The following is a 144,179-nucleotide window of genomic DNA, read 5'->3' as shown; positions in this document are numbered from 1 at the left end:
CGTTGCTGCCGGGTTAGTTTGCGGCAAGACAATAGTAAGCAGTAGAGAAAGCAGCATTCAGAGCAGCCATGGATTTGAAGTCGTTGCGCAAACCGAAATTGTTGGAGCTTGCAAGAGAGTTGGGTCTGGATGTCTCGGACAAACTCAGAAAACCAGAACTGCTAAAGGCTATTCTTGAGTTAGAGGCTGAGGATGACGAGCTGTCGGAATGCCTTGAGACTATTGAAGAGAGGGAGACTGCAAAAGAAAAAGAAGAGCGTGAACGTAAAGAACAGAAAGAGCGAGAGCAACAAGAGCGTGACCGTCAACACGCTTTGGAAATGAAGCGTCTTGAGGTAGAAATGGAACGCGCTCGTAATGGAAGTCAGGCACACGGTGCAGGAGAACGCGTATTGTTCAAAATGACTGACCTGATGCGGCCGTTTAAGCTTGGAGAGGACATTGGTTTGTTCCTGGTTAACTTTGAGCGAACGTGCGAGAAGCAGGGGTTCTCTCGGGAAACGTGGCCACAGCGCTTGCTCACTTTGTTACCCGGCGAGGCGGCCGACGTAGTCGCTCGCTTGGATAGAGAGGAGGCAGAGGATTTCGACAAAGTAAAATCGAGTCTGCTAAAAAAGTACCGGCTGTCTGCGGAGGCGTTCCGTCGGAAGTTTCGGGAAAATGAGAAAGGCAGAAGTGAGTCATATACAGAGTTTGCGTATAGGCTTATGTCGAACATGCAGGAGTGGCTCAAAGAAGAGAAAGCGTTTGGTGACCACGATAAAGTTCTGCAGTGTTTCGGGCTAGAACAGTTTTATAGTCGGTTACCGGAGAACGTGCGATACTGGGTCTTGGATAGGCCAGACGTGAGTACGGTGGCTAGAGCCGCTGAGCTAGCCGAGGAGTTTGTGACGCGTCGAGCTCGCGGAGCTAAGGACGGTCAAAAGGGTGAATTTGGCTCCAAGTCTGAGAGGCCAAGGTTCACGCCCATGAGATTTAAGGGGGACACGCGTAGTGAGGATGCGAGTGAAAGCAATCCGACCAAACGTAAAGAGACGGCAGCCGAAGCCGAACGCAGAAAGCGGTTCGAGATGAGGCGAGCGGGCGTTTGTTATACGTGCCAGAAGCCGGGTCACTTTTCGGCGCAGTGTCCGGAAACAACACCAAAAGTTGTGTTTTTTTCAATAGGCAGCACTGACGAGAACATGAAGCTTCTTGAGCCTTACATGCGAGACCTCCTCGTAAACGGGAAAGAGTGCCGAGTGCTTCGCGATTCCGCAGCTACGATGGATGTAGTTCACCCGTCTTACGTAGAACCCCATATGTTCACGGGCGAGTGCGCGTGGATCAAGCAAGCCGTGGAAGCTCATAGCGTGTGTCTGCCGGTAGCAAAAGTGCTTATTGAAGGACCTTTCGGAGCGCTTGAGACGGAGGCGGCAGTGTCTTCTATGCTGCCACCCCAGTACCCGTACCTATTTTCAAACAGGTCCGATCACCTCCTGCGCGAGAAGGGGCTTTTGTTTGGTGAAGCTAGTGTTCAGGCCTTAACCAGATCGAAGGTTCGGGAGCTCGCTGCAAAGGCGGTAGTTGCGGGGCCGACGTTATCAAACAACGAAAAAGGGTCAGAGGCGCAGCAAGCTGATATTCCGAGCACGCCCGAACTGAATAAACTTGAGTCTGTAACGTTAAAGGCGCCAGATACTGGAGAGGAAACGCCCGACGCGGGAAAGTTAGAAGAGCTATCTACTGATTTGCTCATCGCGCCTACGTCAGACGGACTTGATAGGTTGCTAAAAGTCAGCCGGTCGGCTTTGATAGCCGAGCAAAAAAAGGATGGCAGCCTGGAAAACGTGCGCTGCAATGTCAAAGAAGGTATCGCCAGGAAAACTGCGCGTTTTGTGGAAAGAGGTGGAGTCCTGTACCGGAAGTATCTAGACCGAAGAGGAGTGGAGTTCGATCAGCTGGTCGTGCCTCAATGCTATCGTCAGGATCTGTTGCGCTTGTCACATGGGGGTTCGTGGTCCGGACACCTAGGAGTTAAGAAAACTAAGGACCGTCTCTTGCAAGAGTACTATTGGCCAGGGTGTTTTCGGGACGCAGACCATTTCGTGAGGACATGTGACACTTGTCAGCGGGTGGGCAAACCAGGGGACAAATCGAGGGCGCCGTTGAAATTGGTACCTATCATTACGGAGCCTTTTAGACGGCTCGTTATTGATACAGTGGGACCTCTGCCGGTAACAGCCACGGGGTACAGACACATTTTGACTGTGATCTGCCCAGCGACAAAGTTCCCTGAAGCAGTGCCGCTTAAAGAACTCAGCTCAGTTGAGATAGTTAATGCACTACTGTCCATATTTGCGCGAGTTGGTTTTCCTGCGGAAATCCAATCAGATCAGGGCACAGTGTTTACTAGCGCTTTGACGACAACTTTTCTCGAAAGGTGTGGGGTAAAGCTGTTACACAGCTCAGTGTACCACCCACAGTCGAATTCCGTTGAGAAGCTCCACTCCGTCATGAAGCGCGTGTTGAGAGCGTTGTGTTTTGAACATCGAACTGACTGGGAGCTGTGTCTGCCTGGGGTGATGTTTGCTTTAAGGACCGCGCCGCATGCGGCTACGGGGTTTTCGCCAGCTGAACTGGTGTACGGTCGCTCGCTTCGATCTCCGCTTCGCATGCTTCGAGAATCATGGGAAGGTAGGGGCGACGACCCAGTCGTGGTGGAGTACGTGCTTAAGCTCCTCGAACGCTTAAGAAGGGCACAGGAGTTGTCAGGTGAAGCAATGACAAAGGCCCAGCAGAGGGCCAAGGTTTATTATGATCGGACAGCCAGGGCCCGTCGTTTTGAGGTTGGCGATGAGGTCATGATATTGCGCACATCGCTAAACAACAAACTAGACGTGCAGTGGGAGGGCCCAGCACGAATTGTTCAGAAACTGTCGGACGTTAACTACGTGGTAAGTCTGCCAGGAAAGCGGAAAGCACAGCAAGTTTACCACTGTAATCTGCTCAAACCTTATAGACAAAGGGAAGCAGTGGTGTGCATGATGGTAAACGTTCCTGAAGAGCTTCCGGTCGAGCTTCCAGGACTAGGCTCAGTGACGAACAGGGAAGACACCGGTCAAGTCATTAGTGACCTTATCAGTAAAGCACCGCTGTCGCCCGAGCAGAAAACCGAACTACACCAGCTATTACAAGAGTTTCAGGGTCTGTTCTCTGAGAGGCCTGGTAGGACTTCTGTACTTACTCATGATATAGAACTTACCTCCACAGAGCCAGTACGATCCAAGGCGTATCGGGTGTCACCCCGCCAGAGCGATATTATGGAGGCTGAGGTAAAGAAAATGCTACAGCTCGGTGTTATTGAGGCAGGTGAGAGTGACTATACCTCCCCTTTGATTTTAGTTGAGGTACCGGGCAAGGAACCTCGTCCTTGCGTCGACTACCGCAGGCTTAATTCCATCACTAAGGATCAAATTTATCCGATCCCTAACATCGAGGAGCGCCTTGAGAAAGTTAGTAGCGCTCAGTTTATTTCCACCCTAGATCTTGTCAGGGGTTATTGGCAGGTTCCACTTACAGAAGAGGCTAGTAGGTATGCGGCGTTCATTTCACCAATGGGAACATTCCGTCCTAAAGTGTTGAGTTTTGGTTTGAAGAACGCGCCATACTGTTTTTCAAGCCTCATGGATAAAGTGTTGCGGGGACAGCAAGAATTCGCTTTACCGTATCTAGACGACGTAGCGATATTCTCCGCATCCTGGTCTGAGCATATGACACACTTGCGGGCAGTGCTAACCCGCCTGCGCGAAGCGGGCTTGACAGTCAAGGCTCCTAAGTGCCAGTTAGCACAGGCCGAGGTTGTCTACCTCGGTCACGTGATTGGTCAGGGTCGTCGCCGCCCCTCTGAAATAAAAGTGGCCGCTGTGCGAGACTTTCCGCAACCGCGCACCAAGACCGATATTCGGTCGTTCTTAGGTGTCGCCGGCTACTATCAGAGGTACATCCCTAGGTACTCTGATATCGCGGCTCCCCTGACGGATGCTCTAAGAAAGACAGAGCCTCAAACAGTCGTCTGGGACGAGACAAAGGAAAGAGCTTTTAGCGCCCTAAAGAGTGCCCTAACAAGCCAGCCTGTGCTACGATCGCCAGACTATACAAAAGGGTTCATTGTTCAGTGCGATGCTAGTGAGCGAGGCATGGGCGTTGTACTGTGCCAACGGGAAAATGGAGAAGTAGAACACCCCGTCCTGTATGCTAGTCGTAAGCTGACCAGTCGTGAGCAGGCGTATAGCGCCACCGAGAAAGAGTGTGCATGTCTCGTGTGGGCCGTTCAGAAATTGTCATGCTATCTAGCCGGCTCGAGGTTTATCATTGAGACAGATCACTGCCCTCTCCAATGGCTGCAGACCATCTCTCCCAAAAATGGCCGCCTCCTGCGCTGGAGCCTCGCTTTACAACAATATTCCTTTGAGGTGCGTTACAAAAAGGGGAGTCTCAACGGTAACGCCGATGGCTTAAGTCGAAGCCCCTAACGTAGGAATCAGCCTCAAAATTGTTTGTTACTGATGTTTTTCTTCCTGAGGCAGGATTTTTTTTAACATATTGCTTTTGTTTAGTGTTTCAAAGTGATGATATGCTTTCTAGTGCAATTTTTCAATTTGTGGACGCGTTCTGAGTGATGCTAGACTACTGTAAGGAACTAGGCAGTGGTATAAAAAAGGGAAAGAGCCTGGCAGGGCTTAGTGAGGGTTGTGCCGTGCTTGCTGACTGAGCGGTTGAGTTTTCAGCGTAGTTCTAACGCTTGCCGGGAACGAGAACAAAAATGTGAACTCTCCCGAAGTCACTTTGCAGTGTCCCGTGCGAACCTGAACGAGAGAACGAGGCCTTCTCTGTGCGCTGCGCTCAAGAAACGTCAAGGGACGCCCGACTTCGGTTATGAGCATCATCGAGCGACATCCCTCCGGACAGCGGATGCAGTCCCCTGTCCATCGGGATCTCCTTTCCCCGGCGGGGCGGTCTGTTGCGTTTCGCCTGCGACACGTGGTTTTGCCGGCGCGACGGCGGCGGGGCGGCGGACATTTTGGCCCGATCGTCGTCACCGCAACACTCATCGCCAGGTGTTTCCAGGCGCGTCTGCGGCGATGCGACCGCCTAGGGATTTCGTTCCAGTCATTGTGCCCGAAACAGGCGATGCCAAAGCAGGGATCTCATTCCAGTTATTGGGCCCGAAACAGGCGATGCCAAAGCAGGGATCTCGTTCCAGTCATTGTGCCCGAAACAGGCGATGCCAAAGCAGGGACCATCTTCTCGTTACAGTCATTGTGTCCGACCGGCAGCGCCACGACAGTGTGCTGCGCAGCGCCACGACCAGGTGCTACGAGATCGTGCGCAGCGCCACGACATGGTGCTACGGCATCGCTACGACAGTGTGCGTCACCATTAGCCCATTGTACATTCACGTGCTCGTCTTTTGAGGGGTTCCTTCTTGCCCTCAACTGCGAGAGTATAAAAACAGCTGCCCCCGGACGCCAGAGGAGGGCTCCGATTTCTTCCGTTGAGTGAAGTGCTCTCCCGTCTCTCTACTTCGGTCAAACCTGACCACCAACTCTTTGCGATGTTAAAATAAACAAGTTGTTTCGTTGTTACCTGTCGACTCATGCTTTGCCGGGACCTTCGGATGCTTGCAGTTGTACCCCAGGCCGCCAGGCCAACGCTACCCTTGGGGCTTGCGACCCAGGTACAACCACGGGCGTCAGCGCCGAGTTCCCAACAGATCGTACCAGCGGTCAGATCCAAACAGGGTGCGATGGATGAATTTCTTCACTGCGTGCACTGTCTTGCTGTTTGATGGAGTATCCTCTTTGAATGCCTTCATTTGAATTTTCGTTGCTTCGTGTGCTCGACACACCTTTTCAACCTTCTCTAGGGTCGGATCTTCTAACTTGAGAATGTCTGCATGGGCATTTTCGTCATAGATACTACAGACGACCTGGTCGCGGATCATATTTCGCTTTCGTCTCCGAATCCAAAATCGCGCGATTTGACGTCAAAATTTGTTACGAAGCTGTCGAACTGCTCTTCCTCCCCTTGCATGTGAGTTCGGAAGCTGTATCGCGAGTACAGCTCGTTGTGCTTCGGTAAGAAATGTGCGTTGAGGAGGCTGATGACATATGCATAGTTAAATTCTGGATTTGGTCTTTCCTCAGTCGGTCCCTCGAAGTCCAAAGCGTTGTATATATAGAGCAGTGAAGAACCACCGACTGTGAAAAGAAGTGCTACTTGCCGGTCAGATGGTGCTCTCGCTGTGTTAGTTGCTTTGAGGTACAGCGTGAAGCTCTGCTTGAAGGCTCGCCATTGGTCCGCAGTGTTTCCTCTGGAGTCGAATTTCGCAGGTGCAGGAATCTCCTCCATTAATGATGCGCTGACGTTAGAACTAGTTCACTTCTGACACCATGTTTCGTTATGCCTCGTATAGTGGACGATAGAGCACTGGACTTTTGTTAACGTAGGTTAACTGGGTTTATTAAGCATAAAGTACACAGGAATGGGTGTGGTTACATGGAGGTACAGAGAATAGAGGGTTTTGAGACGGGGCGGCCGACCAGCAGGAGAGGAGCGGGGGTGTCAGACGCAACTTGACATGTCTGCTAGTGCTCATAGAGGAGGAGGGCTGCCGCGATGGTGGGGGCGGAGGTTTCAGATGGGGCGCGTGGCCATTGTGTAACGCTACATGGATGGATGGATGTTATGAGCGTCTCCTTTGGAGCAGGGCGGTGGGTTGAGCCACCAAGCTCTTGCTATTATACTGCCTAATGTCCTACCAACGTTAAACAATTAGAGAAAAAAAACGCGATGAACTCCCACAACCTAATTTTCTGATCCCCTATTGCGAACTGTGGTTTTGTACGTCTCCATTTTTTGTCGTTTCCCTACCTTTCTTCCACCAATCCTCCGATCGCCAATTACTAATCCCGATTGCAACATGTTTACTTTTCCACTGCGCTCGCTGAACCCAAGGGCTTCAAGGAGGCCAGTGATGCCTAAATCTATCGCTGGGTAGACGTCTTCACATTCTAATAAAACATGCTCCATAGTTTCCCTAGCTTTACCGCAGCAAGCACAAGCTTCTTCTTACTTCTTATATATCGCTTTATAGGTACGCGTTCCAAGGCATCCTGATCTCGCTTCGAAGAGCAGTGTGCTTCCCTTTGAGTTATCATAAAATGTTTCTTTCCTGATTTCGTTTTTTCCTCTTAAGTAGTTATTCATGGCAGGTTTCTTTTCCATTGCCGCCACCCATGAGATTATTTCAGCCTCTCTGACTTTCCGCTTGACGTTTTTGTTGCTGTGTTGCCCACCCTACAGGCGCATACTTGCTGGTAAGCTTCCTAGTTCTCTTCCTCCACTATGAATCAATGTTTTTCCTGTAACACTCTCCCAGCCCATTTACTTTCTTCCATATTCCTTAGTCGTTCTTCATAGTCAGTTTCAGTGCGAGCTTCCCTCACTTCAAAACTAGACCAGCCCATACCACCCTGCACAGCTTCATTTGTAGTCTTCCCGTGAGCGCCCAATGCGAGGTGACCCACTGACCGTTGGTTCCCATCGAGTCCTGATTGTACCCCTGATTTGAAGCAAACAACCGCATTTCCAAAAGTAAGTTCTGGAACCATTAGAGCTTTCCGCATACCTCGGAGCACCTCGTATCTATTGTATCCCCATAGCGCTCTGTGCTTCATTATGGCTGCATTTCTCTTCCCCTTCACGGTTATTGTTTTTTCCTGTGTTTCCATATATCTACTGCCTTCGTATATCCATATACGAAGGTATCTATATTTTGTTACCCGAAGTATTTCCTGGTCCTGTATCGCCACCGTCTGTTCACTATGTTCATTGAATACCATTACACCTGATTCTCTAACACTAAATTTCAAACCTAAATTGTTGCCTTCCTGTACACAGATATTAGCCAGACGTTGAAAATCACTTTGCTTGTTAGCTAGCAACACAATGTCGTCCGCATAAAATAAACCTGGAAGCTGCTGCTCTACTACTGTACACGCCTGTTTGTATGAGAGATAAAAGCCAATATTATTTCCTTCTAGCGCCCTCTCCATCATCACGATGTACATCATAAACAGCAATGGGGATAAAGCGCATCCCTGCCTCAGTCCCTTGTTGATATGAACTTGCTCATCGCTCCTCATCCCTTCCCATTCAACGCAAACGGTATTTTCTAGGTAAATCTCTCTCAAAAGCTGTAGACAATCGTCACCTAAGCCTTCCCCTTCCAGAATATCCCACAAAATGTTGCGGTATACGTTGTCATATGCTCTTGTAACGTATAGAAAGGCCACATATAACGTTCTGCTTTCTACTTTTGATATTTCAGTACTCTCAGTAAGAACAAATAAGTTATCACCTAAACACCTACCTATTCTGAAGCCATTCTGAAATTCTCCCAAAATGCTAATATTCTCTGCCCATGCTTGCAGCTTTAATTTGATTGCCTGCACTGTTAGCCTGTATATTACTGATGTAATGGTCAACGGTCTATTCGAGTGAATTCTATCTTTCTCCCCCTTACCTTTATAAATTAAATTCATTCTACTCTGTCGCCAATTGTCTGGTATTCGTCTATCTTTTAAAGTTTCTTCCAGTGCTTTCACCAGAGCTTCCTTACTTTTTGGTCCTAGTTCATTAATCAGCCTAACGGGAACCTCGTCTAGCCCTGTGGCTGGGCGCTTAGGAATTTCTCTTCGGCTTTCGTCCTGTTGAAATTTATGAGCACCAGCTCCTTTTCTAGCTAGGTCTCTTTCGTGCTCTTCTTTTTTTTCAAATACAACCTCGTCATTGCCTTGGAAAGATTCGGCTGTAATTTATTACTGCACGTGCAGGATGGTGGCACCATCTCTTGAGCCTTCTTGGAACATTTGCTATTCTGGTGTCCGCGACGTTTCAGGGGCCTTTTCAAGGCCTCAGGGACATTTTTTCAGCGGTCCCCATTGAGTGAAATAAACGCACAGCGCCTCAGCAGCCACGGTTGAATGTCACTGCCTGATGTCACGCTGGGAGCGCCCACGTTAAGTTAGGTTAGCATAGGTTTAGGTTACCTTAGGTTAGGTTACGTTAGCGTAAACGGCGTTAAGGTGACACGGCCTATTCTCACAGTGGTTACGCCGTGCGGATTTCTGTCTTTGCGTCTCGGCCACGTTAGGTTATGTTAACTCTACGATAGGTTAGGTTAGCGTAAAAGGCGTTAGGGTGGCATGGCGTATTCTCACTGCGGTTACGCGGTGAGGATTACTGTCGTCTCGGCCACGTTTGCTTAGGTTAACGCTTAGTTAGGTCAGCGTAACAGGCGTTAGGGTAGCGCGACGTATTCTCATAGCGGTTGCAGGGGCGTCGAGCGTCACCGCTGGCCTTTGAGCCACTTGCGTTCAAACGCGGTTGCTAAGGCGCTCTGACTTCTAGATTTTCAACATATGCGGTTCAGCCTCTAGTACGGTCCCTACTGCTCGCACGGAAACATCTGTGATGTTATTTGCAAGGCACATCGCCATAAGGCGCGAGAAAGGTATGGTCCGACGCGAATGAATCAGCACGAGCGCCGCAGGTGCGAGACAGTCTGTCCGACACAGCGGTCGTGAAATGGGGCGTCAGTGCCCGCTGCTTCACCTACTTCGCCGCACCGGCAGCCAGTGTCCGAGTGTAAAAAAAAAAAAAAAAAAAACCGACCCCACTCCGCAATGCCGGCTCGCCTAGTTTAGTGGAGCCTACGAGCTTCACCCTCTCTGTTGAATAAAAGTTTTCACCACCACCACCACCACCACCTAGGGACAAACGCGTACAACGGGCGCTCAAATCCCTCAAATGAACGTCTCGTCCCGCGACGCTGTTCTCAAATCATGCGGTGAGCAATGTCCGGATGTTTGGCGCGACCGCCCCGTAAACAACTTCGCCACACAGCCTTGACATTGTGCTGTTTACCATTTTTTTTTCTGCTGTGCATTAACACATGAACGCGAATATGAACGGGCTAGCAGGTCATGCTTCTAAATAATAAACGCTAGGTTACCTATATAATTAATTTACACCCTCTTTGGTACTTAAAAGAAGTAACTAAATCACCGTTGATCACATTCAAAACTATTCGAAAGATGTGCGACGAGAGATGAAGCAGAAAAATATCTATTCCGTCCGCCGTATTTTGCGCCTGCTCGAGGAAAAGTATGAACCACTACGAAGCCGGCCAAACTTTATTGCCGCTGTAACTGTAGTCACTTTAACCTTCTTTTAACGCATCCGCGTGTTCACACATGCTTCTTGCGTAATAAAAATGCAGGGTGTAACTATACTAAGATTGCACAATCTTTTTTCTTGTTAACATTTTCCCAAAAGAGAGAGAGAAGCATGAACAGGCAAGGAGGTTAATTACAAGCGCGTCCGGTTTGCTATCTTGCATTTGGGGAAGAGGATAAATGGGGCAAAAATTATACAGAGCACTGGTAGAAGAAAAGCACGTGTCTTGAAATACAAGAATTAAGTACTCGTATTAAGAAGACACGCATGCACACACATTGAAATATTGGGGTGAATATCTATAAGGTTACTTTAAACTGTGACTTACACTGTAGAATCTCGGTAAAAGAGATCGCCGCTTATACTGAAAAGACTCATGGTTGGCTTGTTTTGCCTTAAGGAAATGCAAATTAAAAGTTCGTTAAGCGGAAGCACTTTTTTTCAACTCCGGGCGAACGCTAGTAAAACCTTTAATGAAAACGAAACTGAGCGGCAAATCTCAACGGCGTCGCGATACGCGTCACTGTTTGCGCCGTTCCTGCCTTTCCATTTCAAGTTTTCTTGGCAGTTCTCCACGTTATTGCCACGGCGGCTTTCGTTAAAGCGCCCGTGAAACGGTTATGAAAAATTTTGTAGACGCGTAGGGTACAGTTAAAGTTAATCATTCACACCACAATTTGTGTGAAACGTCTCATATTAGAGAGTTTTAGAATAGGGGCCCCAAATGTTTTGGGGCCCCAAAGAAATAGGGTCGAAGCCACTGCGCATGCGCGTGACGCGAACTGCGTTCGGGTTTTGCGTTGGGAACGCTATTTCACCGATTTAGCGAGAGCCCCAATAGCGGCCCCAAAAGCTTTGGGTCAGCAAACATGACGGCACGCATCGAAACGATGGCTCTAGCCTAGCACCAAACTGGGTTCCATTCGTGGTAACGCGTGAAGTTAGCAAGCTAGGAGAAGTGACTGCGGTTATCGCTTTCTCTCAACTAGCGTGTGTTATGAAGACTGATTCATTAGACGCCGCTGATTCCGAATTCGGTTGTGGATTTTATGGCTCGTAGGCCTAACACGGCTAAGCTTAGCTGGTGAAGGCACGTAAATTTGATTTGCTCAAAACTAAGCGCAACTAATTGTTTGCTGCTTACAGAATAAGCTCTAAATTGTAAATAAACGCGAATACACGCAAGTCAAAATTAGTATTCTTATCATAAAATTGTATATTTTATTTAATTATTTCTAATAGCTTTTCGTTGACGCCGTAGTGGCGCTGTCAGCGCAAGACGCTATCCGCAAACGCAAAGTCCTATGCTAAAGCTCTTCACGCCTGCGTGGCCCAACGCTAACACCCGCAAAGCTCTTTCTGGCCCCAAACTATTGGGGCCCCATTCTAAAACTCTCCATTAAGAGAGCTACGGACGACTACAAGTTACCCTCCGCCATAGTCATGCATTTTCTCCTCAACTCGTTCGCCGAGTGATCGGGGCTGAGCTCCGCCTAATCTGACTCTGCGTCGCGATGGCACATCGTGACGTCGACTTCCGGTTTTCTAGGAGCGAGCGCGCGAAGCCTCTCCAAGCTCTCCGCCAGCTGCCTGGCAGTCGACCCCAAGCGAGAGCTATCGAAGCAGTGTGCGTTGCGAGCATTCTGTCGCAGCGCCGAACGTGTCTGGTATTCCAGTGACCACAGGCGAGCTGGGCATTTCGACGGAACGGTGGAGGCATAAACTCAAGCTGATGAAGGAACTTTAGCGTAGATGTACGTGAGCTGCCTGATCAGTCGCCACGGTCCAGCCACCCGTTGGCGCAGAGCTTAACCAGCAAAACAAAGAGATAATATTGCTCTAACCAAGTGGAAAACATTTTAAACATTTACAAAAAGAACGTGTTAACGATCACACTCCTGCGAAATATGTACACCAGCACCAAAGAAGAATACATTTCGTTACTGCTACTGTGTGTGGTCGAGCTCTGTGCTACCAGGTGGTTGCACCGTGCAGACCATTCACATTTGCGCTTCTGCTCATCCCGTGAAACGGCACGGTCAAACGGCCAGGCCCTGTCTCCTTGTGCTTGCATTTGCGATAATACCGGACTCGCGAAACGCTATTGCGTTAGTCATCATCCGGTGTAAAGTGACGGCCGCAAACGCGCAATTCCTGGCGCCGATCGGATAGCGGCAGTCCGATGCGCTGCAGCCAGTCCGCTCGTCTGCTGCCTTGCGGAGGGACACGATGTTGCAGCTTGATATATTGCCAGTCGCTACGTTTGCAGTCCAGAACGCAACAAAATCGAATCATAGTGCTCGCGAAAAGACTGAGATCGACTCTGACCGCGGAGCTCTTGTCAAAATGGAGCACGTTGTAACACAAGCAGACGACGCTTGCTTTGTGCCGGAAGTGTTTAAGTGGTGAGAAATTGTTACTGTGCATTCTCTTTCTGTCACTTTCTTTTTATAGAAACAAATTAAGTAACATTCCCACTATTACGAATATTGTTTGTTCACCATAAAGGTGGAAGAATTATAGACGACGCGCCCTGGGCTGCCAATCGGATAGCTCGCCCACATGACGTCAATTGGGTGATTTACGTCATATGGGTAGGGCGCCTGAAAATTCCGCCGAGCAGTGTGCTGCGATCGGCAGCGATGTACTTTTTAAAACCTTATAATAAATTACACGCTTTACGCGGAGCACTTGGTGCGTCAATTATAGACCGGAAGCACCTACTCTAGCGACTCAGTACGTTTGTACAAAATCGTCAAAATTGTTTCAGGGTCCCTTTAATACCACGTTTACGTGGTTAGTGTGGTGACAGGGACTATAGTGTCGCTTTACCGTGGTAATGGCCAGCGGTGTTTTCTTTCTGTTGGTAATGTCGATGAGCTGCGAGTTTGCTTAGTGTTTCCGATGGTGGCACAGAAACGCCCGCACAGTGGCTGACGCTAGAGACGAAGGTCCGTGTTACCGATGACCTTGAGAGTGGTTGCTTGACTGAAACCGTTCTTTTGTTTTCGACATGACTGTTTCTTTATTTATATTTTGTGCTGCTGGCTTTAGACAGCGGCTGCGTACTAGCAGAAACTTTGCAAGAAGAAGCTTGTACTCAAATCTGCTGCATCTATTATCTGTTGTCGACAATGCAAAAGCAGAGAAGTGGCCTGACGTAGCCACTTCTCTGCTGTGCTTATGTGGGTGTTTTTCTAACCTTCCGCGGTGGGCGCAGCACGTCTAGAACTGCAGCGTCCTGCGCTCTACGCGGTTGTACGGGACTGGCGCAACTTCCGAAACAATAATACGAGTTGGTTTTGGCCCTTAACTTGGTAGAGCAGTAAACGAGGGATCCAAAAGAGCTGTGATTGTTCCGCAAATATATATTTCTCTAGAATTCTTCCAGAGCTAATTCAAAAAACGCCACTAGCAATCTTTATTTTACACTTTCACTTGTTTACTTGTTCTTGGCAGTGTTCTTCCCCGCGCTTCTTTCCTGCGCGAGACCATTTGATGTGGTTCCTTGTTTGCCAAATAAAGGAGAGGTGTATTTCACAGGCGTACCTGTCAGATACACCTTACTTCATCTCTCTTTTGCGGTTTGACGCGTCTTTATGGCGAATTGTACGCATTATTCACATTTGTACTAGTAAAGGTACCCCCCTTCATTTGCATAAAAAAGTTACCTTGGGCACCCCCCCCCCCGTTAAAAAATCCTTGGTACGTGCCTGGCTGCAGCCGAATAACCTTAATTAACAGTCTTGCAGCAAGTGTCTCTTAGGTCGCGTGACTTAAAACAATATGCAGGCGCGCATGGAGGTGTACGACGGCGGCGACCGTATGACCGCGGCGAACGGAATCAATCCGAAAATTGGCGCTGACCGCAAACAACAAAACATACAAGGTATTTCGCTACCATACAGAAGCCTTGTCTCTAACTGTGATTAAATCCGACCAGACGAGCTTCGTCACCCCGCATGCACCCTCTCGCTTCCTTTCTTTACTTCAAGCTAAGTTAAATAAAACATTGCTGTTTAGCACCTGCTCTTCCAGTTTCGAATTCCATTAAGGAGCGTTTGCCTCTTTATATTATAAAATAATTTTTTCCAGAGACAGAGAGATTTTGCTGCGAAAGCAGTTATTAAGAGAGCATAGCAACGGGTACCGGTGTTTAACGCATGTAATGAGTCCGACAAACAGCAATATCTCCGTATTAGATGCTGATCGACTATGACGTGCTTATGTGCTGACACTTGAGAAAACCGGCGAAAAAATTGAGACGCAGAATACGACAGAAAGAAGAGACACCACAACGCTGGACTAGCAACTTCCAGCGTTGCGGCGTCTCTTCTTTCTGTGGTGTTTTGCGTCTCATTTTTTTCGCTGCTTTTCTTAAGTGTCAGCATGAACCAACTGGCCCAGCGAGCAGCACTTCTACAGCTTATGTGCTGCCACGACAAGGCTTGTGGTGTTATACGCGTTTCCTTGCAAGCATCCGCCAAGTTCGCCGCTACTGCCTATAAGACGCTCGCGCGCGCGGAGAAAAAAAAAGAAGTAGGAGGGATAATTACGTAACAAAATTGAAGCAAGAAAAAGTCGGCCTAACACTCGATCATGACAAGGTAAGTTTTAGTGTCACCCACTACCACGCTCGGCGCACGTTCTTCCGGAAAGACAAGTCGCGACAGCAACGTACGGCTGTCGCACTCGCACGTCGCAAATTATACATGTATATGTTGGTTACCGAAGTTGCACACGCAAATCGCTAGGGAGTCACTCGCCGTGGTTGCTTAGTGGCTATGGTGTTGGGCTGGCAAGCGCGAGGTCCCGAGATCGAATCCCGGCCTTCGCGGCCGCGTTTCGTGCGGGGCGCAATGCGAAAATACCCGCGCATACTTAAATTCACGTGCACGTTAAAAAGCCCTAGTGGTCAAAAATAATCCGTAGTCGCCCACTACGGTGAGCCTCATAATCAGATCGCGGTTTTGGCATGTAAACAGCAATAATTTGCTTCATTTTTGTAACATTCGGAGGGAAATGCGCGCGGAGCGGCTGGCAAATCACCCGAACACGTGCGCGTCCATTAGAACCTACCGGAAACCAAAAACAGTGAGCTGAGTCCGCCAGGCGCACAGGTGCGGTGTCATAGATGCTCTTGGGTGTCGTTTGCGTTGGCCCGGCTCTTTCGAGAGAGAAAAGGTGAAGGCGATGACTTCACAGAAAGTTGGCTTGCGATGGCACGTTGCGTGACGTAATTATTCCACGCAGTTTCTTTATTTACTCGTTCCATGGCCGCGCCGGATGCGTTCGTTCGCCGCCGGGATGTGCTCCGTGAGATGCGAGGAAAGACCGCGCCGTATCTCCTATCATCTTGCGCTGCGTTTTCCCTGCTCATCATGTGCGTCCTGTTGGCAGATTCTTGGTCACCGCACCCCGCCTCGAATACTGCATTTGTTGAGCGCCCGCTTCCCAAGTCACCAAATTCTGCTTATCAAATTGCAAGAAGGAAATGATTGGTTGAAGTCCTCCCGTGCGTCTACGACTTGTGTGCCTTCGATGAGCGACACCACAATCAATCAATCAATCAATCAATCAATCAATCAATCAATCAATCAATCAATCAATCAATCAATCAATCAATCAATCAATCAATCAATCAATCAATCAATCAATCAAAGTGGAACTTTATTATATGGGCTTTAAATTTACGTACAAGCATATGTGAACCAGTGATCTACTGGATATGCTAATGGATTTAATACGGAAAAAAAAAACTAAATTGGGTCAAGCATGGCATTGAATGTGAAGTGGTCAGAATAAGGTATCGCGGCATTGTTTTTGCTAGATAGTGTGGCTTACAATTGACTCGACTGATTTTTTTATCGGCATATAAGAAAGCAATAATTTGCATCGAGAAGAAAGAAAGATGAACTGCAGTCGGTAGCTGCTTTCTACGTCGGAGCAGTCCAGGTCGAGTGCCGACCCTGCCCGTCGAGATCGCAGATGTGCAAACTCTAGCTTCCGCTTTCTCAGCGTCGTGTTCGCGGCAGTGTCTTTATTTATCGATGCGGGAGTAGCAGCAACTATAGTCACAGCGCCGTAGACCGTGCAAACAGACTTGCACTACAGAAGGGGGAGAGAAAGGAGACGGGAAGAAGGAAAGGCAGGGAGGTTAACCAGACTGAGTCCAGTTTCCTACGCTACACGTGGGGAGGGGAATGGGGAGTGAAAGAGAGAGAGAGAGAGAGAAAACATGAGTCTATAGCGCACTTGCACATGTACTAAGCTAGGTGCAGCATGTCTACAGTCGGGCACTCAAGTCTGTTGCCTTCAGGTAATGAGGAAGCGCTCGAACTGCTTTCTGGTCTAATGAACTGTGAGGCCAGGCTCTCAAGATCTTTGCTTCTGTAAATGACCTGTCATCCAGTCTATTCAACGCACACTGGAGAGTCTGACGTTGCTTATCAAAGCGAGAACAGTGGCACAGAAGATGACTGATGGTCTTTCACACGTGCACTTAGCGCACTATTTGCGTGGTAATGCTTGGCTTCTGCTCACATATACGCACCATCATGTGAATCGTTATATATATATCCTAAATCATACATGTCACCGAATATGCATCGAGAAAACGCACAGACACACACAAATATATATATATATATATATATATATATATATATATATATATATATATATATATATATATATATATATATATATATATATATATATATATATATATATATTTGTGTGTGTGTGTGCGTTGTCTCGATGCATTTTCGGTGATATGTATGATTTAGGTTATATTGATTACAGTCGCTGTATTAAGGCCAGCAATTTATCAGGAGTACTATAGTAGATGAAATGAGGAAGGATCCGGGTGTTTTTTCTTCTTAAACAGGCTAATCTGCCTTGAGATGATCTGCTTGAAATGATGCTATAGATGCCTGGACGATTGGGGACCATTTCAGGATTTGCTATGAGATGATTCTATAGATGCCGGAAAGAAATAGGTCGCTTACTTCCTGTGCTATACAACCGACAGATTCTCTGTGTATATGCGTATATTAAGGTCGTAGAACTTGTCATGTGCGAATTATTGCGATGCTAGATCAGTTTGCAGGCTCATCGCTCTCGCTCGCTATATCACAATATAAAAAAAAAAAATATCCGAGAAAGTGTGCTGCGAGCTGAATCAATCGATATAATTGACCAAACATTGACCAAACATTCAGCAACTTGCACTTTTTTGTGCGCACTCTCGTAGGCCTCGGCTATTGCAGTACATGCGCGTTGTCTCTATATCACTTTACTTCTAATGCATGGCGACTCGGAGCTCTCGCACAGCATAGTCGCAGATGTTCAAGCATGTATAAGACGCGTTTTTGACACGAACGTCCCTGTAAATTTTTCTGTTTCGATTGCTGTGGGTACAGCGTGCAAAGTATGTGGGATTAAGGGCCACAGCCATTTATAGGCTCCAACAAACAGAAATGATTACATGGATGTAAACATTGAAACCCCGAAGTGGCGTAACTCTTACTCAAGACCACATCTACTATACGTCTGAGCGCTGTACTTCGAAAGGATAGAGATTCAGACGCATACTTAGCAGCAGCATATCATATGGCGGGGAGGATATTCTAGCATGCATGTATAAACAGTATAGGACTACTTACGTGTCAGTGCATGAGTGGCGGAGATAAAAGCAGGTATGTATCACTCATACTTCCATACTATTTTGCAACTGAAGTGCCGCAATAATTTCGTCTTTCAATTTCGGTGAGGGCAGCGCGCGTGACGCCAGTGGCGTCGCATTTGTTTGTTTTTTCGCTCCAATTTATGCGATGAAAAAGCTGACGCACATACGCGGTGGCCACTCCCTCGCCTCAATGGGAGGACCATGCATGCAGCGCTTCATTTCTCGCCCCTGCATTACTTCAGCTATTCGAAATGAACAAACTGGAGCACTATGACGCCGTACGTCACGATGGCGCCCAGCACGCGGATAAGAAAGCCGCGCGTGAGGTCGAAGACTTTCCAGGCGGTCAGCCGGGCGTAAGGTCTCGAGAAACGAGACAGCAGCGAGAGAACCCGCAAGTGTGCCTCCCATGTGTCGGCGTCCTCCGCGTCAAGGGTCAGTCTCTCGACCTCCGACAGTGCCAGCTCTCCCTCCTCGTTTACCGCTGCCGCCGACGCCGAGAAGAGAACGAACAGAACCACGCCAAAGCCAAAACGGGCGTAGACCGCCCAGCGCCGGAGCCAGTACACGCGGTGAGTGGGGCTAGCAAAGCTGTTCAGGTTGTGGTCGAAGAAGTTGTACAAATTATTACAGATGTCTGCCACGCAGGCCACGCAAATCCAGAATGCCATGGGCGAGAAGAGGTCCTCGAAGCGCCTTGTAGCTTGAGCGAGACGTGATTGCAGCCGCTCCACGCGACGCAGCTCATTACAGAGGGCTTCGAATCCGCTGCAGTTGGTGGCCCAGCGAAGACGGCGCCACTGCAGAGACATCCGAAAGTCGCGCATCCGGGCCTTGAAAAGCGCACAGCAGACGGCGTACAGCACTGCCACGTTAAAGATGTAAACGTCCGCACTGACGGTGTACACGACCGATTCAGCGGCCCACAGTATGTCTGCTCCCGCTGGCTGCAACCGATTGGCCTTCAGGCCAAACCATAGCTCGGCGAAGTACGCTTCCCGTGCCCTGGCGTTCATATCCGGCAAGAAGCTGTGGATGGCAGCGAAGAGCACGTTGCAGAAGGAGAACAACCTGGCAATCCACATGAGTACGTTTAGCCTCCGTGGCCGCAGGCTTGGAGGACCCAACTGCGGAAAAGATCGATAGAGGGATGCTAATTGACACTTTGTTGCTGTGACCGAGGTGTCTCGTCGGAACATGATCGACGCGACGACGACGCTGCAGCCTACACGGAGGCATGCCAGAGCCCGGCGGATCACGGAGTGTTCCTTACGCTCAATAATGGTTAGGAACAAGAGAGCCACGTGGTGCGCCAGGACTACCGCCAGCAAGACTACCACGGCGCAGGCCTTGATCTTCCGTTTGAGGTTGTACGTAGAGTCCATGGACGAGAGTCGCTGTAGCGTGCTGGAGTTGCAGATAACGGAGTTCAGTAGCGACTCGATGTTTGGTGGCAATATGGCTTCTTGATCCCTGTGAGGCAATGTTATTGCTGGTCGTGGCTTCATGACTGCGTGCGGATGTTTTTTTTGTGTCTATAGGGCTCTGAAATTGAACTTTGTGAATGGTCTTACAAATAAAACGTAAGTCATCGATCAGTATCAATACCCTGAGAGCCTGTGCGTGCGAGAACCTACGCAGAAGTGTGATCGCGAACTAGAATGCTTGATCGTTGCTTGCGCTTACATATGCGATGAAGAGTTGACAGGTGGGTGGGATGGCCATAATGACGTCCAGCAAGCATGCTGGTCGATTGGCATCGTTTATTAATATCGCAGTCTCGTATTGATTACGGTTTGTAGAAGGGACGAACGGCAAGCGAAGTTGACAGGCGAGCCATGATTGGCAGGAGCCCATAAGCAAATGGCTAGAAACGTTGCGGAGTATGAAAGCACTGGCGGCTTTTCTCTAGTTTGTTGAGGTCGAAAATAGCGGAAGTGCAAGACGGCTAAACTACCCATAAAAGGAGGTGTTAAACTTCAATAATGAAACGTTGTGGTGGGGATTGGAGGTAGGGAAGAATAGCAGGAAAGAAAGGGAGAACAAACGGATACTAACTAGAAATGCGTCTAGTTGGCTACCCTACGCTGTGAGAAGGAAAAGGAGGAATAGACATATCAGATAGAGAGAGCGGGGGAGGAAAGACACGGTGAGTTAGGGGGCTTAAATTCTATTAGTGCTAGCAAATCAAATAGTCGCATAAGTTCCATCTGCTTTCGTCATAAGCCTCGTCAAATGGGGCTGTGGACGCTTTCCATCACCGTATCGAAGCTGTTCACGTGGGATCTGTAGCTACAGCGTAAGCCCAGACCATGTTGTTTCTTTGCGACCAGCATGTGGGCTAGAACGCTTTCGCCTGCATGGGTCCCTTTACAGCAGGGTCATTCCATCTCTCTACTTTCTCCAACCGACCTCCATCTTTGTGTTTTTGGTTGCTATACCATTCACACCTTCCTCGATCGATAATGGTGGATAAGTTACATGCTAACATCAGCGATATGGCAGTTGCGTAGTTTTATTAATATACCCGTGAAGTGGCGTCTGAAAGTACTTTGCGGTCAGAATTTTTCTGACGTGTGTATCGATAGCACAGCGTATGATAATTTGTTAAATAGTATTTGCACCTTTTTTTTAAGTTTAAGCGCTAGTAATAAAAGAATTCAGCATGAAGTCACGCTAGGCCAAACAAATCGGGACGAATAATGTACCACGCGAGCAGCACGCGACACATAGAGCCGGTGGAAAACACGCACTGGAATTATTGTGTGCATATCCTGATGCGAGCGCAGGCGCATGAAACAATGAACATTAGATTATTACTCTTTGCGAATGTGAGAGAACCCAAGTGTCCTGCACAGCCATGTGCTTCGCGTCAACTCAAATCGCCTGAAGGAAAGTTCGGACGCGTGCTCACTAACACGCTCTTCATGGTGTAAAGGAATGTGATCTCTAGTGCGGAAACACTCGAGTCTCTCGCGTCTCCTGACGTTCGTCTTCCTAGCATGACTCTCGCATCTCCTGTAATTCGGCTTCACCGTAAGACAAACGTGTCGGCGGGAGTCGCTGTTGTAGTTACGCAACTACGACGAAATATGGCGCGATTAACAAAAAGTAAATTAAATTATGGGGTTTTGCGTGCCAAAACCATGATCTGATAATGAGGCACGCCGTAGTAGGGGGCTCCGGAAAATTGGACCACCTGGGGTTGTTTGAAGGGACACTAAAGGCAAATACTAAGTCAAGCTAAAGTGATAGGTTAATCCTCCAGAATATCTAAGGCGTGAATATTATCGCGAGAAGATCCTTAATAATCGAGAAATTGATGTAAATGCAGGACATGATTAGAGACTCCCCCAGGACATTCAAGCACTTGACCGATGACGAAAGCATTCCTGAGTTCAATTCAGCCTTTAATACTGAAGTACTCGCTCCATAAACATCCTCGTATTGTATTATAATATGAAATAAAGTGCTACTTGTCTAGTTCCATTTCATGTTTAGAAAAAAGAACTCATTTAAATTACCGTTGACAACGACGCGGGCGGTCGAAAGGTTTCGTTTTCGCTCGACTCTGCGCGCCCACGCTTTCGCGTTTCAGCACTTCCTGATCGCGTAGTCCTGCGCTGGATTTGCTGGCTCGCGAAAACTCCAAGTAGCAGAGAATTCAACTTCCATTTGATGTCGCAGGATGCCCGAACGGTCTACGCCACTTGACCAAAAAGCAGTTGCAGCGGCGAATCCACCGCTCTGTCTTTTCTCGGTGCCGCCGTCTGTCGGGCGCCGTTTTACTCACCGACGGGAGAAATGGGCGGTGATGGCGTAGGCATCGTCACCACTCCCCCGATTGTGTGGAGGGAGATTTGAATTTCGAAATAGGTATTCGGACCCTTCCGATACAATTTTCTCGTAAACTAAGTCTTTTCATGGCACGAAACAAACGTTGCAAGGTTTCTTGGAAGGTATTTAAACAGTGCACGCCGACTTGGTATTTGCCTTTAGTGTCCCTTTAACGTGCACCTAAATCTAAGTACCACGGGTGCTTTCGCATTTCGCCCCCATCGAAATGCGGCCGCCGTGGCAGGGCTTCGATCTCGCGACCTCGTGCTTAGCCGCGCAACACCATAGCCACTAAGCACTAAGGGCGGGTGAGATATGGCGCGATGATGAGGATAATCGGCATCCCCTTCGAAACGCGGCGGCGCCAAACAGATCACCTATAGCCTGCTTGGAACCATTCCGCGAGTGTTCCGATGCAAGCATCTCCTGACAGCGTGGATAATTCGGGGCTGTGAGGAACTAGTTTCCTCTTCGTTGGCTGCCGGACGTCGGCGAGCGTGCACCCGTAGGTGCGCGTCGCGAGACTGTCGTGCCGTAAGGCTTCTCGTTCGACTTCTGAGAGAAGCATTGGGCTAGCAAGATCGCTCGGACGGGCTTTCGTTGCGATTTCGCTTCATTTTCATTTATTTGCTTACTTTTATTTATTCGGTTATTATTATTATTATTATTATTATTATTATTATTATTATTATTATTATTATTATTATTATTATTTTGCTGTAGAAAACAGCGAAATAGACTAGACTATCTACTTCAATATCTCCACAACAACCAATGTGTGACAAAACCTAGTTAAAACACGTTGGCGGGCTAGTTGGTTTCAATCCATGATAGAGTGTGTGAACTCGACTGAACGAGGTCGTAGAAAGAAACAGATACGCAGAGACAGCGCTGTCGCTGTGTACCTGCTTCTTTCTACGTCCTCGTTCAGTCGCGCTTACACACTCTATCATGGACAGAACAGACTTACCTTCGGTGACGTGAGACGGAATTTCATCGACTCCTCAACGTGTTCCTCTGAGGAACTATTCCCTACGCGCATATATTGGCTATATTTGGCAATGTTGTATGGAAAGAACAATAAATGCCTTTTTTGTGTGTGTTCTCACTACTGCGTGTTGTGTGTATTGTCACCAAGAGCATTTTTGAGACCACTCGTACAGCACATAATCGGATTCGCATGTCGTCGACCCAGTCATTGTCTATTTACTGGGTCTTTCGGCATTCGCTGCTCTGTTGTGTGCTGTGTTGTGCGGCCGCTCCACCACCGACCTTTTCAAGCTTAATGCCGCTCATGGCGACGCGTCCACGTGGTAAAATATGGCCGCGCCTCCGTACCACAGCGGTACAAGGCGTCTATATAATGAAGTGTCTCCGCGCTCTGAATGTGGCGTCACCTAAAGAGGCGAACACTCTCCTTTTGTTTTTAATGCACGACATTTAGAAGATGCGGGGACCCGCCGTGGTTGCTCAGTGGCTATGGTGTTGGGCTGCTGAGCACGAGGTCGCGGGATCGAATCCCGGCCACGGCGGCCGCATTTGGATGGGGGCGAAATGCGAAAACACCCGTGCACTTAGATTTAGGTGCACGTTAAAGATCCCCGGGTGGTCTAAATTTCCGGAGTCCTCCACTACGGCGTGCCTCATAATCAGGAAGTGGTTTTGGCACGTGAAACACCATATATTAATTAATTAATTGAAGATGCTGGCGTGTTTAGGCGGGCACCGGCTGCTCCTGTTCTAATTGAAAACCATGCTTTTGAAAGATAACCACGCATCGTTCGCGTCGTGTATTGGAATATGGGGTTATCGGCCTCCCTACGTGACGTCTCAATGAGCGCAAGCCTATTTCTCTTATTTAGGCGGTCTTATCTAGCCAATTCAGTCCACACCTAACGCACACCTATCCACACCTGACGCACGATTAGGGCAGTTGGAGATGGATAGGAGAGCTTCGTTCTGCAGTGGGCATAAATAGCCTGTTGCTGCTGATGATGATGATTATGTGTTATTGCCATGGAGGAAGGAAGTAATAGGAGGGAGCATGCCGCAACGCGATTGAATCCGTTGTGGCGGCCCAACACGTGATAAAAACGTCAGAGTGCGCGGTAGTTTTTAGTACTCCCGGTTAATTTTTTAAATACCCATTCTAAACCATTTGAAGCTCTTCAAATAAATAAAAGCATGGCTACCACCGCGGCACTTTCGCTTAATGCCGCGCTCAAGTTTCTGGATTGTGGCAAGGAATCGCGGTGTTGCGCTATGCGTGTCCGTTCGGCGAGCCGCATCAGAGAGAATGCCTCCCAAGCGTGTCGGAAGGTGAAGGCAAACGTTGCAGGCCTCTCCGAAAGGTGCGCGGCGTTGCTACACTGCTGACTGCTTTTGCGGTAAGTGTGCGCTGCGGTTCGTGTCGCAGTAGATTGCATAGTAATGTCTGTTGTCATTTCAGAAGCTAAGCACGCATATCCTTCACTTATAAAGGGAGGCGAAAAACTGTTTCGTAAGCTGGTCAGTTCTCGTGTGAGGGATAAAGCAAAGTTTAGTTTGAGTTGGAGTGCACCTTTCTCTTTCGTTCGCCGATACATGTTATGTTTTACCCGCCGTGGCTGCTTAGTGGCTATGGTGTTGGGCTGCTAAGCACGAGATCGCGGAATCGAATCCCGACCACGGCGGCCGCATTTCGACGGGGGCGAAATGCGAAAGCCGCCGTGTACTTAAATTATTCCACAGTCCTCCACTGTGGCGTGCCTAATAATGAGATCGTGGTTTTGGCATGTAAAACCCCATAATTTTTTGTAATAAGATGGTATGCGTCCGATGACCTACCGCTTGTTCGTATTCGCAGTGTTCGAAGCAGGGCCAGTGCTTGGGAACATCACGGTGACCGCATGACCCGGCCGTATATCGGTCTCAAACGCCAAAAGCTGGAACAAGCGCTGTTTGCAGTTGACTTAGGCTGTAGGGTAAAACCGGACAACTTTCTGTTGTCCGCTTTTGTCAACTTTCTGGAAATCTACGCGCGCGGAGCGTCTGCACGTGTGTTACTGCGCCAAGTATTCCGGCAGCGTTTGACAGCGCTTTTGGTTTCTCAATATATGTACTGATTAGCGTATCTGACACGCGCGCTGGTTTCGCATTTTTGCAAACACGGAAGAACAAAAGTGAAAAGGCAAGTCAAACGTGACACCCAGCGTTGTATCTTGTGTGCTATTGTAAACAGTATGTTTGTGTTTCGTCTTCCCCAGCTTAAGCTAATGCGGGTAAGATTGTAGGACCTTTTTCAGGAGCGCTCCTGTGTGCGTTTTGCTTCCATAATTTTTGCCTTCATTGCCGCAGGAGGTCATCCGCGAGTATAGCATGTATACTTCTCGGGACTATGGAGGCTATGGATAGTTTGCAGGTGACGTCACGTACAAAACTTCGCACCGTGCTAGTCCGCAAACATGGCGGCCACGATGACGTCAGTGCACCGTATCATGACGGGTACATCGTTCTTCCTTTTTCACAGTGACCGTTTTTCACGGCATTAACACTGATATCGATATATCGGTCGGTGCAAGACGCACCTGTCGTGCTGTCATGCTTCTTTTATGTTTGCACAGCTTCTCGACGAGCTAGTGCCTTTTGATGGCAGTCACGATGATGTCAACCATATATGCAAATCATCTATGCTGTTATAGCACCCGCTTAGTGGCTATGGCGTTGCACGCTGCTAAGCACAAGGTCGTGGGATTCAATCCCCGCCAAGGTGGCCGCATTTCGATGGGCGCGAAATGCAAAAAACGCCCATGTACCGTGCATTGGGTGCACGTCAAAGAACCCTAGGTGGTCAAAATCAATCCGGAGTCTCCCGTTATGGCTTGTCTCATAATCAGATCGTGGTTCTGACACGTAAAATTCCAGAATTTAAATTTATTAAAGCTGTTATAGAAAATAGGGTTACCTCTTGTTCGCGCAGCTTCTCGGCGAACTAGTACCCTATGATGGCTGCCACGATGCCGTCAATCATCTATGAAAACCACCTATTAAATTAAAATTAAACACTTGGGCTTAACGTGCCAAAAGCAAGAGTTTCAACTACCTGGGGTTCTTTAACGGGCATCCAATTCGCGATAAACGGGCGTTTTTTGGATTTCACCCTCATGGAAATGCGGCCACTTTATACCTCCCCCCCCCCCCCCCCCCCCCCCCCCCCCCCCCCCAAACACGCTCCCAGGATGAGCCAAACATCTCGCAAAATTCCTCAAACATCCCCTCCCGTCTCTCTTCCTCCTGCGCGAGACGTATGTTGCCAAATGCCGGATAGGCTGCACAAACATAAAGACAGACAAACAAAAGAAAAAAAGGAATGTCCTTACGCCTGTTGTCCATTGACCAATGGTTCACCAGCTTGCCTAGTCCGAACGTCTTCAACGAACGAAGTCAGCGAGCACGCGTCTATGGCGGCCGTCTCAGCGGCAAGAGCGTGCAGCCCGTCGTATACGAAGAGCTTCTCGAGCTTGCCCAACACAAGAAAAAAAGAATTGTTCCGTTCGACTGCCTCGACCTGCGCTTATGCTTTGCAGAAACGTTTCCACATGTTAGCAGGCCTGGAGAGTATGCACGCTGTCGGCTAGGACGATGGGCCACTCGGGGACAATATTGGAGGTCGGCGCGCCGATAGCCGTTTACCTCACGTGTAGCGTGTTTTGAACCGCACAGTTGTGGCCGATACGCTTAACTCCTTCGCAGAGGAACATGCCAGTGGCCATATGTGTGGAAGTTCATTGTAGGAGGTGCGGATGCCGACCTAAATTTGAAAAATGTGAAGTTTTAGCAGCAAAACAGCAACCAAGTGACGCGGGAAATAATCCATTAAATTTAATCAAATTACGGACTTTTATGTGCCAAACGCACAATTTGATAATGAGGCACGCGGCTCCGGATTACTTTTGACCACCTGAAGTTCATTATCGTGCACCCACGCACGGTACCCTAGAGTTCTTTTTTTTTTATTCGACTCCATCGGAATGCGGCCGCTGAAGGCGGGATCGAACCCACTACCTCGAACCCAGCAGCGCACCGCCATTGCCACTGGGCTGCCGCGGTGAGTGGGAAGTGATCGAAGCCAATACAGTACATATTTACAGAGAAACGTGTCAGTACACCATCTGTTTCGATACCTGACGAGGAAATTGCATGTTTATTTGCTAAATTAACCAATATAATTATGACCAGACGTACTTACCCTTGCGGATGAACCAATGTGTAACGATAATCAAGCAGCCTCTTCCTTCTATGTTTTTGTTGAGTTTTTATGCTTTTGACGATGCGTTCTAGCGTATTTGGCTATTTGTCTGTCGCAACAATAAATAAGTTGTTAACGCTACGTGTCGTTTCCCATTATGCATGCATCTGTGCTCGTGTCGTTAGCGCTGTTACCGCCTAAATATATATAACGAACTCGCATATGCTATCACGGTAATTAGCCCCATATAGCCATTTCCGCCTCACGATATATACTGGGGCAATAGTTAGTACAGCCTTTTATTCGCACCGATAGACACGGTGAAGACATAGCGCAGCCCACGATGATGATCATCACACACACAGGCGAATAAGAGGAAATACATTCGGCTGATCACGATGTCCAGATAAGAAAGAAGTGGCATAATAAGTTCTCTCTCTCTCTCTCTCCCAACTCCCCCTCCCCAACCCTGTCTTGGTAGCACTCCCCCCTTCCGTAGCTGTCGTGGAAACCATGTCCCGTAAAGTTTTGTGGCCGATGGTAAATTCTGTAGAGGGGCGGGCAGCACTAAGCCGATATTGAAATAAAACACGTGTATAAAAACTGAACGTAAGGTGTATCAAAATGTTTTATTGTACACATGGAAACATGATACATAGTCAGTACATGATATGATAATATCTCTCAATCTCACTCTATCGGAGGGTGGCCAAAAATAGTCATTTAGGTAGCACAAGGCAAAAGTCGACACATGCTTGGTGTGAAAAAATGCAGCGCACAAAGCGCCGGGTCTGCCGTCGACATGCAGACTCTCACGCACAGGAATATATGCACACTACGTCTATTGCGCGCGCACACACTCACAGACACACCCACCCACCCACCGAGCTCCGCATTACAAGCGCTCAACTGCATACCCATCACATATGTAGCTCAATTGTCTCAGAACCTTCGCGATCCGAAACGTCTGGTCCGTTGATGGTTCGTTCACAGTCAAGATCCAAAGGATTATACCACACCGTGTTCATATTGTGAGCTTCCATCTAGTTCAACGAACAAACCAGACTCATTCGTGTGTACAGTAGTGCGATGCTCTGCAAGGAAATATAAAATCTGCAGGCACCACACACAGCAACTTCCATGACGTTTATTTTTTTTTTCAACGCGTAATAAAAACAACTCGAAAACATATTTTTTTACAACTTCTCATTAGCCTATCAGCATCGTAGGTAAGTATGTGAAGCTGACGGGCATAATGGTGCCATGCTGTAGGTATCAGGCCAATTTGCAGCGTTAATCTGAAACTGCAATTCAGCAATACCACGACGACTGACACAAAAATTATCGCGACAGCTAAGCTTACGGTACCTTCGACCACAAGGTATGTTGGATGGGGTTCCACGGCAATTTTTGTGCGTATTATCGTGAACCATTGGCAGTTACTGTACACGCATCAACGCTGAAGATCAGAATTAAGGGGGCACTCAAACGAATCATCAGAGTGGCACTACCAGTGGCCATTTCGCGTTTTTTTCATCGCCCTCGTGTATGCTGTGCTGCCTTTCTCACGATTCCATCAAATACCAACGTGCCCTGACATCGGTTCTTTTGACAGAAACGAATCTCAGGTAACAAGTGAACAGGCAGAAAGACTTCCGGCTCTGACCATCGATTTCAAATATCACAACTATCCATCCCAGAACGCAGCCGACCAAGCAATCACTCAGTCAGTGAACAACATTGCACTAACGTGCAGATATATTTACTATACCGCACTGCGGCCTTAACGCAATGAGAACACACCAGGAAGTGAGAGTACGGGAAAGAGCGGGTTCGCTGAGGTAGTGGGTACACAATAATAAATACATAAATAATTTGTTAACTGAAGGCAGAACGGCTTGTTATGTCTAAAAGTATCAGGAAACTTTCAAGAATGCTTTTGGGAAGCGGATCTTTTTTTTTTTTTTGGCGAAATGAAATATACGCCGTCTCGCAGTGGAACGTTGCAGCACTGTGACAGCTGAGCCATGCCGATTGCAGGACTGCTGTACCACTGCACACCTTCTATATATGAATTCAAAGCCTGCGGGTCACATAACATGTCGTTCCTTAGATTACGCTGATGCCCCCCCCCCCCCCCCCAAGCTATGCTTCGCAGAAATAACAAAAAATGAAAGGGAAGCGCGGCAGGCATAGCCTGTGTCTAGCATTGGATGCCGTTTATGTAGAATCAAGCACCACGTTGTGTGTTTGATTCTTAAACAGGACGTGCGAATTGCGGCGTCACATTCGAGTGCGCACAGGGGGTCGTGGAACTTGCTTAACATCATCATTTCTGAACAGTAGCGGGTTGGCATGTACAAAAGCTCGTCATATTTTGGTCGGCATGAACAGCTGAACGAATGCAGAAAATGCGCACATAACTGAAATTGAACACTGCCTTAAACAAAACAACTCAGAACCTGCTCCCTGAAGTGCCTGGCATGCTAAGCTCATTTGTAGTAGACGGCAATATTTTAACAATGATCTAAAACTGGTACAGCGCAAAATGGAAAGAAAGAAACAAGCCGAGCCGGCCAGAAGAAGGAACAGAGCGCTGTTCCTTCTGTCTGGCTCGGCTTGTTTCTTCCTTTCCCTCTTGCGCTTTATAAGTTTTAGATTGCAATACCAACTCGCCCAATCTTCAACCCAAGTTAGCAATTATCGACTCTGATAAAAATTTAACAAAAAAAGAGAAGAGAAAGCAGAAAGGAAGAAACAAATCAAAGCCGAAAAAGTTAAATCCTGACAATATGAACACCATACTCATTCGTGTACCTTTTTTGTCCAGAGTGCTTGCCACGCTAAACACTCGATCCCCGTCACATGATCTTATCCAGCCGTATTACGACGTTGTTCATTCTGTTTATGTTTACCTCAGTGCACAAACAGTCGGAGCAACGAAAGTGACAGAGAACTTCTCGCTCTTCCTATGCACCTTTCTCATTCAGTATGTAAATAACAAGCGCTTCGTTAAGAGTATTTCACAACATCCCTTGCCCTGAGAAACAATAGGCACGAGAAAGTACAATGGGGGTGTGTTTCGAACGCGGCTTTCAAAAACGAGCGTGGGGTGTTCTGACTACGCACGGTAAACTAAAACGTGGATAACTTAAATAGTGACTAACTTATTCCATGTGACGTAGTACCTAGAAGTCAACGTAATAACGCGCTGACTCTCTGTGAACACTTTATGTGTAAAAGAACACAACCGAACAACGCGATGACGGCGACACCGATAACTAAAGGAAACGCGCGTGCGCGCATCCTCAATATATGTGGTTGTTTTTTTTTTTGCAGAAAGAAACTTCGTAATAGTTGATTGTTCCCTTCACCTGCCTTAAGTATACTTTCAGACCACAGCTTAAGCACTGACCCTTTGACTAACGGATATTTGACAAGCGTTCACCTCTCTAGACTCGTGACTATCGCCTCTGCCCGATATGGTTATTGACGTCGCTCAAAGAATTAATTACCTGGCTTCGCACAGTGCCATAAGGCTATCATGATAGAGAAGGGTATGAGGAGCATGAAGGTTAATAAAAAGTAGTGCCAGTACAAGGGTGTGACCATAAGTGGATGCGTGAGATTTGTTAGACACTATAGCATACACGTCGTCTACGTGTGCTTAAATACTAAGAGGATGTCTGTACGAAAACGCGATGTGTCGGATAATTTTTAGAGAAAGAATAAAGCCTTTCTGCGGCTATAAGAATGAATGAACACGCAGGAAAGCAAACACTTTAAGTTTTTGACTATCGTCTACAGATGCGTACCGTAGTCTTGAAGAACGTCTTAGAATGCACGTTTGAAAAAACACGAGGGGGATTGATGCTTCGTGCAGACTCGCGTGGCGCTGCATCGGTAAAAGGGCAAAGGACAACGCTGGTTCGCATCGCCAGGAAATGCGAACGAGGAAAACGCGGGATAGAAAATACGCGTCAACTGCAGGCTGGGCAGTCAGCGTGTTTCGAAGTGATGACAAGTGTCCTCGTAAGTGTCGTGCGTGTGCAGTTGGAAAGATTGTGAAAAGTGATGCGGCGCACACAACTAGGTGCTTTGTTCTGAGGCTGAACTGCGCGACTTCCTCTCCAGGGTACGAAATTTACGACACCATTGCACAACAGTTTGCGCCGCAAGTCTGAAACTTGGGTTTTTGGGCGACGAGAAAGGAGTAATAAAATCACACAAGAAAAGCTTCCCGTCACATACTAGTCATTCGAACAGGTTGCCTCTTCGGACCTAAAAAATCGACGTCAGTTAAATTTTGTAAAACTGTTTTATGCTACCAGGAGAATGGAGGATATCGTGCGCTATAAGAGTTAGGGTGGGTCTGTTGAGTTGAAAATTTTTTTCGGCAAGCTGAATGAGCGTGAATTGAAACAAAATTTACAGGACCAGGTGCAAGTCACTTGGCGCCACCTTCCGCACGATGTCTACAACTGTGCGTGTTGAAAACTCGGGACATAATTTTATGTCGTGAATCATTGTACTTTAAATTCGAAGCATAATATTAGCGGTGCCTGAACTAACGCAGGAAGGTCATCGAGACCACATTTGCTTGGACGCAGAAGATTGTTTCATTCTCGTCATGAAAGTAAGGGACCGCCCAGCCGAATGGTGAAAGCAACATCCCACAGGCAGGGATCAGCGTGACGGAAAAAGAATAGGACTTCATTCGCAAATGTTGTTTCTCGAGCCGTGGGTGCTAAAGGAGGGGAACTGGTGAGATTTTGGGGCTCTCAGAAGACGTTGGTCAAAGTATATTCGTAGGTTCTTTCCAGCGCTGCAAAACAGTTACACTTCTCTTAATTTAAAATAGGTACATCCCTGCTTCGGCGCAAAGAAGTTAAGCAAACCGTTACAAAACATTTTCTTAAAGAAACGAATTCATTTCAGTACAAGGTGCAGCAAACTTCTTTGTGCCTCGCTTCTCGACTGCTTCATTTACGTCGAGGAAAGCGCACACAATCAAAACGTGGCGGCATTACAGTACGTAGGCAAGATGAACGTCTGCCGTTTTGCGCTGGAAATGTCCATGAAAAAATGAATGTTCGGGCGAACAGGTTTTGTTTTCACAGCATGACTACAGCTAAGATGGCATCTTACGAACAGTGTAAACAAGGAGCTGAAATACAACGCGAGCACAAGATGCAACAACAAATACGGATTTGTCACTACACGTTTCGCTCCAGCAAGCACCGAGTAACTGTATCACTTATACACAAGGCAGGCTGAGTGACGCTATCGAAAGATGCAAAGGCTGTGCGTAACATAACGTTTCATTCACTGGCTACCTTTGTATCGAACAACGCGTATATTTACAGAAGGACTCATCACATCAGCATGTTTTAGCCTTTTTACCCTCACAAGCCACATATCACAAAGGCGCCATTTAATTGCGTAACATAAATAATGGCGGCAAGAAAAGGCGCTCACACATGTGGTTTGCGTCGCGTATAGACAACGACACTGCAGCATAATTCGCTGGTGTATTTAGCAACGACCATCCTATTCGTCCCATTAACTCCCAAAACGGCTGTGAGTATACAAGCGGGCTCTCATATGCGACACAAAGGAGGTAATGTCTCGATCACAACTGCTCTCTACCAGAGGAACGTGACAATGTACAGGGCTTAAAAACAAAGCCAAGACCTCGGCATCACAAGTAAACACACGATGAAGTGGCCAAAATCTGAAGTGGCTAGTCTAGCCACAGTTGGGCAAGCATACTCGCAGCAGGATTTAGCGTGGTTGCCTTGATGAGCGACGTTTTCTGTCGGATGACGCTTGTGAAGCAGCCATGTTTTACTCTGTTGCGAGCGTCACCACTGACAAGTAAACGCTACTGTGAAATCTCTTGCAACTCATGAATGGTGGTTGACGCAGCCGTACGAATGCAGCCATATTTCATGTGTAAGCAGCGTCTTTCTTCCGCATGCCTCCGCCTCTCCCCTCTACTTTCTTCTCCAAATCTCTGCGCCTGCTCGAAGTACTGAGTGCAGAGGGCACAAAAGAAAAGTAGAAGACATGCTATCATATTTTCCAACACAAATTATCACGAAAGCTGGCCTTTCACGCATAAAGTACTGCAGTATTTTGTGATGGGCCAGAGAAAATTGCCCAACTCCCATTCAAGCTTAAAACAATCAAAGAAGCCATGTACATAGACACACAGAATAAAACAAAATGTTCCATTGCTCCATTAAGCATATCTGTATGATAATGGCGCATGAACCCTTACGTTGCAAAGGCCAGGTATGGCCATAAAGCACCTCCCTTCCGAAGAGTAGGCAGGCGTAGGGCCCCTTCCGGTGGCAGTTGCCAGCCTCCTCCTAGCTTTCCCTTTCCTGTTAAATGTATATATGTGTTCAAATAAAGCACTAGCGCAATGTATATTGTTCTATACAATGTAGTGTCTGCTGAAACAATTTCTGGAGATCTTGAAACAATCTTCACTCGGCAATTCGGGGTCAATCACGAGTATTTTCAGTCCGACGCTCATTACGATCAAAGCCACGAGATTTCACGTAAGACTTGACGCTGACACAATAGCTAAATAGAAGTCTCAGGGATATGACGTCGCGCAGTGATATAACACGCAACTTCTCTGCTGAGAGCGAAGTACTTTTGAAGAAAGTAGTTCATTTTTGATTAAGGTATTTCATACAGCATTCAAATTACATTCGCTGAAGTCGCGACCAATCACAGTTGAAAACGTCACAGGTGGCGGAAGTGCACAAAGTGCATGCTTACAGCGTTGTCTTATGTGCGTTTATTTCAATTGGATTGCTTAGCTCGCCTTGCCTCGAGAAATGGCTGATGTTAGAACTCGATGCCACGCCACAAATATTTCGCAAGTGGCCAGAGAAGCTGCGAGCTCGCCCTAGACAACGCAGCGCTGAAGCACAGTAGTGTCGGGCGGTGGGACGGGAGCTTTATGCCTCCCATGGTGCCAAGAAGGCATCGCAAAGGTTCTCACTGAAGCTCACCCGTCTTGAAACAACGGCGCCGGCAGGCCGCACCATAATGCTGGCACTATATGGCACTCTGGTCAACGAGCGCGCGCGGTGCCTCAGCAAACGCGCCTCTCGCGGGCGGCAAAGCAAAGTGAAGACTGCTGAAGACGTACGCGTACGAGACAAAAGTGCCCGACAAGAGGTTTTGAGTTCGGCTGGCACGCGCGGTTCCAGTGTCACACTGGTACTGTCCCTGCCGTCAGGCTCAGGAAGAACAGTGCAAGCAAAGGACCTGCGGGGCGCTTGGAAACGCTCAGAAGCTCTTTGAAAACCACACCATCGACGCCTTGGGGCGCATGCGTTGCTTTTCGCGTGCGTGTTTCTGGAATTAGGGGTTTGCGCTCGACTGGTTATGGCCATGCGCAGAGCGCAACTCAAGCGCGCTAGACCGTGGCAGGCACGCGGCGTGTCGCGCACTGCCGAAGGCGGCGTTCGTCGAACTTGCGACATGCGACGCGGTTGCTCTGCGAGCCCGCCTGCAGCTTGAAGTTCAGCTGTGGCGTGCGCGGCTGGTGGACGCGCGTCTTCTTCCTGTGACGAGGGGGTGAAGCTCTTCAGTTGACCCTGTGGCGTGCCCTCCATGCCAGAGGGAACCTCAGCTGGCGTCATACGATCGTCCCTTGGCCCGTCGACGAAGGAGTCGCGGCCGTCACGTGGACACTGCATTCCGACTGCTGAGAGAGACGGAGAGAAGAGAGTAACAGAGTCAGCCCAAGAGTAAGAAAAATTACGAGACGATTCGCTCTTGAGAGCGAACAAGATTTAAATACTTTTTTTCTTTAAAGGGCCCTGAACCACATTTTATCGAAGTGGAGAAATACATTTGAAATGAAAATAGGCTATTTCAGAAACACTTTGCCGTAAAAAGTACTTCAATGCCTTCAGCAGAAGCGGAGTTATTGTCAATCAAACACCGCCTCCGCTGTGCTCCCGCTCCTTCTTCAATGCCTTGCTCTGCGAAGGGTATTGGCGGCGAGGAGTTACGGAGTCGCCATCTATCGGAAGCGCCTCGCTGGCGTAGTATGAGGGATCATGCGGCGCGCTCCTCATAGATTTTGCTGTCAGCGCTCACTGAAAACACCACGCGCGAGCTCTCCCGGACATTTCTATAAGTACTTTCGAAACGAGAGAAGTTTCTTACTGTCTAAACAATACTCTTGGGCAAACTGAAAGCACACAATCGTTTACAGACGCTATCTCCTTACCAAATACGTACAGTGAACGCCACTGCGCGCGGTCGCCGCGATGGAGTCTCCCGAACCGGCTTCTTGCGTGAAAGGTAGGTAGACGCTGAGAGCAAACTATGTGAAATATGTTCTTATAGTGTTTGTATAACTAAATGGAGCGTAATAGAACGAAGCCTCAATGCAGCGATCGCGCAGATTCGCAGCGACCGACTGCGCGTCTGCATGCTTGTCCGCGCACTGTTTCGCTTTCTCCGCGCGCGCGTTTTCGCACCGTGCCATGAGCTTTAGGCCGCAGAATATGAGCATTTGACAGTAAACAAGCAACCATTGTTGCGTGGGCGCTATTAGAGCTGTTCAAAAAGAATTTAATTGTAAAGACTTCCACGCCTGTGATGTCCCGTCGCGACGATTCAATCTTTTTTTTCTTCTAAATTCTTTGACCTTTCAATATTATTTTTCGAGTTGCGTCGCACTGTATCTTTATCGGTGTTCTCAGCGTGCGATTTCCCGCTGTTCCTTTTTTGTAATCCAGTGCATTAATTCATAACACAAACATGACCATATACCATGCTTTTTTTAAAAGTGCTTCTTACCGCTGCCTTTCCACTCCACTGAACTTGCGCGTATCTATAGCATCGACAAGTTCATAGACCAAACCGTCATGACATTAGTCGGGCAGCGGACTCGGGCGAGCGTCTCAGTGCGCGTTTTCAGAACACCGCAGACCGGGCGACGTAGCAGAAATCTTCCTCGCGTCTGTGCTTCCTGCATATCCGAGTTGTAGCCGATGACTGTTTGCCGGTTTTATGTTTCGCGAGCCAAGCTTCACGCAGCTTCTTGTCCTGCGGCTACGTGTGAATAAGGCTGACACCGGCCTCCGTTACGTGCGTCCGGCCCTGCGGAACCGAGCAGTAGCCTACCATATATGTTGCGCGCCTTCAAAGGCAGCCACTACCTATTGTAATGCTTTGAAGCGTTGTAACGGAGACACTCGAAGTGGGAAAATTTCGCCACTAAATGAGGACCGCAGCGTACGAAGGAATTTAAACTCGTTTTCAGCTCGCTTCGGCGCGCCCGAAGCAGCCGACGCGGCCGCTATGTCCACGTGATCCCTCCTCACACGTCACGCCGACGGTGGCGCCAGCTTTTCCAGTGGTGGAGCTCGAGGCTAATAAGGCGCAGTGGGGCGTGTCCACAACGCTCGATCAACCGCGGCGCGCAGTTCAAATTTAATTTCGGATGTTATCCTAGACGCCACGACTCCCGCCTTTGGAGCCTACGACGCGCTAAACATAAGCCAAATGCTGTTGTCCTCAGCAAGCCGCAGTGCGCTTAGCCAGTGGACTCGTGGCGTCACCTCGCTGCGGCCGCGGTATCTACGCCATGTAGCCGACCGCAGCTTGATGTCAGCTATCGGCCAATAAAGGGAATGATGAAATAGCGCGTTCGATGACGAAATAGAGCGTCTAGAAGAGAGCGAGGACAGGACCGTTTGTTGAAAAGAGAGCGTTTGAGAGAAAGGTGACTTCGCGATCCACTTGCCAGCTCCACGCACCGCGTACGACAGCATAACTTGGGTGAGATGTTCACAGCAGCGTATGCTACCCTCAGACTGCGTTATTTCTCCAAGCCCGAGGAATGGTTCAGGAACCCTTTAATAACTGCAGATAGATGCGAAGGTAGGCTACAATAGATCGGGCTATGTTGAGAAATTAAACTACCCATTTCTGCATACATACTCACACACATGCCACATACAAACATACTAAGTCAAAATTTTCAGATATTAATATTAGCAATGGTAACACTTTAGGTGTCATGAGATTGCGTGTGGTTATTATCTGCTAAAGTCGTTCAGGATAACGGTATCACTTGTTGGACAGAGAAACACTGTCATGGACGCTGGAGATATTTGCCTGGCTATGCTATCATGTTACACCATGAGTAGGATGATATCATGAATACCATGAGCAACATGAATGGCCATGCTGCTGCTAGCATGACACCCCATGATGACGAGGGTGACATATAAGATGACACATTCATACATCGTACGCACACAACATACGCAATCGCACAGTATACCAGTAAATGAAGTGTCTGGTCGCGGCCAGTGTCTCTGAGGAAGGCTAGGAGTGCCTTCGTTGCTCGCGAAGCACTACCAGCGCTGTTAGGGCTCAGGTATAGATGGCGCAACTCAAGGAGCTGCCACGTAACGTTAAGACACGTACGTCTGCCCGTGCTATGCGGCGTCAAGGGCTACTTTGATATAATTTGCTGCAGCGCACACATTCATTTCATAGAGGCGGGTTGTGCTTAATATACATCTGAATAATAGCGAATTGGAGATGTGGCCACTGATACTGCAGGCTTGTCTCCACCAGTCAAAAAGAAGAAAGACAAGCCTCTGGAGAGGCGTGTACCAACCTCGAATGCAGTCTCCTGCGGTGGTTTCGGTGGGCTGAGGCCACCGTTCTCTTGGACAGGCAGCGAGTCCGACTTGTGCGCGCTGAAGTTGAGCCGGAATGAGGGCTTGGAGCGGCCGCGCGTCGACGGGTTCTCCCGGCGGCTGGGCCTCGGCGTCTTGATGCGCACTGAGCCGTGCTTGAGGAAGATGCGCTTGCCCGAGATGGGGCTCGGGCGGATGAGAAAGCTGCAGCCACGGAAGAGACAAAGACCGATTGAGGCGCGTGTGAAAGGCGACGAAATGAACTAGTTCTTCTCCCTAAGCTTGAGACCCAGGTCGTTATGCTTTAGTGAGACGTGGCCGGTTTCCTGAACTTGATGTAAGAATTCTTGGACAGGTCGAAAGATACTGAACACTTACAACTAAGCAGAACTGAAACTAAATGCTTGCCTTGAGCTGATGAAATGTAATAGTGCTTTCGTGAAAAAAAGTTATAAAAACAAAGGTCGAACAGTATCATTAGGACGCCACTTTGCCATCCAGCATCAATCATTATGTGCAGAAAAGTTACTGTTAAACGGAACACACAGTTTACCCCCTCGACTTGTGTTTAAGCCGACTATGCTTTATAAGGAGAAATTTAGATGTAGTCTTCTATGACCGGCAACCATTACGTTCTCTCGCACTATTTGTTGGAATAAGATAAGTATGGCATTGCAGCCGCGCAGACCTCAGGGCCTGTACTCACAAAAGCCTCTTAAGCTAGAATTCTTCGTAAGAGAATTCTAGCCAATCCTGATGCTGGACATACATTTAATGAAAGAGGCCGATCAACGCAAAGGGCACTTACGAATAAAAAAACCTTTGTGAATACGGGCTCTGAAGTCTTCAGAGCTTATGTAGGCAAACACATGAACATGCTACACTATCTAAGCATATACCATTGGTCATGTGCAAGCCGAACAAATAGTCAAACAATGGTATGACTTACATGATGTCACCTTCTTCGAGCGGTAGGTCACAGTTTGGGTTGATTATCACATACGACAAACTGTGCCGCTTGTCCGATACCTCATCTGAAAACAAAAAAGTTCATTCAGTCATCAGGCTGATTTACCAAGAGGCAGACGCATTTGTACTAAACTGAGTGAGATGCACATTGCAGGCATTTAAAAGTGTTCTTTTTGGTTCATATTGTTTTTTCTTCACTATTATTATTTTAACACACTTTCATATTTTCACTGCAAGTGAAGTGCAGTGGCAGGAGGCATGCTGATTCCATCTTCTAAATTTGGACATCGGTTAACCCTGCCGTTCTTTCTGATGCAGCATTTTGTAAGGACTTTTTTCTGTTCGATTCTATACGTCGCAGATCCTCCGTCCCACCGAGTGACCGATCCCTGTGAGAGTGTGGTTGCGGTTCGTGTGGACCAATGGCGAAGGGCAAAAGAGGTGACGCACTTATGATCTGAGCTGTGTGCTTGGACCTAGCATCCGTTTAGCACGAGAAGGGCTCTCGGTCTAATATATGAGAACTACAAAGTGTATACATCATTCGGTTCGCGTCATGGACTGATATCGAGGGAACTCTCCGTTGCGGCGTTATCTTTATTAGTCTCATTGTCACTTTTTCATGCCTATATTTATTTTACAGTTGTTTATTTCTTAATTGTTTCCTGTATAACATAGAAAAAATTTGGAGGACGCTTAAGCTTCGCCTTTAAGAGTTGAACGCGATAGCATTCAAATATCCCTGACTGCTTCTCACGCTTCCGGCAACTGGAGCGTATGTAACCGTAATGTTTACCAGGAAACGCTGGCCGGGTACGCTATGCACGAAGGCGGGCTTTGTGGTGGAATCGCGGCCTCTTGCGTGGGCCGCGATGCGGCGGAGGCGAACGCCTGCTGGAGGGATTGCAAGGAACCGAGCGTGCCGCTCCATGGCCCCCAAGAAATCTACCCGCACCCTGGCGCGCGCAAATAGTGGACGCCGCGGCCGGTCTGGGAATAGTAGAAAGGCTGGAAACGGGGTTTCTTTGGGTTTTCGCGCAACATAATTATGTTTTCTCGTATAGTCAAATTACAATCCGAGAGCTATCATGTCTGTAGGTTGTGTGTAAGTCGTAGTTTACGATTTTTCCACGTATTTTAGCTTGAAGAATTCGATTATTTCTGTAAATTCCTTGCGTCACATGGATGACATGGGTATGTGTGGTTTTAAGATCGTTTTACGGAAACGACGTCCGACGCCGACACCGGATTTTCTGCGACACGGGTTCCTACCGCTAGCGTGTTAAAATGGTGTAATTCGAGTATTCCGTACCTCAATCTCTCTACAGTAACCGATGCATCACAGAACAAAACCGATCGAAAGAGTGGTTGCAAATTACGGTCCCTCCATTACAATACGTTTGTGCGCGGATAGGAACCAGTAATTATTTTTTGACGCAACGGTCTAATGTTCTTGCCCTTGATGCGTTGAATAATTTTCCCAATTACAACATCCCAGGGGATGGTAAATGTAATTTTTATCTTCTGTTGCAAGAAGGAGGCGCTGAAACTGCCGAAAGAAAGATAGCCCCCGGCTACGCCTAGCCACATTTAGAAAAAGCGCGCGTGCATCTTTCGAAAGCCGATTCATGAGCTGGCAGAGTCGTTAATCTTTCGTTTTCACGAGCCTGACGCGAGCGGGTTGAGTCGCGAATTATTTTAGAAGTGAAATAACTGACACACACCAATCGGGGAAGAAGCGAAAGAAGAAAACGACAGCACAGCGGTCTCTTGTTTTGTTACCCCTCGTTGTGTGTGTGTCAGCTGTAGCGTTTCCAAAAAAATGCTTCACGACTGACATCAACCAACTGGCCCGTCTTGTCATTTTGCCGGTTGAGTAAAAAAAAAAAAAGCCAGGCTTCTACGGGATCGTTTTTGCATTAGCTCGTTTCTGTTGGGCTGGTGTCGCAACGACGTTGAATGTCGAGTCAAGGAAACAGCGTGCGAACAGAGCTTCATGTTAGCCTACCGAAACTATATGCAAGCTCTCAGTATTTAAATGTGTCCGGCGCGTCTAGACTGCGTTTGCATGTACCTCTTAAGCGTTCAAAGCCGACACAATCTACCTCTCGCAGGCGGGTTGACTCAACCTGACAACGCACCCGCTCAGCCTTGCTCGCCAGCGTTCAGGTGAACCCTGCAGCAAATTCTAGCAGGCCGACTAGACCCGCTTTTGCCGAGTTCGTGTGAATGGTCCGCAGAAAGAAATTTTACGCAAACGTTTTCTGCGATAACCACCTGGGTTATAATATACATCCAGTGCAGCCTATTAATAGGCGATGACGCATTTGCTTAACTTCTGGCGTGGGCTTCATTAAACGAAGCTGTATGTCTGAGCGCCACATTCGCTCAGACATACAGCTTCGTATCTATGAGCGAATACTCGTGGGCAAATCAAAACGGCGTTGAAGCCTCGAAGGCATGTACACGCACCATAATCTTGAACGGGCAGGCCCAGATCCTGCATACGCGTGCGCACCAAAGTGCTGATCTCCTGGCGCTCGATGTTCTCGTTGAACGTGGCCTTGTCGTCTAGGAGGTCCAGAGAGACCTACCGTCGAACAAAGAGGCATTCTGTTAGACAGGGAAGCACTTATGTTCAAGTCACAGGTCCCAAACTCTGAACTCTGGAGGTCTCAACAGCACCAAGAGTTTTCAGGTAGGAGTCGTGCTCGTCAAATCTTCTGAATTCGTTGATGCCGAAGAAATCCGCGTTCGTAGCACTGTTCAAAGATAGGACCTGGTTTACATGGGGGTTGGCAAAAAGCGCAACGCTGAAACGCAGGGACACGCGCTGTGACCCACGCTTATAGTGACATGCCTTGTAACTTAAACGACCACCATTATACACCGGTTGTAAATTGGTACAGTACCACACGTATACTGACGCCTTGCGTTGGACACAACACTTGATCGAGAACACGTGCCTGATGGTGTTCTTTCACTAATTTCCAGTGTTCGCCAATTAATGGTTCCTGTGATGTCGCAGTTCGTTCCAAGGCGGCGGTGGGACACATGCACGGCGCTCTCGACTGCGAGCGCTGCTAAATTTTGAGATTTATTTTGTGCCACTTAACGCTGTACTGCGAACATCGTAAGATACTGATTTAACAAATCTAGTCTCTCCATGCTTCTGTCTCCCCTTACCCCTCTCCCAGTGCAGGGAAGCAAACCGAGTCTTTCTCTTCCTGTGAACCTTCCCTGCCACTCACACTTCTTTTCTCTCTTTCTCTCCCAGTCTCATATAGCTTCACTCAAATAATCCTGCAAGAATTATTGTTTTCAAAACATATGTGCGCTAGACAGGAAAGGGGAAGCGAGAAACAGGCTGGCAGCTGCCACCGAAAGGGGCACAACGCCTGCCTATGCCCTCCAGAAAGGAAGAGACAGAAACATAGAAATGGAAGATAGGAAGAAGGAGAGGAAAATTCTCCATTTCATGCACACCAAGAAAATGTAACTTCAGAAAGGAACATTGCGTTTGTGTCACAAAAATTGCAGGTAGTAGATAAGTAAGCGCCTGTGAAGGGCAAATTAAAAGTGACTAAACTCGAACTGCGGGCAGATATAGGTGCATGGTACATGCATCATTCATGCGTTAACGGGAGGTGCACAATAAAAAAAGAGCACAATGCGCGATTCTAGCAGGTGACCGAGTTAGACTGCTATTTTTACATTCAGAAAATCGAAACAGTGACTTGCCAACAATATGACACAACATGCGGTCACTGTTCATGCTTCATAAGTGACGTTGTGAAATACTAATGAATTGAACCGATTGCTTGCACAACTACAGTATGCTTTTGTGAGTGTTCCTTTGGCTTTATTTGACCCTGTTCTGTTTTAAGGCATGTGGTAACATATCCCAGTGACATAGCAAGAGACACTCGGGCTGAGCCATTGCGGGCGTCGATCGCCAGCCTAAACCCGTCTGTAGCTACAATTCACCACCACCTGTTTTAAAGATGCGACGGGTGCTGTCAGAATGCATAGGAAAGTAAACACAACTACTGACGCTACATTTCTTTGTTGCGGATGGAACGTTGAAGGGTATGTTATTTGTTGCGCTTAGGACATGGCTATAGTATATGTATGTGAAGCGGTCTTCCGTCGCATTACATAGGTGATCCGCTGTGAATTACTGTACTCTGTAGCTTTTTTTATCTGTTCTACCTCGATACCACTGGCGCTTCCTGTGGAAAAATGGAAGACCTAGATAAAAAGACTAAGAAGCACGGCGAACGCGCAAATAAAAATAAATGCTATTCGTAATACAATACCGTGAACGCACACATGCTGCTGCTGTCCGCGGTATGGAGCTTAATTACAGTATATAGCATACTTCAACTGCATAAAGCCACAAAAGCATATGATTTCTGGGGCCAGGCACAACTGTCGTACTTATAAGGTGGGCTTTAGTTAATGTCTGTTATTGCACAGCTCCATCGCGGTACAAGGCCAACCAGGTGATTCCCAGCCACCGGTCAACGGCTTGCATGAGCGTCAACTCATTTTTCACCGGGGTCGCGTGTACGTGCGACAGATCGTCCTCCTACTTTGCGAATTTCGCTACTAGAACTTGCCATCCTTTATCTTTAGTGGCTCACGTCGCAATCACTTGGCTCATTAATGAAAAAAAGAAGTGTGTACTTCTCGGGTAAAAAAAAAAGAAAAGAGGATCACATATGTTTCAGACAGGCAGGCTTCGTTTCAGTGGTCGAAATTTAGCAAGATGCGCACTGAATTCCAGAACTAAAGAAATAAATCAGTTAGTGTAATAAAATCATGTCTTGCCATCAGAGTATCGTATAAATGCTGATGCGCTAATGTTAATATCCTGGGCGATGGATGTCCTTTGTAAACAAAATTCGTTGCTTTGTCGCAGAGGTACGTATATCTATATAGGAGTGGCTGTGGAGACCACACAATTGGCGCTGTAGTTGCGTGTGCGCTCGTCTCTACCTAAAGCACTTGACTGTGAACTTTATGTGTATATTACATATTATATGTATATTTAATAATACATGTAATGTATTATGCATATACGTTACATGTATGTTGCATTACTGGCCCTAACAGAAGACCTGAAAACTAAGCAATGCAAAAGATAAGTGTGTGGCGACAGCGTTCTTGTGGTCTAGCTTGAGTACTTCTCTCTCTCTTTCTATATATATATATATATATATATATATATATATATATATATATATATATATATATATATATATATATATATATATATATATACATGTAATGAGGACATGTAATGAGGAGGGAAGATAACCGATGGCCATTAAGGGTTACGGACTGGATTCCAAGGGAAGGGAAGCGTAGCAGAGGGCGGCAGAAAGTTAGGTGGGCGGATGAGATTAAGAAGTTTGCAAGGGCAACATGGCCACAATTAGTACATGACCGGGGTAGTTGGAGAAGTATGGGAGAGGCCTTTGCCCTGCAGTGGGCGTAACCAGGCTGATGATATATATATATATATATATATATATATATATATATATATATATATATATATAATCGGGAACGACAGCGATGTTGAAGCTGCTTCTACAATTTTAATGATTGGAAAATGTAGAGAGGTCGGCCGGATATTGGAGCATCTGGCCTGCTACTCTACGTAAGGGAAGAGGAAGAGGGGAAGAAAAAGGGTCACAATGGGGGATGATAATGGGAGGAACGAAGTGAAGGACACATTACACAACTGGTATCACAGGCGTGAGTCCAGGCCCGTGTCACCTAGGAAACGTGAAACTGCACGCATTGTCTCTGTCGTCTGCCAACTCTGTGGCCATGCGCCTAGCAAGAGGTCCTCCGACAGTGGTACATTTTGTAAATGTCTCAATGTATCTGCCATTATCAGTCTTTCGCGCGCATACTCAGGGCACACCACGAGCACACGTTCTATAGTCTCTACAGTACCACACACTGAACAGTCCGGGGAGTCTGTCCGTCCAATAATGTGCAAATATTTGCGCGTGAAGGCCTCCATTACCTTGTCAATGTGTGTGTGTGTGTGTGTGTGTGTGTGTGTGTGTGTGTGTGTGTGTGTTTCAAGCATAAAAGTGATAAGACGGCAAGCTAAACTTGGCTTGACATCGCTTTATAGTCAAGCGCGTTACGCTTTGGCTTTACGCACCACAACACGCCCTTACTACTTAGTCGTAATGTATTATCGAGCAGAAGTTTGAACGATTGTCCACGTCGTTATTTGTGACACATCTCCCAAGACACTCGGCCGTTGCTCCTCCCATCTTGGGCGGCGCTCGTGATGTGAGTGCTCTGAAGAGGCAAACGTTGTCCAGTGCTCAGGCTGGGGGAGGGAAGTGGGGCAGGCCCTTCAGGAGCGAGCTGTGACGGGGTGGTGCTAGTGGTAATTGTCAAACTTATTATCACGTGAACAAAAAAAAAACGTGTATTAGTGCTTGTTAAGGCTGAGGAGAAGGGGAACTCTGTGCGGACACCGTAACTTTCTCGCCCAAGGCGGACACCTGAACTATACTGCGCTGCGATGGCAGCCATCGAAACCCCGCTTATTCAGCATGACCGTCATTACGTGAGCGGCACACTCGGGACCACGTGACATCTTTATTCCTCTAGTTGTGCTTCTGTGAACGGGCTCGACATGGGAGAAACTTGCTCGGTGTTGTCATATATGTTCAGACACGTTGTATTGCACATAAGTCTCACCGATGGCAAAAACTTTGATCGTCAACTTTCTGCAGTAGCAGTAAACTTCACCAGGGATGTTTACCGGGTCGAATACTAACAACTCTTGAGACTGAAAAGCGGCGGCTGAGTGCATAAGTACAGGAATGGGTCCCTCGAAAAGCAAAGGATTTCGCTGTGACCAACAAGGAAGGAACTAAAATACAAGCGCCCGTCTGAATCTGAACAAATAACCAACAGAACTTCTCCACTGGGCAAATTAAAGTCCTCGAAGTACAATAAATCTACATGTAGGCTTTGACTTAAAGCTGCGATCGAGCTACGAAGTGTGCATTTAACCTCGTGCCTGTGCTTAGAAAGACGTATAGAAATACATTAATGGCGCGCACGTTCAAACACATGTCGAAAAGTTCCTGCGAGCGTGTGCCTTAGAATGGAACAACTTGACAGAGACCGTATTTTTACACAGTCCAACCATATGACCTAATCGTAGGAAGGAGACGACACAAAGGAGCATGCGAGGGTCTCTTGGAGCAGTCTGCCGTTAGCGGTACACACAGTTTCAGGGTTGCTGATAAAGTTTCGAAGAAGAGGAACCGCGAGAGCATGGTGCCGGTGGTTTCGCGGTCCCGCGAACGGTGCGGTGCGCGACACCGTCGCAGTGCGCCACATGCTCGCATTCCTCCGCTGTGTGCCGTCCGGCGGTGCACGGTGTGTGTGTGTGTACGCGGGGCGGCTCACCTCCTCGGCCGAGTGTACAAGGATGGGCGGAGGATACTGGGGCAGGTAGGGCTTTCGTCTCACCGAGCCTCCCAGCAGCGGATGGAGCTCGTCGGGGCAGATGCACGGCAGCCCCGCCGCAACGCCTGGCGCACCGGCCGGGTACGGGGTGCGCGGGTCGAAAGGGCGGCGCAGCTGCGGGCTGCCGCTGCCCCCTTTGGACGCTGTCTCGCCCTGGCAACACAACGCCGTTCGCACCAGCTGCTTGCTCGCTCGAGTCGCGCTTTCGGCCCGGCTGCTTTCGAGCGTCACGCGCGTTTATTTGTTAGCACACGAGCGATGCAGAGTCGGCACACATACGCTCGCAGATGGATTTGCCCGATGCGCGTCACCAATACGCTGGGATCTCTAGGCCCACGCTCGCGGAAAGCATCCAGCTCCTCAGCATCTCCTCTTCGCATGAATATCATTTAAAGTTCAGCGTCGTTCAGGCGTCTTCCTGTGGGATAATTAACTTGTAGGATAATTGCTTAGCGAAATGGCAATTTTGTTTCGCGTATCGTCAACGCACATGCATGGCTCGTGGCATGAACTAATTGCACACTGAATTCATAAATGGTCGCGCGAGCGATGGCTCACCATATACGTAGGCACGCTGCTCTGAAGGTAGCCTCTCAGTGAAGCGATTGGTTCTCGTGTTTTCATTTGCGGGAGCGCACAATATCCCAAATAAAGGGACTTCACAGGCCGCCGTGTTCAAGAGTGAATGCAAACGACATGGAACAGATTTCCAACCTGTTCTTGCTACCAGCCATGCGAAAAACGGACGCAGAAACGTCAGCCAGATGGATTATTCAGGGCACCAGTACAGGTTATTAGTTGAATATTGAACGTGTTTGGTTTATGTGGGATGAAAAACAGACATAGGACTACGCGGCAGAATAATGATTTCCGCAGGTTTCTCCTCTTGTATTTCCGCATCTAACGGCAGGAATTGCAATTTTTGCATTAACTAAGCGGTCAATAACTTAGAGGTCAAACTTTTGTCTGTGAGTGAATTTTCTTTCGCTAAGATAAAAATGAGAAAACATACAGTAACTAAGTAACTGTAGTAACTAAGAAGCTGCGCGCACCACTCATACCCGAACCATTAAACGGCAGTGTAACTGCAGCCGCAGGTAGCTGCGATTGGCCGCAGTCCAATGCAATATGAGGTATTTTGTACGCTGCTCGATCGACCTGCCGGTCGTTTTGAGGAAAAAGCAGGAGCCCATCGACTTCAGGGTTAACGACAGCGCCTTGTTGAAATTAATGACCTACAGCTCTTGCACTGCACGCAGGCCTTCTAATGCATGTCTGCCAGACCGGGATATAAAGTTGTAGTGAAGCCCGGTTAGAAAACCGGGCTTCACTACAACTTTAAGTGAGCTAACTTGCGTCAAGTAATATGTCATTATTCTTTCCACTTGAACGCCCCCTGTTACGCGCACTTCGATTCTTCGTCGGCAAGGATGTTATGTCCAAGTTATTTATCGCTTCATACCGAAACTATGGCTTTCTGTAAGGCAGACAGGGAACACAGCAAACTAGTTGCTAATATTGAATATAAAGGCTTCGGCTGCCGATGACGGCCGAAACGCTTCATGCAGACGACACGAAGGCACAAGGACAAGAGTGGCAACCAAAATTTGGAGGCAGAACGCACTAGGTTCCTTCGGGAGGAACGGCACTAGTCACTAGCACAAGCAAAGGAGTCCAAATGAACTTGCAACAGAAGAAAGTGAAATGTATTTCACTGAATGCGAAAATGTAGATGCTGAAATTACAAGCGGCTTTGCAGCAGAACAAAGCACAGTCAGAAGCGTTAAAATCGCACGGCGAATTTTCGCAAACTGAAAGATGCCAAGCCCCAAATTCATGCTCATTCACAACGCTCTTAGTTTGTCTCATTTACCACTTTAAAAAATAAAAGAGAAGCACCACCCTCTCCATCTCTTTTCGCCCTTGAAGTAATAGTGAAAGAAACAGATTTAGTCACCCGAAATGCTGACGGCTACTACTTTTCACATAACAGAATCAATCAATCAATCAATCAATCAATCAATCAATCAATCAATCAATCAATCAATGTGTTCATGAACAACACTCAGGTCTGGGTGCTGGTGCGCAATAATAATAATAATAATAATAATAATAATAATAATAATAATAATAATAATAATAATAATAATAATAATAATAATCGCCTTATGCCTAGTAAGCTGCCTCATGAACTGAGAAATGCATCCTGGTAGGTACTCACGGTGGATCCTTCGGGGTTTGTTGTGCTTTGTGTCCTGTAGATGCCGATGGGAATTTCACATGTGGTTGAGCAAAGTTTTTGGTATAGACGTCCGTATGTCCTGATCCACAAGTCATCCTTAGTAATTCGCATCTAGGTGAATGGAGTGAAACGTGAGAAAGAGAGAGAGAGAGAGAATTATGATTGTGTCATTGACATTCGCTGACAGCTTCAGCAATGCCATGTGCTATATTAACAGTACAGAGAACCATGCAATAAGAAAAGATCGTAAAATAAGCGACATTATGCGCGTAAACAAAAAGAAAACTTTCTGCGCGCAGTTAATGTTGCTGTTGTTTATTTCTAATAGGAAGGGCTTGCAGGCCTAAGGAGAGGGAAAGAGGATTAAAACAGGGCGGGTAAGCCGGCGGCATGTACCATGTCCAGGAGGTTCCGGCCACAGGATTTAGGTTGCCAAACGCAATCTGTACTCAATGAATCGAACGCCGCAGTGTTAGACTCTTGGCTACTTATTACTATCATCATTGGGTATTCGAGTAAAATTGGCAGACTTCTATGTCACGTCGTGACGAAGCTGCTAGCATGAAGGCGCGTAGACAATGTATTGTGAATGTCCGACGAAATGCATTGGCGCTCCAGTTACTTCTGTGCTTCAGTGCATAAAACAACGTTTCCCTAAAGAAGTAACTAGAACGCCAATGTATGTCGTCGAACACATTGAAAATTTAATATCTCGAAACTGGTGCAGTCCTGAGAATGCATTCCAAATGGTTACGCCTTGCGAACTCACCGGCTATAATTCGTAGATTTAAATATGAGCCGTAAAATAAGTTATTCAGCTTAATTATGCTAATTATTTAATGAAGCGTCTTGATTTCTCGTAGAACTAATGGCCGCCTCATCGAGTAATTTAGATCAAGGGTTAGAATTGTGCTCTCTGCCACAGGGAGCTTTCTCAAAAAACATATTGGACCTCATAAAAGCAAACACCCTATAGATGAACTCAGAACGGGCGCCTCTGCATAATAGCCGTACCCACAGGCCTTAGTGCAGCTGATAAAAATCTACTTTCTTGAACATTTTGCACGTGAGGAAACAATCTGCTTACAAAAAATAATAATTTGGCACTCTATGCAAAATCACACACGCATTTGCATATGCAGTCTGTAAACCAATCTATATAGACAGCCTGCGGAGTTATGACCGTATATTTTGGACCAGCTAGAGTCTACAGAGGAGGCGGAGGAGGAGGAGGAGGAAAATGAAAATGAAGGAAGGAAAGGTAGGGAGGTCAACCAGACGCTCCTCCGGTTTGCTGGCCTACACAGGAGTAAGTGTTTAAGGGAAGAAAAGAAAGGAGAGCGAGGGAAGAAGGTACTATCGGTGTGAATACGTGTGGATGTCCATAACTTCGAGCCTCGGGCCGATAATTGGTCGCTGAGACCAGTCGCTTTCATGAAACTATAGTGCCTAGAATATAGGCACTATAATGCCAGTATATTCTAGGCACTATAATGAAACGTAGCAGTGCCCGCGTCGCTTTGTAAGCCTGCGACGCGTGGGGCCATGGTCCGAGAATCTTAGTCTCTGAAAATGGTCTGTTATCTAATCGGTTTAACATCCTCCGAAGAACGTCGCGTTCGTTGTCATAGAGAGTACAAAAACACAACACGTGCTCCACCATCTCTTCGCAGTTGCTTGAGTCGCAGATCGGTGTGTCGGACACTCCACCAAGGAATGAGTAGAAGAGTCCATGGAATGTCTACGAGGTTCGTAGGGTGAAGGAACTTGTATACGTGTACGTCTTTCAGTTGTCCTCGCGTAACGTTATGCTGGATGAACCTGTCGATATGCACCAATTAACTCCGAAAAATATCGAGTTATTGTGTGCATGTAGCGTGCAGATATTTTGCAAACAGTTTAGACATCTTCCTTAAAGAACAGCAGCCGAAGCGGCAACGTATAGCTCGCACGCAAGTGTGGTTCGTAAGAGCTGGCGCCACCTAGACGCGGTAGGGAACGACATGATGACTAACGAAAGTTTTTGAGACCGAAGACCTTTGGGATTGGGAATGCGACCTCACACGCAGCGTGCCACGTCTTGAACACCACAGGGAAATGATTTTCAAAATGGCCGCATAGACCTTGTGACGCAACAATGCGTTACTCGAAATCGTGTTTAGGCTGAACACGCTCTGTTCCACTCTGAAAGTTCCAGGAAAGCCCACACGCCGCCCACGTCTGCGTCCTGAACATCAGGACCACATGGCAAAAAGTTAATATATTAAATGTCTACGGCCCTAATTTTATTATTGCTGCATGATTGTAGCGCATATAGACGAGGACGCAAGGAGGCACACGAAAGATACAGACACGGCGCTACTTATTGCTTACTATTGCTGTTGCCTTTGGAGTCAGTAGGCACGTGTCTTCCCTGTCTTTCTTTTCTGATTTTCTTTTGCCATCAAATGCCAGGATGACAATAAGAACGTCAGACTGTGCGCTCAGTGATTTATTAGACTATTTCAAAGTCGTAGTCTTCAATAAAAATGTGCATTTTAAATGTGCGAACAATATTAATAATACAGTCTTAATAGGCCTATCGCCTGTAATTTTTATTTCTTGTGGAAAAGCGTCATTGTGAACTGCTGTCAAAATGCTTATATGAAGCGGCCGAAGCAGGATATCGCCTACAGCTTTTCGTATGCAGACAGAAAATCTGAGCAGCCCTAATGTTACCTCGACTTTCACTAAAAACGCACAGTTACAATAACTGCCTCATAACAGACTCATGTAGCGTCCCCTAATTGTTCTGCTCTACACAACTACTTGCAGTGAGGATCTGCATTCAATGGCCCAACGAGCAGCAGGAAATTCCTAAACGGCAAATGACATAAAGTTGCCTTGCCACAGTATTTATCCATCTGACAGCTCGCAAATAGCATTCACGCTGAATTCATTTGTCACTTACGCTTAATGGAATCTGCTGTTCTCGTGCGGCATTGAAATATAGGCATCACATACAAAATTCACTGATTTCAACATGTACGGCACCTGGAGACCGACTGGATCAACGCTGCATGCTGAACAAAAATCACTTTGCGACACAAGCTTTATATTTTCTGAATATTCTTCGTGCGGGCTAAGAATGTTATTAACAGACAATCTAGCGCCAAAGAAGCTGCATGTCGACAGCGAGGTCAATTTTTTTTTCTTTATTGCTTAGCACCTTGCGCAAGCAAGGCGCTGTCACATCAGTGGGTAGAGCTACCGAGTTCGCGTTGGAAAAATGTAATCACTTCACAGTCTTAACCAGAGTGCTGTAATAAAGCAACTTACCGAAGACAAAAATCCTGATCCCGGTGCTTGGTCAACGCCCAGAAGCAAACGCACAAATGTTATCACATAGTCTTTGACAAAGGCCTAGAAAGCATAAAAGGTTAAAGAAAAAGAAGAAGAAAAAAATACTTGAGTTAATGCTTTACTTGAAAAGTGGCCTGTACACGCATGTAAATGCATTCTGTACTCATATATGAATATATATAGTGTGAGTCACTTTGCACACTTCAATGCAACAACATACTCGAGACAGAAAAACTGGCCAGTAAATAACACGCAACGAGTTTTCGAGCGCGCTTAGATTTGATAGCGTTCCCAATGAAGTTCGGAAACTCCGAGTCTGAGCAAAGTATAAACAATTCTCTAGTTTTACGTGCAAAAACCACGATATGATTATGGGGCACGCCGTAGTAGGGAATCCGGATTAATTTGAACTACATGGGCTTTTATAAGGTGCACCCAATGCACGGTACAAGGGCGTTCTTGCAATTCGCTCCCATCGAAATGCGGCCGCCGCAGCCGGGATTTGACCCCGCGACCTCGTGGTTAGCAGCGCAACGCCAAAGCCACTAAGCAGCCACGGAGGTCTGAGCAAAGTTTTAAAGAAAAGGCAAAGATACCGACCTTCAAAAGTTATTCGAGGGTGTGAAGGTCGTGTACAAAAATGTACGAATCACACTCGGGCAGTGATTCGCTCTACGTCATAAAATTTCGTTACGCAGACCCAAAGCCCTTGCACAAATTATTTGTAAACTAGCTTTGCTTTCCATAATATTGCAAGATGTTTCTTTATTCAGAAGCTGCATTCATACAGCGTGCTTCATTTGCCTTCGTAGAGCCTGACCAGTCATGCCTTTTTGTTCACGTTACGTTGTGCCATGCGTATCTATACAGTTGTGTCAATTACCTTATTCTTCGTATCTTCTAAAAAAAAAATCTGATTTACTCTGTCAGCTGTGGGTTTATTGTTGAAGATGCTGCTACAGCGGGCTCTTGCGACGCCAGTTATTACAGGATTTCATAATTTAATATAAAGAACGTCCCGTGTTGCAGTTGAACGTGTTAACGAAAAAAAATCTTATTAGACTCCATTCTAATCGTTCCCTAAAATTGCGCAATAATTAAATTTATGCCGCACTACTGTGATGCACTCGAATAAAACTCAATAATTCGATTACCGTGAGCCTAAAGACACGTACAGTTCTGCATTATCAAACGTGGTCACAGCGCTAAGGAAGACTAAGACAAACACGAACTGCCCAGATACGGCGCTGGAGGACCTGCCGCGGTAGCTTAGTGGCTATGGGGTGTTGCGCTACTGAGGTCGCGGGTTCGTGGAATCCCGGCAGTGGCGGCCGCATTTCAATATGGGTGGAATGCAAAAACACTTGTTTACTTAGATTTAGGTGCCTGTGAAATAACTCCAGGTGGTCAAAATCATTCTGAAGTCCCCCAGTACGGCGCATCTCATAATGACATCGTATGTTCGGCGCGTAAAGTTCCAGAATTTAATTTTAAAAAATTTGGCGCTGTAGGTCGACTGATTTTATTGAAACCAACGCTTGCATGCATGAAAGGCACACTCACATTGAAATTGAACGAATACCTTTCGATGCAGGGAAATACTCCTTTTCTTATTAGCGCGGACATGTGCTCGAAATACTAGGAACGATATTACACATTGTTCGCCTATATAATGTGCTAGTGTTTCAACTTGCCAAACTGTCATTCTGTTTTGCTTTGAACTTATTCCTTGTTTGAAACAAATTTATATTTTTCCATATAAGGTCAAATGAAGTCGCTCGAGGTCTACTGCTTCCGGTCTTTCCTGTGCGACCCCATTTAACGATAGCTACTTAAGAAGCCCTGCCGTCCTCACTGACTTACCTGATACAAGAGGGTGTCCAGCATGCTCGCGCTGAACACATTGCCAGCGGCAAAGGGAAGCCGAAACATGTAAGAAATGTGTGAGCCACGGTCCCTTTCTCGCTGCGTGGTAAGAAGAGGGGAAGAAAAAAAGAGACGAGCGAAAGATAACATGTTGGCAAGGGTATGTGAACACCACCGAGTATAGGTATTACGTGCAAAAAAGCGTGCGGCACGAACACTAGCAAGTGTATATAGGGGTAGCAATCATTGTAGACTTTTATAAGAATGCACAGCTAACTTAACGTAACCTAATCGTTTGCCACACAATACTCTATTACCGAGTGATACTGCATTGCGCAGGCGAAACAAATAAAGTTGCGTTACTCTTCTACTTTGTTTTCTTGCATACGTACGCAGACGGAAGAGTGAAATTGATTCGATAAATCTGATGGTCTCTACAAAAAGTCGAAAATATGGAAACTTTAAGCCAGAAAAAGAAACAGAGTTTAATTAGCGCGAGCTAATTACACTACGAAACGTCTAGATATAAATACTGCGAAGTACATCATTGTCTATAAGGGACTAAATAAAAAAACGTCTTATACTTGCATGGCTGGCAGTTTTTTGTCACGGTGACTGACGCCGTTGGTTTGCGCCGAGTTAAGCCGAAATGCTAAAAAAATGAGCCGAAAGTGGTAGTAGCAGCAATCCGACGTAGAAAAGTAATTCGCTTTGGCCGAGAAGGCCTGAGAATAAGATGTAAAGTACAAGAAAGAGATGGAGCAGGCTCCCATGGCATCAGTAGCATCCAAGAAGCAGTTAAACAAATGATAAAGAGCAGTGTGTCATCTCCAGTCTCCCTCGTTGAAAAAAAAGAAAAGGTAAGAATGCTCAGCGAGCGCCGGCGCCTAGAAAGAAAAGTTATAATTGAAAATGATACACTGCAAGCAGGAGGGGCGCTAACGAGACCATAACCGTTTAGCCACGGTGTAGCCACTGCGTTAGCTGCCAGCCAGATGTGCTACATAAGCGAAAATTCTCTGCAAACTAAATAAGATTGTTGCACCGTCAGCCGCTCCTGAAGTGCATGGTTACACGCGTGCACTGGAATATTACACAAATGCGGCGCGCATGCTTGTGCAACTAAAGTGCGAAGCATGCAGCAGCACTTGGCACCTTCCATTGGCATCAAAGGGAACGCGTTAGGCGGCGCTTGCGAGATTAACCAGATTAGGTCTGAACTCATTCGTGCTTTCGTGACACCTGAACAGAAACAGAAAATTTTAGCACAGTTGGTTTCCAGCCCTGCAGCCCACGTCGGTGGTTTGGAAAGTACTGAATATGGCGGGCTCGTTACTCCGAGTGTTTGGCATTTCTCCCTGCTGCTGGTAACACAAACCGTTTGTTTTAGTTTTTTCAGTACACTAAACGTATTCTAAAGGAAAAGAAGTTGCACTCTGCGCAGAATTGTGGTAGCCGGCGTCGAGTAATCAGGGGCCGAATCAGCGCGGATGTCTGAACACGCGTAACCAACCGGTTCACGACCGACCAATCAGGAATAAACAACCATACTGTACTTTGGTTAATCACGAATATTTTTATACCCGAACTCGATCCGTTCATTCATGCCCTTTAGTGATGGCTCGTATGCCTCATAAACCGCATATCCAACAATCGCTTACGATCATACGCGTTTTGTATAGGATGCATACGAACATTTGAGATTAATCAATAATAACGCTGTAGAACATATGATTTCTTTTTTTGTCAATGGAATTCATTCATTTATGGTGCGCAAAGTACATTGATTGGCCATGTACATTGCTGACAAATATTTTATTTTTCTTTCAAAATTTTTTAATATACGGGACGCGACCTTCGCTGAACGCAATCTTTTCTATTCAGGTGTCTGTTGTTAGTAGAAAGAAAAGGGCTTGCGTTGGTCAGTTATAGCGTTAAGTTAGCTTTAAGCGCCAAGCCGGAACAAAGCGAGCGTTGGCAAAGACAAGCGGCAGGCGTCCCGTGTCCGAATGGAAGGCGCCATGGACATAAGCATAGGAGCCTGCCACATTACCTGGTTGAGCAGGCTCACCTTCTCCATCTTGGAAAGGTGAAGCGCGTACGTGTCGAACGCCCGAAACTGCATGAAGCGCATGTTGCTGCTCTGACTCAGCTCGGTGATGATGCGCACGCTCGGGAAGAATCTGCCACAAAGTATGCGAGAGGAGAAAGAAAGTCGAGAGGGACAGAAAAATAACGGATTAGAAGAGAAGTAGGACTCGCTTTGAGAGTTTCTTTGTAATGCTGTATTGGGTTAGACTGGTTTGTATAATACCAAACGCTATATATGTGAATTTTACATGTGTATATTGTTTAGCAATACAGCCTGTGCGAAAATTCTTTTTTTCGAAATTAAAACAAAATAACACAAAATAGGGAAGATACGATAACGACGCGATTTCCGCTGGATGGTTTTTACCACTGGGGCATACATTTTAATATTACCCCAATTTTTTATTTAGATGGGTAATTAGGAATATTACACTACTGGCATTTAAACTGAAAGAGTCAGACGATTGATCCTAATGTAAAACTTGAGGCCAGTCAGTCTAGGAGTTGATAATTAGCTCCGGACACGTAAAAAGCTAACTCTGAATTTCTGAAGCGTAATGAATTCCTGTCAATTGCATCCGAAAGACCGAAACTGAACGGCCAAAGAGCGCAACTGTCACGTCTTTAGCAGACGCCCGCGAGTGACGTAACTGCTTATGTCGTCGGGCGAGCATGAAACCGTCGTGGTTGGATTAGGGCTCTGACATAAATAAATAAATAAATAAATAAATAAATAAATAAATAAATAAATAAATAAATAAATAAATAATACCATTGACGACACTTCGTTCTTACCGAAAAAAAGTTTGCTGGCAGCTTCAACTGCTGCAACAATGTTAGTTTGGGAAGTAAGAGTGACAAACGGGCTTGAGAACAGGAGACGTTCTCGCAAGTTATACCCTGTTCAGAATTTACTCGATGGATATATTGGCAGTCCTGAGTGGGAAGGAATAGAAATAACCAATTGTTTAGATCATAAGAAGCGAACAAACAAGGACACCAAGGATAACAAAGGGGAAATCACTTGTACTTACTTGTATTGTTTAGAGTTATGCCAAACGAACATGAAGTAACTTAAGTAAATGAAGAAGTAAATAAATGAAGTAATTTAAGTTGAGCATGTAGTTTTCACACTGTCAGCCTATAAACATGGTTAGCTTAATGGGTACGCTAAAAACATGGTATTTCGTCTCCTTTTCTTTACCTTAATTCGAGCCTCATTACTGTACTTTATGCTGTAGCGTGATAGTGCAGAACGTAGACAACAGTGGGTGTGACAGTACAGCTGCAATGACTTGTGAGAATTCCATCGGGGGTCAAGTACGGAACCATTCACTACTGCTCGGAGCGCGTGTTCATATGATCACGCGCTCCGAGCGGTGGTGAATGGTTCCGTGTTTGGCCCCCGATGGAATTCTAATAAGTGGACCGGGCTCGGTTCAGGAAGAAAGGCATGAATCGAATTCACGAAGTATTTCTTTTGTAACAACATTTTGTTAGTGCCCTGTTCAGCTTTACCAATAACATGTTCGCTATCATGGTTGACAGGCTCATGTCCTAACAACTTCATAGTACGAAATGCTTTATGAAAACAGGCCCACATGTCCAGTTGTACAGCTCGAAGAAACGACAAACAGTAGGTGAAAGCGGTATGAATTTTACAGCATTTCGAGAATGTAGCAAAGAAAGAAAGAAAGAAAGAAAGAAAGAAAGAAAGAAAGAAAGAAAGAAAGAAAGAAAGAAAGAAAGAAAGAAAGGAAGACAGAAAGAAAGAAAGAAAGAAAGACATACTCGGTGGACAAGGCTGACACCTAAGACTTCAGGAGAAAGTTGTCGTTGGCGACTACAGCAGCGCGGTTTCCGTGCAGCTAATTTCAGCTAGATTGACAAAACCGGCTCTTTCAATAAGTTTTATGTAATACCGCCCAAAGCATTCCCCAAATTTACGCTACTCGGATGCGGGGCGATTTGCTTTGCGCATGGTGCACAAGTATTTAAAATGGGTAATGCAAAAAAAAAAAGGACACGAATAAATGGTTAGCGCAAAGCAAGTTCCGTCTTCTATTCCTCTTGTGCGTGTCGCTGTTCGCGCAGATCACATTAGACGTTATGGATCAACTAACCCAACGTCATATCGTGCTGAAGGCACAGGCATAACAGAACTGAATGGCGTCATTTGTCCCCCCTCTTTTCTTTTTTGCCATGGCATCCACACAGGCGCGTCTTTCTTTCTCCATATGGGGAAGATAACTACGTCTGCTCATGCTGCCGCGCTGCAATAAAAGCCACAGCGACCACATTATTTCAGCATCACTTGTCGCGCGAGATAACCTGTACAGCCTTACTTGAACATCGTTTGCACTGCCACGATGGTGTTGCAGTCTGCCAGGTAGTCTTCTTCGGCTGAATTGGACGACTCCTTGTTCACTACTACCACGCTGTCAGCTAGGTTGATACCTGCCCGAAGCAGGTCGTCCAGGCTGCAATGTAGGTGGTACCAGTAGCCGTGAATGTCGGTTAGGTGAGTAATGTGGCCGTACACTGACACCATTGCACCTGACTAGCGCACCGAAGTTGTGCTATCAGAGCTACAGCTTCGCTATCTGGCAGAAGACATTGGTTAAAGACAGCCTGTTCTGGACTTCGCGCTGACAGATAAGCAGGACATTACGAGCCGCGGCTCGTGTGTAATGCTTTACGCAGCTCCTTGTTGACCAGTGAGTCTACACATTGACACTGATGCACTGACACTAATACACTGACAGTCTGCTACACATACAGTAGTGGACTGTCAGTTGTCCACTACAGCGGCCATCCTTGATGCATAAGAAGCACAAGTAGTGGTGACCTGGACATTTAGCCCCCCATGCTCAGGAGTGAGATATATTGAGCCAGAGGATGCGAGAATATTCTAGAGCGCACATATACCCAGCGTTCTAGACAGCTTTGTTGAAGCTTATGCGTTTGGTCAGGCACGGACACCGATAAATTAGTGAAAAGATGACTCACTCGTCTATAGAACCCTGCATCCAGTACACCAATGGGAAACATGAAATCGCATCTAGGAACGCCGCGTGAGGTCTGAAAAATAAACAGAACAGAAGCAGTTATCAATGACAGTAAACTATATGGTCGTGACGAGTAAGCTTGCAAAATCATGCTGCTCATGGCAGCTTATGAAAAAAAAAATTAAAATGATGACCTAACGTAACAAACGGTTCGCTTTCACGATAAAAGCTATGAATCACTTCGTGAAGGGTAATGGCTACCGGACTTTCAAGCCAAATGCAAGCCCTGCACACTATGTCATCCTTGATCGCGAAAGAGATGCCAAGAGAGTAAACACGGGGTGTTTCAGCGAACACTTTCAAAAATTTTTTAAGGTTGCCTGTGGCAGATAGCACAATTCTAGTCCATGAGCTGGTCTACTCGAAGAGGCGAACATTACTTGCACAAAAAGTTGAAATGCATAATCGACTAATGAACAAAAATTCAAGAATTAAGTTTTAACTAATTGCCTTACGGCACATATTCAATTCACACATTTTAGCGGGTGACACTGCAAGGCATATTCACTCGGAAATAATTGTGTAGATGACGCCATTTACGAAATATGCGCCGTAAAACTTTATCAGCATGTTATCAGCATGGCTTCAGAGCTGGCTTGTCATGTGTGGCCCAACTTGTTGAATTTTCACATGATATTTTCTTATCTTTCGACAATGGTAAACAAGTTGATTGCCTATTGCTGGACTTTCAAAAAGAGTTTGACACGGTATCACATTCATTGCTGTTGTTTAAGCTTTCTTGCCTAGGTTTATAGAGTAACATCTTACACTGGATAAAAGACTACCTTCATGACCGCACTCAAAAAGTCGTCATCAACGGCACACAATCACACTCCGTAACGGTAACATCCGGCGTGCCGCAGGGATCGGACCTCGGCCCAGTTTTGTTTTTAATCTTTATAAATGATATTGGCTCAGGCGTGACATCAAAAATTCGTCTATATGCAGATGATTGCGTACTGTATCGAGATATAGAAAACGAGGACGATACAGCTGTTTTACAAATGGACCTCAATCGGATTATTGCATGGTGCAGCAAATGGAATATGACTCTAAATCGTAAGAAAATGCTACCACAATATTTGTAGTAGAAAAAAGGTAAAAATACTCAGTAGCTTGTTCTTACATAACGATCAAATAGCCACATATAAGCATGTTAAATACTTCGGTGTTTATTTCTCCTATAATCTAACCTGGAACAAGCATGTCGAATATATAGCTTTGAAGGCTGGTCGCGTTTTAAACTTTATTGAAATAAATTTTTGCAATGTGCCCAGTGGCGTGAAAGAAATTCTGTATATCTCCAACGTACGCTCAATATTAGAGTACGCCTCAACAGTGTGGGATCCACCCACTAAAATGCTAATAAAGAAACTTGAAGCGATACAAAACCATGCGGCGCGTTTTATCTTAAAGTCATATAACCATCACAGCAGTGTCAGCGCGTTAAAAAAGCAGCTAGGCTGGGACTCCCTGCAGCTTCGTCGTGCGTCTTTCCGAATAAATCTCTTAAACGACATTATGAACAAAAAAAGTGGCATTGACCACGGGCCTTACCTAGAACCTCCCACGTATATTTCCTGAAGACCATAGCCGTAAAATACGCGAAATTTCCTGTGGGACATCTGTATTTAAATCAGCTTTTTTTTTTTCCACACACGATATCCGAATGGAACAGCCTACCAAACGCAATAGTTATGTTAAATGACAATGACTTCTTGGCCGCGCTCAAATTGTTTTTACGAGGACAAAGTGACGCGTAATTGTGCACTGTACCATCTCATCATATACCATTGTCTACTGTACTAATTTGAGTGATGTCTGCGATGTACCTGTTATCCACATATTAAACTTTTTTTTTCATACATCATTTAGGTATTTGTTGATGTATTTAGCTGCAGTGATGCTGGGTCCTGTCGACCTTACTTGTGATCCCAGTGCTTTCGCTTATTCCTTTGTGCGCCTCCCGTACTCCAATAACCGTATGGGGGATCTGTACGTACAAAAATAAATAAATAAATAAATAAATAAATAAATAAATAAATAAATAAATAAATAAATAAAAACTTGCGGTAAAAATGCATTGTGGTTCCACTTACTTTCTTAACAAATCGTCGTTTTATGCATTGAAACACAAAAGTAACTGGAACGCCAATGCATTTCGCCGTGAAGTTCGGGAATTATTATCTCGGAACTGGTGTCATCCTGAGAATTCGTTCCAAGTGGATCCGCCTTGCGAACTCCCCGTCTAGAATTTGTGAATTGCAATATGTACCAGAAGGTAACTAATTAAATGCTTATTAGTCATACCTTCTTAATTAGTTGATTATGCATTTCAATTTTTTATGGAAGTGATGTCCGCCACTTCGAGCAGACCAGCTCATGGGCTAGAATTGTGCTATCTGCCACAGGCTATATTTAAAAAGTTTTGAAAATGTTCGCTGAAACACCCGGTATACCTAAAGCAAGCGCTGCTGGCAGTAGTTTCTCTAATTGTACTTTACTGAAAGTATAATTCTTGATGTGTCAGAACAGAAAGTTACTTTGGTTAACATATCTTCCTTTCTTATTCTCTTGATGTGTCAGTGACTTGTGCACGGAAAACTATTTCACAATTTTTTCGTCTGGATGCCTGTGCTTACAAATAAAAAAAATATTCTGCACATCTGCAGGCTACGATTCGTGCGTATACGAGAGTTTGCTTCACTCATAGTTATTTAAGCTAGACCAAACGTGAACTGCGCGGCAGCTATACATATGATGATGATAATGAGCATTCCCCTCGAAACGGGGTGGTCGCACAGGCCCCCCACCAAGTTCGCGCTCTTTAAAACTTTCTGCCGCATTTAAGTCTTTAAATATTTTCATACTCGAAGCTACAATATTCACTGCTAGAAGGCTCACTATATTGCGTATTGTTACTTCCTTTGCGCCAGTGAGGTTCCAGTGGTACTTTTACTTGTCTTCACAGTCCCAGTTTCATTTGTGTTTCCCCTACTGTCCTTAAAACCGATGGTGCCTCGGTAAAGTGTACGCTACTTGCACATTTATCGCTGGATGGATACTTTGACATCCCAACAGAATATGTTCAGTGGCTTCTGCACCGCTTCTGGTTCGTGCACAATGCCATCTGACGGCTCTTTGCTAACTGATGGTGAGATGTGATGCGGACACTGACAAATTTTCGCCTCTAAAGCAACGAAGAAAAGAGATAGGAACGAAAACCATCTCCTTACTTCTTCTCTAGGAGTAGCACGATGGGTCTGAGGCTGTTGGGGCTGTGGAAGTGTGCCCGAAGGGGCACGATAAAGTTGTAGATGCCTTTGCTGGCGAAGTCGGCCGCCAGGATAACGCATCGGTTGGGCCAGTTGTACTGCTTCGCGTTGTGGAATTCGCAGTGGTCGCATTGCTGCGCGGCAGTAGGTAGAAATGGAGTACATGATAACGAGAATGCAAGCACTTGCTGATGTCTCCCAATATTTTCCAAATGTTTAGAAAAACTTCTTACAAAGCAGTTGTCCTCTTTTGTTTCGAAATACCAACTCCTCTCAAGGGCTCAGTATGATTTAAAAAAGAACTCTGTCACCGGAGTTTTGACTTTTTGACCAAATATAATTAATCGTCCGCAACTTTGAACTCAAACTTCTGGCCATTGACATATTTGTAGACTTTACCCAGGCTTCCGATTTTATTAATCACCAAATATTATTTCAAAAAACTTAAAGGTACGGTATAAGAGGCCTCGCACTATAAATTTTCAAGTCCTACTTCACAAAAAGACAACCCCCCCCCCCCAAGTTTGTGTCAATAAATAAATAGTTTCAGGCGTCCCTCCAGAAAGAATACTCAGCCCGTTGCTCTTCAACCTCTACGTGAATGATGTTGCATATATCCATGAAGAGGCAAAGCTCATAACGTAGGCAGACGAGATTAGCATATTTATATCCTCCTCCTGTCCCAGCATGTTAATTCGACAAGCAAATGTATTTCTTCGAAAGCTGAGCACAGAACTTCCTTAAAGTTAATGTCACCAAAACAGAATCCGTTATGTTCCACACTAAAGGCACACGTATTCCATCAAACCTGAACGTAACATTCAATTCAGCACAGATTGAAATAGTTAGCACTCTTAAGATTTTTGGTGTTCATTCTTTTGCCATATCTATTATCGTATGACCAAGTTCATCATTCAGAAAGTTAGCCGTACTGTAGACCTATTAAGTCGAAATAGATATAGTTTTCCTCCGTCAGTAAAGTCTTAATATACAGTGCATTATTCGCCTCCCATATACAGTACTGTCATTTCAAATCGGGTTCAAGAACTGAATTGAACATGAACAAACTGTTAGTACTGTAAAAAAAAATAATCTTGCGTATTTTTGAAAACTTACCTTATACAGTATCTTACCAAAATCTTACTAAAGTTAGACAAATATACCCAAAGGCTATTAAAGGAATTTTATCTCAGTCATCGCAGACATTGCAAGACATTCGCTGAAATAGCAAGTTTTCTAGAGAACAGTGTCAACCTGCGCGACTTACCCGTCACACAGGAATGTGTAAAGTTCCCCTGTCCCGAACTAATTATGGCGATCAGGTGCTTCAGTATCGCCTACCAAAACTTCTGAATAGTTTCTGCGATAGAGGAATAAAAATTCGGAACCTAACTCCGTCAGAATTCAAGTTGCTCACGAACCGCCACCCCTAGTCGGTATGTTCCACCACTCGCTAACAAATTTTAATGCTGCATTAATCTTATTTATTATTATTATTTGACGACATTATTTGACCTATTTCTGAATTGTTTGATGTTGAAGCGACATATCATCTCGAAGTTTGCAGTCGGTGGCGGGAATGTGGCCCGATTTAATCGTCACTTTTGCTGCAGGTGAAGCGCCAAATTGCAATTTTCATTGTTAACCATTGTTTTTGCTTGCCACAGACTGCACTTTTGCTGCATTGCGTTTGTCCTGTGCGTGAATCATGACGTCTGAGTCCCATTGCGCGAAATGTATGAAAGTGTTGCCTGCTGAATGGAAATTTTTGATCTGCACAGAATGTGATGTTGGATTTCATTTTGGCAAGAACTGTGCTGGTGTAGCTGAAAATGCCATGTCAGGCAAGGGAGCTGCCAAGCGTGAGACATGGGTCTGCCGGGAGTGTCGTTCCCAAAATCGCACGCCAGCCAAGGGTGATGCGGCGCAAAACTGCCATTCGCTCTGAGAGCTGGCCACTAAAATTGAAATTCTTCTGCCGTTAAAGGACGCTATCAGCTCATTTGTACTCAAAGTTGATGAGCTTTTGCAACTCAAATCGACTGTAGTAGTTCTTCAACAATCGGTTGATTCCGTTCAAGGATCAATTAACTTTCTTTCAAAAAGTATCATTAGGTCATCGCTACTGCTGCTGCGCGACAAACCGCAGTGGAACAATGCAAAAGAAGTTCATGCCTTAAAATCCACTGCAGCAGATCAATCAGAAGAACTGGCGAGCCTTCGCAAAGAATTAAATGACGTCGAACACTACAGCAGAAAGCCGAACTTGGAAATTTATGGTCTGCCGCACCAGAAAGGTGAAAAGCTTCTGCCTATCATCTCTGAATTGGCACAAAAGTTGGAGGGAAAATACACGGAATCTGACATCGAGGCTATCCATTGCCTTCCAGCCAACCAAGATCGCCCGCCAGTTCTGCTCGTTAGATTCACTTCTGTTGCGCTGAAAAAATCGTGGTGGAGCTGTATGGGCAATTTAAGGGCACTGGCGGAACAGGACGTGATCCCTCAACTTTATTTTGCAGATAACTTGACCACACATAACCGAGCACTGTTGTGGGCAGCTCGCCAAAAAGGAAAAGAAAAACTCTACAAGTTCATCTGGGCTAAGCACGGCAAAATTTTCGCCAAGAAATCTGAGGGATCGTCTCTTGTCCGCATATCGGAGCATTCTGAACTCGATAAGCTTGTTTAAAAATGAACAATTCCATTGAGCTTAACTAATTCCACAAAATGAACAATGCATTTAATAATATTGAGAGCTTGAACGGCTTCATCAGTTTACCAAGTCAAGGGAGACGGTCCTTCACGGTTTTACACGTTAACATCCGCAGCATCCGTAGGCATTGGAATGAATTCCATGGCATCACACAAAATACCGATGCTATCGTTGATGTGTTTGTACTAACCAAAATTAACATTCATGAAGAGCTCATTTCTTCTTTCAAACCACCGAATTATTCTAGTTTTGCCCTAACGTGACGCGTCAGAAGGGGTGGTGGTGTCATGGCTTTCGTACATGAACGATATGTGACGTCATCTGTGCTATCAAGGTTCACCTCAGCCGAATGCCTGGCATTGCATATTTCCTTGCGAGATACAGATATAACCCTACTTGGAATTTATAGACCACCCTTCGAGAATGCAAACGTTTTTGTAAATGAACTGGATTCGTTTTTACTGTCTTTGCCTTCAATCTCACTCTTTGGTTTGGCAGGCGATGTTAACATAAACACTTTATCTCTGTCGTGCCCGATTGTTTGCGATTATTTAAATGTATTAGCTAAATCGGGGGTTCTTCCGACTGTCTGTTCCTGCAAAAGAGAAGAATACCTTGGAACCAAGCTTATGACGTCATGCATCGATCACATCAACCTTTTTTTTTTAAGTTATGGGGTTTTACTATCCAAAACCACTTTCAGATTATGAGGCACGCCGTAGTGGAGGACTCAGGAAATTTCGACCACCTGGGGTTCATTAACGCGCACCTAAATCTAAGTACACAGGTGTTTTCGCATTTCGCCCCCATCGAAATGCGGCCGCCGTGGCCGGGATTCGATCACGCGACCTCGTGCTCAGCAGCCCAGCACCATAGCCACTGAGCAACCACGGCGGGTCAGGTCAACGTTAGAACTCCGTTTTATCATGTTGATTCGGCTGCAATCAAGCACAAACTGGCTGACTACTATTTTGTGGGCTGCCATATATATTTGCCCGTGCTTAAAAATGTATCATCCGAACACTTTCAGGCATCAATCCTCGACATAGCCAAATTCGATAGTTCGGTTAATGATTTTGACTGGAATACACTTATGGAACGGACAACCGTACAAAATGTTTACACCAAATTTGTTACTGTTCTTGACACATTTAAATACAGGGCACGAAAAAACATAAAAGTTAAACAAACACAGTATTAACTTGCCTTGGCTTACACCGGGGATTCTTAAGGCGATAAAAGAGAAAGATAAACAAACTTTGGGCGAAAATGTAAGAACTTGCCTAACAACAACGCTCTGAGCAACTTATAAAAAGTTAATAGAAATAGGGTAACTGCGTTACTTCGATCTGAGAAGCGCTCATATTACAGCAAGTCATTTTACGAAAATAGGCAGAACTCTCGAAAAGTGTGTTCGACGTATAATCAAATATTCGGTCTCCATCTAGGCCAATGAGCCGACGTTTTCGGCAAACATTTCGATAATTTGGAATCTGCCGTTACTGATTTCAATATTCACTTCACTAAAGCATCCTCGATTACTCAGCCAGCTCACACTCATGATTCCGATAATATTATCAGTTCAGAGTCCTCTCCATTTCTTCCTTTCATCACTGCTTACGATCTGCGCAGCATATTATGCAGTTTTAAACAAAAGAAGGCACCTGGTTTAGATTGCATATCTATGTACGAGCTGCAACGTAACTTTCCCGTTCTAGAACATATACTTTTATTTTTGCTGAACGGTTATATTGAACTCGGTTTTCTTCCAGATGAGCTAAACATTGCAGTTGTTAAACCATTACACAAAAAACGGCTCTTTTAAACAAGTTGGCCACTACAGGCCGATTTCAATTTTACGCGCAATTAGTCAAATTCTGGAAAAACCCTTATCCAGAGTGATGACTGGCTTTCAGCAAAAATACAATTTATTGTCAACTTCTCAATTTGTCTTCGTTCCTGGGAAGGGGACTGTAGTACTCTTTCAACAATTAGCTGATTTAATCTTCTCTGCTTTCAATAACAACGAGGTAGTAACGGCTCTTTTCCTGGATGCAAGCAAAGCTTTTGACTCCGCAGTGTACACATTACTTTTGTGCAAACTAGATCTCTTGGGATTTCGGGGGCCTTTTAACAAATTATTAACTAACTATTTTTTAATTGTTCACAGGTATTCAAGATAGGGGATCACATTAGTTCGAAGGTTTTCTTAAAATCTGGTGTCTCACAGGGATCCATGTTATCTCCACTACTATTTAACGTTTATGTAAATGATCTGTCTAAAGATGTCAAATGTTTCAACACGCCGATCACACTGTTCTTTTTGCCACACACCCTGTTTTCACTTAATCGGTTGCAATGCTACAAAGTGACATTGTATCTGTCATGGACTGGTTTTCCATAAACTCGATCACTATTACCAAACAAAAAACAAATCTGCTTTATTTCCAGAATACACATAGACGAATTGGTCTCACTATCCCAATCTTCCTTCATGGTTCACGATGTATCAATTGTCAATGCTCTCCTCTTCTACCATCGCCGAATGTAAAGTACATGGGAATTATCTTCGAATCCGATATCACATGGAATATTCACCTATCCATTCTCTGTAATAAACTCTGGGCGTTATCATGTACTATTTACAATAGCCGCTTCATCCTCCCTTTTTCTGTGCGCAAGATAATCATTCATGCCCTTGGTTACAGTACCCTGAGATACGGTATGACAGTATTTTATCATTGTTCTTTCACATGGCGTTCAAAAATAAACTGTATATTAAAACCACTGCTACGAAATGTGGCCTATAATGTTAACATTCCAGGTGGTACTAGCTTGTTTTCTGCTTTACAGTTGCCTTCCTTTGATGCATTATTTTTTCATACTGTTATTTGCCGTCACCTCTGGAATAGTGATTTTCTGTTTCCTTTTGTGCCCACAGGACCACTCAGGCGTCATCCCAGGTTTTGTACACCCCGATGTTATAGGCGATTTGGACGTTTTGTGCGAAATTATTATGTTCCCGATACATTTAATTCCTTGGCCACGGAAACTTTTTCCATTTCATCGAAACGTGCTCTGTAATTGTATTTAAGGGAAAACTCATCTGACATTGTTTGATGTCTGTTTGTTTTCAGTATTTATGCATGTAGCATTGGACCCCAATTTACTGCCTTGTCTTTTTTTTTTTGTGTGTGTGTGTGTGTGTGCTGTCTTCCTTTTCTTTTTTTTCCTCACTCCTGTAGTTTATTGCATCCCTGAAACTGACTGCCGGGTACAGCTCGACAAGCCTCATTGGCTTGGGCTGACCCGCTTTGTATCTGGTGCTTTTACGACAAATAAAGCATTTATTATTATTATTATTATTATTATTATTATTATTATTATTATTAGATACAATTCTGTTTTCCGCATATTGTAATCCATAGTAGTCTGTAACCTTGTGAAAGTGCTCCAGAATTATGTAACCGTGGGAGTATGCCTCTCACTATTGCTGCTGGTGTGGGAGTCTAGGGCTCCTCCAGCTACTTGCATGCAGCTTTTACCTCGACCTCATCCATTCAGGACAATGGGAAATAAAGAATAAAGAATGAAAAGAATGTATCGCGCCAAATGACACAGCCACCCTGTGAGCTATAGACGTGGTATTGAGGGTTAATGTTTTATTAGAACATGTGACTTTAACTCTCACTTTTCCTCGCTCTTTTCACTCTAGCTATTAGTTGAGAAGGAAAGAGTTTCGACGGCGCTGAGAGTCACTCTTCAATGTGAAACCTCTTATCTAGCTTCAATGAGGAAAAGAAAAATAAGTTTCTTTCTTTTTTTTCTTCAAAAAAGCTTCTGGTCACAGTAAGTTCATACAGAAGGGGACCGCGAATGCATAGAAGCTTTGAAGAAGCTTTGAATGCTGCATCTACACACGTGATACGTGTTATCTTTCTCTTTTTCTATCGATATACAGCATCCTCTGTCACTCTTATTACACGCCACTTAGCGGAGATGACTTTTGCAGAATGTGTAGAATGGGTCACCGAAGAAAGATTAACGGATTTGAAATTGTGGAGCAAGTCCGCACTTACCTGAGCGAGCTGCATGCAGCATAGCGGCTTTTTGTCTCTAAGTAAGTAGCAAAGCTTGGGACTGACGCCAATATACGGAGTCACTGGAGGGAAGCCTTTTACAATCCTGACAAAGAAAAGAAAAACAAAAAAAGAGTCAGTATTGCACGTTCACTCCGAGCGCATGCTCAAAACACAGCTTTTGTACTAACTGCATTTGGTAAAGTGTGCTGCAGAAACACTGATGCCAAAACTTATTCACTGCACTCTTGACAGTTCTCTCTTTCCTCTCTCTCTCTCTCTCTTACCTTTCATAACGCTTGTTTTGCGTTTTCTGACTGGCGCGTGGCCGGCCAATCAAAGAAGGCAATGCACGTGCTGTGCAGTTGCCACGAATAAAATATTCAAACAGCTTGCAACGACCGAGAAGCGAGGAAGCCTCCGGTACACAAGAACAACGCCGTTAACGGAAAACATTTGAAGGCGCATTTTACAATTGCACGACTGTTTTTACGAAATCACGCGCCTATGGTCTACTTATGCACGTTGCCTTTGAGCGACAAACATTTTCCCCCGTACCATCCGCAAACTTCTTTCTGGTACAAAGCTATCATCCACGCCTCGGCGACACTCACTCGGACTCCTCGGCGGGCGTGTTCCAGGAGTTCTCGAGGTACTTCTCTTCCTCGATGCCCAGAGCATCGTCCTCGCTGTCGAACTGCGCGCCCTCTTCGCTCTGGCCTAGGTCGGGCACGGGCGCGATGCTGGGTCGCCGACCGCGTGCCTCCTCGGGCTTCGGAACCTCCAGGTGCTGCTTGCGGCTCCGAAAGTCGAACCGCGATTTGCCGCTTTCTGCCGTGGGAAGTATGGCAAGAGAAAGGGACGGAAGAAAATACAATTGCAGGCATTTGCCGCAACCGCGAGTAAACGCGTGGGCCACGAAATTCTTCTCTGACGCCCACTTCAAATGTGTCACAAACGGTAATGGACCAAGGGGTATGTGTAGTGCTGGCACGAGCGCATCGGTGCTGCCATGCAGCTATACCGGTGCGCACGAAGCTCAAGGTGCCTTTAATTTTTCGCCTCGTGAATTGGTCGCCTGATCACGCAAACGCATACGGCGTCAGATAGGTTTGACTGCGGTATACTTGACTCGTAAACACTCTGCCTTTGCTGCCGTTTTACGGAAGCAAGACCGCGACTTTCGGTAACCTTACTACCTGCCGTTAGTGAAACAGACCGAGCGAAACCCTCATCATGGGTCCTGAAATTCTATTTCGTGCACTGCAGGTGCTCCAGGCAGAATTAAATAGGCACCGATCTTGCTAGCGGTCTGGAGCGGCCATGGCACAAGAGCTATGCTACCAGGCTGCTAGCAACATGTTTTGTACACAAAAGCTAATCAAACTTCAGCGCTTCCTCTGGCGCTCACTAATTTCCTGCAGCAAGTTTTCACTGCGTACACCACAATATTTTCTAGAACCGCTTTGCGGTGCTTGCAACGCGTCGGGCTCGTGCGCTGCAGTATGCCATTTTGCGGCCTCCGACATGCATGCCCAAACTCGAGAACTCTTGGGGTCTCCGTGGAGCGCGAACAATACGTAGCGTGAATATTGTGCGGTAGCACAGTAGGCAGTGCGTCTAGGTACCGAGCGGACATTGCCGCAAGGGCTTCAATTTGATCCCAATGATGGTGGTAAAGTATAGGTTTGTTCGGTTGCAACCGTTTACCTCGAGCGTGTGCTAACAGGTGGGAAACAACAACAACTTAGGCTTCGATGTGGGGCGATACAGGTCCCTATACAGTAGGCGCGCGTGGCGATAGAAAACGGGTTCGTTCAGAAGCCGAGTACCTGCTGAACTACTTGTGGCGGCGGGTGGAGCCGTTAATAATGATGAGCTGCAGTCGCCATTGGACGGCAAGACGCGCCAGTAAACATATCTGTTTACATAATTATCGTAAATGTGTAATGCCGTGAACCCGTTATGACGGGTAATAAAGAAGGTAATTTCGATGCGTTGATTTTCTGTGATGATAGAGCCTTATCTATGCAAACCTGAACGTGCTCGCACCAAAAGCGAGTTGTTGATATCGTGAGATCTCTCTATATATAGTATATGGGCGGTATAGCACCGCGCCATACACGCAACAGCGAATCGATACGACGAGCGATACGTTCGCCTCCACCACTCCGCGCGTGAGATCACGCAGTGAGTTATAAGCGCTCACGCGAATCGCGAAGCTTCGAGCCGTCATTTTACTAATGTTTAGAACGCGAACGTGTGCGGACACCGACCTGTCCTGGCCTTGGCATCGGCGGCGGCCTTGTCAGCAGCGTCCTGAGGCTTGGCGTCGTCGCCGGCGGCGGGCAGGAAGGCGCTGTTCTCCTCCTTGGTGATGTTCATGTAAAAGCAGATGTCCGATCCTTTCATGATGTAGGCCGGTCCCGGGTTCAGCAGCACGGGCCACTGGCCGTGCACGTCTGTCTGCACGCCCACCAGCGCCACACCGTACCTGCAGAAAGACGATGAGGTTGTTGAGACATTTGTACTCACTGGTGTTATTGTGTTTGCCTGGTTCTTTTGTTTGTATCGTGAATTGAGATACTCCAGATGCTCTGCCGTAAGAACGGAATGACGCTTCCCTCCGCCGACGGCTTCTCCGTACCGCGAGATTCTGCTAAAGTTTACGACTTTGGTTGGGCTTTCCGGGGGGTATGCCTCGGCTGGGGAGGCGGGGCTGTAAGAAGCTGGGAAAGTGGACGGAGGCAGAAAGGTTCGGAGAAGCTGGTGCGCAAACACTTTGTAACGGCCGCTATGACGAGATCTTAAGATGTCTAAGGAAGTGCTCGTATTTGTATAACTTTAGCTTGAAGAATAAACGACAGTATATGTATCAAACGGCAATGCGTTCCTGAACGATCATCAACGACAACAACGATTAAGTATTACAACAGTGGTCAATGGAGCGCGCGAAGGTGAGAAGAGACGCCGAGCTGCGCTTTTGAAAGCCGCCACTGTGAATATTCCTGTGCCACGGATGACGACGGTTACGCGCGGTGAGATATTCTACAGATACGGATTTGGTGGCTGAGCACATAGCCTCACCGTCATGGCGAAAAGACGGTCTACTAAGGCTCAGGACTTGTTATGAAACATAGCATAATCTTAGCTCAAGAGCTTGTCGAAGGCCACTCTTGCACATCGTTTCTTGCTTTTTTTAGACCAAGACAAGCTCAGGGCTCGTATTCACAAAACATTTCTCACGCAATAACGGTTAAAAAAAGGAAGATGCCAATCAATCCTGAGTTGAGTTGAGTTTAGTTGAGTTATTGTAGGCTACTGATGCTGGACATATTATTAACAAAAGCGGCAGGCCAGTGGTAAAGGGCACTTACGAACAAAAAGCTTTGTGAATTGGGCCCCGGTTGCTTAAGAAAAAAAAATTCTTTAGTCTCTAGTCTCGCCTTCAATAAAAGAAACACACACACACACACACACACACGCACACACACACACACACACACACACACACACACACACACACACACACACACACACACACACACACACACACACACACACACACACACACACACGCACGCACGCACGCGCGCGCGCGCATACATGGCGATAATGTTTACAACAGCCTACCTTATATTTTTTTTTCATCCCCTTTTGAGAGCCTACTAAATAGCTGGTAAGCTTTCGCAAGTAGTAAGCGAAATAGCTTACTAAATAGAAGTTTTCCGCAGCTCTTCAGATCTCCTCACTTGACGTATGCGTGCCTATTTTTATCATAAAATTTATACGCCTATAATTTCGTCCTTAACTCACATAAGCGTTAATTTTCTCAAGCTAGCCGAGAAGGTATTCTTTGTAATACACTCTAAGACAAAGGTACGCCCCTTTGGGGTGTATATCTGCCACACAACGATAATCGTCATCTGCCTTGCTTGCATTTCCTTTCTTGAAAACACCGCGCCCGCTACTTTGCGGTCGGGAATGCTATGTCATACTGAAAACGCGCATGCCGTTCGTTACTGGGAAGTACCGGGCTCGCAGCGTTAAAGAAAGGAAATGCGGACAAGACATATGACGTTTATCGTTGTGTGGCAAGGTACGACCCAAAGGGTGTAATTTTGTTTTAGAGTGTACACGAGACGTTCGCCTTCTAAGCCTTGTACTCGGACGGCCGTGCTGTTCGTTCTTCGCGACGATAGACAGCTTTAGTTACACGTACGTAGAGGCTTTGCGTACGTAGATCTTCTACGTGTCAGCAGTGCGCATGCGTAGAACGTAGCGGGCGCGCGCGCGTCTCACGGACGTACGTGAGATTCAATTCTTTGCGTGCGTTTCTTGCGCACGTAAGCAGCTTCGCGCGGGAGTTCCGCGAGATCACGAACAAGCGATAGCGGGCCGCGTGCGCGCAGACGGCTTGCATCGAAACACGGCGACAGTATTGAATTGGCTACCGCCGTGTTCACATTTCCCGACAGATGGAGCTACGGGGTCCCTCTTGGCGTGCGTCGCGTACGTGTAGCTAAACGCGTTTCAGATGGCGTGCACGTAAGGTACGTAGGCTTTTCACGTTTGCGTACGTGAAGCCTCTACGTACGTGTAACTAAAACTGTCTGATAACAAAACTTTGCGCGCGCCAGACGCCTGCACCTCGCACATGCGTCACGTCGTAAAATAAGTGCAAATGATAGCAAGCATACACCGGCGCTCCACTTGTATAGCGATATATCCTGTCAATTAACGCAACAACGCTTTCTTACCGTTCTTCCCTCCTCCATGCCTATAAGCTCCCGGAAGGCGTGGCCAGGCTATAGCAGATGTCAACTTTATCGGCGATTCGCTCTCGCCGGCAGTGAGAAATGCAATAAATTTTCACGTGCTTGGGCGCTACGATCGGAATCTGACGGATTAGGCACTCCTGCAATGCGCTGTCTATGATGCGGTGCCTGTCAAAGCAATGTCTTTTGTTGCGCACGATTTAAGGGGAAAAGCAGCGCTGTAATAAACTTAGAAGGGTGATGGTTTGGGCAAGTTGGTTAGCAATTAGCTCAGTATTTCACTCATGTACCGGTGTGAACTTATCGAAAGTAAAGACTAGGGCGAAGCAACTTTGCCGGGATTTAGAGTTACACGCCTTGGAAAAACGAATCGAGAAAAGCAAGAAGGCGGGTTTGGAGATGTTCTTTTCAGCAAAAACTCATAAATCTCATGTTCTCTTCCGCGTCATCGTTTCAGAAAGAGGAGCGTGGCAGAAACAATTGGGGTTGTTCCTGCAACAAAATCTGAAGTCGTTGTCTGCAGAAGAGCAGCTTTTGATAAATAACTCTCAGGAGGTGATTGATTTCCTTAAGCTTGATGAATGTCGTAAGCTTTCCGCATTCTCGATCGACATTAAGGACGTTTATTACTCTCTCCCTCACAATAGGTTGTTCGAATACATCAGCGAATGCATTGAAGAGTTAGGTGAGGTTGTCTTTCAAAACCGAGCATGCAGGGTTAAGCTCGGGAAATTTCCTCAATCTGGTACAGTTTTACCTTGAATTCACATACGTGGAATGCGATGACGAAATCTAGCTTCAGAACAAAGGTGTGTCCATCGGGTCTTGTATTACGCCTTTTTTGAGCGACCTGTATTTGGCAAAATCAGACAGAGCCTAGCAGCAATTATCAGAAGGAACTAAGGTTCTGAGAACCTTCAGATACATGGTCGACTTTTTGGTATTTTTACAGTGTGGTGTCTCGGAGTTGTTTTCCGCTTCATCTCAGCTAGTCGGTATACTTGAAGAATATCTTAACATATGAAATGCCACAAGATGATTCCCTCCATTTCCTCGACCTCAAGCTCGTGTTTTCTAATGAGCATGTTCGCTGGACATACGAACCCCGTGCGCACAAACCAATGCTGCGCTTCCCATCAGCACACAATAAACTAGTAAAGAGGGGTATTGCTCAGGCCTGCTTCTCTAACGCTTTAGACCAGTCCTGCCACCACAGACTAAATGGCAGTTTTTAAGCACAACTTACACGCCTAAAAGCCTCGGGCTATCCTGACGGATTACTCGTCTCAGTAGCTGAGGCAATCCGTAGAAAAAGAAGAAAACCTAAAATGACCGTAAGGTCGCGGTGATTCCATACAAGCATCAAATCGCCTATCGACTTTAAAAAGTAGGTGAGCGGGTTGGTGTACCTGTAACGTTTTCTGCCCCACACAAGCTTTGTTCGATATAAAGGAAAAGCATCCCTACCAAGAAACAAAAGCCCAGTGTGAAGTCAGGCACCGCAACCGTTACATGGATTCTGTGCAGGGGGGGGGGGGGGGGATGTACAGAATCCACTTCAAATGCTGCGCATGCTACGTAGGTCAGACAAGCAGGTGTGTGAACGATCGTCGGCGTGAACATGAGAATAAAGTTAAGAATGGAAAGGAAGGTTTCTTAGCCCTTCATTGTAGCGCATGCGGATGTACCTCTGTGTTTGGAAAAATAAAAGTAATGTTCACACACAAGGATGATAGAACGCGCATCATCGTTGAATCGGCTATAGCATGGCACGCGAAGAATGCCTGTGCATAAGTAAGCCATCTCTTGCCTTATCACGAAGGGAGATGGGATTCTTAGACAATGGCAGCGCGAACAGTGAGTGGTGATGGCATCCTTATAATGTTTTTCTTCTTGATTTTTTCATCTTCATTGTTTGTTGTTTACACATATATTTCTTATGTCGTTTTCCCTTTGTTTTTTTCCATATAACACCTTACATCAGGCAATAATATTTCACTTGGCAGTAAGTGCTTGCTCTGGTTTTCTCCTGTGTCCACTCTCCCGCTTCGCGCTGTACCGCACAGCCTAAGCTGCAACTATTGCGTGCGAGAGAAGAATCGCGGGCTCGCGCTGCGAGCTGCATGTTAATTCTCCACAAGCGCGCTCCCAACCAACATTTCGCTTCCGGCACGCAAGCGTCCGTCAGACACATTCGTCCGCACGGAATCGTCTAACAGGAACAAACTCTCCGCCAGGCGTCCCAGCCGCACAGAGACGGACAGTTTGAAGGTCGCGCACATGTTATACCAAACGACTGCGAAAACGTGCCCTACTCTCTCGCGCGCAGGGGAAACATGCAAAGCGGAAGCGAGAAGAGACGCGCTTACTTTCTGTGCGAGTGGAAGGATGCGTAGGTGAAGCTCTTTCCCTCGTACTCGCCAAAGAAGCGGCTGTCGGCCAGCCGGATGTGGTAGATCTCGTTGCCCGAGCACTTGCCGTACAGTCGGTGCCACTCTTCGGCCGACGTCTGGCCCTCCCTGTAGGATAGTGCAGGCGGGTGAGTTAACGCCGCTGCGAGACACGCAGGTGGGAACGCGACACACTGCTGAACCGAAGTTTTAGTGATGCTCGTAAGGGTATACATCGGAACTACACAACAAAAAGACACAAGAGATGCTGATACAGAGCGAGAGAAAGCTATTTAACGAAATGCAGATAATCCTGCCGGCGTACATCTAGGCGCCCCCATGCTACTCTTTAGAGGGAAGTCGACTGAAGACAAGAAGGCCCTAGAAGGATGAGGGCAGGAAGAGAGAGAGAGAGAAAAAGAAAGGCAAGATAATATATATGATCATCGTATGTACAGGTACAGGTGAAACAAAGGTGTTGATGTAAACATGCTAGAGCTTGTAAATTAAGACAATGCCTGGAAGGAATTAGATTAGAAAAATATAAAGCTTGACGAACGTCAAGCAACGTTGCTTTGAAGGAGAAGTGGTATGACCTAGAATGTTGCCTAGATACATGCGTCTATATTCGCTGTTGTCCAATATTGCTACGAAGATTTTCTTTTACGTCAGTGTGATGGACGGAACACTGAAGCAATTGTGGACGTTTTCTTCGATGTTGAAGGCTTCTATAGTATCCCTCGTGTAACTTTATCACAGGTCTGATATATTACAAGCATGTCATTAAAATGTGGGCTGCATGCTCAGTTGGCAGAGAAATGGCAGATGGCCCGGCATAAAAGTAGTCTCCCCCCATTTTCTTATTTTATTTAGGGGGAGGGTGTTTGTTGTCCAAACAAGTGCCTCCTAAATTCCCGGGAAGTACGAGACAACTAGCTAAGATGAGAACCATCATGCTGGCGGAGCTACGATGTAACTGAATGCCGGATATAAACCCGCTGGAAGTTTACGCTGCGTTGAATTATAGAAAATAAAGGCGGCTGAAGAAAAGATGCCGTTCGCGCTACTGGTCACATCATACATAATCCGTAAAGTTCGAAGAAAAATGCTATTTTCTTTACTCGTGCCGAGAGCATAGACTCAATGCGCAGGACACGTGTTTGCTAAACTTATGGACCAAGCTTGCTTGAAGGGTTTTGCTCGTATATGTACGCACAGGGTCGCAATTTACGCGCCTTGTGCGCCTTTGAGTTCCACAGAGACACAACGCCTATACAACGAGAATTACATTCAATACTGCATACTTTATTCGTCAAAAATATAGCCGCAACTACAAAACTGTCCCAAGGTGAAGAAATTGCTTCGTTACGCTCTCATTGGTCATGACTATTTAATTTTAATGCTGACGCAAGTGCGCGGGTCACGCGATGACACCGTGGGGCGACAAGCAGATAGGGCGCGAATGCGCCGCACTGCTGCAGAAATTAGTTTTTTTTTCTTCTATTATTTGTTTATAACTAGTTTATTATGCGTCTCGTTTTAAAGCTGTGAAAGAAACTTGTGAGAAGCAATGCTTCATCTCGGTAGGTGCGAACTCGGAAAGATTGCTCCTGCACTTCTATCAGTACACCAGACAGGCTATAGTTATTGTATTCCATGTTTGAGGCCCGCCGACTATAGCTCTTTCGGAGTTGTCAAGCTAGACCTAAACAGATTTTTTTTATTGCTCTCTCTTTTTTTTTTACATTTTACAATATATGTTACTTTGGCTGGAGTATCTTATCGAATGATATCGCATTCAGATCTGTATCTGTATCTTATCGGTGCCAGAGAATGCCTGCGAAAAGGTGCTAAAATGAAAACAATATAAAACGAGCAAACAAGCAGAGAAGGGAACCCTTCCGTGAGGGCAAAAAAGCGGATTTACGGTTAAGAGTCACGGGTTCACCCTTTTATTTGACTCAACCTCGCCTTCTTCTGCCATGTCGCATTGCGAACTGACGTAAAATGAAGACGCGGTAAAACCACCTTACTTTCAACTGCGTTCGAGGATTGCGCTTGTGGCTTACTTGGTTATTTACACCGCAAGCCAAGTTTGGCCGAAGCAGGAGTGGATTACAAAGTTCACAAATAATAACAGCAAAATACTTTATAGAGTACAATAACTGTACAGAGGCAGTGTTCACTCCAAAGTAGGCGATAGTAAGCTCTCAAGCAGACAACTTCGAAAGAAACTTTATCAAGTGGAGAAAGGCCAGCTGGCACCTCATTTCGATGTAGTATATGTATATCACGCAATACGACGTCCGCTAACATCTTGCTTATCCGAGCCCATGTGGGCCAACAGCAAAACATGTTTCAAGGCATGTCATTGCAACAAGCCTCGTCGCATAAGAAGGACAACTGAGCACATCTCACCTTGTTATGCTCGTGCTTATTATATTGGATACTGGCTTGTTCTTGTTACAAATATGTACCGACTCCCCCATCAATTCACTTTGTGAACTGCGTTGCGCCTCATTATGTCCAGGGCCCGATTTAACCAGTATTAATGGGACATGCCAAACGCCATTACTGTTTATTTTTTTCTGACACACACCTCGCCGCATGTTACACTTTGATATTCCTGCTCTGGTCACTAAAGTGGCTCGGAAAATACAGGAACAAACGGTATGACTTGAACGATTTAGTGCACACGCACTCATTCTCGGCCGTCGTAAAACGGGTGCATTCAGAGAGCACCCCGTTAAGCACAAAGGAGTGCGTACATTTTTGCGTAAGTTACCTAAAGACACTTGCGTCGCAGGTCAGACCTGCGACGCAGCAGAGGGTGCTAAGAATCCCTGGCTCCGGACAGGCCGCCATTGGAATATGAACATGGCAACGTTTAATGCTAGAACGTTATCTAGTGAGGCGAGTCTAGCAGTGCTATTGGAGGAATTAGAGGGCAGTAAATGGGATATAATAGGGCTCAGTGAAGTTAGGAGGCCAAAAGAAGCATATACAGTGCTAAAAAGCGGGCACGTCCTGTTCTTACCATAGTTCTTACCAGTTCTTACCATAGGATGGTAAGAACTCAAATTAGCCTAGACTTGAGGAGGGAACGGAAGAAACTGGTACATAAGAAGCCGATCAATGAGTTCGCGGTAAGAGGGAAAACAGACGAATTCCAGATCAATCTACAGAACAGGTATTCGGCTTTAACTCAGGAAGAGAACCTTAGTGTTGAAGCAATGAAGGACAATCTTGTGGGCATCATTAAGGAGTGTGCAATAGAAGTCGGTGGTAACTCCGTTAGACAGGATACCAGTAAGCTATCGCAGGAGACGAAAGATCTGATCAAGAAACGCCAATGTATGAAAGCCTCTAACCCTACAGCTAGAATAGAAGTGGCAGAGCTTTAGAAGTTAATCAACAAGCGTAAGACAGCTGACATAATGAAGTATAATATGGATAGAATTGAACATGCTCTCAGGAACGGAGGAAGCCTAAAAGCAGTGAAGAAGAAACTAGGAATTGGCAAGAATCAGATGTATGCGTTAAGAGACAAAGCCGGCAATATCATTACTAATATGGATGAGATAGTTCGAGTGGCTGAGGAGTTCTATAGAGATTTATGCAGTACCAGTGGCAACCACGATGATAATAGAAGAGAGAATAGTCTAGAGGAATTCGAAATCCCACAGGCAACGCCTGAAGAACTAAAGGAAGCCTTGGGAGCTATGCAAAGGGGGAAGGCAGCTGGGGAAGATCAGGCAACAGCAGATTTGTTGAAGGATGGTGGGCAGATTGTTCTAGAGAAACTGACCACCCTGTATACGCAATGCCTCATGACTTCGAGCGTACCGGAATCTTGGAAGAACGCTAACATAATCCTAATCCATAAGAAAGGGGACGCCAAGGACTTGAAAAATTATAGACCGATCAGCTTATTGTCAGTTGCCTACAAATTATTTACTAAGGTAATCGCAGATAGAATCAGGAACACCTTAGACTTCTGTCAAGCAAAGGACCAGGCAGGATTCCGTAAAGGCTACTCAGCAATAGACCATATTCACACTATCATTCAGGTGATAGAGAGATGTGCGGAATAGAACCAACCCTTATATAAAGCTTTCATTGATTACGAGAAAGCGTTTGATTTGTCGAAACCTCGGCAATCATGGAAGCATCACGGAATCAGGGTGTGGACGAGCCGTATGTAAAAATACTGAAAGATATCTATAGCGGCCCCACAGCCACCGCAGTCCTCCATAAAGAAAGCAACAAAATCCCAATAAAGAAAGGCGTCAGGCAAGGAGATACGATCTCTCCAATGCTATTCACAGCGTGTTTACAGGAGGTATTCAGAGACCTGGATTGGGAAGAATTGGGGATAAAAGTTAATGGAGAATACCTTAGTAACTTGCGATTCGCTGATGACATTGCCTTGCTTAGTGCAATGCATGCTCACTGACCTGGAGAGCCAAAGCAGAAGAGTGGGTCTAAAAATTGTCCTGCAGAAAACTAAAGTAATGTTTAACAGTCTCGGAAGAGAACAGCAATTTACAATAGGTGGCGAGGCACTGGAAGTGGTAAGGGAATACATCTACTTGGGGCAGGTAGCGACGGCGGATCCGGATCATCAGACGGAAATAATCAGAAGAATAAGAATGGGCTGGGGTGCGTTTGGCAGGCATTCTCAGCTCATGAACAGCAGGTTGCCATTATCCCTCAAGAGAAAAGTCTATAATCGCTGTGTCTTACCAATACTCACCTACGGGGCAGAAACCTGGAGGCTTACGAAAAAGGTTCTACTTAAATTGAGGATGACGTAACGAGCTATGGAAACAAGAATGATGGGTGCAACGTTAAGGGATAAGAAAAGAGCAGATTGGGTGAGGGAGCAAACGCGAGGTGATGACATCTTAGTTGAAATCAAGAAAAAGAAATGGGGGGGCATGGGCAGGACATGTAATGAGGAGGGAAGATAACCGATGGTCATTAAGGGTTACGGACTGGATTCCAAGGGAAGGGAAGCGTAGCAGGGGGCGGCAGAAAGTTAGGTGGGCGGATGAGATTAAGAAGTTTGCAGGGACGACATGGTCACAATTAGTACATGACCGGGGTTGTTGGAGAAGTATGGGAGAGGCCTTTGCCCTGCAGTGGGCGTAACCAGGCTGCTGCTGATGATGATGACTTGCCTCATGAGCTATATGTGGGGTTTATGAGCAGACGCTAATAAATCTTAGCGAATTTATTGTTCACTCCCCCATTTCTGAAGGGAACTTATTGCATATTTGCTACAGCATCTTACATCATTGGGCGCCATAAGCCGTTACATCGACAAATTCGCCTTTTTAGTGGCATACTTTTCACCGTAATTTTTTTTTTCTAAAGGGGAGCGTGAGTTCGTCGGTGTAGAGGAGGCGGGCGTTTTTTTTTTCACCGTGTAAAGAGGGTTGTTTTTGGTCAATAATAACGCATAGTTTCTTTTCTTACTCAAGTGACTGGCAGTTACGTGCTTAAGTATCAGCGTTAGGTTGACTTGGTAAGCTTCTTCTAGAATCGATGAACCAACGTTTTATTGAAGAACAGGACCAAAATATACCGCCTGGCAAAAACAATCTGTTTGAAAGACGCCTACTTTACAGGACGGCAAAGGTTCGCCCACTTCACCAAACACTGGGCTGCAAACAGCGTGCGATCCATGCCTTATAGGAGTTGCGTCATTATACATGAGAATTTGCGACACCTGAGGAACCGATATTATTGTCTTTGTAATTCCCAAGCAACAAAATAAATAACTCAGATGCTCTAGGATACTACAAGGCAGCCTGCAACCGAAAAAAAGAGTATTAGACCCAAAAAGAAACTCAAATTCAAATGTCGCAGCCTGTCGCCTTAGGGAGAGTGATGTCTGTGCTTGTTATCGGCATCTATACTCTAACCAACAGACCACGCATACGCAAATTTCTGCTTAAATATTAAAAAAAATACAGGACCGCTGAAAGGCGTAAACACTCTCAGCAAGCGGTTGTGCTTAGGCAAGGTTGCCCCGCGACAACAGCCCAGCTGTGCGCATTTGTTACGCGTAGGTGGGCTTCATGCCGAGAACATTGTGGCTAAATGAGCCCATTGCGGGCATCGCACACGCAAACTTGTCTGCGCCTGGTGCTTCTCATAATGACAGCCCCATGTTTTGTCGTACGGCGAGTGGGTATATACACTTTGTTTTCGCTCCATCTCATTAGACAAGCATACCGTTGTTTTGTCCTTGCAACGTTTGAGACGCGGAGATCGACTTGGTAATGGAGCGACGAAAATAAACGTGCTAATCGCATTACCGAAGGTCTTTTTCAGCTTCTGTCTCGTTTCTTTTTTTTTTGTTTCATTATGCGATATAACTGAACTGCCATTGAAACCGAAAGGAAAGGAGCAAAAAAGAAGGCTGATTGATATGTTACATCTGTCATGAAAGGCGCTTCCAATGCTAAAAGAGCATGCGGCCGCTAAAGAAAGCTCAGTGTGAAAAAGACGAGAGATGTATCTGAAACAGCCGCAAAGCCTGCACCGGGAAGAGAAACCACACTTATGGCAGACGTTAAGAAAGGCTACATCAGCGGGATCGCTTTAAAAATAAATTTACCTGAGCAAACAGAAAGCTAAATGATTAATCGGGAAACTAGGTTGCAAATTATCGACGTTTGCTCGCGTGTAACATACCTGAAAGCAAAATGGAATCCCACCCCAAAAACCCTGATGTAGCAAGTCTGTTGCTTGAATAAAGAGAGATAAAAGAAAAAGTGCTGCTGTGAGACAGAGTTGTGTAACTTATAGCAAAACCTAGATTACACCGGAACTATGCTTGCAGTAGCTGCTATTTTAGAGCGCAGCTCTTAAGGCCAGAATACATGGAGCGAATATGCGACGAATAGTCGGCGTTCGACGCCCGGCGGCGTACGCGCGGCGCGCGGCGGCGGAGAAAATGTCGTTCGCCGCCGATCCAGCCGGCGCAGAAAAGTTCGTCGGGCGGCGACGATACCGGAAGCGGCAAACGAGCGGCGCCCCAAAGCGAGCCAATCAGGTCTCACTATCCGCCCCGACTTCCGGCTAGGCTTCCCCGCTTGTCCGTGTATCCCGATCCCGCTCTATCGTTCACGCCGGTCTCTCGCTTTTCGTATTCATGGCATCCAAAGTGGCGCGGCTGGAATTTAACAAGTTAATAACAGCCATGGTTAGACAAGCTCACGTGCGCTACTTTCGGGTCTGCTTGCTTCGGCCGCGCGCGCGTTGAGCCACAGAACAGAGCCGCGGAGTTGGAGGAGCCGAAAGTTGTTTACCCGCCAAGTGTTGCCACAACGCATAGCATCGCCGCTTTCTTTAAACTACATTGGCACATGAATGTCTCAAACACATAAAACAGACTAGAAATCATTTCTAAACAAAATTTTACGCGTTTTTAGAGTGTTCCGTAATTCAAAAGCGATAATAATTGTCGGTAAAGTTTTTTTTTTGTCATGTGTTTCACGACAGCGCATTTGCCTCGTCTAGCCAAACTTATAACAACGCAGCGACTCGCCGGCGGCGGCTGCCGTGCCTTCGCTCCATGTAGCGCAGCCCGACGAACATACGGCGTCGCGCCGCGGCAGATTTTCTGCCGCCCGAACTTCGTCGTGAAAGTTCGCTCCATGTATTCTGGCCTTTAGGCGCTCGTTTTGCGGTGAACGTCGGCGTCGACGGCGTAACCGAGCGAACGAGCACAGCGAAAGTTGAAAGAGCGAACGCGGAGCGGGATATGAAAGACGCAAGCCGCGAACGGCGGAGACCAATGAGAGCGGCCCCTTGAGTGACGTGCGCACGGGAAACTGTTGTCATGCGGGCCCGCCTAACCGCTCGATGCGTAATCGTAACTGCTCGTTTCGGACCGCTAGTTTCGTACTATCGTCTGCTCGCGTCAGCTCTCGCTCACGCTTGTTTGGTTTGGTCTCGTTCGCACTTGTTTTGATTGCTACGGTTTGCGATTGTTTTGTAATCTGAATGTATAAGCGCGATGGTATGTGTAGTACTTTCTGGAAGCTATGTGGGCACCAGCGAATACACAGGAGCCTTCGACGAGTCATGTATAAAAGCTGACGCGCTTGACCCGCAGATAAAATTTTCGACGATCTCCGACTCTGCTACTTGTCTCTTTCAAATTATTTGCCTCAGCATGCCACGAAATGAAAACACGTAAAGAGCTGCGCTCAAATTTCACATTAGGAAGTATCGTAACCGTCTGTGAATTAAAAAAATATTATTTATGTCACTTCCAGGAAACATCGACCGAACGCTTCGCCGTCATCTCGGTTACATTGCAGAGTGAACATTCATGCAAAAAAAAAAAAAGCTAAGAATTTTCGCTGCCAGCCTCAGCCGATTTTATTATGAGTGGTTCTGGTGTATCACTATGAAGCGTTAACAATGCTATTAAGACGTTAACTCAGTTTAATCAACGGGTTGTACTGACCACTGAGCGGTTGCCACGAGCGGAAAAAAAACGTAGACTCTGTCCATGCCTTTTGTTTCATTGTCTAACCATATGCTCGCTGGCTGAAATGTCTCATGCTCTGCAATGGTGGTGATTGCTCTCGTGCATCTTACAGCAATCACCACCGACTTCTTTTCTTTTTTGCAAATGAGTGAAGTGTGCAAAACGCAAATGAGTATTTGCGGTATAGAGATATATCAGGTAAACCACTTCCTGTATCGTCAACGTAAAGGCTGCAGTTGCGTGACAACTATGTGGCTCGCATTTAAAAGAAGATTGTATCAGCCCTAATCGGTCGTCGCTCTCTAGATGCTCCTCGTAGAGCAGCAGTTAAAGTCCTTCCTTTGAATGACCTTCTACAGATGTGTTTTTTTTCTTTTTCTCTTCTTTTTTATTGCTTACAACTGATTGTTGCTTAAACTGTTTATAAATAGAGCTTTAGAGAATGTAAACCTCACACAAGCGAAGAATGCGTCCAAGGGCAAATGGGTCATGCAGTGGAAGTCCGTTACTGCTACCACGAGCAGAAATTTTCTTTACAGCTATCAATATTTTTAACGGCCGTTCCGTACAACACCTCATGGTAAGTGCAGTTCAAATTAGGCCACTGTTATTGTTTCTAGTCACAGGCTTACCATTTGCATCAGTATGTGTGCTCACTAACCATGCTCAAAAGTGGAAGGACATAATTGTGTCACAGAAACAAGAAATACATGACAGGAAATGAATCGGACGGCAGGAAAGATGGTTGATTCAGTGTCTTCAGCACGATCAATGTAATCTTTCAAATACAACTAAAGTTCCCCTGCGAAAAATCCCGTAGATTCTGTCGCTTTCAAATACTGCGCAGGAGCTTTTACTGTAGGCGTCGGTATATAAGCGTCCAATGTAATACGAATTGAAAGCTAAGTTCTCTGTCTTAGACTTGCCGATGGAGATTAAATGCACATGTTCATAACAACATTTTCTCTTAACTCGTCCAAAACCGACCAAGTTGGACGGGCTTCGAATGGAAATTTTAATTTAAAATACACCACACGCCAGTGAAGTTGCACTGCGCGACTCTGTCTGTCTGACGCTGTCCAGAAGAATGGAAGAAATTTAATTAAGAAGGAAAGAAGTTTAATTTAGCCTTGGGAATATGCGTCATCTTGCGAGCCTTTTGGTCTAGTGAAATCCCCGTGATGGCAGCTTGATAAACAAAAGCTACGGGGAAAGATGCCCTGCCAGTCGAAAGAAAAAGCTTATTTTCGCGTGACCTCGCTTCTTCTTTCCGCTGACTTCGTACAGGAAATCCACAATGTTTCTTTTGGCCCACAAACCACGGTCTCCAGAATTTGAGCGAAAGCGACGCGTTTTAAACTATTCATCAAGGAGCGAGCCAGTTTCACCCAACTTATTTAAGTCATCCGGTCTGAATACGCGCGTGTGCCCTACATAAAGCGAGATATAAAAAGATCAAGACAGACTGAGGGATCAGCCGAAGCTATAGTATACTCGGGCAGTGAGCCAGGGAGAAGCGAGCAAAAGGAGTCACCTAAATCGTCATGAACGAGAAGAAAGGGAACCGAGGGGCCCGATCTTTATTTATCAGATCATAAGAAGGCCAACAAACACAGACGCCAAGGACAATATAGGGGCGATTACTTGTACTTACTAAGTGAACAAAAGAAATGATAAATTAATGGAAATGAAAGTGGATGAAGAAAAAAACAACTGACCACAAGTGGGATACGAATCCACGTCTTCGCATTGCGCGTGCGATGCTCTTGCCAGTTGAGCTACCGCGGCGCACTTTACGGCGCCCCCTCTCTGGGGTATTCATGTTTTACTACTAGAACGAAACCTGGGAGTGCTAGCCTGAAACCTAGGTGACGGATGTGGAACATCCTTTCCGCCGCAGACCCGCCGTGGTTGCTCAGTGGCTATGGTGTTGGGCTGCTGAGCACGAGGTCGCGGGATCGAATCCCAGCCACGGCGGCCGCATTTCGATGGGGGCGAAATGCGAAAACACCCGTGTGCTTAGATTTAGGTGCACGTTAAAGAACCCCAGGTGGTCAAAATTTCCGGAGTCCTCCACTACGGCGTGCCTTATAATCAGAAAGTGGTTTTGGCACGTGAAACCCCAAATATTATTATTATTTCCGCCGCAGGTGCCCCGAGTACGTGATCGGCGCAGTGAACAAATCGGCTTGGTGCGTCTTGTGACATCCGTATGCCACCAGCGCTGAATCACTGTTCGGCGTTAATTAAAGTCCCTCCAAATAGACGTGGAAAAAGAAACGAAGGCCCCGAGAGCAGCCGGCAAGCAGCGCTGGCCCAAGCTGACAAATCGAGACGAAGTGGCTCCAACACACTAAAGGTAAGCACGTGCATGATGTCACAACGGTGGAATAACGCGCTTTCATAAGTGACACTTGGCCCGAGCAAATTTTAGCTGTTTTTTTTTTGGCTTTTTTGAATCGTATCTTAGTCTCTATAGATTCTGGCGCGCTTTCTTTTCTAGCCGCTAACCTGGCCCCATTTCGCGGAAAACACAACGATCGCTGACGGGATCAGAAAGAGGTGGAGGAACAGTGTTAGAACTTCACTCACTATACTATGGGGCGTCTATCGCACATTGTGATAAATCGCTTGGAAATATTAATGGAAACAGTGAATGCGGCTAAACGCTCAAACACAACTGCCTTCTCGGCCGCACGCGTACGTAGCACCGAGCTGGAAAGAAAGAAATCAAGAAGATCGCCGCGACATGTAAAGAAACAATGAGAAGTAACCACGCAGGGAATAAAACAAAAAAATGTACACCTTCTTGGATGCAGCAAGGTGTCCGTTGTAGCCTAAGTGCTGTGATGCACTGGGCGCCAGGCAAGTTTGACTACATAGAAGCTTCTCGACGAAAATACGAAATGCGAAAAGAAGGCAAGCAACGGATGCCAACGGTGTGGCAAGCACACCGTTGGAGCCCCCACCATGGCATCTGTCCCTATAGACATGACGGCAAATTCTAACCCCCTCTCCCTTTTTTTCGCCCCTAAGTCTCCGGCTCTTCGCTCCTTTCGCGTGCTGCATGCTCTGTTCACCTTTGTTAAATAGCTTTTAGAAGACAAAGATAATAAAAAGAAAAGCCTCGAAATAAAATGAGCACAGATAAATGAAAGCCTACAATTAAGAAAACATCTAGGGCGACCATGCGATCTCGTCTTATTTACGCGATTATTAAAAGGACGAACGGCGGAGACGCCGCTTCGAGAACCCATATCGATGCTCTTGCACGCACATTCCGCATTGCCTCGTTCCGCACGCGACACAGCCGGCAGCTTTGCGGCCCTCAAACATTTTCAATCTGCACCTGTGCCGTGACGTAACACTGCTATCAGTGACGTTAAGTACACCGGTTTCAGCAGCCGTTGTTTGAGTTCTAAAAAGAAGTTCGAGCTGGCCAATGAATTATTTATTGAGTGTTGGGGCGAATTCTGCGTTGTGATACAGGATGCCAGTGTTCGCGCATATGGCAGTTCTAGACTAGAGAAGACGAGCACAAGCAAAACGTTGGATGCACTAATCACTTGCTTCGAGTGCACGACCGAGAGCGCCACGCCGTCGCGAGATGATGCCCGTGGTGAAAACGTGTACTCACTGCCCGCGCGACGTGTGCAGCAGGAGCGTTACTAGGGTGGAGGCACCGGGGCAGAGGCAGTTGTTGGCCAGCAGGGCGTACTTGAACTCGTCCTCGCAAACCACATGTTCTGCGCGGAAGCAACAGCGATGTCACAGTTTCTGCGGGCTGATACGATACGCATGCACGTTACCTCCACAGAGAATCCGTGGAAACCTACACACACAAAAAAAGAAGAACGCATTCGCATGGTTACGTGTGTTCATATGAGATTATTGCATATTCATGATTGTAAGGCATATGGGTCTTTTAAAGGTACCTTCGTCGCTGGGCTATAAGCAGCGCTTAAACGCCAGTACGCTTATACAATATATACATATATATATATATATATATATATATATATATATATGTGCGTGTGTGTTTTGCTTCGAACATTTTTTAACAATGAAGCCCATAAATATACTCGAATCATGTTGTCACAGCATAATTGGTTGCTGAGGTGGACATCTATTGCAAGAAAAACGACCTCAATTCATTCACTAATTCATATAATTACGCTAATGAAGTTAGTTACAACCTCTACGGCGTTAGAGAGTTGAAGGAAATCGGCATAAATGTCTAGTCCTGTTTTTCTACATTTCAAGATAGCCCTGTAGGCAGCAATCATCATCATCAGCCTATTTTTCTTTTTTTTTTGTCCATTGCAGGACGACGTGCCACTTCCTGCGATATCCAATTACCCCTGCCTTGCGTTAGCTGATTGCGACTTGAGCCTGCAAATTTCCTCATTTCATCACCCTACCTAATTTCCTGCCGTCCTCGACTTCGCTTCCCTTCCCTTGGCACCCATTGTATAACTCTAATTGTCCACCGGTTGCCTACGCTACGCATTACTTGGCCTGCCCAGCTCTATTCTTTTCTTTTAATATCAACTGGAATATCGGCTATGCCCGTTTTCTCTCTGATCCACACCGCTCGCTTCCGATGTTTTAACGTTACGCCCAACATTTTTCGTTCCATCGTCCTTTGCGTGGTCCTTAACTTGTTCTCGAGCTCTTCTGTTAACCTCCAAGTTTTCGCCCCATATGTTAGCACCGGTAGAATGCACTGATTGAACACTTTTCTTTTCAACGATAGTGGTAAGCTCCCAGTCAGGATTTGGTAGTGCTTGCCGTATGCACTCCAACCCATTTTTATTCTTCTGTAAGTTTCCTTCTCGTGATCAGGGTCGCCTGTGAGTAATTGACCAGAATAAACGTACTAATGTACAGGCTCTAGAGGCTGACTGGCAATCCTGAACTCCTGTTCCCTTGCCAGGTTATTGATCGTTCTTTTTATTTTCTGCATGCAGGCAGCAATATGTGGCGTCAAATTATTCGTTCAATTTCTCTGATTGTGCACGCGGCACCACGAGGCGCGGGTCTCCGTCTGAACCCATGCGTGATGTAAAAAGCATGGTCCAAAATGAAGCTGCCGTCGCACTTCCCGCTCTTACCACTCCGGTTGGCGCTTCGCGCAGCTCGCGATTAGACGCACAGCCACTTCAGCAGCAGGAGCGAGACAGACCGCTTTCTCGCGCCGTATGGCCGAGCTTTATTTTACGCCACATCACTACGTCATGGCGCAGTTGCACTGCGAGCAGCGCTTCGCGGTGCAACCAGTATTATTTACAGTATAACGATGTGCCGTAAGTTTGCAATTATAATTTTTGATTGATGTAATTCGGTTAAGTTGTCAATTGACTGCGTTGGATTTTTTTTTTTTTGCATGGTATGTCCATCTGGACAGATCATTCATCTGTAGTAACGTGATTCGAGTAAATTTTATAAGAATTAGAAACAGTTTTCGAATTAAAAAAGAAAGAAAGGCACTGTATATGTGCACCATCGGGACCCACTGAGACGAGTCAAAATCAGACAAGCACTTATTGTGGAGTCGGATGTACAGAGTGGCTGAACTTGAACTGATCAAGCTGCTCGTTTGGGCCTGCCATGCATGCAAGTAGGTGGGGGACTCTAACACCAGCTGCTGCTAATGAGGAACATTTGGTAGCGGCGCGGCCAGATATCTTATATGTCGAATGATCTCTCCTCTTGCGGGACTGTTCTCTTTATTGCGATTAGTTTCATTGTAATCTTATATACTATTCTATTAGTATTAATTGATGTCTCTATTTTTTGCTGTTTAATGTAGAGAGAAATAGAGTAGCCGAGATACTCTCTACCTCAATATTTTTACAGCGACTCTCTGTTCGCCGGTGCTTGGGAAACTTGCGTGATTTGGTGTCTGGAGTTTTGGGCACTGTTCCATGCTAAGAAACAGGCAGCAGAGCGGAGACGCATCGCAACTTTGAAGTGATTGCAGCATCAAGTTTTCTTTCTTTCTTTCCCGATTACGTTTACACTAACAGTACCTGCACGCTCCCACGTAATAACTCGTCACGTGAGGCGAGGTACGAAAAAGGAAAATGAAGCACCGCTTACGGTGATTTAGAGAGATGTCAAGATGGTAACAAGAAGGTGGCTTTCCCGGCAATGCCGCTCAAGACGTCGAATTGTTTCCCTTGATGTATTATCGCGCTCAGTATGAGATACAACGCATCACCGCTTTGAGCTGCACGCTTCCGCGTTGTAGCTCATACTGACCTCGATAGTACAGCAGGAATGCGATTGCAAGTGACTATAGCAACAACTTGCATACTCATGATTCATTTTCAAGTACTTGAAGAACTTCCCGTGTTGAGGAGGCGTTATGCGAGCACCGCCCTGTACATATCTGTCGTCATCGCGGGAACAACATTTGAACACAATAATAATAATAATAAAAATATTGTGATTTGCAATATTGCATCATACACTTATTTCTCTCTTCTGCGATGACGCTCTTCTTGCAAGTTGTGTGTTCATTGTAAGCGCAAATCGGGGGTTCAAGCAGAAACATGCAGACGCAGGCATGCAGGCGAGCGTGTAGGCGCATGCAGTAAGCCCGGCGAGTCTCCGGTGCCAACACTTACCCGCGAAGGCCACGTGCACTTTATTTTCTGGACGGAATATTTGAATGTACTGGGGAACAGTTGGTGCGAAGTCGCGTACTGCCCACGACCGCAAGATGGTGTGCTGGTCCTGAAAGGAGCGACCCAGAGAGAATGCGATAATCACCAACAACCCCACTTCGCTGCTCGTCATCATCATCGTCATCCTAATGTCCTCAGCCTCAGAACAATAATCACAGACCACGTTATGTATCTCCCCGTGAGTGCTTCGCTAGACACCCGTACAAACCTCAATTATTCTAACGATGCACTAAATGAAATGCTTGCTTCGTTTCTTGTATGATGAGAATAATATACCGCATATTGGTTTTTCTGTCTTCATTTATCTTTCTCTCTGTTGTTTGTGTGTTTTTTGCACACTTGGGAAAACGAGATTTTCCTCTGCTCTTTGCGGACACACGAATTTTTAGCGCGTGAATCGTGGGCGCAGTTGGAGTTCTCGGCAAGCAGTAACTGAAGACAGCAGGAGCAAGTGAAAAAAAATGAAAGAGAAAAAATGGATCTTACGGCGGCTGCGAGGTCGGCGTAATTTCGGGCTGCCAGCATGAAGCACGCCTCGGCTGCATTCATTCTACGCGGCGGCGAGCGTGAGAAGAAAAAAGAGAGAAACCAAAAAACCGAAGAGTTAGGACAGGTCATAAACTCTGTTGGAAAGTGAAAAGCAAAACAAATGACAACACTTTTTTGAGCAGCTCTCAGTACTCAGTAGTGCTAGAAAAAAAGAAAAAAAAGACGACGTGAGAATACATTTTCTATTGTTTTGCTGTGAACTGACTTCACAGGAACTGAGAACACGAAAATCGGCCCTCAGGAAATGCGTGTATATATATACATTGCCCCGTTTTCTTGCACTGGAGACCTTTGTAGCAAACGAACCGAAACATTCGCCTCCGTCATTAAAAGCAAAATGAATTCTTACAAAATAAAGAAAAAAGAAGTAAAAGGGATAAGCCTGAAAATCCACTTGTACGAAATTTCCCAGAGGTGCTCGCAACGCGCACACACTAAATAATAAAAATAAAGAAAACCAACTTCGATGAAGCGTTTTGCTAAACTGAAAGATGTGAACACTGCATCTGCAAAAATGAAAAGTCCGTTCTTGAAACTTATTCTGCATTGCAGTTATTTTTTAGCCTCTTGTCCGGTCATGGTTCCGGTACGGTGCCCGTGCTTTCGCTCAGCTCTTCTGAGATGTGCGGTAAGAAAATGCGTCTCGTCATTACGTCGAGCTGCCCGGAGAAATTAAGCATTCGGAACACTTTTATACGCAGCGTCAGTGTCAGTAATGATGAGGCTGGCAAAGGTGCATACGCCACCTCGCTATGCCTCGCATTTATACGAGATACTTTCAACGGAAATGGTCACATTTTCGTGTACGTGTGCCAGACACAGCGAGTTTTAATGTTTACGGCGCGGTAAAAATATTGCTATTCGGGCAAGAAGTAACGTACACGCGGATATTTCCGCTCAAGAGCAGGAACGTGGCATGGCCTACTGTACTGATAGGAACAGGTCAAGCGCGCTATATACCGCTTTGGTTACGCGCGCTCTTGCACAGAGCAGTCGCTGTAAGCATAGTGCATAAAGGAACACTAAAGAAAGAAACACTAAATCACTTTAGATTGGTAAAGAAGGTTTTTGCAACACTAGAATATTTTTCGTTAATTTCGCGGCAAGAGGTTGATTACTATAACAGGAAATGAAGGCCAAGCTTCCACACACACACACACACACACACACACACACACACACACACACACACACACACACACACACACACATATATATATATATATATATATATATATATATATATATATATATATATATATATATATATATATATATATATCTTTTTTACTTCGCGCCGGAGCCTCAGTTTGAGATTTCGTCACACTGACGAACCGCGCCGGCACGTCAATGTGACGTCACAAATTGCAGCATATCCTGTTTTTGTATTTGGGTGGTTGTGCCGCGGCAAAAGTTTTCAAAACTAGCTAAGTTCGGCCTTTGGCTCCTTTAGAATACAATATAATCCATCGTTATCAATAACAAGTTAACTAGGCCCAACCAAACACCGTCCAAATGCATGACGTTACGGTTAGTGGGTGTGGAAACTTCCAAGGCGGCATCACCGCCAGTCTTTCGCTTTTTTTTTTGTGTTATAGCTTTCTTTCATTTTTTGTTTTTTTTTTCTGTCCCATAAAACCCCCTCTCAAGGTAGAAGTGACTTTTGTGTATTGTAGAAGCGTAATTTAATAATTGAGCTAAACTGATTTTGCTCATCAGTGTCACTTTAATAGTATCAGAAATATTAGACGCAACATAGTTCTCAGCATCGACCAGTTCACGGTGTATGAGAAGAACGAAATGTGAACTTCGCAACTGCACAAAGCAACAGGCTGCATTTTTTTTTGTGATGCTTGCCTTGTGGTATAAATGTTTATATAAATAAAAGCGTGGATGTACACTTCTTCGTGAATAAATTGCAGGAGTGGCTTAGCATGCACACGAACGCTTTCGCTCACTTGCCATGCGCGGGAAACGAATGCTTTGAACCGAGGCGCGTGCAAACCACCGGCGTACCTGGCCCTAGTGAGGTCGGTGTCCTTGAGCGCAGAGCCCTGAATGTAGATGACCCTCTGCGCCCACATCGGTATTTGAAGAATCATCTTCATCGTCGCGTCCACTTCGCATGGCGACAGAAGTACGACGTAATAGTCCTGCGCGTAGTGTCGGCAAAGGAAAAAAAAAAAGAAAAAGATGCGCATTACTGAACTAAAGAAAGCCGCAGTTACTAAACCTGTAGTACACAATAACCTGTACTATACATTAACTTGTATTACGAGATCTTGCGGTTCTTGCTAAAGAAAATCGCAGTTTATCGCAAGGAATTCACTCCCTTCTCGATACCTCTTCAGCTTTATCCCATATGCAGTTCTTCGCTATCTCAGCAAAAAGACGCTAATGCATAAGCTGAGTCGTTTTCAGTTGACACTGCTCCCATGATGGATTTAACTTGCCGAAACAAAGCAAAGAGTGCGGTGGCTAATTATTACAAGGTTAACTTCATACACACACTTCACAAAACGTCAAACTCGTCAACAGATGTTCAGAGTATACAAAATTTGACATGTCTGCAGGCAACAATAACGACTGCAATGGTGATAACGAAGCAAAGTAAAAAAAAAAAGCCCCCCGAAAGGTTCAAAACATACGGCTAACACGTGCAGCATGCTTTACTGGCATCTAAAAAAATCGTTCTGCCTGGTAAGTCCAACACGAGTACCTATGGCGACCGCCGTGTTGCATGCAACACAGCGGTCGCTAGCCGCGCTTTCGCTTATCGACCCATCCTATGGAGAGAGACGAGAGCGCGTGGCAGGCAACTACGCCGAGCTGCGCGTTCTCCGGCTGCACCTGTAGGAGCGGGTGCGCGTAGAACTCGTTGAGGAAGTCCATGACGGTGTCGGCGCGCAGCGTGGTGGAGCAGACGACCACGTGGCGCTCGCTCTGGGCTCGATGCATGCTGTAAGTGCCGCCCAGCTTCTGACGCTCCATCCAGGTGTAGGCGAGCTGCTCGAACTGCGTCGGCAGCACTATGAGCGCCGCGCAGATCATGGCCACCATGAAAAGCTGCGACGGCCAAACGTCTGGCTTGAAGTCGCCGTAGCCCACCGTGGACAGCGTCACCACCACGAAGTAGAAGCTCTCAAACAGGTCCACGTGCTCCACGCCGGCCCTCTGAAAGTGCTGGAACCCGCACACGCTGCAAGGAATGCAAGACCGCATTTCACGCCGACGCGTCAACTTTCGTTTGTTTCCACCGAGGACGATGGAATAGAATTCTCCTAATCTGCCGTCGTTATAATAACTCCTCAGCTCCGTCGTCACTGTTGGGTGTTTCAAACTTAACAGCACCATAATGCCAAATTTCATACTTGTGTGGGTTCATCTTTTCTTTTGTGAGTCCAATTTGTGCGTTTACTTTGTTGATCGACACCACTGATATTTTGATTGAGCACTTATGCGAAGTTCTCTAAGCCTCACTCAACCCAGTTGTAACGATAGAATGCTTGCGTTTATGCCTTACGGTATTAGAGAGTAGAGAACAATGGGGCTCTTTACGTAACACCATTCGTTCGTGGTGAGTGAAGGTATTCTTGCTCCCTAGAGGACGCTGCTGACTTTAGTTTATCTGTGAATTATCCTTAACGCCCTCTCCTATCACAGTTTGGAATGAGTATGCATGACGTAAAAACTAAGATACAAATCAGCAAGAGCCAAATACTGAGCATATGATCGATCTTTTTTTACACTTTCGAAATTAGTCTCGAGCTTCGAACATTTAATGAGTGGTTTCAGTTTTTGGATGTTTGCAGCAAGACGCGCACGCATGAACTAATGGTGACAGGACAGGTGTTAATTGTGCCGTATGCATGACTAATGACTAATGTATGCATTTCGACACGTATATTCATGCGCTTCTCAATCTGTCATCCACGCTATCTGGTGGTGTCACGCACGACATGAGAAAGTTTTCGCGCATATTGTAAAGCTTCTTCTCCAATATTGCGGCGAGCTTATTCTGTCTAGGTTCGATCATTTTGGAAATGGCCGCAAGTTACGCAGGAATAAAAATAAAAATATTAAATTATGGGGTTTAACGTCCAGAAACTGCACAGTGGGCTATTATAAGTGGAGGGCTCCGGGCGGGTTCACTTTGACCACTAGAGGGTCTTTAACGTGCACCAAAAAAGAACGGTACGCAAGCGTTTTACTATTCCGCCCCCATCCGAATCCTGGCGCCGTGGCCGGAAATCAGGAAAATAACGTTTACAAATATACTGACCCCGTCATTGCTCACAATCAGTGATTGCATGCGTAGCAAGTAAGCAAGAATTGCCCTCACATAGCACGTGCTACATTTTCACCACCACCTATGTAGCAGCACTGTTACAGCGATTGATGTTCAGGGCTCTTAACGGATTTCAATATGTTCGGAGAAGTGCAGCTACGTAGCCTTCGTCTTTCGTAACACGTCGCGCAGGTTCCCTAAAATCCGCAGCGATTTCGCGAGGAAAGCACTCTGCAACACCTTATATCGGTTCGCACCGTTATACTATAGGGCCTAACGCTATGAGTAGTGTGCCTTTAGGTACACGACTGATGCGTCATTACTTGTACGCTATGGCTTGGGCCTGAAAGTTGTGCGCGATCCATTCGCTCACCTAGTGAATATGAGGCAGAGTAAGGTGGCGGTGAGGATGAGCAGCCGCTGTGAGAGTGCGGACTGGGACTTCTGAAGGGCTCGATGTAAATCGTTCTGGAAAGACAAGCGGGAAAACTGCCTCACTTGCACTCACGAGCAATCACGCGTCGCGAGGTGCTAGTTTGTCGCACATAGGCCGTCTTTTGGGGCCACAGCGTGGTCAACGACCGGCTAAATGGAGCGACGCCACGTGACAGCCTCAAGCAATTGTTTGCAGATTAGAGGTGCTCCCGTTTAACTTCGCATTTCAGGTCATGCTAGTAGCGTATCATTAAACACACTGATAAAAGCTATTGGAGCTTAGAGAACGCGTAGTTTTTACTACTGTTTAGAAAAAGTTAAAAGGAAAACGCTAGAGGGCATGCGTATCGGGCTAAGAGATTGTTGTTCAGGCACAATTAGAGAGCAGTGTGACGAAAAGCGCCATGAAAGCGCAAGCTCGAGTTGTTTATAAAGCGTACCGAGAGTTACATATCGTCATAAAAAAGCCTCGCGGCGGCGTTTCTTGACGGTTTTCTTTTTTTCTTTTTGCCAGCCCATACTACGCAGGTTCACTCGCGAAATTAATGTGAGTTTGCATTAGCTTCCGCCGTGGCTACCATCTACACATGTTTGATTAGACGGACATGGCACTTTTTGGCCATACTTGGCCCTTGCGCCATAAAACATCAAACAGTCATTCATTCATGTTTGATTAGACGAGAACGAGCTGCAAATAAAAGAGAATGACGTATATACTTACAAACATGTTTTCCAGTACAAACTTCGCAAGCCAACAGTTAAGAAACACTGGTATAAATACATTCCGTAAAGGTGCATAAAATATCTGGAAGAAAACAACAAAAGGACGACGAATGAGATGATGGTGACATTTTTTGTAAGCAAAGCACGGACATCGCTTTCTGGCACAGGCAAAGAAAGCATCACTCCGCGAATGTCCAGACTCCGTTACAAACATAAATTCATAATTTGTATGGGGACCAGTGTCGCCAATTTGAAAACACGAACCTAGCAGTGCGAATGAACACACGTGCAAGCGTACACGTTGCTGCTGCGTAAACTAACAAATATAAGAGCTACAGGAACCTACGATGGCACACGTCAATTGATGAGCTTAAAAGTGAAGCGGGAGAGTTATTAGTGTGTGTCTTTCTGACTGTTCCTGATTAATAGAAAAATGAATAGATAACGTGCTACCAGAAGAATACGAACACGCGGTGTGATCGTGGGGTGTGCGGTGCGATACCATTTAAGGGCTGTCATCTCGTCAACCTTTGCGCATGAATATGTACTTAATGGTGCTCAAGGGTGTTCACTAGCGTCGCTCCTACCAGCGCACCACCGCCGGCAGGTGTTAAAGCACAATGTTAAAGCATGCAATGGTATTACATTGAATGTGCCCGGTAGAACGCAGTAGAAACTCTGAGCAGGTACATAAGCTTTCAATGGCTTCCAGGACATTGCAGCATCAATGGGAATGACCACGCCGACGAAGCCGCCCGATCTCCACATGAACGTGGTCTACGTGTTTTGATTCCGCTTTTGCGAACAGACGCTGCGGCTTGGTTTGATGTCCCGTGAATCTACTTTGCCCCTGTGGGACTCGAACATTTTTACCATGTGTCGTTTGCGTTCGTTGTCTCCGGACATACGGATTAACCTACCGTCTGGGTTACCACGACGTGAACAGACCATGCCGTACCGCCTGTGGCTAGGTGTTGCATTTACGAACTCATACGCTTCCCTTATTGGAATGGCCAACAGCCCCATGTGCGACACATGCAACAGCGATGAGACGCTCGCACATATTATATGTGTCTGCCCGCGATATAGTGCCCAGAGACAAGTGCTGTGCAGAGTACTGGACAAGTTGGACAATTGTCCACTGTCAAAACTCAAAGCTTTAGGTCAGTACTACCACAGGAAATCCGCGCTGAAAGCCTTACTCGCTTTATTAAGGTTCCTGTGGTCTACGGTGCTTCACGATAGACTTTATGAACGCCGCCACCTACCGCTCTGTAGTGTACGCGGTTTGTTCGTGCTCGTCTCTATTTCTCTCTATCTCCCCCTTCCACTCTCTTTCTCTTTTTATCCCACTTCACCCTTCCCCCCGTGCAGGGTAGCCAATCGGAATTGTCTCTGGTTAACCTCCCTGCCTTTCTATGCGTCCTTTTCTCACTCTGTCTGTGAGCACGTGGTCTGAGTCTAATAAATAGAAAAATCCAAGAATGATTGAGGCGAAGTATTCGGCTAAGCGCAACTGCAGCGCTTAAAGTGATGATTCACTTTTAGATTTTTGACATTGTGGTTTGTAGAAAGAACGACATGTTGCATAACATGGTCACTATACATTGTAGCAACCTAACCTTAGGCAACAGAAAGAAAATTCAAACCACATATGCATGAGCAACATGCTCCCTCACTGTGTGTGCATGCGTGCGCGTGGATGTGTGCACGTATCCTCTACAGTTGCACTCTTTCAAATCCGAGTGCGCATGAAAGTACAATAACGTTAACAGGTGTGGAAGAATGCTTAATTTACATACACATATACATGAAAAAGTGTGTCATTACCGTTTGTTTTTTTCACTTAGCTAGGAATTCATAACGATGACGCGTGTATATGTGTGTGCCTCTTTCTCTCTCTGTTCATTGGCAGAACTGCTTTATGATCTCCTTTGTTCGGTATTTCTACCAAACAGTTTTGAGCGAGAGACAAAAGGATAAGTGAAAGGCAAGCTGGCTAAGCAGGACTGAACGCGATTTGCAACCCTGAACTGGGACAAAGGGAGGAAAAGGTTATCAGAAGTCGCCAATGTAATGAACATTGTCAGTGCTGTGTCAAAATAGTTTCGAAGAAGCTGTCATATTACATGCGTGTCACCGAAAGCACAAAGAAATACAGATGCAAAAAGAATGTATTTCTCTCTGTTAGACGTATACGTGCGCAACCTTTCTCAGTGACAAGAGATTCAAGCACCGGTGTTGCAGAAACAAAATGGTCAATAGCTCTATAGGCCAACTCAAGAACAAATGCACATCTGACCGCGAAATGCTCAGCTGTCTAAAGAAGCAACAGTAAAAATAAGAATGACCACCACATGAATCCGCCGAATCTCCTCTGCATTCTTCCACGCCTACAACGATGGTGATGCCTCAAGAGGCACAGGATAGACTGGTTGGACAGAGGAGACCACGGCGTTATAGGGACACAGTTTTAAGAATGATTAGTTGCATCATTGTAAAGCCAAATCTCCCCTACTTCGTTCGCTGCTAGTCGCGGCCAAAGCGAAATTGCATTAAACATCCAGTACGTTATACCAGACAACAATAGTATGCGCATTCGGCCGGTTCCAGGGAGCCGGAAGAAAAATGGCTTCTTGCTCCATTAGCATTCTTTGAGTTGCCGAGCGCTTCGCGTCTCGCGCACCACGAGATACGCTGGCGGCAAAAGGTGGCACTGCATCAGGCAAGTGAGCAACTAAAAGGCGATCATCTGGGCACGTTCGAAACTTATGCCATGTTTGCGCGTCCTATCGTAAATGTGCTCCACCTGAGCGATGAGGTATGCGATGTCCGTTATGTGCTGCGGGCGGGATCATACTATTAGGCAGACAAAGCAACGAAGCAGGAATTGAGAGAGAAGTGTAGTTACTCACAGTGACTATAAATGGTACATTGTTGACAATCTCCAGAAGGAATCGGAAAGACAGGAGTTGTCTCCAAATGTTTCCCTGAAAAGTAAAGTGAACAGCAGAGATGAGAACTCACGAAGCTGAAAGCGTCAGAAGAAGTGAAAAACACATAAGGCTATCTACACACACAATCTTCCCTTCGATTGATTCGCGGTGGATTACAAGTTCGTGCATCGCCCTTACACACAATTGCTACTTGTGAACAACTAGTTACGAAACATTTTGACTCTAGGCTGTGGCAACAAGCAGCGGAGTGAAGGCTGACTCAGTGCCAGCATTATTACATTACGACACTGACCTGCTATGCGATGTTCCGTTGTTGATCAGGAAGGTTTGAAGATTATTCACGCTGTTTACGTCTCCAGTGTTTGCATTCCTTCAATGAATGTGGGCCTTACGGTTCCCTCATTTTTGCATTTTGGCAGTGTGAAAATTTTCTCGACAGTGTCACTCATACGTTATACAGACCCTTCGACTGAGCATTCATTTCTTTTCTTCTTTCTTTTAGAGGTAAGCTTAAAGAGTAGTCGATAGCACATTCGTCTACGTAATATTGCGCCATATGGTTCGTTATGGTTCGGAATTAAATACGATCTATTTGCCTCGTCCATACACGCACCGCTGTAGTAAGACGTTGCGACTAGCTCAAGTGATTCTTAGAAAGTACCGAGAAACTTTCATCAAACGCCTTCGACTATTTGTGCTAGAGGAACTCAGAAAAGTCGCTGGTCGGCATGTTCTTTCGTCTAAAGTTGCTGTTCATTAGGCGAGTGCTGCACCATTATGTTGTGGCACAGCTCAAGCTACGTTTCGACGCGTGAAATGTGGCCAGACACCGAAAACAAACGGAGATGTCTGGGCGTAAGGGTGATTACCCCAATAAGGGCCCAGGACTGACGATGCCAAGAGATGAGTCCGAGCCAAACAAGCAAAGAAACAAAACAAAAGGAACCAAGAAAGCAGAAGCATCTTGGGCTCCATTTTGTCGCTCTGCGAACCCCATCTCATGTCCAGCACTCTCTGCGTTTCTTTTTAGACTGTTTCTTGAACAAGATTGCTCCTTTCTCAGGGCATGTGAAATTATTATGGGCTATGTGCGAATACCCTATCTCGCTCATCATTGCATTAATTCAACGCCATCAATACAAAACCACTTAGACACAACGCCGAAAGTGCCTACTAATACTGGCCGTCACCTCTCACCAGTCGTATACTGACTGCGACTTACCCAACGACAATTGTTATCGCGACTTTCCATCGGTCTTCGTGGCGTCTCCAGAGGTCGTCGCCGTTCCACCTCCCACGTAATTATCATCATCTCGTCGTCATGCCATACATCAGATGAGCAGTTCAAAGAAAGAAGGCATAACAGCCAGTATCGAACTTGGGGACTTCACTCTCGAAAATTAACGCTCCAGCCCGCTGCGCAGCAATGGCATCGAGGGAAAGCAAGCGTTCTAAGTGTTACCATGGGTTTACAAGTAACTGGTTGAGTCACGCACTGCGGTGCGCAGACATAATAAACCAGCACCGAGCTGAAAGAAGTTAAGCTATGCTGGCGACAGGAGACATATTGTTGAGAAACAAGAACAACAACGCAACAGGAGACAAAAGACTTGATAGGGAAGAGAGGGAAGCAAGAAGCCGCGGTACAGCAAAAGCAGATTGTTTGCGCGCCGCTGCGAATGTCTTCTGCAGCTGCTACATTGCGCCAAATTGGGCAAAGGTTGGTGCGCGTAATAATGCGTTAACCATCGTTGTTATGACTTGGCAGTTTGCACAAAACTGCACTTTTTTTTCTAGTCACGGCTCTAAGTAATGGTATCCTTCCACTGCACTTCAGAAACAGCGCAAGGAGAATCTTTCGCAGTCGGCCAATTCGTATGGCCTCTTTTGTTTCGAGATCTCCTTTCTTTTAATCTCGGCTCCATGTGCTGTGCGCTATTTTAATCCAGCACTGTGCACGGGCGTCTTTTTCGTGTTTTATTCAGTCTGTACTACTGTGATCAGTTAGGTTTCTCGCAGGAGATTTTGCCGGCTTTATGCAGTATTTGAGCACGGTGGAGTGCTTCATTTGATGAGTATCCAAAGGTACTATACACACCACGTCTTTCGCCGACAGGTGCTTCGTTATTTCCCCTGAATTCCCCGTTTCGCTCCCTAATCGCAAGTGAGCTGGATTTCGGCCTGACGTAGCCCGTACAACACCTGTGGATCTTCGGTGCCTCCTACGATAATTTTCTGTTTGCTTGCTTAGAGTTGCTCTGAGCAGGGTGGTTCGTTCTCCCCTCCGCGAAACCCTATACCGATGACGTCTTTGATCTTGAATGACGCATATTTGCATACATTGGCGCCTAATATTAGAGGGAAACATTGATTGCAGTGCCTGAATTGGCGAAGAGGGGAGCTTGTTGACTTCCTGAAAGTGTAAGAGTTGCGCTGACGCAATCCAATTTCGGAAATTATGCCGCTCTTCTCCGCTCCCTAATCCACCGTAGCGTCTCCGCATCCCTCACTCAGTTGGCCAAGAGTCACGTGCGACGCCGCGACGCGTAACTTCGCTTAAGAATTCACAAAATATTTAATATTCTTTCAAGAAACTCAATGCGTGTCATTATCGCTATTTATTTACCACCGCCATTTATTCCCGTATCGATTTGTTTTTTTTTCTTTTTTTCTCGTTATTGGGCTCATGCTCGCGGTATAGCGTAATTCTGTAGTTCACTTCCCGAGTCCACCTCAAAGCGCCCCCCTTAGGCATCACGTTAGGCCAACCGCCATGAACGGATCAACTGTATGCCCTCTGCTGAGGCCCAGTTCTCGCTGTAATGCTGCAGTAAAGAATGTGAGAGGGGCCGCAGAAGCATAGCTGTTATGCTGCAAATACCGCTTCTTCGATGAAACGTTCAGGTAACAAAAAAAAAATGAAGTCTGTAGTTTTACGTGCCAAAACCTCCGGTCTGGTTATCAGGCATGCCGTAGTGGAGGACTCTGGATTGATTTTGACCACCTGGAGTCCTTTAATGCGCACCCAATGCACGGTACTCGAGTGTTCTCGCATTTTTGTCTTCATCGAAATGAGGCCGCCGCAGTTTGAGATTGAACAAACTCATATGTGTATAAGCATACCACCGGAATCGAGAATATCTCAGAGAAGTGCCCAAGCACGTTCGCCTTATTCTAACAAATTTGGCACGCGAACCCATGCAATCTTTTCTTTTAGCATGCTCGCGAACAGAGCCTTCCCACAAAACGCATTCAATCTTGCGCGCTTCAATTTCCCCCCTTCCAAGAGCGCCCGCGAGAAGTTCATGCAGCTGTGCAAACCAGAAGTTGCTATCGCTCATCTCAGATTCTCAGAAGTATCTTAGTCTTTTTTGTCGGGCGCGGCGCGTGGTCTTTGGAGGCACGCTCGCTTTCGGCGACGTCAGCCATTAATTATGACGGAAATTAAGTGACGAGAAATCTAATTAAACGAGAGCTCATGCAAGAGAACTACATTATCTCCGATGAGAAAAACACGACGAAGGAAGAAGATACCAACTTTAAAAAATATATATAGTTTAACGAAATGCGGCGGTTGTCTCCTGCACACAGCCATGAACATGGTTTGATGCGAATAGTATAAAAGGCCATCCGAGAATCAATATTGAATTAAATTTGCAACGATTTTGTTTTCCACGCGTCTGGAACTCAGTTCAAAAAAAAAAAGAAAATCACTAAGAGAGTCCTTGTGGCTGTATGCTGGCGATGGCTACTCGATCTGGAATAAAATATACAAAATAATACAATATGCAGGGCGGTTTTTTAGAATATACAGATTTTTTAAATAAAAAAGCCATGAGCGTAGCGAGTGTGGCGTTTTTGCAGAGGCGTTCCTAAGTGAGGCGGACAGACATTGTCGCTAATAGCGTGAATTCCCGAAGACTAATGAAGAAAAGATTTGCTAATTATCTTTTTACTAGAACTAGAGGGCAGTAGTTTATATGGCAAATTTGGAGACAATCACATATTAATGCACCCCCCCTTTTCTTTAAATCTTAAAAATCCCACCTAATTTGAAATGTTCATCATCAAATCCAGGAAATATCGAAATCGAGCGCGCCGGGAGCGCATAAATGACCACCCCGCTGTCATACAAGACGAAATGCCCCGTGACGAAAAGTAGGACGAAATCTTAAACGGAACGTCACCGCCAGTCGCTGCACATACTGATGCATCAAGTTTTGCCTGGAAATAATCTGCCGCAACGTCCCATCAGTATTTACCGCGACATGCGATCATTCAAACATCGTCACACACTACGTGACTGCATGTTACACTTGGACCGAGCAGCCAGGCGCCGTTCGTCTTCATGTTGAAATTCAATAATAAACATCGCGAATTAGATGCGATTTTCAATATGGTGGCACATTAAAACGTGACTGCCTCCAAATTTGACACAAGGAACTGCTGCCAAGGCTCTAATAAAAAAAGTTAATTTGCTAATTCTTGTTGATTAGCCTTCTAAAGCTTACGTTATTAGGGGAAAAGTATGTCCGTCTCGCCTGGCAACACCTACCATATAAATATATATATATATATATATATATGGTAGGTATATATATATATATATATATATATATATATATATATATATATATATATATATATATATATATATATATATATATATATATATATATATATATATATATATATATATATATATATATATATATATATATATATTGTGAGACAAGGTTTAGGCAGTCAGTCTCCTCGTTATTCTCCCGAGTGAGAGCCCCACCACCAGGCCCCAAAACGGTGATGATGTGTATGTGCAGATGAGAATATGAGGCGTATGCGTGATGCTCACACTAATTTCTCCGCGCGCGACTTAGCCAGGAGGGAAACGCCGAACGAATCGTCTGACACGCGAAACGTGAACGATCACCAAACCACGATAACGATGGTCCGAAGAAGCGTCTACGGTAGTAACGTGATAGTTCACGGGGGATGTTTGTTCATTAATAATGTAGGGAACAAGGAAGCGGGATTCAAACTTCTGGCACAAACTGGGTGTACGAATGGGCGTCCGAAGGAGCACCTCTCCAAGAAGGAAGGAGATGTCACGACGAAAGATGTCATAACGTTGCTTGTGATCTAGTTGACTGACTTCTGTGTTGAAGCGAGCACGTTGACGAAATTCCTCAAATCTCGAGACGAACTGTTCGGGTATACTGGCCGAGGTGTTAGTTGGGGCATTGAAGAAAGCGGCGTCGATGGTGAATGTCGGTGAACGGCTGTAAACTAGGTAGAAAGGTGAGTTCCCCGTAGTTCGTTGGATAGCGGTGTTGTGAGCAAACGTCACAAAAGGTAAAAGTTTGTCCCAGTTGTCACGGTTTGGCCCGATATACATTGATATGATATCTGTTAGTGTGCGATGAAATCGCTCTGTTAAGCCATTTGTTTGAGGGTGATATGCTGATCATCGATGTCGTCTTATGAACTGTGCCACAAGCTCCGAGTACTTCTTCGATCAATGTTGGCATAAAAGTCTTGCCGCGGACACTTAACAGTACACAAGGTGCACCATGACGCAGCACAATGGCATCCAGAAAGAAGGTGGCAACGTCTGAGGCTGAACTAGAGCGTAGGAGAGCGGGTTTCTGCCGAACTTGTGAGCTGGTCAACAGCTGTCACGATCCATCGACGACCTGCCGGCGTCATGGGCAGTGCGCCGACTAGGTCTATCCAAACGATGGCAAAGGGCGTCTCGGGACATGGGATTGGCTGTAAAAGGTCAGCAGGAGGCGAAGTCGGTCGTTTCCGCTGTTGACACTGGACGCAAGAAGCTACGTACTTAGCCATAAAAGTATACATGCCTGGCCGAAAGAAACGGCTCCTAACGCGGTGGTATGTTTTGTGAAAACCCAAATGGCCAGCAGATGGGTCGTCGTGAAAGGCTTCAAGGAGTTGTGTGCGCAGCGAACGAGGAAGAGCAAGTACCCAGCGGTGTCCGTCGGAGTTGTAAATGTAGCGGTGCAGCACATCGTTGTCGAGCTTAAATAGTCGCACTTGTCGACGTAATCTGGCATTTGGTGCAGAAGTAGTTCCGCACAGACGTCGGATACTGCTGTTGCAGTAGGGATCAGAACGTTGACACGAGGCGAGCTGAGGGACGCGATTGGAAGATAACGTGCCAGTAACCGCTAGAGGTAATAACGGGAATGTAGACTTAGTCTCATCATTAAGTGGCGAGCGATGGAGAGATGTACTCGATGATAATAGTGGCAGGGGGCAGCGAGAGAGAGCGTCGGTATCTTGATGCTTTTTCCCATACTTGTAGACAACGTCAAAATCGTTCTCTTGCAAGCGGACCACCCAGCGACCAAAGCGTCTAGACAAAGTTTTCATTGACGACAACCAGCATAAGGCGTGGTGGTCAGTTATGACCGCGACGTGGCGTCCATAAAGATATTGTCGAAATTTTTGTATGGCCCAAACTACTGCGAGGCATTCCTGCTCTGTGATCGAGTAGTTCTTTTCGACAGCCGATAATGCGTGACTGGCATAGGCAACAACTTTCTCTCGTGTGGTGGTATCACGCTGTAGAAGGACAGCACCGATCCCATGGCCACTAGCGTCGGTGTGCGAACAAGTTGGTGCGTTTTCATTGAAGTGACAGAGGACAGGGCCGGCGGTTATACTTGCTTGAGGGCTTAGAAAGAAAGTTCGCAGTCGTCTGTCCAAGGGAAAGCAGTGCCGGACGTGAGCAACTTGTGCAGCGGCGACGACATGGCAGCAAAATTTAGACTGATGAAGCGGCGGAAGTTGGATGCCAGGCCCAAGAATCTTCTTGTTTTTGATTTTCAGGGCGAGGGAAGCGAAGCATGGCAGCAACCTTGTCGGGATCTGGTCGAACGCCATCTTTACTGATAAGGTGGCCGTCCAAGAAGGGATTCCCGAAGAAGCAGGCAAGGTGGATGTCGTGGTATTGACCTGCTGGTCTTGGGATGTGGTTGAGTGCAGTTCGTAGAGGTGGCGACCTGAGCGGAGCTCTAGGGATGTAGCGTAGGTGAAGCTGGAGAGAGACCGGGAGTGAGAGGACGAAGGAACCGGACAGCACACTCCACCACTTGCGAGACAAGGTTTAGGCAGCCAGTGTCTTCTTTATTCACCCGAGTGAGAGCCCCGCCACCAGACCCGAAAAGGGTGATGACGAGTATGTACAGGTGGGCATATGAAACGTATTAATAACGCCCACAATATATATATATATATATATATATATATATATATATATATATATATATATATATATATATATATATATATATATATATATATATATATATATATAGAGAGAGAGAGAGAGAGAGAGAGAGAGAGAGAGAGAGAGAGAGAGAGAGAGAAATTATACAAGCTGTTTCGCGAAATAACACATCTATAGCCCTCGAAATACGGCTAAATATCTTCCACGAAGGCAGCCAAATAAATAGCCCTCGAATAAAATGTTCCCTGTGCGCTATTGGTCGCTCCGCAATTTGTGTCAGGTTCATGGAATACCCTGAGTTTTGATCGCAGTCTAAGAGTATACGTTCCTCGAACCGCCCAAGTTATTGCAGAAGTGCACTGTAATTGGAGCTTTTAACTCTGAATGCTGACTTTGGTGGCAGAAATACGACGAGAAAGTGATGCGGGGACTGACTGTCCACCTCCTGGATTTATAAGAAAACGACATAGCAGATGTTGTGGCTATACAGAATTTAAAAGGAAATTGCCGGTGGCAGAAAGCACAATTCGAATCCTTAAACTGTATTGCTAGAAGAGACTAAAATAAATTTCGCGATAAATGATATTCGTAATTGAATAATTAACAAAATGTCACTAATTATGCTTTACTTAATTACTTTACGGCACAAATTGCAATTTACCAATTTTAACTGATGAGCTGGCTGGGCATATCGACTTGGAACAAATTATGAGAATGTCACCAGTTTCGAAATATGCGCCGTCAAACTTACAGTGAGAATGCACTGTTGTTCCACCTAATTTTTGTATAACGAAACACCGTTTTATGCATTTACGAACAAAAAATAACCGGGAGGCCAATGTATTTCATCACACACTTTGGAATGAATATATCTCAAAACTACAGCGTCACTTTCGGAATTCGTCCCAATTGGATAAGCACTCGTGTTGTCTTCTCCCTTCCCGCCGTCGTCCTGCTGTGCTGTATCACACTTCGGAAGCCATGCAACACCAATTAGGCCAACGTCGCGCGCTGTTGTCGTACCCATCTCACAGCCAGCTAGAGAGACCTTGATGAGCACACACCCGCAGCCGACACAGCCGTAAGGAAGGCGGAAATTAGAGAGATTTAGCCTGTCCATATACCCGTTACCGTTTATGGAATAGGTGGTGTCGAAATCCACGCCCCTGTGACGGCTGTCATTGAGTAACAAAAATATACCTTGAAGGCTATGCTTTTGCTGGCTGCATGTACCGGAAGCAACCACGGGAGCCGGAAACACGTCATAGACGCTATATTTTGGACACCACTTCTACTGGGATATAAACAGAGACGTGGACGTGAACAGCCGCCCCATCGGCGCAATCTTGTTGCACCGGAATCAACTAATGTACAATTATTTATTGAAACAATCGACTATGTTTCACTAGGCAGCTGCAGTAATGTCTCTGGTGGCAAAATAATTACTATTTATATATAGTGGTGCTTTTTTTTAAATTTTTATTTCGGCGAGAACACTCGTGCAAGACGAAGTCATTTGTAACGTGTTTGAAGTTGAATAAAGCATCGAAAGATGTAGCTGCAAGCAGTGACGTAGCAACAGGGGGGGCCGGGGGGTCGTGGGCCCCGGGTGCAAGGGGCCAGTCGGGGGGGGGGGGGGGTGGTGTCATATACGTCTCAAGACACCCATCTTTCCGCCGGCTACACCCCTGGGGGGGGGGGTGACAGAAGACCTACGGGCTCCGGGTGCCAGACGACCTAGCTACGCCACTGGCTGCAAGTACTACTGCTGGTGGAACAGGAAGATACAAGAAGCGATCGCCGAACGACAGAAAGCATCCCGACAGCACAGGAAGGCAAAAACGCAGTTGCCGCAGGATGAAGTAGCCCGAAAATGAGAAATATAGCGGGATAAAATATCTGTGGTTCAAATACTGGTGCAAGAAAAATAAGAGGTGAAAGTGAACGTTGGTTGTCAGAAATACGTGAGAAAAAGAAGGCCGCACCTAGAATATTGCGGAGTCACATAAAATCATTAGGCAGGAAATATGAAACAATACAACCTATCCTAGACGAACGTGGAAACAAACTGGAAGGGGACGCGGCATTAAATTACATCCGAAAAATAAAAGCAGAATCTTTCCTAGGCAACGACGAGGTTGTATTTGATGAAAAAAAGAGCCTGAGAGAGAGAACCAGATGGAAAAGGAGCTGGTGCTGACAAATTTCAACTGGAAGAAAGACGAAGACAAAATTCCTAAGCGTACAGCCACAGGGCTAGACGAGGTTGCCATTAGGCTGATTAATGAACTAGGACCAAAAAGTGAGGAAGCTGTGGTGAAACCAGTGGAAAAAACTTTAAAAGATAGACGAATACTAGACAGTTGGCGACAAAGTAGAATGAATTTAATTTATAAAGGTAAGGGGGAGAAAGATACAATTCCCTCGTATAGACCGTTGACCATTATATTGGTAATATACAGGCTAGCAATGCGGGTAATCAAATGAAAGCTACAAGCATGGGCAGAGAATGATGGAATTTTGGGAGAACTTCAGAATGACTTTAGAATAGTTAGGCGTTTGGATGATAACTGATTTGTTCTTACTCAGTGTATTGATATATCAAGAGTAGAAAGCAGACCGTTATATGTGGCCTTTTTAGACATTACAGAAGCGTATGACAACGTAGCCCGCAACATCGTGTGAGTTATTCTAGAAGAGTAATGCTTAGGCGACGATTGTCTGCAGCTTTTAAGAGAGATTTGCTTGGAAAATACCGTTTGCGTTGAATGGGAAGGGATGAGGAGCGAGGAGAAAGTTGATATCAACAAGGGGCTCAGGCCGGGGTGCCCTTTATCCCCGCTGCTGTTTATGATGTACATGGTGAGGATGGAGAGGGCGCTAGAAGGAAGTAATATCGGGTTTAATCTCTCATACAAACAGGCGGGTGCAGTAGTAGAGCAGCAGCTTCCAGGTCGATGGCGCAGCCATCTATACCTAAGCCTGCTTTAGTCCCGACTCCCACCACGAACGGTAACGACAGTGCGTGCCGCCCGCAAAGAAACGCGCGGCGGCCAGTTCCGAGTCTCAAGAGGTCGACAAGGTTGACAAGCTCGAATCAGCAGTAAGTGATTGGCGCAAGGCACATGTCACGATAAATGACTGGCGGAAAGAACAAGAAGAAGTGAGGAAGCTGGTTTCTGAAATTCAAACCGGGATCTGCAACATCGGCGTTGCGGTCAATAACCTCACTGCTCGAACAGACAGGGTTGAAACCCATAGAGACAAAATCGAGACTCACATAGGCCTTCGCCCAGGCATGGAAATGATTTCCACCATGGGCCTACAGTCATTCACACTAGTCCTATCTCAGGTAACGCACAAGTACAGCACCATGATGGCCAGCCACACTAACGAGCTCGTGGTGTGGCAGTGGAACTGTCGGGGCTTCACTAAGAAGCAACCACTGCTGCAACAATACGTACGACACGCGCAACCCAAGCCCGACGTCATAATGATACAGGAGACAGTAGGTACCGTACCAAAGCTTCCAGGTTAGACTGCGCATGCCTCACCGGTTCCCGTTGATCGCGGACTTTAAATGTTAATTCGGACAGGGATAGTAGTGCAAGAACACAGCGTACGCGGCACACACGTGGAACACATGCTTGTAGAGCTCCTTCCCATAGGACACGCAAAAACAGTGTATTTCTCCTTAACGTATATAGTAATCCGGCTCACTCGCGGGGTCATTTCCTCTCTCTGTTTCGAGGGGCGCTTGCCTTGGCGGGCGCAAGCGCGTGTCTGGTACGCCCCGAACGAGGCCTGCGGCTATGGCTACACTACAGCCAAAGGTCGACGCCTGTGGCAGGATCTGCATGATGCCGAATTAACTCTTATTACCGATCCCACGGCGCCGACCCCCACGGGCGCATCAACGGCATGGGACACGACACCGGACCTTGCAGCGGTCCGAAACGTCCCTGAAGCAACGTGGTGCAATACCTTTGAAGATCTCGGTAGTAACCACATGATCATAGCAACACGAATTCTTCACGCGGGTACATCCCATCCTCCTAAGCTATTCAAATGAACGGACTGGGACAAGTTCCGAAAGCAGAGAGTCGAACAGAGAGATGAGGAGAACATCCATGACATCGAGGCATGGCTGAGCACGCTCAATGACGACATGAACAAGGCGACACAGACGGTCGCACCCGAAGTCCAAGTTGATAAGATCGACAGCCGACTAGCCCATCTCTGGGAAGCCAAGACATCACTTCACGCAAGATGGAAGAACCAAAGGCACAACCGAAAGCTTCGTAAGAAGATCGCACACATCAATCGCCAGCTAGAAGAACATTGCCGGACCTTAAGCCGCCAACAGTGGCATGACATCTGCAACGCAGTCGATGGGCAGCTCCACAATGGTAGCACGTGGCGTCTTCTTCGTCATCTCTTGGTTGGGGGAAACACAGAGGAAGTCTGCTCAGCGAGCAAACCTGCAACACCTTTTGCACAAGGAACGGGCTACCACGAGTGATCAACAGCTCGTGACACGCCTGCTAGACAAGTACTTCCCTCAACGACCCGATGTTCAACACAGAGATTACACTGGAGAGACAAATGTTACACTCGATGAAGAATTTCACGAGTGAGAGATCCGCGCAGCTCTCCACAACCTTAATGGCAAATCAGCACCTGGTCCCGACGAGGTTACGAATAAGACTCTACGGAACCTCGATAATGCCTCGATAACCGGTCGTACGGCATACGTCAACAAATGCTGGCGAGCAGGTCGCATCCCAGAGGCATGGAAACGCTCTAAGGCAGTCCTGGTACCGAAGCCAGGCAAGCCGTCCAGCCTCGATCACTTGCGGCCCATTTCCCTCACATCCTGCGTTGGCAAGGTGATGGCGCACGCGTTCCTCTCCCGCATCGACCGCCAGCTCGAGGACACTGGAGCTTACCCACCACTATGGTGGACTTCCGGTCACACCTGTCCACTCAAGACGTCATGCTCCAGCTCTACCACCAGATTATCAACGACCCAACTAGCTGCAACCGGGGCATCCTCTAGATCTGAAAAATGCATTTGACAATGTAGCACATGCAGCAATCTTGAGCCGAATAAACAAGCTCAACATGGGCGAGCGAAGCTATAACTACATCAGAGACTTCCTGTCACGCCGCACAGTCACCCTCGCGGTCGACAGCATGACATCCGACGAACATGCACAAGGAAGCACCGGCACTCCTCAAGGGTCGGTTATATCCCCACTCCTTTTCAACCTGGTGATGCTGGGTCTCCCGGCCTACCTCGACGAGAGTGACGGCCTCCATCACGCCTTGTATGCAGATGACATCACCCTGTGGGTCGACAAGGGCAGTGACGGTCAGATACAATCCACCTTACAAGCAGCGGTCTCTGCAACCGAAACCTACCTCCAAGACACAGGTCTCCGACTATCTCCACTCAAATCGTAGCTGCTCGTCTACCACCCGCGCCGCCGGCACAAGCCTATAGGCGAATCGCGCCAGTGTGACGAAATAATCCTCTATACACAAGACAGCTCCTGTATTCCCCGAGTTCCGAAGATACGCATCCTCGGCATGCATATAGCAGCCAACGGGTCAAATATAGAAGCTATCCGCAAAATCGAAGGCATGGTCACAGCGGCTACGCGCCTGATCAAACGCATTACAAAGAGAGAGAGAGAGAGAAACAAAGGAAAGATAGGGAGGTTAACAAGAGATTATTTCCGGTTGGCTACCCTGTACTGGGGGAGGGGAAAGGGGATGCGATAGGTGAGAGAGAGAAGGATTAAAAAAGATAAAAAAAAAACGACACACGCACGTACACGCACGTACACGCACGTACACGCGAACTGTTTCTGTGGGCACTGTCACGCAGCCCGCAAAGACGTTCCTAGTCTCACACAGTGTCACCGTACAATCCTACGTCACACAGTGTACAGTAACAATCTGCCAAAAAGTCCCGTGTCTTTCAAGTACCGCAGCAGCGCCTTTATAGCGGATCGCGCTGATGTTCGCGTAGGCCAGTTTCCAAGGATCTTGTTCTCTGTCATTGGGCGCTTGTCCAGTTTATCTATGGTGGCCGAGAGGACTGCTCTTTGCGGGTTGAAACGAGAGCACTGACAAAGAAGGTGCTCTATTGTTTCATTGCACCCGCAGAAGTCACAAAGTAGGCTGTTGGCCATTCCGATAAGAAAAGAGTACGCATTTGAAAATGCTACTCCAAGCCATGGACGGACTAGAAGCGTGCAGTCACGTCGTGGAAACTCGGGCGGAATACGGAGCTGTAAATTAGGTTCCAGGGTATGAAGGCGTGCACTTGTGAACTCAGATGAAGTCCAATGAGCTAATGTCAGGTCACGCGCAAGTGCGGAAAGTTTTTTTCGCTGCGTCGGCTTTCGAAAGAGGAATGGTAACGCAGTTGACGCTGTCATGGGCAGATCGGGCAGCTGCGTCTGCTCGATCATTACCATGTAGTCCATAGTGACCTGGCAACCACTGATATATTATATCGTGTCCTTCGTCAACTATGCGATGGTGAACTTCTCTTATCTCTGCGACGAGCTGCTCATGTGATCCATGGTGCAGTGCTGAGAGTATACTCTGTAGGGCTGCCTTGGAATCACAGAAGACTGACCATGCATGGGGTGGTTTTTCCTGAATGAAATGAAGAGCCGCACGCAGGGCTACCAGTTCAGCAGCTGTCGTCGATGATACATGTGACGTTTTTAGCTGTATTTTGACGGATCTTGTTGGTATCACCACAGCGGCAGCTGAACTTGCAGATGGGACTCAGTCATCGATGTAAACGTGTATGCGGCCACTGTGCACCTCAAGTAAAAGTTCTAATGTATCTTGCTTCAGGGCAAACGACGACATGTTGGCTTTCTTCATGATTTCTGGGATGGTGAGACGTATTTCAGGTCTGTGCAGGCACCATAAAGGTGAGGATGGTCTTGCTGCATGCACGTAGTTCGATGGTAGTGAGGTACGATTAGCGACAATTATACGACTGAAAGTTGCGTGTGGCATTTCTGCGGGTAGAGCAGCAAGATGGTGAGAAGGTAGTCGGGCAACGTGCCGAATATGCGCCCTGAGAGCATCGGTTGCCAAGTTGCCAAGGCTATACCTTGCGAAACCGAGGAACAAGGTGTTATAAAGCTGCAGCATTGACCGCACCGATGTGACCCATGACTTTCCGCCGAGAAATTTGAGGAGATGTATTATTTTCAATAACCTCTTCTTTAGGTATGAAACGTGCGGGCTCCATGATAGGTCGCGGTCGATAATTACCCCTAAGAAGCGGTGCTTCTGTGCATTTGCAACTGCTTGTCCACTGACACTTACAGAGTAACACTTCATTGCCTTCCGAGTGAATGTAACAAGGCAGCATTTCTCTGAAGACAGCTCTACAAGCATTACAAACGCATTACAAACAAGCACACGGGCATGAAGGAGGGCAGCGTCATGCGCCTCATACACTATTTCGCAATCAGCCCCATTGCTTATGTGGCTGCCTTCCACAACTGGAACGTCACCGAAAGGGAGAAAATGAACACCCTTATGCGCAAGACTTACAAGATCGCCCTTGACATATCGGAGTCCACAAGCACTGCTCGTCTGCAACAGCTGGGAGTATAAACACACTTGAGGAAACGTGGATTCGCAAAGAGCCTCGCTACTCGAACGCATGTCCCTGACAGCCACGGGCCGGTACATCCTGCAGAAACTCGGCTTCAGTTACCACGTCCAACACGGTCAGAAAGAGGTCATTCCATCCGACCTCAGCGACACGCTGATCGTCGCCTCTATCCCTCGAAACATGCTCTCCGAATATAATCGGGGCCGACGCCAGGCCCGTGCCACGGCATTGCTGCGCTCCATGGGCGGGAAGAGACTACACGCTTCGTAGACGCGGCACTCGAGAACACCGGTTCATGGTGGTAGTCATGGACGTTAACTCCGGGCTTACGTACGCGTGTAGTGTCGCAACGGAATACCTAGAAACATCGGAAGAGGTAGAGATTGCGCTTGCGCTTACCGACCCCTTCTGCGAGGTAGTTCTTAGCGACTCACAATCTGCAGTTCGCAACTACGCGAGGGGGTTCATTTCCTACGAAGCTCTCCAGATCCTAAGGAAAGCTAAGTTGGTCGACAGCATTTCGATAGCACCGCGATCATGTGGTTCCCAGCGCACGTCGCCACCCCGACTGACAAGGGCCTAACAAGGGCCTAACTTGACAAGGGCCTCTAACTTGAACGAGGTAGCACACCGATCTGCGGGAGAGCTGACCCGCCGCGCAGAATTGGATACCGCCTCTTCAAGTTCGGAACTCCTGGTTCAAAACCCGCGAGAACGCTTAGTCAAATACAATGACATCACCAAGCACTACCAGCTAGGCAGGCGGTTATTGCCCCCACCTCACCCCAAACTGAAACTTTGCCAGGCAGTCGTCTGGCGACAACTACAGACACAAAGCTTCCCCAGTCCGTTGCGATTGCGGCACATTTTCCCCGCGCAACACCCGAGTGCTCTTTGCAAGTTATATCAGGAAACTAGAGCGACGCTCTTACACATGTTGTGGGAGTGTCGTGTTATATCAGCTACAATGGCAGTAGCTCCGGAGGCTCTTGCGTCGATGTGGGCCGCCGCTCTGCGCAGCTCAAACCTCAAGACGAAAGAGTGGGTAGTCCAGCAAGCCCGAGAGGCGGCGACGAGGCAAGGCCTCGAAGTCCCCTCATGGGAGACCTGAGCCCGGGTCGTTAAACTTTACCAGATTTAAAATAAATTTGTTCCATCCATCCATCCAGGTTTATTTTATGCGGACGACATTGTGTTGGTAGTTAACAAGCAAAGTGGTTTGCAACGTCTGGCTAATATCTGTGGACAGGAAGGCGAGAATATAGGTTTGAAATTTAGCGTTAGAAAATCAGGTGTTATGGTATTCAGTGAAAACAGTGAACAGACAGTGGCAATACAGGGCCAGGAAATACCCCGGGTAAAAGAATATAAATACCTTGGTATATGGATAAACGAGGGCAATATATATATATATGGAAACACAGGAAGAAACAATAACAGTAAAGGGGAAGAGAAATGCAGTCATATTGAAGCACAGAGTACTATGAGTATACAACACGTACAAGGTGCTTCGGGGTATGTGGAAATGTGTAATGGTTCCAGGACTTGCTCTTGGAAATGCGGTTGTTTGCTTGAAATCAGGGGTGCAATCAGGACTCGATGAGAACCAGAGGCCAGTGGGACACCTCGCATTGGGCGCTCACGGGAAGACTTACAAATGATGCTGTGCAGGGTGATATGGGTTGGAATTGTTTTGAAGTGAGGGAAGCTCACAGTAAAATTGATTATGAAGAACGACTGAGGAATATGGAAGAAAGTAAATGCGCTGAGAGAGTGATGAGGTATCTGTACAAAAAAAAAAACATTGATTCACAGTGGAGGAAAAGAACTAGGAAACTTACCAGCAAGTATGGGGCCTTTAGGGTGAGCAACACAGCTACAAAGAATGTCAAGCGGAAAGTCAGAGAGGCCGAAACAATATCATGGGTGGCGGCAGTGGAAAAGGAACCTGCCATGAGTAACTACTTAGGAGGAAAAAACGAAATCTGGAAAGAAACAATTTATGATATCTCAAAGGGAAGCTGATTACTTTTCGAAGCGAGATCAGGATGCCTTGGAAGACGGACCTATAAAGCGAGATATAAGAAGGAAGAAGCATGTGCTTTCTGCGGTAGAGCTAGGGAAACGACGGAGCATGTTGTATTAGAATGTGAAGATATCTGCCCAGCGGTCGATTTAGGAATCACTGGCCTCCTTGAAACCCTTGGGCTGCAGCGAGAGTAGGCGGAAAGTAAACATGTCCGTAATAGAAATTACTAAGAGCCGATTGGAAGATCGGTGGACGAAAAGTAGGGAAACGACAAACATCAGAGGCAGACAAAAACATAGTTCACAATAGGGGTTCAGAAACTTTGGTTATGTAAAGTCATCACGGTTTTTTTTCCTTTTCTTTTTTCTTGTTTAACATAGGTAAGACATTAGGCAATATAATAACAAGAGCTTGGTGGCGCAACCCACCATTCCGTTCCAAAGAGGACGCTCATAGCATCCATCCATCCATCTTGCCATCTATTCCTTGGTGTTCCAGTATTTATGGATGGCGGCAACACGTACTCAGCAAGGCTCAAACTCTAACGAGTCGGCTTGCGCACTGCGCCAACGTCGCTTTCAAAACCACCTTATGTATGCTTTATAAGAGAAACAGCGCATCGCCCTCAACGCTTCACCGCGCCCCTCCACTGGAAGCTGAAATCTCTATCTTTGCTAATTATGCTAAATACACGATAGAATTCCAAAGTTTCCACGCAGACAGGGTAACTCCATCGGCTTATTGTGGCATTCTTAATATAGCCTCCTCTTCAACTCCTCCTGTGGTGGTTGCTGGTCGCTAGCGATGCGGCTCACCGCCAGTATTTGCTACTTTTCGTAGAAATTGAGAAACTATATAGTGAAACTCGGCACATGCGTGGGATCGAAATTATGCTATCATGTTTTTCCTCTGCGGTCTTGCCCATATTATTGCCGTAAGAAAATGAAACACACCGGAGTTCACTAACCGGCGCCTACATATGCCATGGACCCGCATATAACTTTGGAACTTTTACCTGGTTATAACCCACGGGAAGAAAACGCTACTGTGCCGCTTGCGAGTAGGAGTTTCGCAAACGCCTAGTCATTCCTAATGGGAATGGCGGACAATCCCAACTGCAGCAGATGCGGTGTCGAAGGAACGACAAAACATATCCTGTGTGACTGCCCTACATACGAAGACGTACAGCTTTGGAGCGCTTAGACGACCGTCTTTTCACACAGATCTTGGGCCCATGGCCTCGTGCGTCTGCTATGTGCAAGGCCACTAATGCACTGGTGCGTTTCTTGAGATGCACCACCCTGTATGACCCCCGGTGACTGACTCGGCGATGAACGCTTGTGTGTGTAACAGTGCAAACGATGAACTTCTCTCTTCCTTCTTCTCTTTCAATCCCCTAACCTAACCCCCTTCGCCAGTGCAGGGTAGCCTACCAGGCTCATCCTGGTTAACCTCCCTGCCTTTCCCTTACGAATCCTCTCTGTCTCTCTTCTTTTTTTATCGAGACGCGACTTCCACAGACAGAAGTGACATTCGCGCCACCTTTCTGACCGAGAGCAGCTTAGCCAGAGCTCCGAAAAGCTACAAACGTACGGGAATATTACATTCGGTACTCGACGTTTCATAGTTAGTTTCTGCACCTATTTTACGTACGATCGACGTAGTCAAGTCTAGAACGAGAAAATGAACAAAACGAGACAAATGAAAGGCGAGCACGGGGGAAAAGGAGAATATATTTTTAGGCGGTCAACGAACAAATTCAAAATGGCCAGGAAACACGCATAAGCCAATCAAGAGCAAGGACGAGGGAAACGGAGCAAAATCAAAAGCTTTCGAGATGGCCCGGGCAAGACTCCGGTAAAAAATGTTACTGGGACAAGGAGCAGGGAAAGGAGAGTGTAAAAGGCTGTGTTCTATTATGCCATATACCGAGTTTATAGGCCGACAATTGCATGGCGCCATCACGAATTCCACGAAAGTTTGGAGCACGCACTGAAAGCACTTTGTCGAGAGCGCTCGCGAAATGAGGAAATAAAGCAAGGAGAAGCAAAAAAAAAAAAAAAAGGTACGTAGTGAACGGAGCATTCTTTTCCTCACGACAATGCCGGCCGGCGCACATCGACCGCGGCCTTGCGCAAGCGAGGGGCCGAACGCGCGCGCCCCTATAACCGCGCTCGGTCGCGCGACGACGCCATTCGTCACCGTCCCCGTCAGCCGTTCGCCGTCCTCTTCCTTGTCCCGTAGACGCGCGTAGATCGCGCGCGTCACGTGCACAGCGTCGCCCTTTGAGACGAAATGCGTCCGCGTCCACCCACTTGGCGACGGCGGCGAGAGGCCGGCTTGTCCGAATCGCGGTGGCGCGCACGTCACGCCTGCACGCGAGTCTGTCCCGCCTGCACGCAAGCGAAGCCGACAAGGGCGCCCGCTTCGCGCCCTCGTAGCGGTGCCTCAAGTTTTTTTTTTTGTTGTTGTTGTTTATGACATTGGAAAAAAAAAGACGAAAAAAGTAAGGAAAAATACTTATAAGCACCATAAAATAAATCGATAGGTCTTAGTCCTCGCTAATTAATTCAGGAAGTAAAAAAATATGATGATAATAATAATAATAATAATAATAATAATAAAAAGAAAGACAGAGATAGGAGAATATGGAGATTTACGTAATAGGAGAACGAAATATTCCGTGCGGAGTAAGTACATATATACACTGTATATTCTCACGCAAGAGCCAGCAGTAATGAGCCTTCGCGGCGCAACGTAGACACAGGACGGGCTTTCTAAAAGTCCTAGTCTCAAATATATACGTCTCACAAAATACAAAAGTCTCAAAAATACAAACGATACCGTCGCCTAATAACAAACTCTCTAGTCAGAGGGTGCTACATATATCGTGTAAATGCATTATCGCATATGGTCACAACAGGAACATAACACATGCAACACAACCCAACATAACATAATTCACAAACACATGCATATATACAGCCACAACGAAATGAAAGGAACAATAACAGAGTTAATAACGTCCAACAATGCCGCTGTCTTCAAGAAAAAGTATTTAGTGCTTTTAAAGCGCTCTTCTTCAAGGCCGTTGTTGTCCAAGGACCCAAAAGTTTCTTTAAGCTGAAAGGTCTGCGGTCTAATTTAGTTATGGTTGATTTAAGTCGGCATCTTGGTGTGTCGTGATGTGGGTAATCTAGAAGGATTTGATATATATATTCGTCTACAAATCCACAATCACATTCGGGGGTTTCCGCACGGCCAATTCTGTGTAAGAAATGCTTTGTGTAGGCAGTGCCTAGCCTTAATCGATGAATAAGGGTTTCCATAGTTCTGTCTAATGACAATAAAAATTTGAATTCAATAAACGTATCAGTATGGTATAAGTCCGAGCGCTTAGAATTCTGGTCAAACCAAGTTTTTCTACCCATCTTGAAAGACGTTGTCCTTATAATGCAGCGTAATTCATTCTTTGATATTGGAAGCGGAACCGCATCATCTTTGAGGTGTGCTTGTCGTGCTGCTTCATCGGCTGCTGTGTTGCCAGGAATATTGAAATGCTCTGGTATCTACTGGAATGCTATTGCATGTTTCGCTTCCGTTGCCTTGTGAGGTTTTTAAGTGTTTCGTATATTACACTATCACGGAATGTTTTCCCTCTTGTGCTGCAGATTGATGTTAGAGCCACCTGTGAATCGCTGAAAATTACCCATTTTTGCGCAACTCTTACTGACAATATTAATTTTATCGCACATAGGATTGCGAACAGTTCGGCCGTTATGGACGAAGTTGCACGAGATAACTTAAATGATTCATGTTTGTTGAGGTGCGGTATAACGAATGATGAAGTTGAAGAGGTTGCTGTACTGGAGCCGTCTGTATAGACGTGCGTGTATCCTGAATACCGCATATATATCTGGTAAAGCGCTAGTTGTTGAGCAGCTTGAATGAACATGTCTCTTTTTCTGAATATCCCGTCTACTGAGAATTCGACTTTTGGAAGTGTAAGCAACCATGGAGGATATTCGACATCTGAGTTCTAAAATTCATTTCTTGGTAAATGTGAAGATTTTCTCGAATTTCTATATGAGCATAACTTCTATCTCGTTTCATTATGTCTAGAGCCGATGGGTGGCTTTTATGCTGTGTTCGAAGACGGAAATAATGTCGGCATGTTTCTGTAGTTCGCATAACTAGAAATGGTGATTGGCGAGCCTCAGATATTATAAGAGAGCTAGAAGTCGCTCGTGGAACTCCTAGAGATATGCGTAGTCCTCTAGCTAAAAGTCTTTGAAGTCGCTCTTCTGACGTGTGGGAAAGTCCCTGTAAGATGGGCGCGGGATACGTAATTTTTTGTCGTATTAATGCATCGTAAACAGTCAGCATGGACGATACTGATCCGCCCCATGATGTGCCTGCAAGTCTGCGAAGTACAGTCACTGCGGCATTGACCTAGTTTTCGAGTTTCTTTATGTGGGGTGCTTAGGATAGCTGCCTATCAAGTATTACGCCAAGAAATCGATGCTGTGTGATAATTATTAGAGGGTGTCCTTCCAGATTAGGAGTGAAATTTTATCTGCCTTCGAGTGAAGGGCAATACAGCTGCCTTTGTGTGTGATAGAACCATTCCTCTTTCCCTCAAAGGTTGGTTAATGATATTTATGCCGTCTTGCAATGCCATCTGAAGTAGTTGAGCATTAGACATAGATGTCCAAATACACACGTCATCTGCATACAGTGAAAACTTTAACTGTGATGGCAGTCTTCTTGTTAAATCAGTCATGACGCAGTTGAAAAGAAAGGGGCTGAGTACGCTTCCCTGTGGTATTCCCTGTTTGACAACATGTTCAGAGCTCGTTCCTTCACCCATCTGAAGAAATATTTTGCGACCTGATAAAAATTCAGAAATCCATCGCAAGGACCTGCCAAACAGTCCAAGTTCCAACATACTTAGCAGAAAATGAACGTGACTAACAGTGTCAAATGCCTTCTTAATGTATACGAATACTGCTATCGTCATGTTTCCACGTGCACGCGGCCGTGTTCCGCACAGGTTCCGCACATATGTAGTATTGCATCCATTAGGTATCTATGTTTTCTAAAACGTACTAAGTAGTTGGACAACACATTAGTTTCATTACACCTCCATTGAAGCCGCACGTCAATCATTTTCTCCATTACTTTGCACAAGCAACTTCTCAAACTAACTGGGCGGAAGGATTCAAGGCACAAGGGCGTTTTACCCAGTTTTAAAATTGGTATGATTCGAGCGACTTTCCAAGAGTCAGGTACAGTTTCTTCTATCCATAAGTTATTGTAGATGTCTAAGAGAGCGTTTCTACCTGTCGGTCTGAAATTTCTTAGCATATTGTGCGTAATGCCATCCGGCCCAGCAGCGGACTTTTGGCGACATGATGCAATTTCACATTGAAGCTCGTTTAATGTGAAAGTATGATCTAATTGAGGATGTTGGGTCCAGCAGAAAGCAGTAATTTTTTGATTAGCTAACACTACTGAAATATCAAATTCTGCACATTGCGATGAAAAAGCAGGTCTGGAAATAAGCTCATAAAATTCATCTGCGACTATTATCTCACACGTGTCCCGAGCTACAGCGAGAGCACGGAATGGGAAGCTCTGTGTTACAGGTCCGCTTAAAGAAGGAATTACTAGAAAAATTCGCGGGACAGACGTGTGAGGAGACAGCGTGCCGCAGAAATCGCGCCAGCGCCGTTTGCCTAAATTTTCCATTCGTCTGCACATTACATTGTGTATTTTCAGAGCGTTTCTGTATGCTTCTAAATGTCCTCTCCGTCGGTACGCTCATTCAGATCGGCGTCTGATGGCTCTTAGGTGTTCATACTCTCCGTCAACTGCAGCATAATCTTTTGGAATTGAGGCCTTCTTTGTGCGTATGTTCATATTATCCTGCGAAATTTCTGTAAATCTTTCCACTGTTGTATGTTCATTAATTTGATCCGTTAGGCGTTACCGAAAAGCTTGCCAGTTGGTTAATCTGCTGTAACGCCTGATATCATAGTGCATGCTAGGGTGATTTACAAGGATGGGAAAATGATCACTTCCGCGCGTGTCCATATCTGTTGTCCATCCCACACCATTCACTAGATCATAGGAAAATAGGGTAACATCTATGCAGCTTGAATAATTATATCCAGGAAGAAATGTTGGCGACCCATCGTTTAAAACAGTCAAGTTACATTTATCTATGGCACAATCAATAGCGTTACCACGTGCATCACAATGATCACTGCCCCAGATAATGTGTGCATTGTAGGCTCCACATATATATACATTAGAAGGAGCTATTTTGAAAATAACCAGTAGCGCTTCTACTGAAATCCGGTTTGATGGTCGTACGTATTTATTAATCACTGTTATGCAGAGCTTACCAAAGGATACCTAACATGCGATGAATTCTGGAAAGTCAGAATCACTGGACTGAATTTGAGGATGATAAGTCCTTTCTGACGCACAGGAGCACTCTGCTAACAGCACCTTGACGAGACGTCTTGTATATCACATAATTCGAGAGGCGAAAATCGTCACTGATTCACGCCTCTTGAATGCAAAGTACTGGAAAGCTTTATTGTACAAGCAGTTTACGAAAGTCAGCACACTTCCTTCGAAGACTGTTGGCATTCCATTGAAATATGGAGACATTTTTGTAGCGGTTATTCATGTACTGCTTGCCGCAGTTTCGGCTCGGATTGTTGACATAGTAGTGCTTCCAGAGGCAACAAGGTTTTAAATTCTGGTAGGTTGTTTGCTTACGGTAGAGCAGATAGGATTGCCTTAAGAGCTGCGAAAAGCATTGGCAAAATCCGTTGTGTCATTGATGCGGTGGTGTGTTTGCGATTAGCTGGCGTTACTTCTGCAGTAGGTGCGTAAGGTCGCTGAGAAAAATGTGTGCGAATATAGGAGCTTTCTTGTGTTTTACTTTCTGCCTGTTGTTGTCTGGGTTACCGTAGCATTGATGCATAAGACTGGTCCCTTGACTGTGATCCTCTTGATTGGTCTCTTGATTGCACTGTTGGTTGTTCTCTTGAGGAGGAATAGCTTGTTGGTTGTCTTGGCTTTGGTGGTTTCGGTGCCCGCTGAGGTGAGTGATCTTGCACTGGATGAACAATCTCAAGGTTTGGGGCGGGTTCATTGCGTCGCGGTTGTCTTTCATGGATTAGTTCATGTCGACGCATTTATGCCGCTGCCTTTTTCTGAGGGCTGAGAAGGAGGCGGCATGGTTCCCCGCACAGTTTGCACACTTAGGTCGAAGAAGTGACTTGTATTCCTTGTGGTCATGATCTTCTGAGCGGATTTTGCATCGACTTGTGCTGCGGCAGGTTTTCGCCATGTGCCCAAATCTCTGGCAATTATAGCAGCGAAGTGCTGGTCCTAGGTATTCCTCGACAGGGTGATTGGTGAAACCCAAGCAAATTCTTCCTGGAATAGGGCGATCGTCTCTGAAAGTCAGAATTACCGTGTGAAGTGGATGTGACTTTACTGCTCCATATTCTTGGCGGGAACACCTTATCTGTCTGCGTGCCGATATAATGCCTGCGTCTTTCAAGAAGTCTAGGAGTTGTTCGTATATATACTGCAGAGGCACATGTCTTGCTTTCCCAACGTTTCGCGTGTATGACTCTGGGATGAAGGGTTTGACTTCCAGGCCGCGTACACTTGAGAGCGTCAAAAGGCGTTTCGCGGATGCTAAGGAAGCAACGCTGACACTGAAACTTCCATTTGTGGTCGTCCTGAAAGGCTGTACTTCTTTGGCAGCGGAAACTATTTCGGCAGGCACTCGGTTTGGATTTACTTCCCAAAAAGTAGTACCTTCACTTGTTGGGCGAAAGACAACCGGAATGCCTTCGGCTCGCTTTTTCTTATACGTGACCAAAGTAAATGGTGCATCTTCACCCATCTCTTCTTCATCACTTACCTCATATTTCGACGTTGTATCATCATAGTTGCTGTCTTCTAAGCGAGGTTTCTTGCTCTCGGCTTCACCGTCAGCCATTATTCCTGAATTCGCCGAAGTTGATCTCGAGTTGTGGAGAACCAAACGTGCCGGCTTTATGAAGCTTTGTGACGCTTGCAAGGCCCCAGGATTTTCATTACGGCCTGTAGCATCATTCATATGGTTTGCTACACATGGACGAGCATAAGGCTCGTGACGATATTTTCGGCTTCCGACCACCGTAGCGGCAGGGTAATAGCCAGGTCCTCAAAAAAGAAATGGCGTACCTGGAAGGCGCCTGGCTCACTGAAAATTCACTCGACGTCTTGTTAATCAATCGTCGTCAATGGTAACCGTAAATGTCCAAAAAACCAGAAAAATCAGAGCACCACACAAAGACAGCGACCGAACAGATACCACCATGCCACTTTTAGTGAGTATTTGTTCCATTTGAAGAGTAGCCAGTTTCTAGTCTTTTATAATAATAATAATAATAATAATAATAATAATAATAATAATAATAATAATAATAATAATAATAATAATAATAATAATAATAATAATAATAATAATAATAATAGAAAAGAAAACTAGAAGCTAGAAATCGTATTGGCGATTGCCGCGCCGATCACGAAGACCACGCTGCTTTTTCTATGCTCGGTCAAGAAACCTTATCATTTTGCCTCCAATCCCCTATATTTTTTAAAATAATTTAATACACTCGTCGCCTGAAAGCGCGGTATTTCCCCTGTTTTGATGCAAGACGTCTGTAAACTCCTGTCGTCAAGTTACTTTCCATCTGGCGCTTCGTAGCTTGGAAATTGGACCAGCACTCACCGCGGTAGCTCATTATACGCACATAGCGGTGTGCTGCTGAGCGCTAAGTCACGGGCGCGATTGCCGGCCACGGTGGCCGCATTCTGATAGGGGCGAAATGCAAGAATGCTTCCGTGCTTATTATGCGTAATCCTCCGCTATGCGGCGTGCCTCATTAACGCATTCGAAATTTGTGGACGTTAAAGCTTACAATTTCATAAATTGGACAAGAAAGGTCGGCGCAATGAATACGCCTGTTTTTTTTTCCCCAAGCCTTGTTAGCTAAGTTTTTGTGTGATTGCCCTGTATATATATCTCTCTTTTAAGTTTTCTGTAACGGATTGAAAGCGCAGATATATAGTAAAACTACCGCGTATAAAAAAATAAGTCTTCACACAATCTCTGCGATCGAATTTCCACGGATTAATAATCGCAGTGTATACTGTGCTTCGACGCGAATTATTCGATGCGCCATGACAATCTTATGAGGTAGATATGTGGAAAAATGTACAGCTGCGTCTTTTTCGTAAGCCTGCAGCAGGACGACGCGACCCTTTCGCTGTTTACACACTTAGGTCCTAGACGGCTTCCAGTTTTGCCTACTGACATAGCCCGCTAAATTTAGCGGGCGAAGAAAGACAATAGCTCGCAGAAGGAGTGCATTAGTCATAACACTCGTAACATAACACAACGAAAATTTTAGAAGCCATGTTTGGTTTGTGTTATACGCAAGTATCAAAGCATGGGACTTGAGGCATTACGCGTCATTCTTTTTTTTTTTCGCCTGAAAACGTAAAAATAGGCTTTCGGTGCACCAAAATTATTAAAAGAAAAGCGTACGTAATAGACTCGTAAAGATCGGGACCGGAAGTTCCTCGGGGCCGCAGACTCGATGCTGTTATCGCGCGCTGGAAACTGTGTACGCGTTTTCTTCAATTTAGAAGTGCTGCAGTGACCGGCCCTATAATGTGTGTGACCTGTACTGTGTGCTATACGTTATTCTTTGACAGTTGTCGTCTTGCTCTTTCTTTCCTCTTTCCTCCCCTCCTTCCTATCTTCCATTTATGTGTTTCTGCTTCCTCCCTTCCGAAGAGTAGGCAGGCCTTGTGCCTCTTCCGGTGACAGTTGGCAGCCTGCTCCTCGCTTTTCCTTTCCTGTCAAATATATATGTATGTTCCAAAACAAATAATAATAATAAGCGCTGAGGCAAACATTGTCGTGTAGACTGCCTTCCAACAACGCTGTTTCTGTAAAAAGTGGGTTCTTGAGTGGTCAGTCTACAACGCCTGTGCGCCTTGCATTCGCGAGGACCAGTGATACGAGCAAGTTTGTGGCCAATGACGAAATAGATTCACGCATGGACAACATTTAAAACGTCAATTCTATTAATAAATTCTGGGGTTTTATGTGCAAGAGAGAGAGAGAGAGAAAAGCAAGGACAGGAAAGGCAGGGAGGTCAACCAGAAAAATACGTTATAATTACGAGGTACGCCGTGAGGAGGGGCTCCGAATCATATTGATCACCAGGTGTTCTCTAGCGTGCTCTAAATGTTAGTTGAGTACACGAGCGTTCTTGCATTTTTCTCCCGTCGAAATGCGGCCGCCGCGACCGGGAGCGAGCTCGCGATCAGGGGAGGTATTGTGTAAGAGTCCACCTAGTGGACACGTCCATTTCGTCTGCTGTTGAAGTTGTGATTGGCTGGGCTGGCCTGCGCGTCTGCAGCAACCAGGTGCCACAGCCAATCAGCACTTCAGCAGCAGACGAAATGGACATGCCCACTAGGTGGACTCTTACACAATACCTCCCAGGGTGCGAAGGATATCCAGGCCGAGTTCTAATGATAAGTGAAACAGCCGGGCGCACGTTAACATGCGTGTGGCATTCCGTCACAGTGCTTGTGATCTAACGTACTTAGCCTTACTCTTGTTCTCTTACTCTTTCCTTCCCCTTTTCCTCGCCCCCAGCGCAGGGTAGCCAACCGGGATCAGTCCTGGTTAACCTCCCTGCCTTTCATCTATAATTTTTTTCTCTCTCTCCTTCTAGGCTGAACAAAGACGATCATTCGTGAGTTCGGAATACGCCACAGATGACATTGTAGGAAATCACGCAGGAAATCCTCACAGCTCATGAGAAAGAGAGAGAGAGGAAATCACTAATAGAAGGGAGGCGCGAAACGTAGCGGCTCGGGCAATTGATGGCGAGGATGGACTGGTTGGTTTATGATTACAAAAGAACAGCGCGACCTAAAATTAAATTAAATTATGGGGTACGTTTTACGTGCCACAACCACGATCCGATTATGAGGCACACCGTAATGGGAGACTCCGGAAATTTCGACCACCTCGGGTTATTTCACCTGCACCTAAATCTAAGTACACGGGTGTTTTCGCATTTCGCCCCCATGGAAATGCGGCCGCCGTGGCAGGGATTCAATCCTGCGACCTCGTGCTCAGTAGCCCAACACCATAGCCACTAAGCAACCACGGCGGGTCCACAGCGCTACCTGTCGGGACAGTGCAAGAAGGAGCACAGAGACACAGCGTTTTTAATTTGGAAATGAAATGCGCAATGCATCCGACAACTGGAGACATGGCTGGTTGAATTAAGGTAGACTCCCATTAAGACGAATGCGAACGGATCATGAAAATTTGTTCGTCTTATCAGAAGAATAATTGGCAACATGACCAGGTGCATCCAAACATCTTACTTCCAAAGGTTAAATGAAGTAGACTTAAAAGGGGGGAAAATGACATAAAAAGCATTTATTTAGATGAATTTGATATAAAACTTAATAGAATATGGAGAAACGAGGCGAAGCGTAGCGGAGGAGGAAGGTAGGCGGAGGCGAACTGGGCTGACCTCCTCTAGCAGTTTCTACAGGTTTTGTTTACGATACGGACGTATACAGGCTTCTTCTACACCATGCTTGTTAATTTAGTTAGTAAGCGAATGTTTACTAGGGGGTGTTAAACTCCGGCGGCTGCTGCGTACGGCGCAGCCACGCGAGCCCTGTTTTGAATACGATCTGCGATGCAGAGACAGTGTAGGCATCTATAGTCGGATATAACTTTAGAAAAAAGGGGAGGCCCCGCCCAGATGACCGAAGCGGCGAAGTCAGCGGCCGTCCGGCGCATGACGTCGGTCCAGAGTGCGCGCCCATTGGTGGATGCTCCTGTGCATCTGCCTCGGAGGAGTAAACGCCCCCTTTTTTCTAAAGTTGTATCCGACTATAGGCACACCGAGGGCCGATAGCTTCGTGTGCGCTATAGCGCCCATATGTTTGCGCTTCACCCGCGTTCACGAAGTGAAACGTCATTGTAACTTTTTTTCTTTCCTCTTGTTGTTTTCGTCTCTGTCTACGGGCGATGTGCGACGCAGGCCTCCAGGCGCCAAGGCCCCGGGCGCGGCGCATCGAGTCACCTTAGCCTCCAGATCCGTAGCGGTGGCAGTCACTCCGAATGTTCGTCTTAACCGAAGAGTACGTCTCAAGTCGTTCGTCTTAAGCGGATTTTTTTTTGCCATTGAATTTATGGAAAACCAAACAAACGTTCTCATGTTGTTCGTTATATGCGAGAATTCTGCTTAACAGAATTCGTCTTAATGAGAGCTCACTGTATTTAAATTTTCTTCAGGAAATGCATTCAAGTGCTTGTTTACTATTCTTGAACATCCTTATGTTTGCTGCACAGCCTTCTTTTTTTAGACGGCGAAGTGCACTGCCCATTACAGTACGACTGCTTCGCTATTTTTTAAAATAATTTCCCCCGCTGTTATGCGGCCACAGAATGACAGCTGGCTGATTCTGCAGCCGCCGTTAAAGAAAGGGTACATAACAAGTTCGTTCGCTTGCATCCCGCTTAGCTTAGCACAGCTAGGCTATCGCGGCTGTACTTAAGTCAAGTTTTTAGGTGCTCTAAAACGTTTAGATAATCGCAGTAGAACAAGATTGTCAGTTCCACATTAGTTAGACAGCTCTGTCGCGCTTAATAGGGGACATACGAAATTGCATAAGCAGGCCTTCCTACACAATGGACTTGCCCTAAACAAGATGGCCGCGTTCCAACTAGTAATACTGTTAAACCTGAGACAGTTTTTAAAGTCTGGATGGTGCGAGGGAAGGAAGGCGGCAGGATTGGTGTCAGCAGCCCGCATGTTGACACCCTCAATTGTGATTCTAACCCGAAGTCCGCTCTCGTCTTTAGGCCAAAGTAGGTGTGCGGGAAAGCACGTTTACAGAATTTCGTACATCCCGTATTGGGCGTCGCGAAACAATTTGCTGCCACGTTCAGGCCACCAGCGAGCACCTGTCGCATCTGCGCTCACGGATAAATTTCCGTGGCAATGAAGTTTTTTGAAGTCGCAGATATCGCTCAGAAACACTGAGTTTCGCTTGGTGAAAATACTTACTGCACATATGCGCATTGCACTTATGTGTACTGTATGCGTTTTTCTCTCATGTGACATTTTGTGCATCTGTATTGCAATTGTAGTGTTTGCAACATTTATAATGGTTAATTTTACTATGCACCTTTATCGTTTGCACCATTTGTGCATTTGTACTGTTTCTGTGAGGTTCCAAGCATTAACGTGAGTCAGTTTATAATGTGCCATTTTATAATGTACTTTTGTTTAATCTTGTGAAATTACGTAATATTATGTGGTATTTGTGATATTATGTAACTGCATTTGATTATTGTCACCGATGTCAAAAGAAGTAGCCGGCACCATATTTTGGTGCCAACGTCTCCTTATTTATTCATAGCAATAAAAAAAAAATAACGGGGAGGGGGAGCTACAGGGGTGGAACTTTTGCATACGTGCTACCGAGCCCACGTGTCCGGCAGCATTCAACAACGCTTTTGTTTTTTTTTTTCAAACAAATACTGAACCAGCATAGTCTCTACGTGTGAAGATTTTGCATTTGCCCAGATGCGGAAGAGAAAAGCAGGAAAATGAGTCAAATTTAACATTCATGCAGTGTGTTTTGTCTTAATTTGCTGTTATAAGTAAACTGTTTACGTTTTGTCTTCCGCAGCCCAATCTAACGCGGATGCAAATGTAGAACTTTATTTCTGAAGCGCTCTCGCTTGTGCGCGCTTTGCCTCCGTAGCTTTGCCTTCGTTGCCCCAGAAAGTTGTCCGCGAGTATGGGCTGCTCCTTTTTCTTCGCACATACGAAAAATCACAAAACAAGAACAAGCGTCAATTTTAGGTTGCGGTAATATATTTTATGGAACAGGGGGGCCGTACAACGTATATACAGCGGTCGTTGTTAATAGATGTACTGAAGCGTAAAATATTTGAGTTGGAGCGCACCGACCTGTTCAAAGCGTGAGAAAACAGAGAGAGAATGCCGATATCAAAGTAAAAAATGATAATAATAAAGCGCCGCTACGTGTGCAATAAACAATTACGTATAAAGAAATATCTTGCAATAGAAAAAAAAAAACAGAAAGCGACTCTCGAAACACTCTGGATCGGCCGCGGTTCAGAAAGATTGAAAAACGCTGCTTTAAGACCCCTGAAAGTGACAGCGCACTCAGTCAAACCAAGCGCCTGCGTAGCAGGTTCCCATTTAAAGCTTTCCGAGGGGGTGCCGTAAGACGTAGTCGCACGCACGCAGAGCGACAGTCTAAATAGTGAGGAAAGGAATAATATATAAAAAAGACGTATATTCCCGAAACACTAAGTCTACAGAGCTTAACGCGCAATACCATCATCTCCTTTCGATAAGACTCCGAGCAAGAATGCTTCATATTTACACGGAACAGTGGACGCAGGCTAAGGTTATGCAATGCCGCGTTTTTTGTTTTGTGTTTATTGCGATGAGATGTTAAGTGCCGGTTTCTTTCTTCTTAAATAAGGAACAAAATATCGCGTGCTCTTTCTACAAAAAGCAACCAACCGTACCAAAACCGAAAGCAACGGTAGAAGTATTTTGTACGAAGATAAGTGACTGTGCCAAGAAATCGGAGCGCGCTATAAAAAAAAAAGAAAAACAAAGAAAGGCGGGCTATTAGAAAGAGCCGTATACACAAACCGTGGTGAAGCGTTGCGGTCAGCGTTGCCGTGGGCTCAGACAAAATGTACGCGGAAGTTCTCCTGGCGTTCTAGAGGTGTCGGTAAAAATGTACATATTAAAGCAAATACTGACCATTTCTTCTAAAAATCTACACCATCTGCTGCTCGAGCGCTCTGAATTCACATAATTTTTTTTTCGCATGTCAAAAGCAGCGACTATTTGTTTTAGAACGTCTTATGTTGCGGCGTTGCAAGTTCCAATCTCCATGCGAATGCTGGACCAGGGGCTGGTAATTAGCAAATATTCAGTTGCTCGGACTGCTCTCAACACTGGACAAGATCGTGAGAAGAGAGTAGGTTGCGCGGTCTAGGCGTTGGTTCAGCAGTCACTTGCTTTTCGCGTTCAGCCCCTTGAAATGACGGTCAGCCTAGGAAAGCTTTAGTACGGTTCTAAAGAGAGGCCTCAGAAGAAAACCAATGACCTCGTCTTCAGGCAGTTACCCTTATACGGGACAGAGACTTTGCAGGGAGTGACAGGTGTAGATGGTTCAATGAAGAGCCTCGGACAAAGCGCGCACAACTTAGCGTGTTCCTGTCCGGGCAACTACCACCAGTTATTTGCGAGTTGAAAGCGCGTCCTCCGCTGTAGGTTGAATGTACAGCCTCTCGCATTTTTTAGCTATATCGCTCGAGAACACTATAACATTCTCGTGCGTCGTCCTGAAGGGAACATTGTATTAGACGACCCTTGCACAGGAGAGTGCTTAGTGGGCCTGAGAGTACCTCTGCCGTTCTCGCTGATTATCACCGTTTTAAGGCTTTAAAATGACGCGCGATGGACGCTCACGTAATAGAGCTAAAGATTCGGGAGGCTGTACATAGCATGAGTAGCGTGATCTGCACTCCGCGCTACACGCGACAGCTGCCATCTTCACATATATGGCGATTGCTGCTCAAGAAGCGAGCATCAAAAGAGACGAAGCGAGTTTCGTCCGAAACGTTGAAAAGAAAAGAAAGAAAGCGAGAGGGAGAAAAGACCTGGAGACAGATTTCTCGGGAGATCCGCCATAAATCTGTAATCGCGGCAACACTACGACATTTCCCCTCCATGCGTCTGCACTCCAGCGGAGATTACGTAACATCTGCTCGGATTGTGCGATGTTCTCTTCGGCCGTATGGGGATACGCTTCGCAGCCTCTGAAACGCCCATGACACAAGTTGCCCAATAGTCGTTCCCGGCTGTTGCCTCGCACTTTAGCGTTCTACTTGAAAGAACAAACGCTTCTGGACTCATTTTTGCTCGCGAAGTGAGTCCACTCGTGAAACTGCGCGCATCAATTATCACTCTGAAAGTGGGAAATATCGGTTCCACTTCTACTGCTTTCTTTCTTCTTCGATCATACACTTTTCAAGCATAGCGGTATAAGCTTCCGCCTTCTAATACAAAGGCACGTCTAGGCACCCCCGCCATCGGCACACCGGACGACGGTGGTGCTGCACATGTGGCTGTTCAGGAGGACATTTCGCAAGACGCTACACCCTTGGGCTGATCACTGTCCTCACGTACACACTTGCTGTGACTCGTGCATAAGCGAGAACACTGATCAAAGCAACTCACGCAAGAGCGCTTCTATATTGGCCGGCGTACTGGCGCCAGCCACTCTTGATATTGATCGGTGTGATAACGGCACGATACGCGTGGCGATGACCAATGGCGGACAGTGATTTCGTAAGAAATGTTTCGTGGGCCTAGGAACAGGTTTTCGCGAAGCACCCACACACATACAGCAGCTTATTCACTGAGCGTTTGTCTCAATGTTTTATTAGGTTGCAGCTCGTGTGCAATCAATGAGTGACTGCTCTTCTTTCAATAATTACGTGAATTATATGCATAGACTGAGACGAGAGCGAGGATATATTCCTCTTAGTCAAGACGGTCCCAGAAAATAAGTTCCCGGTTAGCCGACACTATGGCTTCAGTATAGCAGGCTACAACGACTGACCAGAGTATCGACGGCGCGGCCAATCACCGATCATTATTATGAACGAACTGCATGAACCCTTCTCCACTTCCTACGAACTGCAAAGCTCGTCCCCAGGTTGGCCAACGCCAACTTTAGGTTCTACGGTGCTGTTGATATTAAGGGTAAGTGAGCGCAGTGATTTGGCGTGTGTGAAGGCAGGATCATACAAAAGTGGGACAATCAAACCCGATAAAGGCCAAATTATAGTGACTAGAGATCAATGATACAAATGCCCGAATCCTGAATAAGTACACCACATGAATATGTATGTTACATTTTCACACAGCAAAGCAGGTTCTTACGAAACCTATTAAGGAACCGCAACGTTCAAGAAAGTATATCTTAATCAGCGGCCCAACTTTTTTTATTTCTCGCTTATAGCTCTGTCACATGTTGTTTGACACATTCAATTTTTCAAACTGCCATTTAGCAGAGCTGGGTACATCTTAAATGCACTTTGTTATTTATATTGTTTTGCTGCACGGGTGTATGTCTTTAGCGCACCGCCATGCATACAGTTGCTGCATTTGTAAGCGTAGCACTGCCTGCTCGTGATACTTCTTGCTTTGCCCGTGCCTTCCGACAATTCTTGTAAGTTATCTTCAATAAACCAATGAATAATAAAATAAGGATACAAATTGCTCTCTTTTTCTTTTCTTGTGTAATTGCCCATGATAGCTTTAGTTTGAGTGGACACAGAGCAGTTTCCAGGGAGTCGGACCGGGATATAAGAAAGAACTGTGCAAATATGTCGCACCCACAGAGATGCAGCCTATTGGCGCATTGTTATTATGATTAGCAGTAACTGAAATATTTTCTCTGTCCTTTCGTACTCTCATTCGCTTTCTGTATGTACACGGTAGAAAATAGGATGTGTGTCCAGATGACCCCTTTCTTTCTCCATTTCTCTTAAATTGCCATTCAGCTGACACAAATGAGACCACTGCGCTTGTATTACATGGGGAGCAGTATAGCATGGTCATGTGACACCTGCGATTGTTAAGTCTCGGTCATATACTCAACAAAAAACCCCAGTGGGGTCACTGATCGTGCAATAGACACGTACACACTAAATACAGACCGCGAGAGAGGCATAAAAGATATATATATATATATATATATATATATATACAGAGAGAGAGAGAGCAGTTCGCAGTTTTGTTGAGACACCAGTCGCAAATCTTAGTAATCAAAACAGTCGCAGAAAAAGAGCGATTTGTTAACGGCTAACAGAAGCGTCTAAAAATGAAAACAAAAGAGAAGAAAATTCGTTGTATCGTTGCGAGTGCGACTGCGCCGACAATTGGCTAGAGCTGATTGGTTTTATACAACTTTAAACTTACGGTGCGATGATGCAGACGTCAACGAACCGGCACGTTGTTTACCTAAAGTTGACCATCGTAAATAAGCAGTCTGAGTTTGTAAATGCACGATGAATATATCACCTAGCGACGCCGCACGTACGAGGGAGGCGTTAATTTTTTTTCTTGTAAGGCCTCGTTAGAACGGTATTATTATTTTGCTTCATGAGTGCATAAGCAGATAGCGTCGTGCTGTTAGGAAGACTGTGACAGCGCGTTAACCCTTTAGTGTTTTCTGTTTTTGTAGGATATATTCACTGCTCGCTATAGTATATCGTATTATTCCTATATATATATATATATATATATATATATATATATATATATATATATATACGGAAAAGTTGAAGGAGATACCGACTGACCACTCCGGATCACGTCTGTCACAATGCGCGGTTAAGGCCAATTAGAATGTATCTATAATAAGTGCTTAAGCTAATAAAGTTTATTAGGAAATTGGATAAAATTGAACCAAGAACATCAGAAAGAAAGAAAATTCCTAACAAAAACAAAGACACAGGTAGAAACACCGATGATATTCTGCTGGCCCCACCAGAACCGCGAAGCTTCAATACAGAGTATAATCCACATTGCCTGCGCAGTTCAATAAGTTACTCATGGTGGGTACACGTTACTGCCTTTGAGGTTGTCACTACCACCATCATCGTCATCCTCATCATCAAGAACAACAACAAAGACGACGACAACAAGAACAGAGCATCGTTTTCTCAGTCACTGAAATATTTGACAAGAAATATGTCTTACGTTTGACCTCGTCAAAAAGTCTACTGTCGCTACTTGAGTCTATAAAAAACTCTATGTATGGAATGTATTTGAACAGATACTGAATGTCATCTCTCGATGGTACCAGCACGCACAGCCGGCCGGCAAAAGTTTACTCAGTACAGGACTGCTTTAAAAATCTGAATTTTCTTGTAGTTTCCTGCAACAAACAAAACTGAAACGAAGGTGAAGGAGGGACGACAGGCCGATGTGCTGCCATATTTTTAGTCACACCTAAGCTACGCTTGTTTGCACACTTGACGTTGAACCAAGTGATCCCATACCACACAATTTTTTGAAGCCTAGACATGCATACTGAAACGTTGTAGTCTTAACCTGCTTGCGCAACTAACCCAGTGCATCCATTATTTCCGGGCTGCCCACTCCGCCCTACTAAAAAATCCGTATTTCCCATAAGCCATATATGCGATACCACCATATGACATATGCGAGGAGCGGGTTTCCATACGGGATCCTATATGCTTCATATCGGGTTATTGGATTTGGGAAGTTTTTCAATGGGGCGGTTAAGATAACATTCGGTTTGAATGAATTAATTAATTACGTGCTGCATCGGCAGTCAGTACAGCGTGGCCGTTTATGCTGTTGCTTCTGTTAGTAAACTATTTCAACGAAATGATATGTGACCTCTTATAACAGCTATAATCAGTAAATTATTCTTACATTGTAGAGACATGAAGAACCGAACGCTAACAAAACTGCGAGTTCATACCACGTGGTTATGACTCTTTATTGGGCGAAACATGTGCCCAGAAAGACAAAAAAAGGCATGTAAATCACAACAATAGGTGAAGTCCGCTTGCTTTTTATATATGCATCACCGTACATTCCCGAGTAATCACTTGCGCTCGAGTATATTCTAGAATGTACAGCAGTATATTCGCGTCGCGTATGAAATCTGATCAGAAAAAGACTCTTTCGCTATAGAATTGGCGTCAACATCAAAGAAATTTCGGAAACAGTAGACGCGTCTTGCATCCGGCTGTAACTTGATACCAATGATAATCCTTTGAGAAACGGCCACCGACAGAAAGCAAAACAGTGTACGCGTCGTGCTATGAATCGGCAGTCTTACCTTGTAGGTGAGATATACAACCAGACAGGCCTCGGAGAAACTTATGATGGCCAGTATAGTCTGAAAGCAAGAGAGAGAGGGAAAGAGAAATGTGAAGTTTATAAACAGCATGAAGGACAGATGCTTTTCACTCGTAAGCGAAAATTCAGCTTAACAGAGAGCTGACACAATATTTCAGACTTGAGGTCACCATGACTGTTTGGTTCCTCCCTGTTAATGTATTCAGCTCAATATCAGAGAGGAGGAGAAGGAGGAGGGGGGTTGCTTGCTGCAGGCGCAGCTAGCCTTGCACAAGTTGCTGGCAATCACACCGCCTGAACGCAATTTAACAACCGCGATACGGTTTGAAACACTTCGCCGTACAACTAACAACACCAGGGGCGGCTTGCACGAACATTTAATAATAAAAATAATAACGAATTTAAGAACGCGTTCAGTGGCGCACTTGGAGATATCTAGGAAACATTTAAAGGGCCGCTGATACGGTTCGGACAAATTTTGCAGACGCGTAGGGTACAGCTAAAGTTAATCATTCGCACCACAACTTGTGTGAAGCGTCTCATATTAAGAGAGCTACGGACGATTGCAAGTTACCCCCATCCATAGCCATGTATTTTGTCCTCAACTCGTTCGCCGAGTGATCGGGGCTAAGCTCCGCCTTCACTGGCTCTGCGTCATGATGGCACGTCGTGTCGTCTACTTCCGGTTCTCTAGGAGCGAGCGCGCGAAGCCTCTCAAACCTCTCCGGCAGCTGCTTGGCAGTCGACACCGCTGACCTCCACTAGGAGAGGTCAGTGGTCGACCCCACGCAAGGGCTATCGAAGCAGAGTGCGTTGCGAGCATTCTGTCACGGCGCCGAACGTGTCTGGTATTCCGGTAACCACAGGCAGGCTGGGCCTTTCGACGCATGGGTGGAGGCATAAACTCAAGCTGATGAAGCAACTGTAGCGTAGACGTACGTGAGCGGCCTGGTCGGTCTGCACGGTCCATCCACGTATTCGCGCAGAGCTTAACCAGCCAAACAAAGAGCTAATATTGCTCTAACCAAGTGTGAAACATTTTAAACATTTACAAAAACAGCATATTAACGATTACGCTTCTGCGAAAAATTTACACCAGCAGCAAAGAATACACTTCGTTACTGCTACTGTGTTTGGTTGAGCTCTGTGCCACCAGGTGGCTGCACCGAGCAGATCATTCACGTTTGCGTTTCTGCTCATTCCGTGAAACAGCAAGGTCAAGCGGCCAGGCCCTGTCCCCTCGCTTCCGTTTACCCGAATACCAGACTCGCGAAACGCTATTGTGGTAGTAATCGTCTGGTGTAAAGGGACGGCCGCAAACGCGCAAATTCTGGCGCCGATCGGATAGCGACAGTGAGATACGCTGCAGCCACTCCGCTCGTCTGCTGCCTTGCAGAGGGACACGATGTCGCAGCTTGACATATTGCCAGTCACTACGTTTGCAGCCCACAACGCAACAAAGTCGATTCATGGTGCTTATGAAAAGACAGACTGACACTGACCGCGGAGCTCTCGTCAACACGGAGCACGTTGTAGCACAAGCAGACGACGCTTGCTGAGTGCCGGAAGTGCTTAAGTGTAGTGAGAAATTGTTCCTGTGTATTCTATTTCTGTTACTTTCTCTTTATAGAAACAAATTAACTAACATTTCAGCTATTAAGAACATCATTTGTTCACCGTAAAGGTGGAAAAATTATCGATGACGCGCCCTGGGCAGCCAGCCAATCCGATAGCTCGCTCTACTGACGTCAATTGGGTGATTTACGTCATATGGGTAGGGACGGCTGAAAATTCCGCCGAGCAGTGCGCCGCGATCGGCAGCGATGCACATTTTAAAAAACTTATAATAAATGAAACGCTTTACGTGGCGCACTTAGATGCGTCAATTAATTATCAGAAGGACCTACTCTAACGACTCATCATCACTCGACAAAATCATCAAAATCGTTTCAGGGTCCCTTTAAGAATGCTTTCTTTAATTCGTTATCTATCTATCTATCTATCTATCTATCTATCTATCTATCTATCTATCTATCTATCTATCTATCTATCTATCTATCTATCTATCTATCTATCTATCTATCTATCTATCTATCTATAACATATATATATATATGAAGTTGACGCGAAGCTGATTACTTTGGCGCGCCTTCCAAACCGCGACCACCCACGCGGCTCCCACCATTCACTTCCATTCACTTCCCAACCCTGTACCACGGAGGAATTTAAGGGGGAGCCGAAGCACCTCCCTCCTAAATGTGTAATGTCCTCGCGGGAACAAAATATGACTGGCATTTCAGTGTGTTGCCGTCTTGAGATTGAGTTCATCTAATGATTTCTTACATTCTGCGTCAAATTCAGGACACTTTAGTATGTAAAGCTCAAGGTCACCAAGAGCTCGACAATATACAGACGACGATGATGAGAGAAGTCTTGTCTTGCACCGCCAAGCTGGAGTTTGCGCTGACCACGTATGGATGCGATATATGAGAGCGGCATCAGTTCTGTTAAGTCCTTTAATCACACACGGTTGATGCGGTGGAGACCACAGCGAACGGAAGTGGCTTAAGGTGGCCTTCTTCATGCCTGCTTTTGCGTCTTGGGGAGCCTTCTTCCTTGGTTTGAATTGCAGCGCTTTGCACGTCAGATTATCAGTGGCCTCGTTACCTGTTATGCCGGTAGGGGAAGGTACCCACTGAAACACGATGGTAAACCCGAATTTGTTTAATTATTTAACAGCATGCAATACACTCTGAATACTCTTGTAAAGGGGGAATCCGCGCAATTATAGTTGCAGCGCAGCCCCTCTGCCTGAAACGAGAACTATTGAGCAAATGCGTCCTTTATCACGTCATTAAAGACCGTGCGAGCGATTGATTTTGGTGTAGCCAGGGGACGAATTCTGCTACTGGTACGCGGCTGGCGTGTCACTGGTCTGCGTGCCCACGTGATCATTAGCTGCGAGATCACCAACGGTGTTTTGGCCAACAACGTCACGGTGTAGGAGGTGGCGCTTGTTTCAAATCAAACATAGCACTCCTTGCAATACATTATGCGTTGGAGGAAATGAGGCTTTATTTGAGCGAATAATTATCAGGATGATCATCATAATCTTTAAATTGATTGCAGGCCAGAGTTATTTTCAGGGATTATTAGTTATTCCTGTCCCTCGACGTGCACGGTCGGAGTCTTCTCCACGAGCGTGCGCACTATTAAACAGTTGTGAGTGTAACGCTTGTCTTTGTCTTTCTTTTTTGCCCTGTGTGCGTTGTCTTTCTGTTCGCGCTAATCTTTCTAGTCAGTGTGTAGCAAACACGCGGTATGCGAATTCGAACTTTGTGGGGCCAGCTCACACGAGTTGCGCATAAGCGCCTCAAAGTTTACCCCTCTATTGGGCGATGCTAGCTAGCTAACATGACATAACGCATAGCCGATGCAAGCCAAAATCACTTCGTTCGCGCTTGACAGCCGCTTATACGTCATCATGAGAGCGACAAGTACTGCTTTCTCAAGTTACCTTTTTTTCGTGACATAAATGCACTCAACAAGGGTGAAATTCGTGAAACGTGCTGCAGGGACACAGGACCCAAATTTTAGGAAGCTAATAAACAACGTACAGCATTGTGTCGTGCGTCACTTGAAGTTAGTGAACGATCGTTTCGGAGATCTGGTGCTAAATAAGGGAGAATAGGTGGATGGGTGGGATGCGGCTGTGCGCAAGGCGGCGACAGGCAGTACAGATAACATACTGCTAACCAGTATATGGTTAGTAGAAGATTGGCTTTTCCCCCCCAGAAATGTAGAACTTACGAAGTTCAGCTCTTCAACTAGAAATCAGCGTAAGCGGCTCTATGCGGCAAGGGACGTGTGCGGGAAGTATTAATGGTTCCCTAAATGTTAGAAGCGTTCTATTTGGTATTGCATATTGAGTAGCGTTGCAGTGGGAAATAAAGACAGGGATGCCAAGCACACACAGACAGGTACTTCGAGAGAAATGGTAGAATGGGCAATAATGTCACGTCCGCGATATATCTGTGCATCAGTATGGTGTCAGTCCACCCACTTCAGAAGGAATTAGCCTTTCTCGGATCTTTCACGTGCCGTGCTCACGTATAGTGTTGAGAGAGAGAGAGAGAGAAAGCAAGGACAGGAAAGTTGTGCACGCTTTGATGGTTGTCTTTTTAATGTTTTTGTAGCAATTCCCGTGTATGTATAATCGTTCTGTACCAATGAATATAATTTGTTTGGAAGCTAACGCCTTTCCGCGTCTGTCCTGTAGTCGTCTTCGTCTCCCTCTTGTAAAGGGGGAACCCGCTATGTCAACGCTATACTCAAGACTACTGGGCCTCCACCGTAGGAGTATATGGAAGTGCAGTCCCTGCTTTCCTGGAGAAGCCTGCTGAGAGCAGCGTCTTAGTCATAACTTGTGTCTTCGCTGATCCTGCCGCAGTGGCTCTGTGTTTAGGAGATTCTATTGCTGAGCACGTGGTCTCAGGTTGAATTCCCGGCCGAGGCTGTAGCATTCCGACGGAGGCGTAATGCAAAAGACACCTGTTTCATAGACATTTGGGTGCACGTGAAGGACTCCCCAGATGGTGGAAATTATTCCGCAGACCTCCACCACTTGGTGTCTCTGCTATGAGATGCTAAACTCAATCAATCAACTGAAAAAGTTTCCTGCGCAACTGTCGGTTATTCAGTGACGTGTCGCACGTTTTATATATATATATATATATATATATATATATATATATATACCCGCGAAAACTGCGCAGCATCAGCGGATTGTTATTATTATACATTGGCACTACTTTGAGGTCATTTAATTCAATTACGTTCTAAAGTGAGGTACGTTAAGAATGCTGTTTCTTGTGCGAGTTGGAATTGCGTACTGGTATGAGTTGCGCTTTCTAAAACACGGTCACACTAAGACACACGGATAAAACAAACGGGCTTGCATTTTCATCAGCTGATAGTGACACACGCGCATTGTTTATCTTGACGACCACTACAACGTGGCAATATGCAACTCAGGAACACGTTGATTATTTCGAGTTACTTTAAAAGGATAAGACTGGGGGCCGATAAGTTGGCCACGAGTTCTTTTATTTAGCTAACGTAAGTTGTCACTGAACCCGGAAGTGAAAGGCCGATAGGTCTGCAAGGCTTCCCTGGGACCCGGCGCCGCTTTGGGGCTTGAAAGAGCGAGACCACCGCAATGGTGTTAGCCTGAAGGCGTACAGCACGTCAAGATTCGCCACACTGCGTTATGGTCGGCCCGTGGGAACTCGATAGCGCCCCCCCCCCCCCCCCCCCCCCGAAGGATGGTTCGCCTATGCAGCTTTCAATACCTTTCCCGCCAGCACCGCCAGTCTTTCAATCGGAGAGACCAAGGAGCTCGGAAAACACGGGAGCATTGCTTGACCTCACGTCATAAAAGATTACAAGGGAGACTGCGTCGCTTTCCACATAATGTCGACGGAGGTCAATGAAGCAATTTGGCTTGACATCGTCATGCCCATTCACAGCTCGTTTCAGTCAAAATATTCGCAAGAACCTTTGAGATTTACATTTCTTCCGGCATTCTTTGAAAAATAATAAAAGGTCGCGCTAGGATCGTTATTTAATGTGCTCGAACTACACATGAAGAAAGAAAAAAAAGAAGAGAAAATGATAGGACAAGTATCCGCCTGATCGATTGAGGGATTCGTGTGAAAGAGAATGGAAATGCTACGAGTAGCTGGCGTCTCATTTTTCACGCTAAAAATAGATGGAACTAGGGGGCCATCTGTTCGAAAAAAAAAATAGCTTGCTCCGTGCTGTCACTCGCAAGACGTAAGCATTCGAGAGGTTAGACTCAGCGAAAGTGATTGATAGAAAAATAAAGGCACGCACGCTGACATTCACAGAGATAGAGTCATAAGCGTGGAAGGTAGAAGGCACGTGACTCTGGTAAAAAAAAGAAAGAAAACGAAAACACATCACGGTCAAATGAAGTCAATTGTAGAAGAAGCAAGTAAGTTGTAGAATAATCGTGTATTTTAGCAAAGTAGCAACTGCGGAAGAAATTAATGTCGACGACTATTTACCGATTTACTAACTGCTCAAGTTCCCAACCAAAGTAGGTAGACGCAGAAGCTGCAACTAACGAATCCTTCAGGACCACTGCGGTTAAATCGATATCAGTGAGTCGCAAAAAGTATTATTTATTATATAGTAGCCACAAAAACTGTTTCTTCCACATAATAGTACAGCGTAGCTTGGCCTGGTGCTCTTCATCTTGGTGCTCTTCATCGTCATCCGCATCGACCTCTAGAATGTGCACAAACGTAATGATACTTGCACTGCCTGTCCATGTCTAGCAGGTCTTAAACGTCATCAGTCAACTATTCTCCACATTGATTGATTGACTAATTGATTGATTGATTGATATTCTAGGTACGGATGACACAAATGACGGCTCTATGATGCGTATACTGTCAGGCACATGCAGGCGTCTTTGCCGGGCACTTTTCAAGGACAACCTTGACAACACCAGGTTTATTAATTGTATTAGTAAGCGAATGTTTACTAGCTGCAATTTATACAGCCGATAAAACTATGAACCTCACTTCGCGTGGATGTCCAATACTTTGCTAGTGGTATTAATGCCTTTCATGCGAAACTGCAAATTTCTTTTTTTAATGACCTCGAGTGAGTAAATCACTTTGCCAGCAGACTGTTTTGGTCGCTTACAGCACACCGGACCACTTCCATAAAGCTCACCCTCTCCTTTCACGCACTTACAATTCAGGCACACACACACATGTGTATGCCTTGAAGCCTTCAAATAGGGGAATCTCGGTTGGGGCAACGCAAAAATAACTGATGCATAATAAGGACGCTCAGCGTTAAAGATACGTGGACAGAAGTCTGTCGGTAAACTA

At 46.1% G+C, this 144,179-nt stretch overlaps 1 protein-coding gene across 2 annotated transcripts; it reads right to left on the bottom strand.

Moving 5' to 3' along the window:
* Nucleotides 1-30,359: 30,359 nt before the first annotated feature.
* On the bottom strand, nucleotides 30,360-97,341 carry SLO2 (slowpoke 2). Of its 2 annotated transcripts, none has more exons than XM_075689059.1 (22): nucleotides 97,264-97,341; nucleotides 96,481-96,575; nucleotides 94,670-95,018; nucleotides 93,836-93,972; nucleotides 91,757-91,820; nucleotides 91,211-91,319; nucleotides 88,216-88,324; nucleotides 76,046-76,195; nucleotides 71,175-71,392; nucleotides 69,513-69,729; nucleotides 68,899-69,004; nucleotides 62,065-62,237; nucleotides 58,770-58,841; nucleotides 58,106-58,240; nucleotides 55,723-55,852; nucleotides 53,667-53,768; nucleotides 51,780-51,863; nucleotides 48,441-48,572; nucleotides 41,174-41,291; nucleotides 38,682-38,766; nucleotides 37,711-37,936; nucleotides 30,360-34,770 (listed from the first exon to the last, which is right to left on the bottom strand). In XM_075689059.1, exons 1-22 carry the CDS (start codon nucleotides 97,267-97,269, stop codon nucleotides 34,702-34,704), a joined length of 2,886 nt encoding a protein of 961 aa, XP_075545174.1. In that variant the 5' UTR covers nucleotides 97,270-97,341; the 3' UTR covers nucleotides 30,360-34,701. The 2 variants fall into 2 exon arrangements, with proteins under 2 accessions (XP_075545174.1, XP_075545184.1); XM_075689069.1 differs by having other exon boundaries at nucleotides 55,741-55,852.
* Nucleotides 97,342-144,179: the final 46,838 nt, after the last annotated feature.

The sequence above is a fragment of the Dermacentor variabilis genome, chromosome 1, assembly GCF_050947875.1.
Source record: "Dermacentor variabilis isolate Ectoservices chromosome 1, ASM5094787v1, whole genome shotgun sequence".
Classification (NCBI taxonomy): Eukaryota; Metazoa; Arthropoda; class Arachnida; order Ixodida; family Ixodidae; genus Dermacentor; species Dermacentor variabilis.
The sequence above is the reverse complement of the archived record's forward strand: the minus strand, read 5'-3'. Positions and strand labels throughout refer to the sequence as shown.

Bases quoted from the DNA above. Each gene is read 5' to 3' on its own strand.
- SLO2 (XM_075689059.1), bottom strand. The intron at 58,241-58,769 runs GTGAGTCATCTT...CCTACATTGCAG, and splicing joins ATGCAGGGTTCTATAGACGA to CCTGGACGACCTGCTTCGGG. The intron at 38,767-41,173 runs GTGCGTGTACAT...TTTTGTTTTCAG, and splicing joins CCTGCCCGTTCAAGATTATG to ATGAGGTATCGGACAAGCGG.